Here is a 144,179-nt window from a genome sequence, read left to right on the forward strand (position 1 = left end):
TTTACTGTGCTGCCTTCTATATCTGTTTTAAGACACACATCTAGGTTTTCTTTCATGTGTACAATTTCAGCTCTAAAGACACATTAAGACAGGTTTTTTCTCCGTTACATTTTCCTACTTTATACCGATTTTTTTTAGGATTCACATTCATTGTATTTCCATGTACTACTGAAAAATTCCACATCCTGTTGCTTTTCTGAACCTGTATCCTAATTCCACATTGCCAATTCAGTTATTGTCTCACAGCTTATGATGTGCTTTTTATGTTTCTTCATTAGCTAGACAGATCTTGTTACTTTTTTAATTTTTAAGAGTTAGCTGCTGTGGCAAGTGAGTTTCCAAACCTCTTTCCTGTGGGTGCCCTGGGAACACTTGATCTCGTATCAAAGGGACTCTTATGATTCCCTGACTTCAGAACTGATCTTTTAATATCACTGCTGTGGCATGTTTCAAAGGCTCCTTTGAGCTGCTGCATTGAGAAATAGGACCCATAGCATTCTGATATTTCTATTTTAATACAGGTTACCAAATACAGCAGGCATCAAAATTGTCTGAATTGAGTCCTTTACCAAATTCAGTAATGATATATTTCAACTCTTTGAATGCTTGTCATAGCTTGGCAATTTTAATTCCCAAAATGTTTTTTGCTACAGTGGCTTTAAAATGCAATAATACCAGCTTGAATGCTTGCCAGCTACCAACCTGGAGAGTCTGTTATTTCTGGGGACTTGTCTTGCATTACTTTTCTCCTCACATTTTTCTGTCAGCTGGATTTTCACAACTGTTCCTTACAGACTCTTGACAAAGTACGAGTAGTCATCAGCTGTAAGAAGCGACTCTTGCACATCACTTCTACAGAATATAGATTCTTTTCACCTGTTTGAAGATGATTTGGCATGAAGTTACATAAGCATTGTCCAAATGTAAAAAAAACCAACCCAGAATACCAAGAAGATAAAGGGTCTGTCAAACATCTACACATTTTAATGCTCATCTATCTTTCTGACACTTTTCTGACACTGCGCTAGACAGCTTCTCAGACTCTTTTGTGTCAGTGTTTGCTAAGCAGTGAATGGCTAAGCAGTGAATGGTACTTCAGTGTTCATTTCTACATCAGATTCACTGACTCAGCATCGCACAAGTCTATGGCCACATTACAGTGCTGCCAAGCTTCCTGCTAGAAGACTCTTCTTCTCCCTTCTATACTATCAACTATAAGTTCAGGCTGTGTTTTCCCCTTAATTATTAATATTTTACCTTTTACAAGGTGGACTATTTTGACAAAAAGACATTGTGTCCTCAGTTAAGGATTTTTTATTTCTTTTTTCAGATAAAGGGGAACTATATAAAGGCTGGATCATCTTTTTTATAGAGCTGTTCTTACAACTGAGCTTTGTAGTAGAATGAAGAGAAGAACACAGATTCCTCTCATCAGCTGTTGTGAGCTTTACAGATTACTACTCAAGAAAGCTAGAAGGAATGCTGAACACTGTTGCAAGTGCAGGCTTCAGAGGTTATGCCAAAGAAACCATGTTGCTCACTTAACTGATAAACAGTGGCGGGGCTCTATAACAGGGAGAATAAAGGGAATCCTTGGCATAATAGCAACACATCATACTGCACTGCAGCAACACCCTACACGCTACCTGGGTAGGTCAACACAAAAGATGGCACTGGAGTTTGAGATGCACTTCCATATACCTTAAAAACAAAAGGGCAAGAACAGGCCCTTAGAATAGGGCTAATTACAGGTACACTAGGTACAACACAATTAAAAAATCTATAGTCATTATGCAGAAGTGGCAGATGCAATGTGGCCATGGCAGTCCTTGTACAGGACTGCTGTACCTTTGAAGACACTGGAAAGAATGGTTAAGATTTGCCTCCAGGAAACACCTAAATGGAGCTGCCTGTGTGGACAAGGTGACTAAGCTTCTATTGTGCTCAATGGAGTTTAATGTAGGCATGGAGTAGGCTGAATAGCTACTCAGACTCCACAGTAGGATCTGAATACAGCTCCATCACCTGTGACAGGAGTTTCAATACCCAGTACATACAGAGGTATCCAAGTTTAGGTGTCTTAAGATAAAGCTGGTAAGGGATCTGCCCACAACAGTGACTACGAGTACACATAGGAAAACAGGGAGTTTTGCAGGGACATTTGAGCTGGTTCCAGAGTAGCAGGGTGGTAGCTGCACTAATGTAGCATCCTGTACAAATGAATACATTTGGCTTTTTAGTAGGAGTAATAAATCCCTACGAAGCACTGCTGTGCTATAGCTTCTGTACAGGATTTCGGTACAGCAGACAGCTTTTGTTAAGAGATAATAAAGATTTACCTTTTCCCCCTCTAGAAGAGGCTGCTATTAGGGAAGCAACATTCACTCCTCTCCCAGCTGCTTAAAACTGGGAACACTAACCAATTACCATTAGTCATTTTAATCAACTTGCGTATAATCCACAAAACTTTGGAAAACACTATTTTCATATTAGCTCAGCTGTTAAGCCACCACAGTGGGCAAGGGAAGAACAACAGGGAAGACTACATAATTAATTATTATAACCTTGCTGCAAGTCTGAGATTCATTTCATTAATATAGAGAGTTTTTGAAAAAAAACTATGCTTAATACATGGCTGTGTGTCAACTCATGGGGTGCTTTCCTGCTAATGTCAATGATTTCCCTATTTATTAGGCATTTTTCCTGTCTTTCAGCATCATGTGACATGGCAGTTAGACAGCCCTAACTGGATTATTTTTGCAATTAAGATGTGAGGCAATGCATTAAAAGCTGCACTAAGTACAGATATAGGATATTAAAACTGACCAGTTTGTTCGTGATGCTACAAAAAAATAGTTTGGTATTGACAAGTTTTGTTCAATAGGATTTCCTAGCTAGGAAATGTAATAAAAAGTCTATAAATCATGGATAATTTTTCTGTTCAAAAAAGATTCACCATGATGATAGTGAACAGTCTGCTGCATGATACATCCCCTGCAATCTGTAAAACTGATTACTTGGATAGTTGGATACTTATCCAATCTAGGATAGACTGTTCTGCTGTTCTTTTTACCCTTTTTTTCCCCTTTCAACACAGAAACAGATGAAAGAATATAGGGAGGACAATCCCAAAATAATCTCGTACTGTGCCATCCTGATTTTTTGAGGGGTGAGAATTTTTAGTCTACTCCTCTTACTTAAGTCCTAGGAAAAAAAAATCTTGTTTCCTGTTAATTGCCACATGCAAAATAAAGTACCTGGTTATCATGGCATACTGAATGGTGCCTGTGTTTTCTTATGCTGTTTTATGTAATCCTGGAAAGCTTCACGACTGAGTAAGTGGGTCACTTGCAATAAATGCAGTTTCAGAAGACTTACAACGTTGATCAATACATGAGATAAGTTATTTGGGTTTGTTTTTTTTACTCTCAGACCCTGCAGAACAGACGAGAACGTACCATTTACCCATCTCAGATGGCTTTTGTTTTTGCCACACAGTGCTCCTACCAACTTCCACTGCATTTGTGAGTCACTTGTGAAAGTTGGGTTATCCTTTGCCACTATCCAGAAATTTATTATTAAAACATGTATGAGCAGCAAACAAAACAGAAAGTGCAACCAGCAAAACAAGCTTATCTATTGCATTGCAAATACAACCCTAAATCTGCCATCACATCAATGGGGTGGGCAAGTTATTACTACTGAAACATGTCAAAGAGGCTTTTGGGTACAGTTCTACATAAGCTTCAATAAGAAACACCACATTCTGTACAATTGACATGGGTTGTGTTTCAGCATTCAGGTGGATGGGATACCAAACAGAAGGACAAAAATTCAAATTGGTTTGACAATTTAAAGCATTAATTACATGATTTGGTCTGGTTTTGTTCTCCTCTCTCCTAGGAACCTATTTCCCATGGTAAAAACAATTATTTTCAAGTTTTGGCTTTTACAGGACAGCAATGTAACAAAAAAAACCCCTTCAGTCATTAATAATATTTAATACCTAAGTGGTGGACCTATGTGTTTCCTCATCTTCCAACTCCACAGATTTATTATTATTCTATTTATATATTACTGAACAACAATCAGAAGCTGCCTGTGTTTCTTCCACAGGATCAAGTGTATCAACTAAAAGATGCCAATTACCTTGACATCTCAAAATGCCATGTGCTAGCACTGTTCTTGGACTGCCATGCAGCAGCACTTATGAGTAATCAGCAGTCTTTGCTATGACAGTCATTGGTGCAAATCAGACAGCACATATTTGTTTGTCATGAAACCACATGAACTGCCTGTATCAGGGAGCTTAGGTCACCACAGATGCTTAGAATCAGAAACCTGAATTATCCACCTACATCAGGTAATCTCATTACAAATATGCTTCCGCTGTGAGGAAGAACAGAGCAGCCTAAGCCTTCTGCAGAGTATTTATCAGAATGTTACCAGAAACATCTCACTCTAGAATTGTTCCAAGCAGAGAGACGCGAGTTTAAGAGACTAACTTCAAAAAGCATCTCATGTTGAGACTACACTCTTGTGTTTTACAAGTCTGCTATATGCAAAACTCTGCCCTACAACGAGGAAGTTACTGGAAAGGGAAAATACTTTATTAAGTATTTTATTAAGTTCTGTGCTCACCAAGTCATGCACATAGATTGCACACGGACATTGGATCACAAGTCTTAGGAGAAGCAGCTGATTTAGTGGTGGACCTGGCAACAGTAGGTTAACAGTCTGACTCAATGACCTTAGAGGTCTTCTCCAGCTTTCGTGATTCTACAGCAAACTGAGAATACAGAAGTTATCACAACAGTAGTTGTAAAATACTGTCCAAAGAAAATACAATGTACATACCACTTCGAAAACGAGGGAAGATTTACGAAGTCTTATGTTGAAAGCACAGACTAACAGGAGATCTCTCATTCCTCTCTTACCTAGTATCACTGTTAAACAGTTCTGTTGATATTCATCAAGAACAGTTTTAAAGATTAAGGTGAATTTGAGGTCTCATGACTATATTCAGCCACCCTCTTCAGTTGAGCCATGTATTTGCAGCTGTGAAATCCTTATCTGGAAAAGTAATCACAGCATCCCCCTTACATACACAATAACTGTGCTTTCTGCAATGCAACAACTCTGGTAGACAATGCAAACAACATGTCCGCAGTCTGTGACAGAAGAGCTGTTTCTATTTAGTTCATGATCAGTTCATTCTTATGCCAATTTAATCCACACACATGTTTTAGATTGTTTATGAAATGCTGTATTGCTCTATACACAGTACAGTACACAGCTCTATGATCTCAAATTATGCTGCTTCATCAGCAGCACTGTCCCCAAAGGTATTCCTGAGGTGCTGGGCACTGAGACATTCAGCGATACTTATGGAAGGATTTGAGTTCTGCTGCCTGGGGGAGGCAGCACCAGCATGCCTGATGTAGGTGCTCAAGCTTCACAGTGGCATTTAAGAGCTCAGACGTTCAACTCTCAGTCAGTTTCCATTTATACTTCACTTTGTTTGGCCATCTGCTCTATTCATAACAGGGACAACACAAAGGAACAAAGTCTTGAAATATAAGCAGTTTGTAAGCTCGGTCCTAGCAGAATAGAAATCACATTCTACATCAATTCAACACACGTGGATTTTTGCATAATTGATCATTTTATTGGAATCTGTTAAAAGATGTTTGTTCAGACCACCTGTTCAGCAGGCAGTTATGCTGCTTCTGTTCACTGCATACATACTGAGCAAGTCTCCAAGCAATACATAAATATTCTTTCGTCTGACCCTATATATATATATATATATATATGCATCTTTACTACAAAAAGCAGCATTTCTTCAATAAAAGTTGTATCCATGGGACCAATGTGCATTTGTTTCAGCTATGACTTGTACCAAACCCATACTAACAATCATAGGGTAAGTACATCAATACATGTAATAGAGCTTTAACAGTAAAAAAAGTAAGAAAGTTAAATACTGCAACAGCTGAGATTACATACTGCATTTGAATGCTAGAACAAAATCTATTGACCTAGTTAATGACACAGTCACCAAAACACAAGATACAGAAGCAATGTCAACAGCCAGTAATTGTCTAAGCATTTTAGAGTTCCCCTTTTCCCTTCAAATAAAGAAGGGTTGTGCATATCTTGAATGTGAACTTAGATATCGTTAACCTTACAGCAATACTGATGTTGATATTTAAGGTCAGGTAAAGAAACAGCCATACTAAAGCTGCAGGCCACTGAGTACACATAGCATTTGTGAGTTTGAGGAGCCAATGCTCACTATAGGACAAGTTCGTTGTTCAAAACAAGTGTATCCTATGGAACAGCAGCATTAATTGGTAAGATTTATATGTAGTGAAAATGCCACTTTAGAAACCTAGCATATTTTGGTTAATTGAGAAAAGTGTTGATTTAACTAGCTATGATGAAGGCTAGGGAGGTATTTTAACTGAAACACCTTGGTAAAGTGAAATAAGCTGACCTATCATTGTTCTCTGCAACACAGGAATCAAATTGCATGTGTTCTCCCAGTCATCAAGTATTTCAGTCAGCATTTGAGTTTTTAACCTAACGCCAGGTTAAAATAAATCTGCATACAATGCAACATGCCTAAATTAGATACAATTAGCTGTCAGTCCCTACTTTCTATAATTACAAGCCCAACAACTTCAGCATACAAGTATAGCCAATCTTTTTAAGTTCAAATTAAACCATTACAAGACAGAGACCCATTTCAGAGATTGCTGTGTGATAGCATTCTGGACTGTGAGAACATGCATAAAGCAGTTGTCCAGAAACACAACTAAAAGAAGTTGCTAGAAATAGCCACTGAACATACACATGCATGCCAGTTAGTTTCCCAATTAAAATGCTATTTACAAGCCGTAGTTCAATTTTTTGTAATTTGTAGTTTTTAACCCAAAGCACAAATACGAGTTCAAGTGAGGGACTTTCGATATGTGACCATTTGAAATAGCCAAAATGAAAATGAGTGCAAATTACAAAGCCACAAAGAGGTTAGCAATGATTTCCTGATCTTTTCAGGTAAAAACTTATTTACTAGACAAGCAACACCAGACAGTGGTGGAGTCCATGAAGGACATAACCTCTAGGAAAGCAAACATAGCCTTAAACAACACTGACTTTCTGAAAAGTCTGAAAGAGTGCAAATTGAAGTCCTCCACAAAGTTATCTGGTATCTTGCTGCATGTTGTAACATATTATTGCCTTACAGGTTGATCAAAAACCCACAGCCAAGTATTAATGCACAAGAAATTTAGAAGTTACCGTGCATAAGATTATGATTAAGATGTAACAATCTCAGGTACTGATTATGGCTTAGACCTGCACTGAAAGTTAACACTTAGACAAACATCCTTATGTGAATGACATTGTCCATATGAAAGTGAGACAACTTTGTTACACTGAAGACTTACTTGGTTAAAGTGGTCTTTGAAGAAACAATAGACAATACATTCACACATAACCATAGCAAGAATTAGCCCCGTAAAAAAATTCAGCAACATTTTTACTCATCTCTTCTTATAGATATTTGCAGATATTTTATAAACAGGCTTTGTTTCTAGTCAGATCTTTGATAGTTAATTCTTCATCTTACTTCCCTCCCTCACCCAAATCTGCCAAATTCAAGACATTGTTCTAGCAGCATTCATGAAATCAACAGTGCAAAGCTGTTATAAAAGCCTCTTTTCCCAAACTGTGACATCCTCTTCAAGTTTTTTATTAGGTCAATAGCACTTCCCATGTATTTAGGGCTCTGGGGAAAGGCAGGAACAATGGATATGCTGAATCTAGCAAACAAACAATTTGTTTGCCAAAGGCTTTTTTTGGGTTTTATTGTTGGGTGGATGTTTTTAATTTGCTGCTCATACTGGCCATTGTTACAACTTTCGTAATTAGTTCATTACATTAAATTCACAGTTCCTCGTTTTGACATGCACCTATAACATGTGAATTGAACTGCACCACAATAATTGTAATGTCATCCCTATACATTCGAGCCAGCTCTTCTGGAAGACTAAGCATCTTGGACAGTCGCTCATGATCCACGGTTCCAAACTCATTGTTACCCACTGCATGTCGGATCAGGTGAGTCGCTGCATTCTGATCTTCAAATACTGAAGAGATTCTTGCTCTCCTTTCTGTTAAGAGACCATGCATCTGTCCCAAAGTCACCTTATACCCACCGACAGCTATTGGCTGTTGGTGGTGAACACCAGTGAGGTACTCCCCTACAATTCTAGCCACATCTTGCCTGTGCATCGTCTCCCACAGTCCATCTGTAGCCAAAACCAGGAACTTATCCTGTGGCCGTAATTTGTGATATATGACTTCTGGTTCAGCTGTGAGGTATGGGGGAGTGTGATAGTTTGGAGGAATGAACTTTGTATATTCATTGTCATTCAGCTGATCTGGGCCTGATTCTATTACTCTCTTCTGCAGTTCGATACTCCATTTAAACTTCACATCACCAAAAGCTCTGAAAGGCATCAGGAGACCCAAGAGACGATCTTGTTTCACAAGAGTTTTCTCTTCAGATTTTGGATGCTCCATTTTCACACGTTCTACTTCATGTTCATTTTGTGCATTGTGGTCATAGGACAAATTAACTGCAGACCAAGATCCATCTTCTTCCTGAACCCCAAGCATTGCTCTACTGTCACCTGTGTTTGCAATGTGCAAGTCAACACCATCTACGTGAGCTACACAGGCAGTTGCACCAGAAAATGCCACTCGCAGTACTAGATAGTTGAGAAAAGAATTTGGATCTCCTACTTGAGCTTCCAAAGAAATATCATTATCAAGCCTCTTAAAAGCATTAATTAAAGCTTCTCTCACATCAGTAGTCTCTCCACTGTTGAGATCAATCAGCTCCTGCCAGTAAGTTCTTAGACTGTTGAAATAAAGCTTGGAAGCTTCTTTGCTAAAATAATCATTGGGATGCTTGTGCCACTGTAAAATGGGCAACAGAGCTCTGCCACTTTCCACAGCATTTTCTATTTCAAGTAAAGTCTCATGAGGTAACAAAGAGACAGCAATGTAGTAAAACAGTCTTTCACTTACAGCTTGAGCACAAGCACAGCCTGCATGGCCATCAAACACACCCAGAAGCATCCCTCTTGTCTGTAAACATGTGGCAGCACTCCTCCGGTCCTCTATCGGAGCATTAGCAGGCAATTGGTTGCTATCAAATCCAAGAACAGAACTTACATTTTTACCATCAAATTCTGGGACTTTGAAACTGTACTCATTTGCCTTCAGGATGCTGTTGACCTGTGGAGGAGTGAGGTAAAACCTCTGTGACGCAGAAGCATGATCCCTTGTGTGAATGAAGTGATTAAAGTTCTCCTTTGGCCTATAAAGTGCTGCAAATTTCTTCTGCGGTGCATATCTGAAGTGACTGTGAGCAAAATGAGATGACAAACAACACAGATGTCTATGGTGGCAGTAACACGCAGTGCTGCCTATTCTGCTAATCTCACAGTTACGAATCAATGGGAACAGATGAGCTGGTGCTGGCATGGCATCAGACAACAATGGCAGCCTGGAGCTTCGGACTGGAATTGCTGAAAGACAAGAGAACAACTGTGCTTATGGGGACAGCCAACAGATTCTTACCCCGCCCCCCAAAGTCTGTGTTAAGATGTTTACAGCCCCTAACCAAGTTCCTTATTATATCGACTTCGTAGCTTCAGAGGACTTGACAAAGAAAGGCATTAAGAGGTGTTTGTTTATAGACGCTACATTGGGCTGTAACAAAAAAGCTATACCACACTTCAGTTCAGAATAGATATTTTAGCTCTTATACCCACTCAGATAGCAGGCAGGAAGTGAAAACATCAGCCAGCCAGACAAGAAAGCTTCAAAGAACTTAGGACAACAGTTATCATGGAGCACTCTACAGTATTGTCACCTTCTACAGGGCTTTCATAGGTATTTGCTTTGCTGGTGATTTCACAGATGTCAGAGCCAGATGTCAGGGCACACAGGGAGGAAAACTCTGTCTTTCTATAAGGCTAAAGAAGAGAAAGCATCTAACAGTAAGACTCAAGAACAACTTAAAGACGACATACAACTGGGTTTAAAATGAAGATGGTTTAGATGACAGAAGTAAGCAGTAGGTCACAAAGAGCAGATATTCTTTTTGTAACCACATCTTACTAACAGCTCATCTACTCCAGTGAGTTTTAGAATTATAAACCACTTTAAGAAGCTATTCAATTGAAGAACTACATCCAAACTGTGTTTTCTTCCATGACTAGAATAAACCCCTGCTCAACAGACTAATGCTAGTTCAGTATTAAGATAAACTATTAAGTTCAGTATCAAAATAAATTATACTACTTGCCACATCTGTTTCCTTATTTTTCATTCCCCTGAAAAAAGATGATTCTAACATATGCTTCCTTTTTCCCATTTACATACCAAATCACAACATTAGTGTGAGTATCTCTCAAAAGTCTTATTCACTGTGCTTCATTATCAGGAAGTCTTCTACAGTGTCATACTTGAGGAAACAATTCCAGAATGGAAACGGAATTGAACTGTGCCTTGTGCGAAGTACATGCAGTTAAGGAGAATTCAATTTTCTCTAACTTTTATGATCAAGTTCCATCATAAAAGCTTCTTCTCAGAAAAGACCATTAGAAGGCTTACGGCAGTCATAAGTACTAATCTATCAGCACCATTCTATCTCAGTTTTGTTTTACTGAAAAAAATGAATATTGCTGTGTTATGCAAGGTGCTTCAGTCACTAAATTGATTTTTTTTAGCAAAGCACTAGAGTATCTCAGATGAGACACTGCTATAAAATATGCAGCAAGCCCCAATACTCAATCTAAAGGATCGTGCAATACAGGCAGAATTGCATTCTGTAAACACTCTATTCCTTGAGCTTTCCATAGCTTTGGTCATAGGATTCTGATCACTCAGACCAGCTGAGAAGTGTCTAGAAATACATGAAACTTCACCCCATTCACTCTGTTTCAAGAGAGGCAAGCAAGTCACATTCTTCCCTCCAAGCTTGCTTCTTCTCCTTATGTAACCTGGAGTGGAGTCCAATTCTCTGTTGCAAGATACATAACTGCCAAAAGCAAAGTAGAATTCATGTTGCTATTACTCCACTGGCTTCCCAGTCTTAATGAGTGACTGTCACTCTTGACTTAGATTGACAAAAAAATCTTGTCCATTGGTCTCTCCATGTCTCCCACTGACAGCTGTGAAGACTGAACTGGTCAGTTTTCTGTTATGCAGCTACCAAGAAGAGCTCTGGTTGTAGTCCACATGCTCAGCAGCAGCATACTGGCTCAAACTTCCAGATGAATACTAAATTTCTGTTACCCATTTGCTTTTCAATGTCTTTTTCTCCAGTCCAAGTTTCACATGCACACAGCATGACAGCAGTAGACTGCAACTCCAAATATTCACTGCCTTCTAATTATAAAGGATCTATTTTGGTAACAGTTATGTATATTTCTTCAGGTGACATTTAAAAGCAACAAGTTTGCTTACAGAACGGTAACCTCAAGGTTCTATGGATGTGCCTGGCCTACAGCAGCACCTTGGATTCAGCACTGGTCTCCCATTAGAGTCCAACTGAGTCAGGTTCTCCTGATTGCTCAGCATTTGTGTTCAGTGCTGACCCTCAGTGGTGCCACAACTGTTCTGACAGTTTTGTTGTTGGTCCATCGCCACTGGAGGATATTTTGCTGATTTTTAATCATTAGTTTATTAAATATTACATGAAATCCAAGAGGAAGTAGTAGAAATTTGGCCTCAAATAATCCATGGTCTGTATCATTTACACTAGATCTACATTAGCTTAAGAGATCAGTCTGTTTCACATACTAGATTTAATAAATCCTATGAAGTTGATGAAGCAAATGCAAAATTTCAAGTTTCCCAACCTGAACTGAAATTCTAAGTCTCTCCCATTTATCCCCACAACACAGATGTCCCAAATATAACCAGACACACCATCTAGCCTTTAAATAATTACTTTAAGATCCCAAGTTCATTATGATTGATCAAAAGATGGTAGAGAATTAAAAGAGGTGAAGTAGAAATTTTACAGTTCAATGAAGATTTGTCAAGAGATTAGAACTGATGCAGTGTAAACATCTCTCCAAGCTCTGAACAGGGTACAAATGTTACTTTTCAAGCTGCAAACATAACACAGCCAATAATGAGTCAGGTGGTCAATGTATGGCTTTTATACTACCACACTAAAAAACCAGAAAAATATCCCTTCGTTTAATAAAGGGATGTTCTAGTTGTACTAGTAAGGTCAATTGACACAGCACAGACAGGTTCCTCCATAACACTGTGCCAAAGATACCTATGGCTTCAGCTAATAACGCTTCCCGTGGGTGCCTTTCCTACACCTTACAGACCTGAACGAGCCTGTTGTAGAGGATGGAGGTGGGGAGGAGGAACAAGAAGCACTGAACCCAAGCAGCACCGCTAATCCTCCCCCCACGCCTCAGCCCTCGGACACAGCCCAGCCCGGCAGCCCCTTCCCCGGATCCCATCTGACCCCCGAGCCCATCGCTCCACGCAGGGACATACATACCGATCCGCCTGGGCCCAGGACACACACACATTCTCCTGTCACAACATGAAGCCGCCAACATCCACAAAGCAGAAGCCCGGGGGGCGGGGGGAGAAGCAAGGCAGAGAGTTTGTTAGAGAAGGTGGAGAGCTCCGGCACGGAGGCAGGACGGCAGACAGGAGGAGACACGCACACAGCCCTTCTGCGGGCGCCCGGCGCCGCCGCCCGCTCGGCGATGGGACCGAGCCAGCTCCGCAGCGATCGCCCGCACCGAGCCCCGCCGGCCCCGCTGTCCCTTCCGGCAGGGCGAGGAGCCGGGCCCGCCCGGCGCCGCCGCGGGGACAGCGCTGCCCGCTCAGGCGCTGCGCGGTCCCGACATGGCCGCCCCTCCCCAGCCAGCTGCCCGCCCGCCTCCGGCACGACGACCACCTCCTCCTCCCTCCGCCCGTCCCGGGCACAGACCTGGCCCCTTCCTAGGCAGCACAAGGAGGCGGGTGGAAGGACCAGGCGGCACAGGGAGAGAGGCGGGTGGAAGGCCCGCAACACCCCGCACGCGCCACCCACCTCCCAGACCCCCAGCAGCCACCGCCTCACGCCCGCGCCTGCTGCGCCGCGCCTTATAAAGAGCCCTGCGGCGCGCGGCGCGCCGCCCATTGGCTGCCGAGAAGGGCAAGGCGGTCACGTGACGCGGAGGCGCGGGAGCGCGCGTGGGGGCGGGAGGTGGAGAGGGCGCTGCGTGCGCGCGCAACGCGCAGGGGCGGGAAGGCGCGAACGCGGCGGCGGCGCGCGGCACATCCGCCGCACCCCCAGGCCCCGCCCCGCCGAGTGCGCGGGGAGGGCGAGCCCGGCCGGGCCTTCCTTTCCCCAGGGGGAAATGTGTGAGGGGGGGTTCCTCCTTGAAGTCTTCGTGAAGTTCCTTTTAACAGTCACAAAGCACGTTAACTCCGCAAGAGACCTCTGTGAAGCCTGTCCCCTAAACCGGGAAACTCTCTGCCCCGAGAAAGCCCCCCCCGCTGGTCAGGAGCTAGAGTCACACAGCTTCTGTTAGGGGGACTGAATATGGGAAAATGTCTAAAAATCGTCTGTAAGGCATATTGACATTTACTTTGAATTAAACTTAAAGAGTGGGAAATGTGGGCTGGGTTGTTTTTTCCACTTGAAATATTCACGAGGTGAACAGTCACAAAACATGTTAACTCCTCAAGAGTCGACTGAAGTCTGTAGTGCAACATGTGCTTTTTCTGTTTGTTTGGTTTTTGTTTGTTTGTTTGTTTGTTTTTTCTTTTGCCCTGTGGTGTTTCTTCTTCACCAGAATCCTTCCAGAAAAAGCTGCCATGGAGTGCCAACATCCAGGGACCTCTGCCCTGACATAGCCACCCTGGCTGCTGCCGCTGCCAGCAAGGAATGCTTTGAGGGCAGTGGTTACCAAGCCCTTCCCCAGAAGAGCAGTACCTATCATTCCCACCAGTGCGGCAGGAGCAGCAGCCTCCCCTACTCCCTTTCTCTCCGCGCTGTTAGTTATGGTCCTGTCCTCACTGACATCTCTAGGGCAATGCTAAATTTTGCACGTGCTTCTGAGATACTCTGATCCAGCCTTATTCTTCCTGCAAATTTCTGAATATGGAAAGTGTATAAATTCAACAGCCAATGATGTCTTTCTCTGTTGATAGATACCTGTGCTCTCATGCCATTCTGTTTTCAGGATGGCCAGGATGCCCACTTTGCTGTGTGTTGTTGGCAGCAGATGTTCAGCGAGCCTCAGGGTGTTGCAATTAGCATTCCCTTAGGAGCTCTAACAAAACATGGATTTTGACTATACTTGCATTTTACCCAGTTGGTAGGGTGTGTATAGCTGTATACCAAAACCAGTAGAGGAAACAAAAGAAAATCTGCACTTAGTGAGCTGTACTTGAGATGTAAGAGTGTGGAAAGTACTGCCCTGTGACCTTCTGTGTGAAAACCAGCTAGAAAGATAAAACGATACCATCCTTAAAAATGCAAGTCTTCCCCAGCAGTAGCTGGAAACGCAGAGTATTATAATGTTAATTCATTGATGTTCTGGGTGACTTTTGGGACATTTGTTTATCAAGAGCTGTACTCCATCATCTTCTCTTTGAGGTTTATTTTAGAATTAAAACCAGAAAAAGGCATTTGACAGACACCATTGTACATTAAAGACTTCATTAAACAGCATGGAAGATGAATAATTTGTGTTCCTTTCTAATGGCAGCGCGTGGTTAAAAATAGATTGGCGGAATATGCTGAAACAACAACCATTTACATAATTTTCTACTTGCAGCAAGAGTGACTGTAAAGCCCTCAAGTTTAGAAATGTTCTATAAATTACGTCCAGTGGCACAGTTAAGGCATCATCTTACCCTGTCAGAGGGTAGAAGGCTGTGGGAAGACAGACCTCTGCCTGGGTGAATTTGACTGATAGTTGTATGAGTAGATATACAGAAATGGATTGGGATGAAGTCACCACCCATCACCTCGTATTCCTGACTGTAAGTACAATAAGTACAGAGTTTGTAGAATGGATTCGTGTATGAATTCTGCAGAGACTGTTGGTCTCTAGAGTTGTCTACTCAGAAAAAAAATGTCAAAATAGTTAGCATTTAGTACTTTTGGTCTTCAGAAAACTTGTGCCCATTTGTTTGATTCTCCATAATTTGCTGTGAAATCGGAAGTGTAGTTATAGGTCTCTGCTTATTTGTTTATTATTTATCCTTTTTTCTTCCTGGTTTCCTGATGAGGCCAGAAGAGCTACTCTTAGAGCTTGAGTTGGAAGTTGTGGCTCCTTCTCCTACAGTATCCTATTGATACCACTTATCTCTGAATAGTAGACAAAATCTGAATTTTAAAATACTGAATGAGAAGAGAATTTGCCTTAGCAACCACATATAAATCCTACAAATGAAAGACAAAATACTAAAACTTTGCTGATCTTTTGCTCCTCAAGCTGATGTGAGTTTGCTGGTCTTCCAGAAGCTGGATGTTGCAATCTAACTGGAAAATTAAGTTTTCCTTCTCTTCATCTTGCTGCTGCCAAAACCTTTTTGTACACTTTGAGGAACAGTCCATTTTTGCTGATTCTAAAGAATAAAAATTATTTTAATGAATAAAACCCTGTTGTTCCACATTTTACATCAGAGACTGATGGAGAAGCAATCACTTGTAACTGCTTCGTGGTATGCAAAGTCTCCCTGTTTCCCTGGATGAAAGGGTTATCAGCTGAGTGTGACAAAAGACATCAGTTCTTGTCCACTGTGCCTGTTGCTGGCAGTGGGTAATTCTGCACTGCAGAACTGATAGGCAGCTATGCATTATCACTGCAGCTAAGGTGCTGCAGTAGTTACCCTAACACACATTTCCAGAGAGACTCCATTACAGAGCATCAAAACCCATTTTCATTTGAAATCAAGTGTTTGTAATAACTTTCTAGTTTAAATAAGTTCTTGTGCCTAACATATGAATATTTTATTTATTCAATTTTATTGATTCATTTTACTGAAAGCTAGCTCAGAAGCATAGGGTAACACTTTACTTGTTTTTATGTCCACTGACTCCTTAATATTCTTATGATATCTTTGCACACAATGTTTCAGAAATGCTGGGTTTTTTCAGAAATGCTTGTTGGAAAGAGCAGGTGCTCCTAAAACCTGTCTTGAAGCTGAGTGCACAGATCAAACACTTCCACCTGGCATGCTGCCATACCAACCCAGAGCAGGAAAAAAGACAAGAGGAGTCATACAAGTTTTAAAAGCATAAAAGAGAAAAGCCTAGGAAGGGGGAGAAATAAGAGAGAAAAACATACAATGTACTGGATAATCAGAAAGACTAGGACAAGACTAAACTGTCTTCTTTCCTTTCCTGAGAGCATTACAGAAGCACTGACACCAATCCAAGTCTGCACTTGCACAGAGCAGTAATTTATTTTTAGCGGAGGCATTATGTGGCAAATATAAATATGTCAGTAGAGTTCAGAGCAGCCAGAGTACCTGCAAACAGCGGTGGCCTGTGGTCTTCAGTTTGCTTCAAAGGGAAGGTTTGGTTGTACATTCAAGTGTTCTGCTGCCCTCTCAGGGAGTGTTTGCTGTGGGTGGGACATTTGTCCTCCCTCAACACAGCTGGGTTCCCAAGTACGGTGAATGTTTCTGAAATTTTACATTGAGCCCTGCAAAAGGTGATATTTAGAAAACATCTCTTAAGAGTATCAACTTTAGAGTAAACCAGTGGTACATGACTGATGTTTCCCACTGCCCTTTCTAAAGGCAAGTCCAATGGGGAATCATAGACAATTGCTTTCAGTGGGTATTTCGCTATCACTGTGAGACTCGGGGATAGTGTAATTTATTTTATCGCCCCTGGAGGCCCTTTGTCCCTTCACTCTCAGTTGCTTTCTGAAATGAAGCAATGGTTCTGAGTCATTCAACCATTCAAATCCAGCTTCCCAGAATCAGAGTAATTGAGGTCAAACAGGACCTGCTCAGAGCAAGGCCACCTTCAAAGCTAGGTCAGGTTGTTCAGGGAGTTGGCCAGTCCTGTTTTGGATGTCTCTGAGGACTGAGGTGCTCCAATCTGCCTGGGCCCCAGTTCCAGTGGTTCACCACTTTCATTGTGAAGATTTTTAACTTGTAGTTAATCAGAATTTTCCTTGTTCAGCTTGTATCTGTTGACTCTTGCCCCTCAGGACTTCTTTGCTCCATACTATACGTTGATCCCGATCTCATTAGCAGAGAACTAAATGCATTTTTTGCATTTGGTAGTAGTTGTGCACTAGTTTGCACCCTTCACTTGGGTTCGTCTTTCAGTTTGGGGAATACAGCATTCTGACAGCTTGGTGAAGTAAAGGAAATTCTGTCAAAAAATGTTGTTGGAAAATAATTTTTTGGCCAGCCTCAAGAATTATACTTACGACAATATCAGTGTCTGTGTTATGAGGAAGCAGTTTTGGGATATCAGGAGGTTAAATCTGGGAATTATCTTGTCTCTGAAGGGTCTGATCCCTTTTCCAACTGTAGTTCATGATGTGCATTTTTCAAATGTCTTTGTTACAGTCATTTAAAAAAGTAACTACATTTGCAATTATGATGGATGCCATGCAAAAGATTCAATAGACTTCAGGGGAATTAGAAGAGATTAAAACTGGGAGGGGAATCTGCCAGCATTTTTTTCATACAGAGAATAACCTACACTTTTCAACAGCCAAAATATGACTTACCTAATACTGCTGAAACAATGATATCCTGGGTTCATTTTATCAGGTATGATACTTCTGAAATCAAAGATGATTTAGAGGCTGGTAATTGCATACAGCCTTTTGTCTTTACTTGAGGTCACTGGAGTTGAAAGATGGTCTTTAGACACAGCTGGCTCATTTGAGTTGAGATCTTTCTAGGCAAATGTGGATGTTAAAGACTAATAACTTTTCCAGCAATGAGGAAGAGCAACAAGTGCCAATTACTAGAAGTGCCAGTGTTACCTTCTTAGCATGAGGGTATACTTTGGAGTGGAAAGTAATTATGGAAGATAAAATTAGAAATTTCAATTTAGAACCAAGAGTAGACTCTGAACCAATCTCTTAGATGTCTTGTAGCCCAGGGTTAGATCAGGTCTCATTTCCACTTGAAACAAGGAAGTTTAGAAAGAATATGAGACAAAAGTGACCTCTTTGTCATTCTTATTTATCTTTCTGAAGATTAGCCTTGCCTAAATGCTGGAAAAATAAGACTGAGCTGTATCTTTTGGGGTTCGAAATTTGTATTTGATGAAAAAACATAAGCATTTAGGTTTTTTTTAGTGGAAGAAAGATGAGTTGGGTTACTGTTTTCCTTGGTTGATAAATAGACATTATCTCAAGTGACCCCATCTACATAAATATTTGCTATTTGCTTTTTACGATGTGTTTAATTTATATTTTTAAACAACAAATCAAAAATGTATTTGTTCTGTCCTCTTACCTTCAGTCTGGTTTGTCTGCCCACCCCTAAACAGTGTGCTTCTCGAAAGGAAATAATTTCCTGATGGCTTGGAAAGGAGTTAGCTCAAGTCTAGCCACAAATAACTGAGAATATAGTCCAAGAAATATGTAACCAATATAATAATTGAAAAAGATATGGAGCCTTATGGTTGGATCCAGTAAATTACTCTGTTTTTCCAGGCAAGTGCCTAGGCAGAAGGTTACAGAATCCCAGTTGCTGCCTCTGAGCCAAGGAGTGGTGGACTGCTGGGTGAGTTGGGGACCAGTCTTCACTGCAAGCTAAGGGATTGCCCTTACCTCAGCTGACCTACAGCCAGACAGTAACAGGACTTGTCTGGAAAAACAGGCCGTGTGGAATGAAGGTGACAATTCTATCAGTGTTTTACAGTTACAAGCTTTAGCCACTAGGCTATTACAGAAAGATAGAGAACAGCAGAAAGAGCAACACTGTGTCTTACAAGGAAAGCCAGAGCTTTGTTTATTGTGTCCAGGAACTGGAGGCAGCCAACTCCCTCTGAGAAATCCTCTCCATCTCAGCAGAACAAAGCTGTGCTCCTGTGCCAGGCTTTTAACCAAAAGAGAAGGCCAGACTGTGACTATTTCCAGCAGGCCTGATATTGGGGTGCTCTTCTTGTCCTGGGGAGTTTTTTATAAGGTTATTTAGGGATCCCCACTCTAATTTTGCCTGCATTGGCACCTGGGTGCTTTCCTTGGATCTGGATTCCAGCCCAGGGCTGGATCTGGCTTGCAAGTCTGAATAACCTGCATATTCAGTTGCACAGCTCAATGATATTCCTGTGGCACAGGCTGGGGAGGTGGTACAAGATCACAGGTTTCCTTACAGATGGGCTGTGCCTGGGAGGAACCTCCATAAAGATCTAGGAGCATTGGGAAGACATTTAGTAAGAATAAGATGACTGCCACCTTGTTGCTTGTCAGGAGCTCACGTCACATATTTCCTGTGGATCATTTTGGGCTTGTACGTCCAGGCACCTTGCTCCTTCCCCATGATCATTTTACTTCATGTGTTTCAAATGTCCTGGAGCATATCCAGATTGCAAGCTAAGTGTTTTAGAGCAGTATTTTAAGAGGAAGGATTATTTATTTTACTAGTGTTGACACTAAACACTAGGGCTAAATGCCAGGGCTAAATGCCAGCCACATCAGGTTGTTCCTGTAAAATTTCTTTGAACTTCGGATACATCTCTGCAGTCTGCAGCCTTGTGTAACTGCAGAGGTTTGTCCAATTTGGCTGGATGTTACATAAGCTGTCTTTTATTTTCCTTTTGCTTGTGATCATGTTACGTAGGCTGCCTTCTTAAATTTCAGCAACCCTAAGGCAGCCTGAGTCATGTGTATGAAGCTCATTTTTGGACTGTTGTATAAGGTAGTGAATTGCAAAGGTCATGGGAATGAGGTATTTAAAAACTGAAACATGCTGGGCTCTATCCAGCTTAGAACAGATGAGCTCAAAAAGGCATTTATGTTTTAAATTACAGTTTGGGTTATCAAGAACTGATATATTTCAGTCACTATTTCAGTTACCTTAGCAAACTCCTGTAGCACACAATATTCCTGTTTCTTTTAAATGTGTTGTTGATATAATCCTGCAGTCACACATGAGACAAAAAAAAAATATTTACTTCCAATCCTCAGGAAACAAATGCATTCACAAATATTGTCATCATAGGCACAGTCTCCATGCTCATTTGTTTTCAATGCTCACAGCAATTAATGTCCTTTACTGTTTGTTCCCAATGGAAAACGTGGGATTCATGGTCGAAGTGCACAGAGTGCTTTGCCCAACCCAGTGGACAGCCAGGTTGTGATGTGTCACTGTGCTCTTGTGTAATCTGGCTCAGTCATACCGATGCCATGCAGGTTAAAGGTGCAAGAACAAATAACTGTGGAGTTTCATTCTCTGTCTAATTTAAGCCATCCAGCTGTAACCTCATTTATAGAAAGCTCTTTCTTGCTTCATCTTTCATGTCCCCTCTCAGGCACTCCGAGTCACCACTCATACAAGAGCGTGTCCAGCTGTACTTTAAAGTGAAAGTGCTCCCAAAAGCACTTTTAATTTTGGATCGTTTCACAGAGCAGATCAGGACGCGACTCCACCGACGGCTCACTACCCAGGGCAGGGCAAACAGCAGTCTCTGCCAGCAGGGAGGTGCATTGCAGCGGGGCCGGGGAGCAGGAGGGAGTACAAAGCCACACCCTGGGAGTGATTTTTGTTCTCTCCATCAGCCCGTGCAGCTATCCCAACATCACTTTGGCCACTTGCAAAATTCCACGTGTGCAATTGCAATTTACTTCCGTTTTCATGCAGCAAAATGTAATCAACTTGTGGTCGCATCAAGTCTTGTTGAAAATAGAAAGGAAAAGTTATGGGATGAGAAAAAAATAAAATAAATTTGTTCAGCATGAGAAAGCAGTGAAATTACTCTGATTACTAAAAACCAAAACAGTACAATCCACCTCCCAAAATACTGCACCAGTATCAGAAAAGTAGGTAACAGCATGTTCTCAGACAGGCTTGCTATGCAGCGTACTGGTAAATGATACAGTCAAAAAGTGGCTAAGCTAGAAGTTGTGAAGTCACGTGTGAGCATGTAAGAAACGAAAAGAATTTAAAAAAAGGACAGAAATGCAAAGGCACAGTAAACTGAGGTCAGGGACGTGACACTGAAAGGAAGGAGAACACTGGGGCAAAGAACTTCCTGGAAAGGGCTTGAATGTGAACACAGGTGGGCTCTTACTGTTTGCCTGCCTGCTTTTTGCTGTGTTCAGAAAAACAAGAACTTTTTAAATAAAGGAACTGTACACATGAGTCTATTACACTATACTCAGTACCAACATCATGACTCAGAGTGATTGCTAGGATCAAATAGGAAAGGCTAAAAGAAGAGCTGGACTAAGGAAGAATAGGGTCTATGAAGCTGTAAGGGTTTAAAACCACTAGCAAAAAAAAAAAAATCCCAGTGATTTCCCTGTATTCAAGTTGTTCTGATTTGTATTTGCATGTGTCAATGGGTAAAATATATATATGAGTCACGGGTGGGGTTTTTTTCTTGTATGTTAATAATGAAGGGATGCCTTACCCTGAGTCGAAAAGCAGTGCCTTAAATTAATCTAGAAACCACTTCTTGAATCTGCCATCACCTGGAGACTGGCAACAAGCTCTCTATCTCCCAGAGGACAGCAGTAAAACCAAGCAAGAGAAATCTGCAAAGAGAAAGTCTGTTCAGTTCTCTAGCACTGCTCTTATCCTCTTGAACTATCTTGGGTCGAGCAACTGGAAGACAGCATGTCCTGTAGGCAGACAGCTCCTGGCAGGCAGTCAGTACAGCTGCGAATATGACACTCTGTGCCAAACATGAGTCTGTAATTTCTACTGCTCTCCAATGGTCAGCTTTTTGAGGATACCATTTAGTCATTTCCTGGGAAGACAAAGGGTACCCATCAGAGCTAATGATACTTTACTTGCTCACATGTTGCCATGTGGGAGGTGACTATAAAACACACTTGAAAAATAAGCACAACTGATTCAAAATTACAGCAACGGTGTTGATACAGGAATGTGCTGCCAGGCAGTTCTCAGAGTCCCTGAACCCTTTGTCAAACAAGTAGGAATTTTCTTCTGACTTCCCCTTCTCAGTTGTTTGAATAGAAGAGCAAATGCGCCTCAGGAGAAATTAAAAGTGTGTTAGTTTTCATTAACTTTTAATTTGAAGTCTGCATAACTGAATGAAAGCACTGTAGTAATCTGGAAAGAATATTTGAAAGCCCCGTTGAATCAGAGATAATTCCTCTCCTCTCTCTGAAAAGTACATATTAAAAAGGTGCTTTGTTCAGAAGCATAGTATCCCCACCAGTACTGCCAAAGAATCTTTTCCAACTTAGGCAGTGGGAGCGGCTCTACAAAGTCATTTCAGGCTGCTGCAACATTCCCAGGACTGTAGTAAAGGTCAGTATATGTGTCCTTCAGCCATGGAGTTTTGATTAGCAAATCTGCGTTGTCGACAACTCTGAACTGTTTCCAGATGGTGACATATCAGGGCTCCCATGCGCACGAGAAGTGCACTCCCCGTGCCCAGCTTGTCCTCAAAGGCACTGGGCTTGCTGCACAGCATTCAGGCTGTAACACATACTGCAGCAAGGCTCACACCCAAACATTCCAACCATGTCAGAAAAGTTTAAAAATGTTGTTTTGCTGCCAGATCTTTCTGGAAAAAAAAAGAAAAAAAAAAGGCTGGTTAATATCCAAATACTTAAGGATGACCTATGACAATAGACAAACCGGGTCTTGAGCGCCTCCCTGCATGCTTATAACCAGTAATGCTTGTGAACAGAGATTTTTTGTACATGAAACAAGGAAAACTTGTTTCATGTACAAACTAACATAACTCGTGTACTTCATGTACAAACCAACATAACTCGTAGCAAGCAAATGATGTTTTAATCAAATTATACTGACTGCAAATTTTAAAAAATTAAAGCAACTTAAGGAAATGGGACTATGGTGTGATTGAATCTCTTCTCACGCTGTACCATTTTCCAGGGTCATTCCTTAAGGCCATCTTTACAGTACTCACAGTGCCAGACCTTCGTGTTTTCATGATTTTAGCACATCTGCAGCAATCATAATTCTGCCAGGTGCCTTGCCACCTTTACCTTGTGTTCTATGACTGTGCCCAAGCCTGTTTGATCTTGGTACCAAGGCCAAGTCATCAGGTGTAGTGAAATGTTGGGAAGCCACGTGTCTCGGACCCCATTAAAGATGCGGTGATGAGTCCTGCCAGAAATCTGCCCATCCCTGTGAACTAGAAATTTTTTGTTTGTTGCATACAAGCACCACTAACCAAGATTGTGTGGCTATGGATTAGTGTGTTTGTCAAATATACTTCTGCTGCAGTTGCTCCACATGATGCATTGATATAATGAATGTTGAAGTAAATACAGCATCTGGAACATTCTTTGACTTCTTTTGGACATCAATAAACAGTGTTCAATAAAAACTTGTTCACTAGCTGTCTCAAACCAAGCACCTCTACAAAGAAGAAAGATTTGGTTTTGATGTTTGAAAATTATTATTTTTAATGCTTTTGCTTTATCTTCTGTCAGCTACAGCCAGTTTCTGTACCAGAGGAATAGAGAAAAATGCTGTATGATGCAGAGATGAACAACAGGCTTGTTTGTGCCACATACCAGGGAACAGCTGTGAAGCGCCTCCGTGGCAGCCAGGAACATCAGAGGAGCTGGATGCAGAGAGGAAATGTCACTATATCGATCTATTGCTTCTGTTTTGTTTTGTTTTCTGTTAATACCACACTACTGCTTTATTTAAGCTTAAGTATGGGAAGCAACTGGAGACTGTGACAGTGTAGCAAGCTGAATCTGCCAATACCAACGAAAGTGGGAGGGAAAAACATACATTTCAGTGAGAGAAGAACTTGGCCATGTCACCTTTTGATTTTAGACAATCAAGGCAAACTAAAATGCTGTTGCTGACAGTGCCAGCTTTTAACAGTAACTGCACAGTTACAGGATATTGTATTAGAATTTACGTTAATACTTAATTTTGGATTTCACTTCTCTTTTTTTTTTTTTTGTTTTTTGCCTGTCCTCCTGAAATGTATCTCCCTTAATGCTTGGCCACTACACAAAGACAGATCCCTGTAGTCAATATAAACAGGCAATGGAGAGGTAATGTCAAATGCTTTCTGCAAATACAGACTTCTTACAAAGTTTAATTTTTGTGAAAGCTCATGTGTTTGAAATCTTTGTAAGCCAATGATGTAGTAACTTATTTATTCAGCCTTGCTAAGTGCACTGTTTTTCTATAGTCTCAGTTAAATACTGTGAATGAAGGTTGCCATAGTTACAGCTGAATTCCAAAATTAGCTCTATTGTATTGTAATTCTAGTTTCTTTTCTCACTTCTCTTGCTCTGCTACAATGAAAGACACATTTCCATCTCTGTAATTAACCATGATGTGAAAGATCTTGCTCATTCCTTTAAAAATGCTTGCGGAAACGTGAGATGAGGGACATTTTCCATTGTCTTGTTTTCCCAAAAAACAGTGAGTGACATGGTACTTCCTGCACCCAGTCTGCATATCTTCTGTGCATAACTTCAGCCTAATCCTTGAAATTTAGATTGGCATTTTAATTCATTGCAAAATTATACACCATCAAGTAAACAGGTATGCCCATGACTTCCTTTTATAAAGGATATATGGCATGTAAAGACCTGCATTACATTCGTGTTTATTTTGACAAAAACCCAAAGGTCCCAATGTGACTGGAGTTGGCATGTCTTAACACTGACTTCTCTGTGGTTTGGATGAGGTCTCAGGGTGGTGGCTGGTAAACAGGAATCATCAAGGACTTCATGTAATATCTACTGAGAAGCAAATGCCTTCTCCTCTAGCTGAACAAAAACAAGGTATCTGTCTTATTATCAGAACAACTTGTCTCCAGGAGCTGCTTGTTAACACTTCAAAAATGACACAGGAATAATTGGCAGTGATTCAGAAGCTGTGTCAGGCTCCTGAATCCTTACAAAGCAGACTGGGAGCTGAGTCTTACTTCCCTGCAGGTGAGGTCTCAGCACACCTGGGTCTGCCCTGTGCTTACCACTGAGAGCAAGACCTGCTCCAGGCTGCCATTGTTGCTGGATCTCAGCAGGGAACGGGGCAGCAGCTCAGTGATACAGCTGAGGTCATACCTCCTTACCACGCTCCCGTTTTCTGCTACCTGCATTTCTCACCTGCAGTCCAGTCCCCTTCCTTGTGCCAGCTGTCATGCTCCGCAGACCCTTTGCCAGGACAATGCAACTCCTAAACTGGAAATAGATGACTACTCATTTTTTTTCTCATTGTGTTGGATACTGCTGGTTCAGTGAGTTGAATCTGCCCAGAGAAGAGGCAGAGGGGCTGTTGGGCTGGGTCGAGGGGATATGTTGACTCCTGGGGAGAAACAAAGGGGAGCAAGGAAGGCAGGTCTCCTCTTGTCTCTGCTCTATCATCAAGCTGTTCCTTTGGATCTTAACGATGTGTGTTGCCATAGGATTTGTTAAATCAGCATCACTTCCTTAATACAGTAGTGTATTATGGAATTATAGGAATTTATCATGTGTGTACCTTACAGAAGGGATCCCCTGGCCATTTGGGAGGAACCACCATAAACTGACATGAACTGGGCTTTGTTTTGAATGAGATATTTGATGCACTACTGGTAGAACTTTAAAGAAAACCAGCATTCACCATGCTTTAATATCAAATTTGAGCTCCCTTAGATTATATACACAGCACATCTGCATAGTGGACGTAATGAAATAGGCATTTCATACCCATAGTTAAATAAATCTTCAGTTTGCTTGCAGCCTGTGACTGTGATGCCATATGCTTGGCTGAGCATTGCTCCTGATGGATCACTCTGCAAGGATGCCTTACGCTGGGGACTGAGCTGCTTGGTGAGTCACTGCAGTAGAATGCATGGTGGAAAAGCTCATTTCCCCAGTTACTCAGAGGTAAAATATTTTTGGATCCACGCCTGGTTTGTGCTAGGAATATTAAGGATGTTTTTGTTTTTGTGATAAAGTTCCATTAAGAGAGACAGAGTGATCATGGCTGCAGTTAGCACTGAATACTCCCAGAATGAGAGCTGACTTTTCCTTTCCAAATCAGTTCACATGGCTTTGTCTAAAACATGCCTTGAAACAATACAGTCTTCTGTATCAAACACACAGGACTGCATTTACTCTTTCATCTTTGCTTTATCCTTAATCCCCAAGAGCAAACTGGCATTGAGCCTTCATCTGAAACATGGACTGTAGCAAATATGTAATTTTTCAAGCCTTGATACAGTAATTAGAAGATGAAAAATAATATAATTTTTTTTAAAGCGCTGTTAAAACCATCCAAGTTCTTCAAAATAACAAGTGGAATTAAACCAACGCTTTTAATCAGAACCAACACAGTGGAAGGAGTGTCCAAATTTTCCTGTGGTGAAAAACTAATGGGGCTAAGAATGCTGGAGCTGGAGGTCAGTCTGTAAAGCGGAGCATGTTCTGTGCTCGGGTGTCTGTGCACAGTGTTGATCAGCTCTCATGACATCTGGATGTGAGTGACTGAGTGTGAGTGACTTACTCTGCCAGCAGTAAACATGGCTAAAGCAGACAACCAAAGAGAAAGTGGTGAAGGACTGAGCAGTCGTGTTTCTCTGAGTTCTGTAGATTATGCCCATTGGGGTGGGAAAAGCACAGGCCTTTCCCCAAATCAAAGTGTATGTCTCACCATTTATTGAATCCTAACCTTTTCTAAACATTCTACTTTTTGCATCTGTTCTGTTTCTGAGGGGGTGGCCACCTGCTTACAGAGGGCAGCAATGTCATCTGAGCTACCTGAGCTTCTAATGTTTTTTTGACCAAAAAAGGCACTGTGATGAGCATGGTGAGGATTTCTGCCTGTTTCTGCTGGAGGCACAATACTATAACCTTGTTGGCAGGTGCTTTTAATGCACTATAGGAACAAGGTGGTCTGGTAATCAAGTAATTGTAGGGAAAAGAGGGTGATACGTCAGGCCATGATTTATTTGACATCAGAAGTCATCTCATAACCCCTGCTGTAGGCACCAAGACTCAGTGGTGATAATGGGAAACCTTTTCTCTCTCCATCATCTTTCCTCATCTTCTCTTCTTCATTGATCTCTATGTCACTCATTCCTTTTTCTTTCTGCAGGCAAAAGAAATGAGATGTATTTAGTGCCTTTGGAGCTATGGGACACCTACTCTGTTCTCAGCTTGGGGTCTGACACCCTTTGCCACTGGAACTCCTTTGCTCGCAGCAGCACCGTGTGATGCTGAACCAGAGCTCTGGAGAAATGTGTGAATAGGATGAATTCAAGCCGGTGCTTATAATTAAGCAGATGGTTACCCACAGGTAATCAACCAGCAACAGGACTTCAGGTTATAAGGGAGGTTGCAAGTGTATGCCTTGACCCTTTGGGGTCTGGAAACTCTATATGACAGAGCTAGGCACCTGCAAGTCTTCAAAATGCCCCTGAAGGTCGCCTTTGGTGTGAGCCCTGGAGACCATGTTTCTCTGAGCTACGAGTGCTCAGTGTTGGAAAGGCATCCAAATGTCTTGGCATGGGCAAGACGATGAGGGCTGTGGGCTTGTTACCTTGCATGGAAAGCCCTTGGACTGTGCAGAGTAGCCTTTGCTCCCTCCAGCAGCATTAAATGACCCACCCAACTGGGCATCCAGTCTTGCCCTGGGTGGTAGAAGGAATGGTCTATGCAGAAGAAGAGACTACCATAGCCAGAGCAGTATGTCTCTTATTTCCCTATCTCTGATTCTCATATAGGCAATTTCACTCTGGCATACATAAAGGAAGCAATGCCTGCTATTAAAACATCTTGGAAATCATTGTCAAATAGCTCTTACAAACATCAAACACGGGAAAGAGAAGCACCTGGATAAAAGGACAAATTATGTGCCTTCAATACCATGAAGGCAGCACTGAAGGAAATGCATTTTCCCATAAGAAATCCACAGGAAAACCTGCGGTTCCTGCAAGAAGTGAGAAGAAAGGATGGAGAATTAGAAAGCCCGAATATTATCCTCTCCCAAGTGTGGGAGGACAGGTGGTGAGCCTGTTCCTCACAGATCACAAAGTAGATGTTCAATTTCAAAATGAAATTTGGACAGTATGAGACCTGAATGGAGATCCTGGGGTTTAAGTTTATAGCTTAAGGTTTGATGTTCCTATAATCCTCCTTTATTCCGGGAATTTAATTTTGTGTTATCCACGTTGTCTTCAATGCATCCAGGCTTCTTGTTCCCTGGGCATGAGAACCCTTATGTCCTTGGTGTGAGATGATATCCTCCGGGGTGCCATGCTCTATCCTGTGCTGCAGGGAGCTGTAAGCTCCATTCCTGCTAGGCCTTTCCAGGCACCTCAGCCCTGGAAAATGAAAAGTCCGAAATACTGGGAGCCCTGCAGAGTTGTAGAAGTTGTGGGCAACTGTGCAGCTCAAGGAAACAGGAAGGAATGAAGCAGGTCCTGAAAAAAATCTCTTTCTTTTTTTCTCAGAAGTTCATTAGAAACTGCTCAGCTAGTTCAAAACCTGCTGATTTTGATGAACTGGCATTTTCTAATGAAAACCTGTTGTTTTGGTGAAAAGTTGTGCCAGCTGAGGGACAGACATTACTGGCTGGTGGAGCTGCATGACCAGTGTCAGCCAGGCCAGCAAGCTCTGAGCCACCATGCTCAGGGAGCATAGCCCTGCTCAGCCCATACCTGGCCAGGGTCCATGAGCTGCCTTCAAACCAGACCAGGACTGGAGAGGAGCAGTGTTAGAGGCAGGCAGGTCCCCCTTAACATCTCCTGCAGCCAGCTGATGGAAGCCCTCCCCTTCTTTGGCTGTTGATGCAATGGGGTTACCAGAGCTCCTGTATCTCCAGAGCAGTTTCTAATTTGTTTATTGACTTTGACAAAAGCCCATTTTTACTTCTGTCAGCAGAGGTGATGTGGCTGTAAACAAGCAGGCTTCTCTGCCTCCTACAATATCAGCAAAATTGCCAGCTAAGCACTAACTCGTGGACCCTCTGTGGCTGATACATAGAGCAGAGCAGCAAAACAAGTGGCCTATTTACATTTTGCTATGCTGGGGGTGAGAAAAATGAGATTTTAACTGTGAATTGCCTGAATTCACAAATAGGAAATGTATGTGTATGCAGGTGGGTGTATGGCCCCATGATTTCATGGAAGTGTGTTTCTGATTATAATTGATCTAAAATAACTGGGGGTTTAGTACTGTCTACCTATTTTGCTGCAATTCATGCTTTCTGAATAAAACTCAGAAGATATAGATAGGAGTGATAAGAAGCTGATGACCCTGAAATTATTGGCATGTTGTTCCATATAATAATATATATAACATATACGTATAAAAGCGTTAACTAAGATTATCGTAGGTATGGCATTGCAAAACCAGCATTAACTTGAGATAATTACAGGGAGATTGGCTTTAATTAAGTCCATACTTTCATGGAATAGGATCTCATAGAGGGAAAGAAATAAATGTGAATGTTGTTATGAAGCCCCTTTAATATACATTTTATGCTTTTGTAGGACACTTAATAACTTGACTGGAGTTTGATGCAGAGATTGTCACAAGCAGAAGTGGAAGGTTCTTCCTTTGGCTTGTGCCCCTCAGCAGCCAGCAGAATCAGAGTGTAATACAAGCCAGTGGATGAGGTGGTCAGAGGAGGTTGTGATTTTGTCTACTTTGAAGAAGCCTCAGCATTGAACCCCAGCTGGCAGCACTGGGATTGCCATCGGGAAGGCAGTGTTTGGGCTAGAGCTTGTCCCTGTGCAGGAGCAGGCTGCACAGAACAGACTTGGGCCAGGGGGCTCCAAGCGCTCAGCAGAGAGTCAGTCAATGGCAAAAGGGTGATCTAACATTTTGCAAAGTATTTGGGAGTATTCTGGAGTGCTTCGCCCACCATTCTCACTGGGTATCCCCAGCTCTCTATGCTGCAGTGGCATCATGGGTTAAATTGTCACACAAATCCTTTCAGCCTTCAGCCCAGGTATTTTTGGAAAACAACAGCAAATTTCATCAGAAGGCATTTCTCCTATGTTCCCAGATGTTTTTACCCTCTTCCCCCTAGTCCTCTCTATCCCAAGAAACAAAATAAAATCCTGTACTGGTCCTGGATGCAGAATTTCCCCAGGCCAAGGGGGTCCTGTAGTTGCTTTCTGTCCAGGAAAAAGTGTGGCTTTGTCTGGCCCGACTTTTGTCAGCAACTGAGTGTGAGTGACTGGACAGGATGGTGGTAGCCAGAGCCACCTGGCAGCACCCGTTCCCTGTGGAGAGACTGCAAGGCTGGCATCCATCTTGCCATGGGACATGCAGGCAGGAACTCACTTGGTGTCTTGCAGTATGGTGGTAGTCAGGGATGTAACTGTTTGGGATAGGCAGATGCGTAAGGTGAGGAAGTGTCCTTATAAAGGATGAAGAAGTGTACTTGTGGGCTTAGGAGGGAAGAGAAGTTTGGGATGACAGCCAAGCAACTCCCAGCAACATGTCCAAGACCAGCGTGACAACTGCTCCTTATCCCTTGGTCAGGGATAAGGCCAGCAGCACAGAGCCTCTACTGCTCCTCGTTCTGCAGCTGTGAGGACATTCCTGCTGATCAGAGGTTGGCCTGACAGCAGAGCTGCTGCTGTACAGTGGACTTGATCCTAACACGACACCTTGATGCAAAAAGGGCCATTTTGGAAGTGGGTGGGCAGCACATGGGTGTGGGAGTGCTGATGAGGTTGCACTGGGAGCAGCAGCTGGGGAGAGGAAGGGATGCCAGAAAACACCCTTCCTCCCTCAGCCTCCACAGCTTACACAAGTGTGTCTTTTGTCCCACTTTTTTTACATCCTTCCAAAGGTGCCAGCCATGGTGAAATTGCCCCTGCCAGCTCTCTGCTGCATTTTGGGAGTGCAGCCCCCTGAGCCAGGAGCTAGCCCACCTCTGCAGGGCTCAAGCACTGCACAGCCTTCCAAAACCCCTTCCCTGAAGCTGTATCTCATTTATCTGCATGCTTAGGTATAGGTAAAAGGGGGATTATCAGCTGCTTTACCTTGTCCTTTTCCAGAGCCCTCTCGCTTTGCCTATGACAGGCCAGTGCAGCCTTACAGCAGAATTAAGGGGTACATCTGGCTCTCTGGAGAGCAGGGCTGTGGTGAGTCTGGCACTGCCAGGAAGGGCTTTCACTGAGAGGCCCCCTTTTCTCTCCAGGTTGCAAAAGAAATTTAAACTTTTCTAACAGGTCACCATCAAGACAATATTCTTAAATCAGTATTGCTGCAGGACTGAGCAAACAGAAGGGAGGTTGTTTGAAACATTTCTGTTCCACATTTGGCTCAAGCACAGAATCATAGAATCATAGAATCATAGAATCAGACGGGTTGGAAAGGACCTCTGAGATCATCAAGTCCAACCCTTGATCCACTACCACCACAGTTGCTAGACCATGGCACTAAGTGCCACATCCAGCCTCATCTTAAAAACCTCCAGGGACGGAGAATCCACCACTTCCCTGGGCAGCCCATTCCAATGGCTGATTGCCCTCTCTGTAAAGAATTTCTTTCTAATATTTAACCTAACCCTCCCCTGGCACAGCTTAAGGCCATGCCCTCTTGTCCTACAGCCTTCATTACATGTGTGTAAACCCAGAGGAAAATTGCATTTGATAAACAGTGTAGTTTGCTGGGAGTATGAGTACCTTCCCTGCTCAGAAATTAACCCTAAAAATAAATACTTCGGGAGCAAACTGTGCAACAGCCTGTGCTATGATGCAGCAAGGGGGATCAGGATACCGGTGCGGTTTCAGCATGTGCTTGGGTTTTTTTGAGAAAAGCATTTACAGCACCAGCATCACCAGCCAAAGCAAACAGGGTGATTTCTCCTTTCCCTCAGCTAAATCAGTCCTTGGCAACAAAGGAGATAGAGAGCTGCACCATCCCCAGACTTTGGACAGGGATGTGAGCTCTGGGGCATTTTATCAATGCTTACAGCCTCCCTTTAAGCTCTTAAGCAATGCCTTGGGGCCAGGAAGGGCACTGGACCCTATTGGCTCTTGGGCTAAGTGTTACAAGCACTGAGGGCTGGGGGAACCATCTTTTACCTGCCAGTGTGGCCACGCTGCTGGGAACCATCAGGTTCGTTTGCAGAGGTGATCTGGGGGAGGAAAGTGCACTCTGGGGTTACCCAGACCTGCTGTAGAGCGCAAGAAGTTGTGCTCTACTGCTCCCCTTGCTGATGGCTCTAGTTCTCAGGGTTTAGTTTGTGTGTCCCAGCAACTCCCAGTGCCTTTACTGGTCCTGGCAGCAGGAACCGACAGGGAAGCAGGGGAGGGGTGGCTCCCAGAGGGTCTCTAGGAGTGAAAAGGAGCCTTTCTCTCACAGCATGCAGCTTTTCTCAAGGGACCAGGCTTTGTCCTTGGCCATCTCCAAAGTTTCTGACATCTCTCCTGGAAAAATATCCCAACAGCCAGGAATGTGGAGTGAGGACTGGGCTTGGCCTGAGACTATGTGGGCACATGCTGAGGGTCTGCCTCTCATCTGAGCTGGCCTGAGCTAAAACCATGAGCCTGGTGTTAAAGAGACAAGTCCTTGGTACCTCTCGGGGGGAGGTTTTAGGCTCATCAGTGGCAAACCCGCACAGCAGGCTGGGCAGAGCTGGATGATTTTGATGCACATACCCTCTAGTGGCTTCGGTTCTCAAATTATAACACCTTCTCTCAATAAATAAGTGTTTCCTTAAACTCCGCTTTAGAGTGCTTGAAATTAAGATGATTTGACCTGTTAAGATGTCCCATGGAGAGGCAGCCAAGTTTTCCTGTTTATCAGGGAGACCGCAGGTACATGGTCTTCTCCACAGCCCAACATGCACACACACTTTCTATTGCTGTTTTCCACATCCTAGAGGAGTTTTCACTTGGTGCATACAGTTTCGTGCAGCCATCATTGGACATGTTCACTGCCAAGTTGTATGGGGCTTTGAGGTGGTGGCCCTGAGCTGATGCTGTGCTTTGTTCCAGTGCCTGGTGGCAAGGCTGAGCCCTGCTGCCCCATCTACCTCTTCCTAGGCCTGGTTTCTCCACTTGTTCCTCTCCTCACCTGATACCACCAGCATCATCCCAGCCCTGCAGGACCTTCAGGGCTCCTTGCTCATCAACAAGCCACTTGCCTGGATAGATCCATTTCACTGCTCCTGCACAGACCATGTCAGAGGCTGAGACTTGTTCTCAACTGTGAGCCGGGTTTTAGAGTTGTTTATTTCCAAGCACATGCATTCACAGAGCTGGCTTATGCTCCTTGCAGACTCATATTATGCCGTCCTTGAGCTGAGAGACTGACAAGGGGTGTGAAGAGCTTCCAGGATTTTGCACTCCAGCATACACACAGGCACAGAATGTGAAAACATCCACCTCCTCTAATTATACACTGTGGTTTCTAGTACAGCTTTTAGAGCTACCAGTCGCATGGCAATGACTGGGGGGAGGTTAACTTTCCCGAATTTTCTAACTGCTGCCTTTACCTATTGCACCCCTTTCAGGCTCTCCCTCAAGCTTGCAGTTAAAGCAGCTGCAACCCAACAGTTCTGGAGAGAAAGGGGAAGCTCAGAAAGCTAAAAGCCTAGGGAAACAAAAACCATTCCCCAGGGGGATCAACTCCTTTCTATTCCTCCATCTAGATACATTTAAATGTGTCTACTGCTTAATTGTGTCTTAAAGGATCCCAGCCCTTCTGTGGTAATGGCTGCTGAGCAGGCAGTGCTTCCCTTGATGACAAAGGGTGGGGAATCAGTGTGACTGGGTCAGAGTAGCCAAAAGCCCTGAGCGGCCACCAAGAGAGGCTCCATTACCTCATAGTCTCTTCTGGCTTGACATTTGGTGAGCATGGGCAATGAATATTATTTCCAAGAAGCATGTCATCGCTCTGAGTGACAACTGACCCTCCCCTACACCAAACTGTGTAATGGGGCTGTCACCGTTGCACATCTGTGGCTGCAAACCAGACAGCATCGCTGTAGGGTCCTGCTCTTCCTGTGGACAGACCCAAGGGTCCTGATCCACAGGTCTCAGATCCAGTGCCTCCCCATCACCATGCTCACAAATCCCTGAGACCCATCACAGCATCTGCAGCCTTCAAAGGAATTCAGTGTTTTGCCTTTCCAACACCATAGTGCTGGGCTTTCTGCAAATGCAAAGGCAGGCTGCCACCTAAGAGAAATAACATTCAGTGAGATTGGCATTGGTCGGCAGTGAGAGCTGCAGCTGCCTATGCAAGCCAGGCAGCCATATCCTTTTATTTTTAAAAAAGAACTTTAATGATGTATACACAGAGAAATTTGTCAGATTTTGCCTCTGTCCCTATGGAGAGGTATGTCTCCCTGTCCCTGCTGGTTTAGAATGCAGGGAGAACCCAGAGTCTCATCGAGTCCATCAAGTTCTGCACTGAACTTTGGGTGACCCAGGACACAACCCCCCTCTGCACTGCAGCTTCCACAGAAAAGAGTCACCATGTCCTGTCATGTGCCTGACCATGCAGTAAAATTTTACAGTGTTTGTAGAGAGAACTACTTGTACTACAAGGTACAGGAGAGCAACTTTGGTCTTTTCAACAGTGAAGCTCAGATCTTAATATCCACATATACAAAAAGAAAGAAAATGCTGGAAATGGGAAATGCAGCCTTTTCCTCTCCAGTAAAAAGTGCACTCTGTCTCAAAACTGTCCAACAAAGTGAAAGTGGTTTCTGACTGTATGCTCTTAGGAGAAATGAACACCTGAGAGGTCCCTCTCACGGCATCATCACTGCTCTGATCTTCCAGGATAACACAATAAATACCGAGCTTTCAGCACAGCTGTTATTAAACATAAAGTCTTCATCAAAACTCCTGCATCCCCTTGCCAAGGTTTCTGGGATTTGGGTCTCTGCAGGCCCAGGTGACCCCGGGAAGGAAGAGGTGAGAGGACGGATTGGTGCAGGTGGGGCCGCAGCCTGGAGATGCACCCCAAAGCCAGTGCCCAGATCCATCATCCGAGAGCCTGCAGAGGGAGGATGCTGCCCCCCATTGCAGCCCAACAGCTCCATGGAGAGTGGGAAGGAGTCAGGGGAAACTGTAGCAAATGAAAAGTGCAAAATCCATTCACCCCAGCTTGGCTGCTTATGACAGGGCATGGATGGGAATGGGGATCAGGCCAGGCTTTGGGAGATAACAAGCTGTTTGCTCTGTAGGTCTGTTAGTGCCACTCTTCTTGTTCCAGGGATCAGGTAAAGCCAGAAGCAAATATCTCCGTTCAGCATTTGCAGGAAGAACTGGAGATTTATTTTTTTGTATGATTTGAAGGAGACTATTTTCCTGGAGTTGTAAACCAAGGTGAGAAGAGACTATGGTCGCATTTTTCATTCCTGTTTCTTTCATGCTGCATGAGCCTTTCTCTTGACACAGAGAGCTGTTAAATGGAAATTTGATAATTCTGTAATAGCATGGACTTACGTAAAAAACCCCAAACCCAACGACAGAAATAAATCATCTAGATCTGTCTCTTAAGTGCTGTGTGTTTTCTAGGAATAACTGCTTTAGTGCTAGGGCAAGTACATTTCCTTCTCTCCACTCAGATACAGCCTCTGTGTTTGATTCCGTGAACAACCACAGCTGTGAGGAGGTTGTCAGGTGTGGGCTCAGCTTTTGCAGACTAACAAAAGAACAATTCTGAATATTCAAAGGGAAATTCTCAGTATCAGCTAATGCAGTGCTGCCTCCTGATCTCTGCAGAGCTATTCCACAGGTAAGCTTTGAACATCACATATTTCCTGATTAACCCCAAAGGCTGCCTCACCTCTCTCCAGCTGCCAGGCTTAGACCTACTCCTGCTGAGAAGGAAGTTACATGGGAAAACCAATGGAGTGACAAGTCTCAAGTGCAACAGTAGGTTGGTAAAGCAGTCTGGATCAGAGAGGGATACAGCTGGTCAGGGCTTGAGACCATCAAAGCTTACTGAAGCTCTACTAGGATAAGATAGAAACACTCAACTTACAGAGAGGCAAATGCATCTCCCATGGAGTTTCCTGGACATTGTTCCTCAGGCTCCACAATCCCTAGCCCAGACTGTGGATCCAGGTCCTCCCTGTGGGCACTGGAGCACAGAACTGGCAGCAGCTTGGCCACCCTGCCTGCAGGGCCTGTTCACTTTGGCAGCCGGTGGCAGGCCAGCAAGGACGGTGGCCTTTCCAAGCCACCCATGGCAGGTGTCATCTGTCTGTCTGCTGTGGTGTAGTAGGAGTCACACGAGAAAGCTGGGTGTGCTGGGGTGGAGATGGAATGTAGGCAATAGAAGAGGCAAAGCTGGAGGAAGCCAGTGCTCAAAAGCAGTGTTTTTTGGAGATGTCTTGCTTTCATTCCTTCTTCCCTTTAGACATACATGAAAGTTGGGACTTCATGTTTTTGACTGATTTTTAATACTATGTTTGGATTTTCATTCTTCTCACCAAAGAACCTTGCTGCTACCTCGAGGCACACCTTGGCATGCAGTGCTGCCCAGCTTGGCAGCGTTCTCCTGACAAGGCCACCTCTCTGCTCATTTGCCCAGGGAAACGGGGAAAGGCAGTAACTGCCCCGGCCGAGAGCCCTGCTGCCAGACCTACAGGAAGGGAGGGGCAGGATCTGCACCTCAGCTGACAGTGGTGGGGTGAAGTAGGAGGCTGTGCCAGGCACTGCCTGGAGGCACTGGCTTGGGGTACAGGAGAGTCAGAAAGGGGATTAGTGCTTTTAACTGGTGAAAAGGCACAGGAGAAAAGGGTGTGGTACTGGGTAGAGAAAAAAAGGTAAGGCAAAGCAGGTGGTGTTGAGGGAGACCAGTTTTGAGATGTTTGGTAGTTACCTCCCTTCCACCATTCCAGTCTACTTGTGATTTTCACAGGATCATGTCACAATGTCACCCTCCCCCTGTCACCCACTGCTCATATGCTCCCACTCAGACTGAAAACCAACACAAACCCCTCGAGCTCGGCTTGGTTGGCATCGCCTGCTGCCCACACTGCAGAAAGCTGACGGGCAAGGTGTAATCTGAGCATCCTGCTGGCTGCACTTCTCACCTCTGGCAGGATTTACCTCAGTCACACCCATCTCTACTATTTAAATGAATGCTATAGTAAAATGGAAACTCTTTCACTAGTAAATGAAACCTGTAAATTTTAAACATATTCTTGAAATTACTGTTCTTTGTCTGTACATACGAGTTATAATTATTTGTGGAAATAATTTGTTTGGTATCTAACCTCTAGGATACTTGGCAAGAAACAACCATTCATTCCATTAGTTGTGGTTATCCAAAACTATACCCTCTGTTGTTGCACTGCCTGCAAACCCTCTTTCTTACACTTGTCTTGACAGAGCTTCTTTGGACTGCAGAGCCAGCAGCAGCATCTGGCCCTATTGTCATGATCATGGAAGGAAAAATATGTTGCAGACTTGGGTCCACTTGTTTGACAAGTGCAAAAAAAGGTCTCCAATCTTTGAAAATTATTTTATTGCTCAGAGAAACAGACAGCATAGTCTGAAATGCCATGTGGCCAAATAAAACATTTGGAAACCTGAAAGACACTAATCATATGAACAACACAGTGTAGATGCATACTAATTTTAAAAAAGAAAAAAAAATTGTTGGAAATACAATCACAAGAGATATTTCCTGAACAAATATCAAGCTTGGTATTTCTTGAACAAATATCAAGCAATAGGGGAACAAAGCTCAGTCAACCTGTTCCAAGAGTTCACTGGGCAGCAAGAATTAAGAAAAGCTTCTACGAATTCATGGAGCTTTTGACTTCTCTAATTATTTCCTAAATCATGTAGAGTGTCTATGTTAGCTATATTAACATTTTAGACAAATGACCTGGAAAAATAAAACAGAGTAATGTGTACACCAAGAAGAAAGTGGGGGCCAAGCGACTGAACTGTTTTGACAGGACATTTTTAGATAATTTTATCATTTATCTTGCTTTTAGCAGTATTTCTTGCAAAATGCAAGGTCATTAAAGCTTCCACATACCCTTTTGAGAAGCAGATAATTAAAGGTGTATCTAAAGCAAACTCAAGCAAGGTTTTTGTACTGCAAGTTAGCACAAGCTCTGAGAACAGGGTGTAGAGTGAGAGCCCACAGGCTGAAAGGTCTCCATTTCTGCTGGCACCAAACTAAAAACCATGTCTGCGTCTACAGATGGCACAACTGCATCTTCACTTTGCTTGCAGTCATTTGCTGGTTTACTCAGGTCTAGTTACTTTGTTTTAGTTATTCCGACTGCAGTGGGTCATAAATGAGACCATTCTGGAAGAAGTCTGTTTGAGGTGTGGTTCTGTTCTCTGGAGTAAATTCATGCCCATGAACACGTCACCAGAATTCAGAGAGGAAAAGCCTGACCCTTTGACCGTTGACACTGACTCACAGTTCTGTTGCTGGGAGGTGCAGCAAGCAAAGACCAGCACTAGGGCAATTCACTGGGATCACCTGTGCTCAGTTATGGACTGCAGCAACCTTCTACACCCCTTTAGTCACATCCACCAGCTTAAATAAATACCATCACATAAGAAAGATTGTATTTCCTCTAGTACACTGACTTTGCAGTAGAACTTGTAAGGACTTAGTTAAGCTATGCAAAGATATCGACCAAAGAAACACAAGGACACCATGTGAGCCTAACTTTGCCTCGTGAATGTCTTACTGCAGACTCTTTTCAGATGGCCCCTCAGCTTAATTTTGGCACTCAGTAGATCACTAACAAGGAAATTCACAACTATTGAGGTCCTACAGCCATGGCAGCCAGTGGAAATATGATTTTTTGGCAGTTTAAACAGATCCAGAACCTAATGGACAATTCAATTACTACATTCACTATAAAAGCAACAACCCTAATTTTATTTATCGTGGACATTTCACTCTGTTAGAAGTCTTGTATTCACACCTTTTCTGAGGCATAGCGTGCACCAACAAACTAAGAGTTGTGTGCATAAGCAGACAAAAGCAAGGAAAGCATGACATGGAAATGCCCATGCTAAACTGCACACTAATAAATGGATGTCCCACTGTAAATCAACTCTTCAGTTATCTGTCTGGTCACAGCCTTACTGGCAGATACATTCTATCAGTCAATGGCAACTGTATTGGACTAGCAGGTTACACAGGCTTTGCAACAACAAAAGCAAATGCTTTAAAGCAATAGTGAGATTCATGTCCATGGTGCTATAGGTTTAATATAATATGACATGGTACCAACATGAGAACACATTCTTCTTTATGAGGCCAAAAACCATCTGAAATGCAATGCTGCTTCAACTCAGATAAGAATGTCTGCATCAGAAACCTGCTAAGTCCAACTAATGCTCAGTCTCTGTTTTAGAATAAGCATGAGATGAGGTTGACTTACATTTTTATGGTATTTTTGCTGGTGCAAGTCCGTTGTTGAATCATCTAAAGGCAAGTAACAGCTATAAAAACAGCAAACACTATTCACGTTTAACCATTTATTGAAAAAATCTGAAGTATAAAAAAGGTAGGGAGACTTTTCAGTGGTAAAAATGGGAAGTAGTCATCTCATTTTAAGGTGATTTGAAAGCCATTCCTAATCTCCCTTAACACTGAATAAGTGGCACTTGAATAATTATTAACTTGTCTAAATGCCAAAAATATGATGACTGTAAAACAATTATGGTCTTTGTGTTATATCCAAAGATAAAGTCAGAAAATTAAGAGAGACAAAGGTACATGAGCACATGTGCAAACACTTCTAAAATGATCGAACAATTGCTTCCACTTCACTTGTGTAGAAAAACTGAACAAAATAATTACTGTTTTTTCCCTGAGCATCTTGCATCAGACGACAGAAGATCAGGAACAAACCCCAAATGCAGATAACTATCTCCTCTGCTCTATCATAACTGGCCTGTTTTTCTCAATCACTGTAACACCACTGTATCTCAAACACATGGGATGTCATGTGTAGGCCACACCCAAGAAAAACAATGGTAAACTCCAAGAGAAGACACAGAAGCATACAATACTATGACACAATAAAAAAAAGTTAAAATTTCGAACTGGAGTCAACACAAATAAGTGATCTTTAAAATGTCCTCCTGAAATATTAACTTAATTCAGAACAAATCCTGTGTTGTATAAAACTGGAAATATGTTTGCTCAATTACACCTCCAAATAAATTTAAAAAAATAATAAAAAAAAAAGATTTAAGGTATTTTCAGACAGCTTCAGAGTTGCCTCAGAGTGACTGGTCCATATATTATCAAAAGCCATTAAATAATTGTTATCTTATTCTAAAAATAACTACAGTAAGTTTACTTCTGTCTTACTTCTGTCTTATTTGCATGTACATTTCCTTTTAAAGGCCTATGTCTTAGTGTTCACAAATTAAAAATAAATTTGTAAATACAGAAAAATAAAGCTTACTACCACACAATATAAAAAACGACACATTTCAAACCCATTACATTATTATTATTGAAAAGTGCTCTACAATTAATCTGCAGATCAGAGATGCTTCGATCATGGACATAATTTCCACAATTAACTCCTCAACGAAGTTTTTTATCTTCTTAATTAAATGAGAAATCTTTCATCCACCAAGGTTTTGGATGCCAAATTCTTCTGCCCAAGTGTATTACGGATAAACCTAAATATCTAAGAACATTTTAGAAAACATGTATGAATGAGGAAGTACTTAAAACAGTATGTTTCAGTATCAAACATAAAATAATAATCTTGTATTATCTTTAAATTGTAAATAATATGAGTGAAATAGGTGCTTAACGTTAGCATTTTTGAAACATTTTCTACTACCTTTCCACCCTAAATTATGATAGAATTATGTGTGATTAATTTTAACAGATATTTGTGTTTTCTATTGAAAATTATTTGTAACCTCTTTATTCATGACAACCATGTGAACAAAATTAGTTTCTCACAAGCCTACTTGACAAAAAAAAATCAAAAACTATTTTATAAGTTCTCGGTATAATCTTCTGTCACTGCATACTGCTAATTTACTGCTTAAATTATCTAGTTAACTGTATAAACTGCCAAGGTGACCCATATTTAAAAAAATATTACTTTGTCCTTAAGTTGAAATTTACCTCTTGTTGCAAATAAGTCAGAATAGCTGCTAAAACAAAACTTTGGGAAGCCAGATCCACAACGGAGAAAAACAGGATATCGAAAATGAGCAGCGTTGTTTCATTTCCATAGTAGAGAACATCAATGAAAGACTGTCCTTCATCTACAAAAAAAAATTATTTTTTGAGAAATTACTATTGCTGTGAGTCACAAGTTTGTGAAGTTCTTCAGTCCATGGTGAGAAAGCTGGTAAGAAAAAGGGAACTCAGAGCCATAGCTAGTTAATGATATTCTGTGGCAACATAGAGCTAATTGTGTCCTTCTATTGAAAAATAACACAAACCTTTTCACTTATTAAATGGTGTAATACTGGTGGAAAACAACAGGAAAAACCTGCCTACCACACACAACTCTATTCCCTCCTGAAATCTCAGATTGTTTAAAAAGGTAGTTTTAAACAACAAACAGATGTAACTGTCTTGTCCCTGAAACTTCTAGCAACTGTTAGCTCTGGCCCCAACTCAACAAAATAATAAAAACATATGCTTAAAGCCTTACTTAGGAGGAGGTTCAGAGCTTAGCATTATCTTTATTTATTGGTTAACAGTGCCCAAAAAAATGGGTCTTTTAAGCTTAAAATACCTTTTTCATAGCCAAAGTGCTCTGGACCATTTATCCACTTCTTTATCTTATCAAAAAGCACCATTTCTAAAAAAGAACACTTAAGCAATTATAGAAAACATATTCTTTCCCCTCTTACTACTTTTTCAGAAAAATGTCCAATACAAGTTTGATTGGAAACAGTGTATTTTCATTAAAAATTGCATATGTCCTACTACCATGAAATCCTGATTTATATCTGAACTTCTGGGAACCATGAGAGTCTAAACAAACAATATATCAAACAATATATTTCTATCAATGCTTATGAGTATGAACTGTATCCTTTCAGTTGCCTAAAAGAAAAAACATCGCAGATAAACAGCAAATTATAAAAAGGATTTCTGTAACCTAAAGAACTTCTCTTAAATACAGAGACCCCTCACAAGGGGTCATTTAATGATCCCTCCTGCTGTAAAGTCCAGTTTAGATTGTAAATCCTGAGAAAGAAATCTACACAGAAACCTAGACACTTAAAATAGCACAAATACCACAAATATTTTTACCGTTATAAAAAATACTTTTCTCTATTGGTTCCATGAACTCCATGCCAAGAATCCGTTCAAGCAGCAACTTATCTTTAACAATATAATCCATTTCTTTATGAACCTATAAGAAAAAGAAAAACAATACTTCTTGTTTCATGATTTCAAAGAAAAAGTGCTTTCTACAAAGTGAGGCACAGCTACTTAGACCTTTATGAATGAACAAAAAGCACTGGTCTATTCCAAATAAATACATAACAAAAAAGGGGTTTTTGTTTTTAAGAGCAGTCTTACTGTCTTTCAGATTTACAATTTTTAGTCTCTACTTAGTATAGTGATATTTTCCTTAATATAGTAATGTCAAATGTCAATATACATACGTGATCAATAAAAGAACCAAGAAATTTGTTCATGGTGTTGTATGCCCTTGTGCTTTGTTCGAAGGTATTTGCAGATGACTCCAAAAGCCTTGCAGGACCACGTTTCTGAAATATAACATGACTATGACTCCAGCAGAAAAATTTCATATTTTAAATAACATTTAAAGAATACCAGTATCTCACTTACTCTTGTTAGGGTTTCATGAATCCAGTCATAGTGCAGTCGCATTTTTCTTGAAATGGAAATCTGAAATGTCTGCCCATCTGTGTTCGGTAACAAACCTCTCTGACTACACAGATTTTCCTATACAATCAAAGCAATTATAAATTAACATTATCAATGTCATTCATAGACCCAAAACAAGTCGAAAGCTTTTCATCTCCTCTCTTTCATATATACATAGCACTTAATAACTCTAAGTATTTGAATCCATTGCACTCTTGTTTCTAGTACAGCAACATCTTCTTAAGACATAAAATCCTGACCCCTGCTGTCAAAAAGTCATATTCTTCTTTTCAACTGTGTTCAGTTCATTACCTTTTAATATATCTTCTAATATTCACTTGGAAGACCTTTGTTTTAGGTTTATTATTTTTTTCTATACTTGTGCTGCCTTTTTTGGTTGTTTGTTTTGGATTCCTGACTTTTTCCATATGTTTTCCGGGTCACATTGAAAAAAAGGTCGGAAACTCCCAAAAACTGAAAAATTTGACAACCCCTGTTTACCCCCAAATTATATTAAAATAAGCGTTTAGGAAAAAAATTATTGGAACACACAAGTCAAAAACATTATTAAAAGGTTACCCTATATTTCAGTGTTTGAGATTTAATTTTCACATGGTTATGTTTTTTTTCTGTCAATTATCACTAAAATAGCAATATCCTTTGTCTAAGGTACTTTCTTCTTAGTTGTCACTAAAAAGATGCAAGATATCCTGGCATTTAGTGCAAAATTTCTGAACACATATTAGACATTTTACATTTGCCTGATCTTGCACCAAAGATACAACATACAACAAACTAGAAAAAATACTTATAGAAATTAATTTCTGTAAAGAAGAAGTTATATCACCATAGTAGAAGAGATGGAATAAAAGAATTTATTGGTGGAGTAGATGTTTCTTTATTAGGAGTTTTTCAGATTTGTGTCTTTATAAAACCTTTTTGGTATGCAACTTTTTGAATGTGGCCATGATCTTATGAAAAGCTTGAATATTAAAAAAGAAGGTTCTTAAATACATGAAATAAGACTTTTTAGAGAAACAGGAATTTCATGTCTTTGAAGTCTGAAGAAGTAATGAGAGGAGATAGTGAAGAAGATGAACAGCTAGTTAAAACAACTATTGAGTCATAAATTTACATACCAACACCTGCTATCTTGTGCCTAACATAAGTTGGTGTAAGGTAATACACAACTGCAGTTCCACAATGCAAAGGTCTGAGGGTTTTTATGTAAGATAAATAACCAGAGTAGGTGTAAACTTTAATAATTTTACTTACTGCTTCTCTCTTTAGGTTCATATTCATTTCTTCCATATTGGTATCTGCGTGTCCATGCACTGAGCGACCATGGATATAATAACCAAAGCAGTTGTGTGACAAGAGAAACACTGAAATCTAAGAGGTAGGGGAAGAGCAGAATACTTTAATTAACAATTATAATTTTATTTTTGAACTTTTGAATTCACAATGAAGATCAGCCAGCCCAGCCAGCCCTTCTACATACACAAAGTAGGTAAGTACCAAAATAAATACTGGAGAAAAATATTTAGTAACTCTTTTACTGATCAGTTTTCTCTATATGTAGCTAAAACACGCACTAGCTTCAAGTTTAGTTTATCAACAGCAAGGATCATTACTTAATTCCACTGAGCCATAAAGATAAACCTGTGGTTCCAGAACCCTTTTCAAATTAAAGTTTAACTGAAATCTTGCAGAGTTCACCAATAAAGTGAGCCGAAAGAAACATTGACTTTGGCTGTTAGCTAATAATATCTGATTAAACTAACAGAATAAATATTATTTAATATACTTAAAACTATCTTATGTATTATTCAATTTAAAATGTCACTTTACAACAGACACAAAGAAATACTTACATTGCTCACGCAACACAAGTCAACAAATTGGCTGATCTTATCTTCAACAAATCTTTCATAAAACACAGAAAAAAATATAACCTGAAATAAATCAACCAAATTTTCTTGTATTAGTTCACCAGATTTGACTTTATTAAGCAATTAATTTCACAGTTTAACACTCACAAATGACAGAATTCTGTAGTCTGTCAGAAGGATTGAACTTTATGAAATGGGATTAACATACTTCTTCTGAGAAGTAAAGTTGTAGCAATAACCTGCTTTTCATTTTGAACTTGTGAGATCCTTGAAAGTTGTTTAAAATAAAGTAGTTGCATAAATTCACATCTTTGAGAAATTTAAAATTCTGACTATGAAGTAAGATGTCTCTAGCTCAGGAGGTTCATTTTGAGTCCAAAAGGTGTACTATGCTAAAGCAACTAAACAAAAAGTTAAGAATGCACCCAGTGCTATGATAAACAGTATGATTGTCCTAGTGATATATTCTAGCTTCCAAGAACCAGTCTGAAAATGGTAATTCAGTATGTCATGTGTTTCACATACCTGTAGGATGGCAATGGCTATCCAGAGTGCAACAGACACACCAAATCTTAAAATGCGGCTCCAAGGAGCTACGTAGCTCTCACTGCTTCTTGTAAGACTGGAAGAAGCATCCATTAAAGCCAGGTTTGAAAATCCTACCACCTGAAGAGGTAAGAAGGTCCAAATAACAATAAGAGGCAATGAATAGTACTAATTAGGATCCTGTTGTTCCCATCATAGCAGGAAGTAAGAAAAAAATTGGGAAAAATGCACCTGGGAATAGTAGCATTTTCATTATGATAGAGCTCAATTGTGCGATCCAGTGTCACTACTGAGAAACATTACAAACATAAACTGTACATATATGTGTTGATACATAAATTAAAAACATATGCAGCTAAATCTCACAAAAAGTCAACATTGGTTTTTACCGAAAAACTCCACAAGATTCTACTGTTGGACTCCATAGGGATATTATTTCTGTCAAATTTCAGCTCTTTGGTCCTATATATTCCAGTGTTAGAACAAATTTTTCATGTGTTTTGCAACTATAAGAAACTCTTTTTTTTTGTTTCTATTGAATAGAAATATATTTCCCCTCCACTATCTGTATGGCTGAATCTATTTTAAACAAAAAATCTGGAAAAAGTCCACAATAAAAAGATGAGACGACCGTTATGTCTTGAAGCACTTAACTGGTTAAAATCATTCAAAACTGAAGCTGCACCAGAAATACAGTTGTGGAGGGTTGACCATTTCCTCATGATCATTTCCTCATGTCCTACTGATTATTACCTGGGAGAAGAGACTGACACCACCTCACTACAACCTCTCTTCAGGTAGTTGAAGAGCGTGATAAGAATACGTGCTCTCTTTTCTACCATTCTTTTCTTGTAACAAGGCACTTAAGCTGGTCCTGGCCTGTAGGTACCAACAGCAAAAATGCTGATGTAGTGAATGAGGAAAGTTTGGGTTTTTTTACTGTATTTAATTTTACTGTGCTTAATATTATTTAATATTATTTAATTTTATTTAATTTAAAAGAAAAATTTAAAAACAGAAGTATAAAATTGAGTAAAAGTATTAAACATATGTAGAAGAACCTCACATAAACAACTATATGCCACATGCTTTGAGAATACTTCCCCAAAATAGAAGTAATTATTAAACTACAGAAGAAGCAAACCAAAATGTTTTTTAAAAGGTAAAGCACAGTTTCTCACATACCCTGAAGCTGTGACTGAAGGCATACTGCCATCAGGAACAGAACTTCCTGCATTATAAAAGGGCACTATAGCAAACGAGCAGGAAGGAAACCAGAAACAAAGCTGTAAGCTGTGATGGGAGGGAGCTAGTAGGCAAATAAAGAATTGAGTGTGTACACAGATTTATCAGTCTCTTAAGCCATTTAGGGTAACTCATTACCTTAAAAAAACCCCAACCAAATAAAACTAATAAGGGTGTTTAGGGTATTTAAAGGTTGGGGGTTTTTTAAGTCTTCCTTAGTCAAATATTGCAATGATCTATCCATACATATAAAATAAAAAAATGCGTTAAAGTAACTATTTCACTAAGTTACATGTTTTCAAGTGAACTTGAAGGTGATCCACTGTTACCTCAGGGAATGCAAGAATTAAAAACCAGACTCTCAAGTTACACTCTGGTTGTGAATCATAAAAAATAAATAACAACAACAACAATATTCATCATAGTAGTTATACTACCTCCAAAAAAAAAAGAACTGCAAGCACTTGAAAGAAGGGATTTATCTTCCTCACTGTCTGAATCTCATTCCATTCATTTGCTATAAAATATGTCCTCCATATGCTCACAGGTGCAGCAGCACTTTTAATAACACCTTCACCTAAAAAGAGTACATACAATAAAGCTCTGAAATTTAACACTTGAGAGTAATAACAGAATTTAACCAAAGCTGTTTATACAAACAAACACAGTTCGAGTTACCTTCAACTGCCTTAAGAACTTTGCCTTTAGGTCTTTCCCAGTCAATAAAGAAAATATCTACAGTAAGTTGTGAAATCAGCAACTGTAAGAATTGCAGAGCCTAAGGAAAAACAAAAAGGAGAAATATAACAAGTAAGGACAGCAATAGCATGAAGGATGAAGAAAAATCATTGCATTCATTAAACATAACAAATAATGTCTTGACTATACTTGAGACAGCAACGTTATTACCAACTTTTGATATTTTTTTTTAATTTAAAAGCTTGGAATAATGATAAATCATGTGATGATGTCCAAAATTGCAAACAAAATACAGCAAAGTAACGAATTCTAAAAAACTATTTCCTCATAACATATTAACCTGTATTATGAATTTCAATAGAATTCCATATAATACCCACAACTAATACAATACTTGCTTGTCCCATGAAGACAGAACAATGATCTCTGAATTCTAAATATTTGAATATGTTATTTGAATCCATCTTCTTTTTAATCAGGAACTGACAGCATTTATATTCTGCTTCAAAAGAAAGCACTTTCTTCTTGATATGATGCTATTTTATTTGGGTTTCTTTAGACCTTTATCCTTGAAAGAATGATTTTTCATAGACAATCTTCTTTAGACATTTGTTTCCCTATTATGACTCCACAAAATAAATTTCTACAGGAAAATTACTTAATTATTATAAGAACATAATTGTTTATGTCTATACGCTAATAAAATGAACCGTACAGGATGTTTAAAACCAAGATTAATTAAATATACAGAAGCATGTTAACATGTATTTAATGGCGAGGAAAAAAATATTTACCTTTAAACTAAATGCACATGCTACGTATGTAACAAAATCTTCTTCTTGAGATGGAAGTGGTAAAAGGACAGAGACAAACTGCTGAGCCTATAATTGAGAAGTTATATTGAAACACTGCAGATGGCATATGTAAAAACACAGTAAGTGCTTAAAAGTGAGTAAGCTTTTGCAGAAAAAGATCAATATTTAATGTGAAATCATTTAAAATGTGTAAAATATTTTAAGTGACTATTAAGCAGACTGCAAGTACAATGAATCCTAAGGAAAAGAAACAGGTGAACACAAAATTTAAGCACACAAAACAGAATATGATATAGAACTTGCCTCAATAGTCTGATCAGAAAGGAAAAAAAAAAAAAGAAAATTAATCTTCATGTAAAAATATATGTAACATTAATAGGTTTTCGTAGCACTCAAATCTGGAAAAACACTTACTTTGAAGAATACAAGCCAGTAAATCCCTGTGCCCACTGTGATGATAAAGAAAACGTTGGCAAGGTCTCCAGCATAAAACAGTAAGAACTTGAAAACTGTCTGCAATTATAAAAACACACTGTAGAGATCTGTAAAGCTAATTAAGTAATGGATATATACATTCATATAAAATGTTATGCAGCTCACACAAGAAACTCTAATACTGAAAAGGAGCCTTGAACAAAGCTTTTCTACTGTGGTCATATATTTATGGTATATTCACTGTCTGAAACTTCTAAATGCTAGTCTTTGTCCAAAGAAGAATTAATTTGAAAACTTAGTCCACTCAACTGATCAGAACAGCTCTGTAAATACCTTTATTTTTACCAACAGCATATTCTGAATGACAACATCAGAATAAAAAAAAATGCAAAAACCTATTTCCTGAAGTGAACCTAACTCCCGGGCACAGCTCTACGCAGCTGGGCTAGAAATTATTTCAGTTAGCTTAAGAAACAGAATACTTATAGTCACAGGGAATCATAGCAAGGTCTCATTAAAGGGGGGAAGAAATGTCCCCTTTGAGGTTGCCAGCTGTTTATACCTGCAAGTCAATTATAGAGCTTCCTGTACGCCTCTTCCAGCCTGCAGTCTTGAGAAGGGACCATAGCACTGCGAGCCCACCCAACACACCCAATGCGACCTGAAAATAATGAAAAATTATTTGAGATATTTTTTAAAAAGCAAAAAATAGAAGTTAATAGTTCATTAAATCATGAAGTTAAAGGGAATTGCAACTTACATCAGTCTGAATCCGAGCCTCTGACTGATCCATCTCATAATTGACTGAGAATGAAACCTGAATATTAAGATGCAAAAAGTAAATATGTACAGAAATTCTGAAATGCTACAACTATTACAGACAGTGGTAGTTTCCACACTTTTATTTTAAATTAAACTATAGGTGACCTGAGATGTTTGTGTCATAACAACCTCCTCTTACTGCATTGCTTTAAACAAAAACTCATTTCCTTGCATAAATTATTGCTTTCAGTGTACTGCATAAAGAATACTTTTCCTGTTATTTTCTGTGCATATAATTTTATTTGAACTGCAGCCTAATTTAGCATTATACAACCAACTTCGAACTCTAATTATTTTAAGTTAAAAAAGACTCAATATAAATTAAAAAGAGAATGCTTTTAACCACTTTGTTTAAAAGGTTTAAGTTTTGCTGAAAACTTAAGAGCAGAATTAGAAACTGCACCAAAATGTTCACTCAACTGGAAAACTGGAATCTCCAACAGACCTAAAAGTATGATTACCAAATCAATTTGATTAAGAGAGCACAAAGATCTCACCATCACACTCTGGATTTCAGGGTTTTGGACTAGCACATCCGTGTAAGCAATAGTAATTAGAGGAGGGTAGACAGTTCCTCTCTGCATATGGGATACCAGACGAATACTGCAGAAATACAGAGTATGATTAAATGAATGAGTGCTTCGAAAGCATTCATTGAAACTTGTGCTAATAAGAAAATACTAAGAGAACAGAACAATCTGATCAATAAAATGTGAGTTTCAAACCCAATGGCATGCACTTCACATTTTAAAAGCAATTAGAGTGTAAAAAGGCATGTACACAAATATATAAAAAGAAGAAGCTGGGAAGGATTGTTCATTTGTAAGAAAATACCTGAAATGACCTTTACCTGCCTGCTGACATTAGGATACCTGCAACTCAAGCCAATTCCATAAAGTAACTTTTCTCAAAACATTACAGATTGACCTTTCTTATGTGTATTTTGAATTTCTGGCATTATCCTTTTCTTGAAGGGGATGGAAGGGTGCTCTTCTAAGATACATAAACTAATCCTTATCTTTTGAAATGATGCAATATGTACTTCGTGGTAAATGGAGTCAGTATATTAAATTAATCTCTTGGGGATGGCCCTGTGCAGGGCCAGGAGTTGGACTTGATGATCTTGTGGGTCCCTTTCAACTTGGCATTTTCTGTGATTCTGAGAAGATTATTACTTGTATGGGTCAGTACTCAGTGCTACTCAGCAATCTTTTAACTGATAAGTTGAAAGAGAGCTGAAAGAAAAGGAAGATACCAATTTCTTGGCAGTCATCTCAGAAGACATTAGATCACATAAAGAAGAAAAAAAAGTTTCTTTCAAAATATATTCCATCTTAGATTAACCATCAGTAATGAGCCTAATATGCAGTCTCCCATTTTCAGTTAAATGACTACAAGCCTATTCTGGATTGTATAACAGAATAGGCAACAGGTTGTAAAAATACTGCAAAAAAAGAATATGGAGTATGAAATAACATCCTTGTATAGTCAGCAAAACACACATTGAAAAAGAAATAACACAGTTTTTAGGTCTTTCCAGATGACACCTGCTTGCTTCTAAGAGGTGACTGAATGCCTGCTAACATGGTCTGATCTGCTGTACCTATACCATTAGTCAATGTTTTCTCACTCACTCATCAGAACAACCAATGGAAATTCATGCCATTTCCACGTAGGCAATGGAGAAAGAAGCACATATTATATATTAGACATATTAGAAACAACATAATAAAACAACTTTCTTTTGAGACAATAAAATGCAGACTGTGCAATATTGGCTTTATTTTCTATGTACTATATATTATATGAATGAATCACCTTATTGCTATTTCGCTAGCAATCCGAATTACCCTTGGTGGTTTTCCCAAGTCAGTCTCTTTTCCACTAAGTGTATCCACCAAAAAAAATCGACGAGTCAAAAGCCAGTTGTTCATATTACTACCTTTGAAAAAACATGACAGTTTCACACAGATAATTCAACACAAAAAGACATCTACTAGAAATGACACATATAACTGTATAACACATAGAACTACTGAGGATATAAAATTGTTTATTTTCAACTTAAACAAATACACAATGAAATGAGATTATTTTATTTGTGCATAGTATCGATGGGAACACTGCATGTGACCAAAGCTTACACTTAAACTATCAGAACTTGCCCACAAAATATTAAATTCTTTAAATGGAAACAAGTTGTGGTGTGTTGTGGTATCTTTAAAACAATTTAGTAATAGTAATGAATGTAAATTATTTCTATTTAAAGTTATTCAGATTACTTAAATTCAAAGAAATGTTACTGTGATAGTCTTACCTTGATTAACAAACTTTTCATTGTATTGAAGATTCAAATTTAAAACTGGCACAGCCCAAAGATGTTGTTGTCCATTGTCGTCATTATATTCAAGGAACAGGTCATAAAAGACTGGATTAGCAAAATCCAATAAAATCTTAGAAACTGAAATTTTGCACTACAAGAAAAAATGTTAAAATAAAAAGATCCCTTTAGCAATTTAATTATTTTATCGAGTTGTGGATTCATTCCCTACAAAACTATTGTACAATCTGTCCCACTTCTTCACAGAAGACAGAGTCACAGAATCATCAAGGTCCCCCCTGAGCCTCCCTTTCTCCAGGCTAAACAACCCAGTTCCCTCAACTGTTCCTCACGAGACTGGTGCTCCAGACCCTTCACCAGCTTCACTGCCCTTCTCTGGACTTGCTCCAATACCCCAATGTCTTTCTTGTAGGGATGAGCCCAGAACTGGACACAACACTCGAGGTGCAGCCTCACTAGTGCCGAGTACAGGGAGACAATCACTGCCTTGGCCCTGCTGGCCACACTGTTTCTGATATAGGCCACTGGCCCTCTTGCCCACCTGGGCACACTGCTGGCTCATGTTCAGCCAGCTGTCAAACATCTTTTCTAAGAGGGAACTTTCCAGCCACTTCCCCAAGAATTTCATGTTGCAGCTTATGGCTAAACTGCAGATGTCCTTCAATATACACTGAATTACTAATGATGTATCAAGCAACTTGACTCAAAATTTAGAATAGCGTTTTATATCTTACTTACACTTTGTTGGTAAGTTGTTCCAAATGTATAAGCTGCATCCAATTTAGTTTCTGTATCAGGACAAAGCTGAACAAATCATAATTAAGTCGATTCAAAATTATCATTTTCTCACATGAAAAATATTTACAGGTACCTCAAGCAGTTTATGTATTCACAGTTCTCACAAAAGATGTTTTGTTCTATTTTTTTAACAGAAGGAATATTTTGAAGAGTAAACATGACTATTTATTGCAATAATATTGGTGTTCTTAAAATGTTGGTTTAGCTTATTCATACTTGCATAGAATTTTTAAGTTCCACTGAATCTGTGGACAGCAGCATCCAAACAGGCAAGAATAATCTTTTTGGGGACTGAATGTTCAATGCACTGTGCTGCCTCAAGCTTTATTAGTGGCTTCTGCTAAATTCAAGAATCCTGTAAGAAAAGGAGTCCACATTCATATTACACTATTTCTCTTAAGCTGGCATTATCAGAGGATTAAAGTTACAGCAAGTAATAGAATTTTTTCCCTTTTTTTAATCTAACACTTATATTTTCTGCAAAGAACAGCAGATTCAGCTGAATCTAGAAAAAATGGGCCAAATTCTAACTAAATTAGCATGGCATTTAGCGAAGGGCATAGCCATTTTCCCAAAATGAAAATCAAGTCTAAATTTATATAAACCACAATTCTGCTAGTGTGAAACTGAAATTCTGGGCATTGCTACAATTATGCACTGAGACCACTTTAGCACTGTAATGTCTTATCATCACACACCATCTATTACATTAAATGAAGCTTTGAATGGAAAAGATATTCCTTTCCTATTGGTTCTTAATAGCTATGAAATTCTTTGCCTTAGAAAATTAATATGCCCTAATGAACCTTAAAATTTACCTCAGAATGTGTAATTTTTTATGCATTGTAATTGTCTTAGTAACCTGTTCTCTCAGACACTAGTTCTCCTTAAAACTGGAGAGGCAGACACAAGACAGTTCACCCTGAGACAGTAACAAAAAAAATAGCAGTCACTATTTAAATCCTGAACGTCAGCTGCTCTTCTGAAGACACTGCAGCATTTGAAGTGACACACTCCAAGAGTGACATGAAGAGCCTAGAAAAAGGGACAGAGAATTCCCAATTGTTCTTGCTAGTATTTCTATTGTTGCCTGCCAAGGGAAATACTGAGAGTGCTTAGATCACCACTAGACTGCTAAACAAATTCTACTCTGTAACATGTGCTGCAGCTGCCCATTTCTCTTGCTGATAAGCTAATTTACTACTGTACTTTCTACTTGCTGCTTACTTGCAATTTTCACACGTTATATCTATACAGCATGGTACTGCTGAAGTAGAATGTCTGTGTGTACCACTGAAACCTGAGGGTAGCATATCCAAGGGTACTGTCAATCTTCTAGCCAGTGTTCCCCATTTCTATGTAAAGTCTCCCAGTAAGTATTTATAACTTTCTGTTATGAAAAAGACAGGTAGATGTTGGCCAAAGTGTACATTTTGTATTTCAAACCAAAAGAAATAAGCAAACAAAAAATCCAAAGAGAAGTGAAAGAAAATGGGGTAGTAGATAAGGTTTCCTACCTCTTTTGACAGCGACAAAATCACTGATTTGCTTGTTACCCCCATAATGTGTGCAAGCAGGGGACAACATCCAACAGGGACATACTCATAGAATCATCTATAAACATATGTGGACTGAGAGCTAAAAAATACATTTTTCTCAACAAGCAAAAGAGGTCTAATCAGAAACTACACACAGGGGTAACTGTGCTGAAAGGAAGAAAGAGATGGCTGGTTCTAAGTGACAAACGTTATTTTTCAGATCTTTCCAATATTCAAAAGTTATATTGGTACAATGGATGAAGGCAACGTTGATGAATTTATACCTTTCATTTTGTAGAGATCATTGATCAAGAATCAAGGGCTATTTTCCCTAATTTAGCTCTACAGTTATGAACTGTCATTAGTGTAGTAACCAAACTCTTGGCTTTTGTATTAATTTGACTAAAGGCAATCAGAAAGTTATGGTATCAAGGAAAGATAACTAAAATCAGACATACCTGTAAGATGCCTCCTTCCAAACTTTGCCATTTAAGAAAGTTTCCTGCTGCATCAAACGAGGCTGCAATAAATTGCAGCTTCACATCCTGATGATGAAAAAAAGATAAAGAAACAATTAAACTGCCCTAAAGTGGACATACATGTTTTAAGAGAATTCTGTCTCATCGTTTTATGCTTCCTGAAACTTTCAGCATAATCCTTCAATTTTTTTTCCCTTTTGATTTTGTTTTAAATCTTGGTTTTGGTAGTTATCTTTTTCAAAAAAACTCCCTACTTTACCATACTTCTACAGCTTCACTGGAAAAAGTTCCAAAGGAACTTCTACACAGGTAGACATGCCCTGAACTAATCAAAAATCTATGCAGATTTCTAATGTAGACTATGCCGGACCTTAAGGGCCTCCAGGACTTTCAGTGTTAGGAAGAATAACGAGTATTTTAGTTGTTAAAACAACTGCAGCATTGTAACGTTGTTTAATTTAAAACACAGCCTTTTAGAATATGGCTGCAAAAGATTGATTTTATTTTTGAGTCAATAAGAAAACTCTTGATAAATTTGGCAGTATAACTGACAAATAGGTTATCACTAGCACTACTTACCTTCTGTGACTAGCTTAACTTGAATAAACTATTCCAGTTATTGTATTTTTACAGTGAATCTGTAAAATAAATCACTTCACTGTTTAATTTACTATTTGATTCCTTCATAAAACTGTGCCAGTTAACAATCTACTTGTAGCAGTCCATCCCTCCTAGGGATGGATATATTGCTTTGTTAACACTGAAATGATTTGGTTTTCTCACCTCTTTTGCTGTTTTGTTTTTTTCCCTAACTCACTGTAGGAAGAGGAAAAACCTGGAGTAATACACTGAATCCGTCTCTGATACAACTCAGCTTGTAGAGATTTGTAACAAATATTACAGTTGGTATAAATGAAGTAGGGAGAGCAATGCGTGTGTACACAACAGAAGCAACAGAAAGAAAGGGTTAAACACCACATAATGATGAAGAACACTATTCCCAGCAACAAAGCTGAGAAATGGGTTGTGATAAAACCGTGGCACAGATAAATTGTCATCAAAAGACCCTGCACTTTGGTATCCCAGGTGGGTGGCAGCAAAGTTACAGCACACCACATATATCCCTCTTCTTCCAATTATCTCACCAGGAAAACTGAAAAAAGGATTAATGTGTTTCAAACAAGGAAAAAAGACAAAAAACAACTTTGCTTCAGATTTATGAAGACTGAAGTAAACAAGACTGAAGCAAAGGACAGGGGCAAAACAACTAGTAACTCCGAAGGGGTTAGGATTTGTCTAATTACTAGTCCATTGCTGCCAACCCAGGACCTCGGGGACACAACAAATGCTTAATAGCTGACATCCTCTGTTCTGTGTCACACAATTGATCCTGGTCAGACCACTGAGGCAAGCACATTTTGGCCTTATGAGAATGTGGGTATGAGAGCATAAGCAAAGCAAATGTGTGAGTGTCAGTAAAATCATCTTACTAGACATTATTTTACACAAAGATCGCCTTCTTCTTCCGTAAGATCTCACAATGAGTTCTGTTACTCTGACTGCCTAAAATATATCTTTAGTAGAGTCATAGCTATAATAAATCTAAGCCTCTCTATGTGATTATGTCTTGTTCCTAATGCCTGCTTCCCCATGTCTACTACCCAAAACTTACCTTATCTCTTCCTTTAAAACTGAAGGTTGTAGGGAAATGATTTTTCTCAAGCACTTGAGATGCTAGTCCTGGTTGATCACCATAATATAGCCATGGAAGATTATGCCTCCTGAAAAGAATTACAATGTTTTCTCTAAAGAAACATAATATTTTTCATCAAAGAACATTTAGAATAATTTTCATAAAATGCTATTAAAGACCAAAAGTTAGGGAAAAGACAACTTACCAGTAGGCTATTGAATGAATGATGCCTAGTCTTGCTGTACCGATAAAAATATATTGAAATAAACCACAGGCATCAGTACTTGAAGAACTCAATGAGTTCATATTCATCACACACATATTTCCAAGAGCTTGGCATGCTGTTACATTTGAGTACAACTGCAGTGTAGAAACACAAGAACACACAAAAGTATTTAATTACCCTTCCTTTTGATGAGGCAATCATAAAATTAATGTTATTTTTAAGAAGCACTCCTAAACCCTTGTTTTCACTTAAAAGGAATTTTGTTTTGTAAACACCTAGTATTTTCTCCCATGTATTCAGGTATCATATTTTTATAGGTCTGCAGATGGCAGCGAAAAATCAATACTCTCTCTTTTAGTTTATTTTAGTTGCATCAGCTATGATGTGATGATGTGACAGAAATGTCAAAATCTGCATTTATAAAACAAAGTAAGAATCAAAATGTTTAATACTGCTTAGGCTATATGACAAAGATGACTCCATCAAAGAGCTCAGACTGACAACTATAGTTGTATGTATTGTAAATATCTTCTTTTCAGTTTTAGTACTTTTCCTATCCTGCTGTTCCTAAACTATGTTGTATCTATACCTTGTTCAGTTTTGGCAAACAAACCAGTGCTAAGTGCTAGGCAGAGGTGATGCCTGGCATCTCTGTGCAGTGATCACTGCACTAGTGCTAACTTGCCACCTCCTTACTCCCTTTGTTTGGGTCAGATCCGTGGCTGCACATTACATTCAGGCAGCACCTCTGAGCTGCTGAGCAGCCTGAGGACACACAGGACAAACTTATGTTAGCAATGAGGACAGTCTCAGCTGGTGAAAAAGAATAGGACAAGTAGGAGAATACATCTCAGAGTTGTGTTTATGAGATGATGATGGGAGCAGCCACAAAGGTGATCTGGAAAATACTGAACAAGAGTCTGATGAGACACTGAGTGAGAGAACACCTGCCATCCTAGGAACTAGGCCTGGGAATCTGAAACATCCTTGAGAAGTGCAGGTGGGTACCTAATGTCTCTGGTACATCACAGACCTCCTGAGATACCATCAATAAACACAAAACCAAGGAACTGTAACAGCAACTTATCATCTGGAAGCATGAAAAAGAATCTAGAGGAGGGAAAACATTCCAAAAGAGTAGGAATTAGCAACTGCTATTGACTGTTGTAGATGAAACAGCACAAAAACAGTCTGGAAAAAACAAAAACTAGCCTGAGCGAATATAACCCACCCTCTATTGGCTGCTCCAGGTGGTGCTGTCCTGTACTGCATTATGTCTCTGTGATACAAAAATTACTTACTTTTTACCCCAAATGGAGAGTGACCTCTGTCCTTGCCTGTGGTCTCTCTTTTTCAATCTAACACACAGAGAATGTCCTCTACACAAACTTTTCTATGAGCTCTCCTAGGCAAGTTATCAGACCATGCTGGGGATGCCTGGCTGATTCCAGACTCTGCAACATGGATCATCTTTGAAGTGAAACTTCACTGTCATCAATTTTGAGGCCCCACTTCTGGGTGTGGTTTAGTGAGTATGGTACTGGTACTATTTTGAATAACATATATACATAGGCATTCATATAGGTAAGTGATCCTAAGCATATTTGCTGCTTTACTAGTGACCATTTTGTAGTAGATTGTAATATTGAAATATATGCTTGCTGCTACTACTGATTGCTGCTGCCACTGGAATACACATATACTTGGTTTATTAATTGTAAGTATACTCACTTTACTGGTAGCTATTTGTAGTAATCTCTAACAAGGAAATGTAGGAAATAAAGGCTCTGTGTGCTTGCGTATTACGGAATTCTGCAAATCCACTATTGTGATCTTCAGAGACCAGTAGGCCAGGTAGCCCTTTGGGATGTGGCAGATTGGAAGAAAAAGTAGGGCTTGAGAAGTTAAAATCTGATTTGGAGGAGTGAAATGCAGAAGGAAAAAGCATGTATGATAACGGAGTTGATAAAAAAAAGAGGCAGAGGTATATCCTCTTCACAAGTGTCTGTGATTCTCTTGCTGCACCCACTCTTCCACCCATGTTTACTGTCACCCAGAGCAACATAATGGCAAATAACACTTGCATACACAAAGTAAAGCAAAACAAAACTGAAAAGGATGGTTCTATGGTGATCCTTCTACATCATAAACCAAAATTAATAACCAAAAGTCAAATACGAGGTAAAGACCAGGTGCCAATCAATACTGAATATGTAAGAAGTTAATTTTATGAGTGATCCCTTCCTGGATATGCTCAGTGACAGTTGGTATACTGCTGACTAAAGTGGGATTTCTTCTTTAACCCCATTCATCTTGTGAAAATTCCACCCCTGCTGACTTGCATTAACATTGACTGCCCTCAATATTATTTAAAAATAAGCAAGGTAACTTCCAAAAGTTAAAGTGCCATGCTTTTATAGAGGGTTCTACTTCTGTAGAAAAAAATCAAACTGCAAATGTTCATGAAACTCACCCAACAGGCAAAGGCTGAGGACTGCAGGTTTTTCAGAAACCACGCAGATGTCAGTGTTATACCCTGTAAATAAGGATTTTTTTTTCACTGTCTTTGTTCACAACAATTTATCCATAATGTAACAGTCCAGAAAACTAAGTCAGCTAAAAGATGCTACTTATTTTTTTCTAAGTGCTTTCTGTCCTTTGTAAATATCTCAATCAAACAACCATAATGCAATAATTTCTTTCACTTCACTAAATTAGACAAAATATACAGAACAAGATGGAATATTTAAGCTTTCAATATGGATTTCGAGGACAAAGAAGTTTTCTTGCACAATGCAAGTACTAGCAATTTCAAGGGTAAGATGTTGAGTTGGTAAATTTAACTCAGGACCAAATTTACCAAATTAATTATTTCACAACCTGTTTTTTATAATAACTCACATTTGAACCAAACAATGTTTGTAAATACTGTAAGCCACCAAAAAGACATATTCTCAATAAAATATTGTTTACAAAATGGCATTTTCAGGAAGCAAGACCATTATTTGATACCAGGAAAACTGAAGACTGCTTTTTACTTTCTTTCAAGCAGTAGCCTTTAACATCCATTCATTTAGGAAGTAAAACACATTTCTTAACCACATAGCATTTCCTGAATTCAGAAAATGGTCCTAACTGTGAGCAGATTTCACAACAAAAGTTCATTAGCTAAAATACCTTCATTCTTCTCCATAGAACATATTTTCATTCATTAGCCAATTCAAGAGTTCAGCAACTTCATACAGAATTTCAAACTTTAGAGATGTCCATTTTCTTCTATAAGCTCTAAGCTGAAGATGTAAGCTCAATCCTTATATGTTCTTTCAAATGTTTTACATAAATACCAATTTTATATAGTAATAAAAACTCTTCAGCATTTTTTTTGTGATACAAGAGTGTGCTTTAAATGCACACAATTAATACAAAAGACCACATGCTACTTGTTTTGATACTGAAGTCATGTAAATTACTTCTCTTTTTCAGTTTCCAAGAGGGCATGAATTTTTAAAACCTTACTCTGTTAGAACAGTGCTTGCCTGGTCTCCATATCTATACTCTATCTTGATGCAAATCAGACAACAAAGTACCACCTTTTTTTTCAGGATTGGAATTTAAAATATTTACTAAAAGTAAACAATGAAGAGAGTTTAAAAATGTTTTAGAATAAATATACTCACTAGCTGTGCAAAACGAACAGTTGCGACTCCCTTTGGGGGTAAATTTTCCTGAGCAAAGAAACACAATCCCCCAGTCTGAAAGAAATAAAAGAATAAAAAAATAGAAATTTATACACTTGTCAAAATAAATTTTCTCTGCTGAACTTCAATATAATAACCATTCTACTTACCAGAATGTTTGGGCTGCTGCAGTCACAAGACTTGCTTACGTGGATGAATGTTTTTTCACATCTTACACACCTATGGATCACAAACATGAAGAATGCACTTAAAATGCACTTAAGTATGAGATTTGCTACTTAGTGAAAGTTGATTACATAGCATGCCCAATAACAGTGTCAGCGGCTTCCTAGTTCTGAAATTCCAAAGTTATTACCTATTTGTTTCTACTATCAGTGAAGTAGAAAACAAACCAAATAGTTAATTATCAAAATAAGAATTCTATTTCTGCTTCCAATTCAAAGCCTGCTTTCTAGTCACACTAAAGCCAGACAAACAAACCAAGCCGCTGGTCATAAAAGGACTTCAGTGAGCACGAAACAGGGTTTGATATGGAGTTGACTATTTCCAATTCACTGCTTTCAAAACTGTCATCCCGAAGATACAGACTATTCCTCAAGAATGTTCCATTTAAACAGAGCATGACCCGTTCAAATTTATCATCACAAAAGGCAAAGAACACCCACCTACTTCCTGATGCATCTGAAGCTGAGAACGACTGCTCACTTCCATTACAATGTATGCACAATGCTTCGTTAAGCAAGATGCCATCGATGCTTCTTTCCACTTCAGTAGAAAGGAAAAGCAACTGTGATAAAATTGCACGATTCACAGTATGTCACACAGATTAAGAAAAGTGTGAAAAAATAAAGCGTCTGTGCAGATCTACAATAAATTCAGAGAGTTTATTCTGAAAAAATCAGGAGCACAACTTGCAAATAATATCCACTATGTGTGTATGTGTACACTACGTATAGCTATGCATATGCAGTTTAAATTTAGTGAGAATGGCAACATTTCATGTGTAGTTTTTTTGTTCTTTTGCTATTAATTCTGAACCAAATTTCAAACCAAGACTTCACTGCAAAGCAAAAATTCAAAATGTCAAGCTTACAAATTACTGGGAAAAAAATAACTAAACTTCATCTGAAATGATTCATGCAAATGTCACAAATCTCAAGTTTCAAAACTGCATCTTCCAGCAACTAAATCATTTAGCAAGAGATTTCAAGTCTAATTACAAAAAACCCCCAAACCAAATAAAATAATAAAAAAAATGACAATACTAATGTTCTTCCTGCATGTCAAATTACAGAATCAGCTTTGCTCTCAACATTTTACTTTAAAAGCTCAGAATGTATTTTATAACTCTCATGAAGTTTAAGGAAGAAGACTGGTATTCACTGTTTTTCAGATTCCTGGGAAATTCAAAATTATTGATCTGGAAAACATTGATTCTCCAACATACTCTGTTAGAAATGTAACTAAAGTGGACATTTAAAATACTTATTCAAAGAATTACATCCATGTCATGTCTTTGAAAATAAGGAAAACCAGGGGTCCCAAGAGCTCTTACGTTTTACACTCCTGATGAAAACTGTACTTTGCTTTTGGGTTTTAACTATGCAAAATAAACAAAAATATAATTAACACAAACACTAATTAATGTTTTAATTTTAACATTAAAATTATTCTTCTGTCTACTGAGATTCATCTGCAACTAAGTAAGAAGCAAAGTTATGGGGAAGCACAGCATAGAAAACCACAGATACCGGTGTGTGTCTCAGGGGAGCAGGAAATGCAGTGATACTAACACACAGCAGTTTGCTTGGCTTGCTCAGGCTGTTCTCTTCCATGTACTCTTATATATAATTCCTTTCTGCTTTATATACTTCATAACATTGTTTTTATTCCAATTTTAATGCTTCCATCCAGTGCCAATAAGCTTAAAGGAAGCGATACATCAGTATTCATTTTTGGAATGTTTACATAATAATTTTTATTGCAATGTGCAATGGTACAGATTTATCTGTTGTCTTTCAGGAATGGCAATTAAGATCAAGAGGAATGTTGAATTTTTGCAACAGATATATAAACATACATCAAATTTCCTTTCTTATTTAACAGAAGAGCATGTCTTGGTAAACTTAAATATATAAAATAAGCACTATCATCTCATAACTTGCATAAAATTTTTACCTAATATTTCATTATTGGGGCATTTACATTTTCCTTCCAAAGTCAGGCCTTTAGGGCAAGTAATACAATTCCACCCATCCTGAGTAACTCCGCTCTGAAATAAAATGTAAAACTATTAGAATTTTCAAAAATATAGAGATCACTCAATGTCTGTGAAGAATTGGCCTTATCCAGACATTAGTTACAGAAAATGTGTTCAGATAAAATATTGATAACATTCATGAAGCTTTTAAAGACAAAAGGCTAAACAATCTGGCAAAAGCAGTTCCTATGCAGACACAGACTAAAAAGAAGTTCAGCTCTTCTGAACCTGTTAGCTCACACTCTTCAGTGAAGATAAGAGTTAATTAAAAGTAGAAGGTTTAAAAAGAGATATAGACATCCTACACTGGAAAAAGAAAAATAACTAAACATAATAATAGACATATTTGCATGTAAATACATGGAAGTAATGGATATGGAGGAGTTCTAAGTTAAGCAGTTCATTTAATTGCATGAAATTTTGTACATATTCAAACAGTTCACATCCACACTTACTTTATACTATGAAGTAACTGCACTACAGATAAAAACCAAAATGCTACTCCCTTCTCCACTATCATCATTTTATCTTTGCAAAAGCCTTGCCAAATACAAATACCTTGCCAAAGACAAATACCACCAGTGCAGGAAAGAGAAAAAATAGCAAATGATCAAATCACCAAAGGATATTTGTCAATGTTTTTGTCTAACTTAGCAAGTAAATGCAAAGAAGAGGGAAATTACCTACAATGCCCATTACCCATTAAACACCCAACTCAGGTAACTAAGCTGGACTCCTAAGAGTTCTACAGTCATTGAAGAAAGAGAAGTATTTGGGAAGGCTTCACCTTGAAAAGCTGATTTGCTACAAAAAAATATTTCTCTATTTACTATGACAGGAAAAAGCTGGTTAAGTCTGGTGTCTCTGGCTCAATGTTCAAAATTATAGCTTAATTTGTCAAGAATGGTAGAAAGAACTGACCAAACTACGAAGATATTTGTAATTAAAGTAACAAAATAGTAGCAGCTCATTTTGGAGTAAAAAGAAGTATTGGGGCTACAAAGATAGAGCCTAAATATTACAATAATAGGATTTGTATAAATAATCAAATATGATACCAATGAACTGAAAACTATCTTTGACATTCTACAGAGCTGTGTGGGCAAGGATGACATAAAGCAGAAAGAAAAAGCAGTGGAAGGAAATTAACATTTAAAATATTCTTATTTTGTCTGCAGGGTCAAATTTGTAATGAAAAAATGCCTGCAAAATCATAATAATAAACACTTCTAAATTGAGAAATAATACTACATATTAAATATATGAATTACTATAAATACTTCTAAATTGAAAAAAATACCTGTAAGTATGGTCTTAAAAATTCCAAAGCAAAGACCATAATGCAAAAGTATTTAAAATTAATGAAAAATAACTTGCAGTCAGGATGAAATTTAAAATTAAAAAATTATTATTATTATGGTAAAGCATGAAAAGTTCAATACCTACCATATTTTCTGGGCATTTTTCACAAGTAACAGAGAACCCACCATTACTGGAAACCATCCTGTATCCTGGCTCACATACACAGGAACTACCTGAAAAAAACAAAGCAAATGCACTTTTAATCTATATAAAACTGACTGTTTTTTACAGAATACTAAGAACTGCTGTTGTTCCCAAGAGATCAATATGGATTATTAGACAGACACATAAAACACCCGAGATGTGGATGAAAATCATCTTGCTTTTTGAAAATGTCCATGTTACGATTCATACACAGATATTTTAGGAAAGTGTTACAAGGCTGACTGATCCACCAGCGTGCAACAGGAATCCCGAGCTTGTGTTTTTTGTGTTCTTTTTTTAAACCAAACAGATATAATCTCTCCATCTAAATCTTGCCACAGTGACTTTCTCAGCCCATTCTCTCTACAACACCAGCATTATATGTTTGTATACAGTTTTGACTATTTTCACAGGAAGTCAGTCCTAAACCCAAAATATGTTTAATGTTTATATTCAAAGGTTTTTTAAAATTTAACTGTCATATGTGAAGCTGTTTTAAATTTGCAAAGCTTTTAAAATTGTGCATGGGGATCAAACTTTACATTGAATGGTTTTCAGTAACTAAGAGAATATACCTAACATTTAGTATGAAATGAAACACTACTTTCACAGCACATCATCGTGCACATCTGCTAGTCCTCAGCAACTTTTTTTTTAGAAACCTTTTCAGTCTATCAGACTTCTCACCATAATTTGAAACACATACTACAAACCAAAACTGATTATATGTACTAATAAACTGTATTTATTATTACTTAAGTTTATTGAACTGTGCATGTAAAAATAATGTAAAATTCTGTGAAAAGTTTAATAGCCTTAAAGTACATCCTCATGGGATCAGTTGCACAGAAACATTTGTCAAAGCGATGAACTACTCATAATTATAAAAAAGACCAACAGGATTATGTCAGTGAAGAGCTATGAGTTGTGATTTCACTGTGACAATACCTAAATTTGTAGGCATATTGCTTGATAGCAGAATCCACAGTGATGAGCTATCGAGGGAGTGTATGGGCAGACTTGTGCAATGACAAGTGGAATTCAGCCATGATACAAAGAGCAGGCTAAATGTCACCTACCTACATTGCTCCAGTCAGATGCTCCAGGAAAAAAATAAACCCTTGACCTCCACCTGGAATTTATCTCTCCCTGAAGCCCCTGATTTGGAGGAAGATTCAGACTAAGGGGAATTATGGATCTAGACACCCACATTATAAGATCTGAAAATGATTACAGGGTATTTTTGTTCTGTAAGTAAACTATAGGATTACTCTTTTAGGGTGCCATATTGGCGGTGAAGAGGTGACTAGCTTTTACATAGCAGTTGTGAAAACAGCCATCCACATCACTGCTTCTGACTCAAGTACCAGCTCTGAAGAGAGATGCTGTTGGATCTTAGTCTCAAATTTGTGTCTGTACATGACAGTGAACTCCCACTCTTATCCCCTAAAGAAAGCGACTGACTATCTGGATTTTTCATCTAGTACTGTCAAGGTGGGTTGTATCCGCTCCAAGCTCACGTGTGGGACTCGGACCAGCAGGGGCACAGCCTGAGGATCTCTACATCTCACACATTCAACCTTTGACAAGCAGTTTAAAGTTACCGAAGTGTTCAAGAACATAATTTCAGGGCTCTGTGAGATTTTACCAATGAAAACGCAAATACTCATAATCATACAAATGCCTGAGGAAAGAAAGAGTATTAAGAAAGGTTTTATTAAAAAAGGCTTTATTTAAAAAGCCGTTTCTCAGGGCTGTATCTCAGACACATCGCAGCTGTGCTGCGCCCACTTGGGTCTTTGCGGCATCGGGGCGCTTTTCGCTGCCTTCAGACCCGCCCCTGAGAGCTACTGTTTCACCGCCACGGCGTGAGCCCCGATTTTGCGCCTCCCGCTGCTGGGAGTCGGATTCAGCGCGGAGCCGCCCGAGCCCCGATCGGCCCCGGGCCCGGGCAGCGCCGCCTCCCCCCTCGCTCACCGCCGGCGCTCTGCCGCTGGTGGGCTCCGCAGGGCGCGCAGGCCAGGCGGGAGCTGTCGAAGTAGCGGTCGGTGGCGCAGGCGGCGGGGCGTTGGAGCGGGACGGAAAAGGCGCGGGCGGGAGGCAGCGCCACCGACACCGCCACGAGCAGCGCGGCGGCGGCGGCACCGCGGCCCCCCGCTGCCATGGCCACCGCGCGCACCACCGCTACGGCGAGCGCCGCGGGCCAGCCGCCGCAGTACGCGAAGCGTCCACGGGGTGGGCGGGAGGGGAGTGGTACAAACCCGGGATTAGGGTGTGGGCTGCACAGGGGTTTGCTTGGCCTTTGGGAGATTAGGAGGAGGACACAAGAGCACGGCGAGTCCCGGATTACGCTTTCCAGTACCTCGTCTCTAGAACGGTGTATCATACTAATGTAACACTTGTTTGTAACTTCCCCCCGTGAGAGGAAACTGGTAACAAGGTGAAAACACAAAATGCCTACAGGAATGGATACACAACCGAAGTAACTCCCCTTTACTTCTTTCACCTTTGTCAGGACGTTCTTGTTCCCATTCCACAGAATGACAGAATGGGTCAGGTTGGAAGGGACCACAGTGGGTCATTTGGTCCAACCTCTCTGCTCAGACAGGATCATCCCATGGCACAGGATTGTGCCCAAACAGTTCTTGAATATCTCCAGCGAGGGAGACTCCACAACCTCTCTGGACAATCTGTTCCAGTGCGTGGTCACCCACACAGTAAACAAGTTTTTCCTCATATTCAGGTGGAACTTCCTGTGCAACAATTTCTGCCCATTGCCGCTTGTCCTATTCCTTCAAATGTTACCAAAACTTTGCAGGGTACTTTATGCCTTGGATATTAATTATTCCTCGTTGCCCCTGTCCTGCGAGCTAATTGCCTAACTATTACAATTCTCGATATTAGCATTGCTTGGAAGCCTATATGCTTATTGCACCAAATGCTTTATTCCTCATTGGGTTTCTTGTGCTGGCTCAACAAGGCTTTAAAAGCTTGAGTTACTGATGTCTTCAAGTTGAATTATCTGTCCTCAGGCTGAAGTATTTTACTATCTAAAAGACGTTAGTTTTTACCCCTTGGTGTGCTTGATTTGTGGAAACCTCCACCTTTCATCCTGCGCAGGATAAGCAATGTCTCCTTTCTAAACTATATTGTCTGTTTAGAGAGCTACTAAAATCGGCAGCATTACTAGGTGAATCTACAAAAAATAACATTTTTTTTAAATTATTTGTCTACGTAAAATGGAGCAGACAAGTGCTGAATAAGCATAGAAATACAGGGGAGAATACATAAAGGCAGGTGGGATAAACACTAGGATAAAATAACTACCTCACCTGCCCAACAATCCTGCCTCTGCCCTTCCCTTTACAAAGTCTTTCCTCTTCTTCTGCCATTCCCCCATCCCTGCCTGCCTTTCCTCCCAAACCCCAGACTTAAGCCAGCCCGAGCTGGGTTAGAAATCATGTCTGCCGGTACTGGCAGAGCAGCGGTGAGCGCAAACCCGCTCCCGAGTTCTGAGGCTGGGAGGATGCGGCACTAGCGGGTATGAGCCTGAGCACAGCGTGGTAGCCGAGTCCCGCAGCCCGCCGTGTGACCGATCTCTACATACCGATCTGGTACTGTACAGATCTGTCATTACACAGTTTGGTCATTATACAGCTCTATTTACACGGGACCACAGGGCCGCCCCCGGGCCACAAGGCGCATGCGCACTACCTGCGGCGCGCGCGGGCACACGGTGAATGGGGGCGCGCGAGGCGGCGCACGCGCAGCAGAGGAGGGAGGGGGCGGGGTCACGGGGCAGCGGCGTTTCCCGCCCCGCCCGCAGGGTGCGCGCGCAGCTCCGTGCTCGCGGCGCGCGGCAGGGCTCGCGGGCCGGAAGCGCTCGCGCGGCGCAGCCGCTCCTCGGCGTGGGGGGGCAGCGGCGGCGGCGCCATCTTGGCGGAGCCGTGCGGGAGCTGCGGAGTCCGTCCGAGCGCCAGTCCGGTGGGTGCGTGGATGGATGGCGTGAGGGACAGCGCCCGCCTCCTCGGGGTGCGGCGTGTGGCTGAGGGCGGCGCGGGGTTTGCACCGGGAGCCGGTTCTCGGGAGTTCGACCCTCGCGGAACCACTGCGCGGCCGCTCCCCGGGCCGCGGCCTCCTCTTGCCGCCGGCTTTCCCACCCCCTTTCCCCGCTCCTGGTGACTCCCTCAGCCCTGTCCCCGTGCCGAGAGGCGACCGGGCTTCTCCGTGACGGCGGAACACGACTAGCTCTGTTGGGCCGGAGCGCGTGTGGCGCGGGGCGGCCTCCCCTCGGCCCGTCCCCCCCGCCCGTTTTTCGACCTGCCGCCCGCGGCCCCGTGCTCCGGCCCGGCCGGGTCCTGCAGCGGCGGTGGCGCTCGGAGTGAGCGGTGCTCCCAGCCGGCCCAGCTACAGAGCTCAGTTGCGTCTTCCTCCAGCGATGTGCAAAGTGCCATTAGCAGCAGCCTACTTCCACTGTTTAGGCTTATTTTGAAGAACAGAATAAGAAATCTTCCTGTGATCTACCGGTTATTTTTACATTGGTCCAGTTTGTAGTCGGAGTGTTTCTGCGTGTGTTGTTTCTAGCTTGCATACAGATAATGTAATCTCTGAACGTTGTGGTTAAAATACTGGTCTAGTGCAGGTTTAGTTTCCCACAGTGTTTACAAGTTGTGGGTTTATTTTAATGGCTTTAATGGTATTTGAAATTTCTCGAGGCTGTGGAAGAATAGGTATAGTACTGTTTTCTGGTCAGCTTTGTTTAAATATAAAATTTCATAAAACTGTGTTTGCTTCTGTGCTTTTAAATTGGTGGCATGAAGTTGTCAATCTGTTCTCCAAATCCTTGCTCTCTGAGTCCCTGCTGAGTTAATGAATTGGTCTTACTTTTCATGACAAGTCACTGCTTTTGGTCATTCACTTTAAATTGTTGGATGGCTTGTCTGTACTTTCTACCCACGCTTGATTGTTTAATATCCAGTCAGTAAGAACTTATTATTTGAACTTGCATTTTTGTTTGTGGACTTCTTAGAGATCACATGATCTGGAATCACTGTGTCTAGTTTTCACCACTGAAGGTTGTGTGTTGTGTCCCTGGTGCATCGTGGAGAACTTGCTCTTTATCACCAAAGAAATACGGAGGAGAGCTGTTGTGAATGATGTTTAAAAATTGGGATAAGAATGTGGAGTTGTGAAATCCAGGAGTACTACAGATTAAATACATCATGAAGTAGCAGGGCAATGGATTTGGTTTTTCAAGACACGACGGTGCTGTATGAAAATTCTGCCCTTGAATTCTCCATACTTTTTGGCACTGCCGTTGCATCTGTTGAGAAGAGACGTAAAGTTCTGGGTCTGGCTGGGACGGAGTTAATGTTCTTCACAGCAGCCCATACAGTTCAGTGTTTTGGATTTGTGGCTGAAAGAATGTTGACAACGCATCAGTGTTTTGGGCTGTGGCTGAACAGTGCTTGCACAGTGTCAAGGCTTTATCTCTTTTCCCTACTCTGCCACTACAGCGAGTGTGCTGAGTATAGGCAAGAAGCTGAGAGGGGACATGGCTGGGACAGCTGACCCAAACTCACCAAAGAGATATTCCATGCCATGTAACGTCATGCTCAGCAACAAAAACTGAGGTAGAAGAAGAAATATTTTAATGGTTTTGGTTGCCTGAGGGGATTTTTTCTTGGCTCCCAAGGCAGTTGTTATTTGAAGGTAGGCTGGACATCAGTCAGCCTGTAGGAGGTAATGAGTGATTTTCTTTGTTTTGCATTTTTCTCCTCACTGATGAAACTATCTTTATCTTGACCCACGAGTTCTCTTGACTTTATTCTTCCTATTTTCTTTCCCGTCCTGCTGATGGGGACGAGGAGTGCACAATGCACAATTGGCTGTGTGGGTGCTTGGCTGCTGGCTGGAGTCGACTTGCCACAAAAGTACAGAGAACAGATGGTCTTTAGAGAAGTTGCTAAATAGGCAGTTGTTTTCTGTTGTCTTTGTAAAGTGCTGATGTAGAAGTGACATAAAACCCATTAGTTAGAGAATTTGGGCTTTGCTCTTGTTTTGCTAAGTTCAGTTGGAGTGGCAGTTATGGTTATTGATAGACGACTTGTCACCAGGATCTGGTGCTTTGAGCAAGGGTTTTGGTTTGTAGGAGGGATTTGTCAAATGCTTGGAGTGTTGGGCTGTTGTGTTTGTTCTGAAGGGATGCAGTAATTTGCTACAGAAGCTTGTGTTTGTTCTCAGAGGACTGTGCTATTTATTTGTGATGTTAGATAATGTTGAAAATCAGGGTATGTTTAAGTCAGTGTAGTAGAGCATTTCTCGTTCTTATGTGTGAACAGCAGTGCAGTACAGTAAAGATACAGGGAAAATACTGAAGTTGGCTTTGTAAATTCAGGTACTTTCCAAAGTTTGTCCTCGTTGGATATTTTTCTCTTTCATTTGATGGTCTTCACTGTGTACATTAAGTGTAGTGCTGGACTGGTGAGTAGCATTCTCTTGTGAACCTTGAAACCAGGTGGATCTCAGAAGAATGGACACGTCCTTTAATCCTGAGATGGACTTAAGGATCCTTCAAGGACTCAGTTGAGAGTTGTTCCCTCGATACACTGGCAGTCTGTTTCACTGCAACAGTTCAGTGTGGCACAACCAATGACCAAGTAATCTCATCGTATTTTCATCGTTTCCAGAAGTCAACTTAAATTTTGAATTTCTTTTGCTTCTGAAATGGAAACACAAAGATGCAGTGCATAGCATCTTGGAACATGCAAGGAGTTCTTCACATGGGTTCATAACATGTTTGGCTTTAGTGTAGCCACTGCTATGGATGAGCTGCAGCAGTGTACCGCAGTATGTAAGCAAAGTACAGGTATCAGCCATTAATTATGTTTCATTTTCTTTCCACAGTTAAGTTGATTTTACAGAATTTATCAGGTCTCCAAAGCAGAAACAGGTAAGCTGCCAAAAGCTTAACACTTCTCACTGAGTATTGTGACAAGATCATACACAGCCTTTTTTCCTCACGTACTTGTGGCTGGGAACTAGGATATGCTCTCCTGAGTGCTCGTGGCTGCTGCAGTTAATACTCTGACTACGTCAAAGAGACAACTTCTTTGAATGCTGAGAAAACATACATTACTGAACAGAACTGATCACTGGGTAGAGCAACTTGTCAAAGCAGTAAAGGCATCACTGTTTGTGAATTATGTCATTTTCAATGACATAGTTATTCTTTTCCTTTCTCCTTTTATCAACTAGTGTCCTGTTCAAAAGGAAACAGGATTTTTTTGTTCCTCAGGACTGGGCAGAGATCTCTGGCATACAGTCACTATGCCATGAAAGACTTGATGTGTTCTTTAGGTATTGTGGATGGTGAGGAATGACTTAGGTGGATTTTGTTGCCCTTAGGATAGGGAATATTGATAGATTTGTGCACGTGTGCTGGTGGAGTAGCTGATTGTTCTGACTAATCAACATTCAGTGAACTGTGTTTTAATCTTGTTCTTGTGAACTTGTGGGTGTTTTGATACCTTCTCTCTCGATTGAGACAAGGGCATTCATTAAAACGGCTCTAGCTTCTTAAATGATAAGATACTGTAATAGCTGAGTACTAAAGACGTGCTATCATGTGTACCTTTTTGTCTGCAGGTGATTTGTGCTGTGGGTTGAGCTCAGCATGGCTGTAGTCATCCGTTTACAGGGGCTTCCTGTTGTTGCGGGTCCTCCAGATATTCGTCGTTTCTTCTTGGGATTGAATATTCCTGATGGAGGTGTGCATATTATTGGAGGAGAGCTTGGGGAGGCTTTTATTATATTTGCAACAGATGAAGATGCACGGCGTGCCATGAGCTGTTCAGGAGGGTTTATCAAGGACTCACGTGTAGAGCTCTTTCTCAGCAGCAAGGCAGAAATGCAGAATACCATAGAAATGAGCCGGAAACGATTTGACCGTGGGGGCCGAGAAACTATGTCTAGCTCTAGAAGAACAGGTACTAATGGTTCTGGTGCATCAAGTGTTGGAGACATGCCACATTTAGTCACAGCTTCTCCAAAAGGAATAAGAAAACCTAGTTACGGGCCACCAAATCGCCTAGAGGCTGGTTTCCATACCAACGGCACAAGACACGGTGATATGGGTATACCTAAGTCAAACTATCAGTTGAGAAAGGATTCTCACCCATTTAACCCAGATGACTGTTACTTATTTCTACGTGGTATACCTTACGCTGCAACAGAAGTGGAAGTACGTGCTTTCCTTTCTGGGATACGTGTCGATGGAGTGATTCTGATAAAGCACCGCAATGGTTTAAACAATGGTGATTGCTTGGTAAAATGTGCTACGCCTGGTGATGCCTTGGAAGGACTTAAACGTCATAGACAGTACATGGGTCAGAGGTTTATAGAAATTAGTCCAACTACGGAGGAACGGTGGATTGAATGCGGTGGGACGGTGGATGTGCCCGATGAAATGGATCACTTTTTCTGCGAAGACCTTTCTCCAAAAAGTTCAGGCTACATGCATTCAAGGAGGCATTCTCGTTCAAGATCACCAAGGAGACAAAGAACGCGTTCCCGTTCATCTCCCAGCCAGGAATATTACATACACTTAAGAAATCTATCTTTTAATGTGGAGAAGAGAGATTTGCGAGATTTTTTCCCTGATCTGGATATATCCAGCAAACAGATCAAGATTCTAACAGATAAGCATCAGAAAAGGACTAGAGATGCCTTTGTGATGTTAAGGAGTGAGAGAGAATACCAGGCTGCTTTGGAATGTCATAGAAAGGTTCTTCTCAATCGTCCTGTTTACATTTTTCCAATTTCAAGAAAGTCAATGTTAAAAATAATCGATTCTTGTGAGAGAAAAAGATCACTAGACAGAGATCATCCTGGACAGGCTATATCAGAAAAAAGTTACCGGGAAGGTCATTCCAGCCCTAAGATATGTGTTTATGTCAGGAATTTTCCATTTGATGTGTCAAAAATTGAAGTGCAAAAGTTCTTTGCAAGATTTAATATTGATGAGGATGATATTTATTTACTCTATGATGAAAAAGGACTTGGACTGGGAGAAGCACTAGTGAAGTTTAAATCTGAAGAACAAGCCATGAAAGCAGAAAACTTAAATCGTCAAACGTTTTTGGGAACAGAGGTATTAATAAGACTTATATCTGAAGAGCAGATGCAGAAGTTCGGTGTATCTGTACCATTATCTGCACCGAATGAAGTGCATGGTTATTCACATCCGTATGACAGAGGTGAGCTTTCCCGTCCAGTCAGTTCACCATCTGGGCCACCACAAGGGCCACCCATGCATTCATTTGGTCCCCCCGGGAACTTTAGGCATCATTCTGAATTTAGACACCCCCCTGAGGACTTCATGGGCCCTCCTAAGGATTTTAGAGGTCCACCACCCCTCATGGATTTCGGTGGTGACAGTGAACCTTTTGGCAGAATGGAGTTTGGGAATAATAAAATGGGAAATTTTCCTGAAGGAAGATTTATGCCGGATCCAAATTTCAGTGGTGGTTCTGAACATGTTGTTCCTATTCTATTGAAAAATTTACCTTTTAAAGCTACTCCTAATGAGATTCTGGATTTTTTCTATGGCTACAGAGTGATTCCGGAGTCAGTTTCTGTGCAGTACAATGAACAAGGATTACCTTCTGGTGATGCCATTGTTGCTATGACAAACTATGAGGAAGCTATGGCTGCTATTAATGAACTGAATGATAGGCCAATTGGTCCACGGAAAGTTAAGCTGAGCTTGCTGTAAAGGAGGAAAAGATGCTCTATAGTAAAACATTCTCGGTTTGACAGTATTGACAGTTATTTTAACTTTTTTTAATTCCTGGAAGAAACAGTTTCCATCAACGGTTGTAAATAATACCCAGTTCAGTTGTTTAGCTCTTGGTTGAAATGTTTGTAGGACACTGGAAGTCACACATCAAGGTCTAAAGGGATGGAGTTGTAATGCTTTGGGGTTTTTTTTTAGTTTGTTTTAATTCCATGTCCTCTGTCTTTGCATCAAATAAAAATATAAATGCTGGTTGACTGACCACGCAAATGGTTCAAATAGAAGATTTTCAGTGCTACCTGCATTAGTAAATAACACTTCTTACTGAGGTTAGCTTAAAATTTAAAAAATGAATGATTTTTATTTTTTGGGTTTTGTTTTTGTGTAAACTTCAGGTTTTATTCGGTTTCATGTGTTTGCAGGTGTTTCTGTTAAAAAAAGGAAAAAAGAGCTTCCTGTTCACATTAGCTCGCTTTGCAATTTTTTTTTAATAAAAAGGAAATTGCCATTTAAATGTGTGTCTTCTGTTTAAAACTTGGATAGTTAATGGTTTCAACTATTATGCTCAGCAGATGTGGGTCTTGGTGAGAATGATGCTGGCTACTTCCTCTGGGAAGAGTGAACTGTTACAGTTTGTCAACACAGTGAAGAAAAGGTAGTTAGTTTACAGAGATTTCAGTCTGTATTAATGAGTTGGACAGGTTTTCTTCTCGCTCACTGTAGTACCTTGAGGCAGAAAATGAATGTTGAAATCAGATCAAGAATTCTGATTCAGTGGTCTTCATTTTATCTCCACATGCTGCATAATGTGAATACTGGCTTGCTGATGATGTTTGGATACATTCCAGGTCAATCTCTGATTAGTTTTAACTAACATCTGTCATGGTAACCAAGCTGACAACCAACTATGTTATTTTCTTTTGTAATAAAATAAATGCTTATGTCAGCATTTAGAATATGTTGGTTAGATTGGTTTGGTACCACTATATTTAAATTTTAGGAAGAAATAAAAGCTAGCCTGGAAAAGCTGCATGTTCAAAATTCAGGCTTAGTAGGAAACTTTGGTTGTGTGGGTAAGGACTTTTGTTCACATTGCAACTGTGCAAGATAGTATTTGGAGTACTAAAGAATTTCATGAATTTTAGTCCCCTCAGACTAGGACAGCAAAGTTGCAACTTGGCAGTGAAAACTTTTAACCTTTGCTTGGGCAATACAAAAAATCATAAATTCATGGAGTAGGGAGGTCTCCAGTCCAACCCCTTCCTCAAAGCAGTGTCCGCTAGAACAGGTTACTCAAGGCCTTCAGTATTTAATAGCTCTAAGAACAGAGCTCTCTGGGCAGCCTGTGGTTGATCCCCCTCACTGGTGGGTCAAATTTTAATTGCTTTATTTATGTAAAGTCATCATTGTAATTGCTAAACTTGCACATAAACTGTTAAGTACAAGCAAACAAGATCAATAGAATTTTTTGTTCTGTAATTTTTAAAAGGTTAGCGTAGCTTTATTTCCTCTGCATATTATTTGTTCTCTATTTTAAGTGCCCAGAAAAGCATTTTGAATGAAAATGCAAGGTCTGTGTATGTAGCAAAAAAAATATATGTGGCTAAGTTTAAATTCTGAACACTTAATATTCAGTTTTTTGCTGTCTGGTAGGAATTAGCTTCAGAATCATATGGTTTTGAATCCTGTAAATTTAAAGGGTGTTAAAATAAAACCCACAAAGTTGTGCTTTTATTTCATAGCTACTATGAAAGAGATCAAGGAGCCAGAAGACTTTGCAGGTAAAAGACATGAGAATCCTCAAAATGAACTTCCCTGACATTATCATTATGTTGAAAACTTCATTGTGATTATTTTTGTAAGCCAGTGTCTTTACTACTAAGCTGTGTCGTAAATATGAATGCAAGTAACTTCTCCAGTTAGTCAGCTTTAGATCATTTGCTGGTTTTAAAGTCCTTCCAGCTACTATACAACAGGATATTTCAAACTTGGAGGCTGGAAAGACAGGAGAGTTTAGTAGGTTTTTTTGCCAGTAAAGCATGAGAATGTCTTTTAGAAATAACACCTGTTCTCAAAGAATTTAAGAGTAATTACTGATAAAATACCATTAATTTTTGGGATGGTAAACTCCCCCCCCCCCCTTAGTGAACTTATGAAAAAGAATCATAAAGCTTGTAATGCCAGAGGTCATAATTGAGGCATTTCAAAAGGGTTTTCTTTTTGCTATATAGCTAATTTGTATTTAATTTAAAGCCAGATTAGAGTTTATGACTAGTGTATCCGAAATGTTTGATTGACAGGCCAAAGAAATAATTATTTTTTCAAGGTCTATAAATACAAAAACTGTACTTCAAAGTATGCACAGATGAACTTGAAGCATAGGGAAATTGGGAAGGGATGCCAGTGTATCAGTGAAATAATAAGGTTACCAGGATAGTTGATTCTTAGTTTATAGGTGTTATCTGATCGGTGTTTTGGCTCTGTGTGTGTCTGTCCTTCTCTGTGCCCCTTCTCCTCCCCCAGGATGTGTATACATAGGCATTATATTCTGATTCTGCCTGAATAGGTGGTACAGCTGCATGGTGTGGTGGCAGCATTTCCTGATAATAGGGTTATATAACTTTAGATGTTTAGTGGCTTGAAGGCACTGTACTTTTGGTACAATGGACAAATCAGAAGCCGTCTTATAATTACATGGCTTGAAATACTGTTCTTTCTTTTTAAGTACCATCCACATAGTAAAAGAATAAAAAATGAAATGCTACAGTTTGTGACGTTGATATAAAACACAGCAAGTTTCCTTAGTTATGCCTTCTCTGAAGTTGCTTTTGCTACCACTGTCCAAAAATTCTGGTGTATAGGAGAACAGTCTCTATTGTCAAGAACTAGAAATAGTGATCACCTACCAAAGCAGCTTGAGGCGTTCAGGGAAGCTGTAACAGCACAGTCTGGTTAGTACAAGAAGATAACCCTTAATCCCAAAAGGAATGTGCCAGCATTTTCAACAGAGTGGCAAAATATTCTTAGCAAGATTGATACAAGCCTGCATCATCTAGGTGTTAGTAGTCAAAAATACGTGAGTGAGAAATGTCAGTCTTGCAGCAAGCACTTATGCCACGAGAAAAATCTTTGCAGAAGTATCTTTTAATTCTGTAATTACATTCTAAATTATTCTTCTGGTTCTAAAGTATTTTAATCAGGGACTTTTCATCTGTAGTTTCAAGGTCACACAAGTGCTGTGTAATGTGCAAACCTAAGACATCATACATGCAGGACAGAGTTGCCCAACACTCTATTTCTCCTGTTCTGGAAGTTTTCCTGTAATTCCTGAAGTTGACTTTTTTGTGAGGTAGTGAGAAGGAATTTGAAGCTGCTCAGGAAAACAAACCCCTCATTCTTACCCTAGCTACTAATGTTTTAGGGGGGAATTAATTAAACATGGCTGCCTTTTTTCAGCATTCCTTTCTCAAGGCATAGTACACAATCACTTTGCATGTATGTATATGATATGAAAGCCTGGTATTGTTATGAAGTTGGCCATCTGTTTTGGAGATGGACTACTTCATTGAGTATGAAATGGTAAAGTGGTGACCACCATAATTCTGATGTTGTGATACAAATATTTATTGAAGTGCCTTAGTTGCTGAAATAGATGGGAATTGGTTACCTAGATAGTTTTAAAGTTGTGCTCATTTGTATTTACTCTTTGTCAACAGTTGTACAATGTCAATAGTATGTAATTCTGGTGTAAAATTATTTTCTGGGTTTAAAACCCTTTATTGTGACATTTTCACTTATATTTCCATCACATTAATTTTGGCAAAAGTAGTTTTTTTCACATCAGAATAGGTATGCATCAATACTATAAATGCACTTTTTGGTTTATTTCCATAACTTGAAATTTTTTTCCTAGTGACAAGTTGAAATTCTATATTTATGCATGCATTTGCTCTTTAACTAAAGCTGGGGATGAACAGTGTGGTAGTGGCTTTCTGGCAGACAACTGTACACTGTTAAAAAATGAACATGCGTATCACCATCTCCAAACAGAATAAGAAATTACACTCAAAATGTGTAATTTCTTGTATGTTTGATGGAATCAGTAACTGAATCATGTAGTTAAGCACATGAAATTTGAACTCTATAGCATATCAACTAATATAATAAACATCAACTACATAAAATATCCACTAGTTTTATCATGAAGGCACTTTTATTTAAAAGCAAAGCAGCAATAAACGTAGATACTGGGCTCGGTCCTTATTTGTGAGCACTGATTCTCTATGTGTAAAGGAATCAAGTCATCTTAGCCTGAGGAAAGCCTGAGGAAAATGAAAACGAGAAAACAATACACCTCACCCTGCCTTCTGCCATCCAAGGTGCGTAACAAAGTGAAATCTGAACATGTTGTTGCTGCAAACAGTTTCTTGATTACTACAGTTCATTTAGGATATATAAACCCAGTCATGACAGGTACAGCTAGAGGACTTACTAAATGGAAGAGGTGTTTAGCTAGAGAATAAGGTAATATATTGGCAAAGTTACAAGCAAACCCTTATGTTCATAACTGCTTGTCAGCTTAGTGCAGTTTTTGGATACTGTTCATGTACGTTTAAGCAAATATGACTGCAATACAATATTTATGCAAATATAATACAGGATTCTATTTAAATATTTCATTTTCTAGCTACTGAAATTGTCCATTTTCAGCAGATTTTGTTCCATTCTTTGAAACTGGTCGTTTGTTGTCCGGCACTCTAGAATTAGTGCTTGTTCCTGTTACAATTTTAAATATACAGCCTCAGTGAAATTTTTGAGCAACACACAAAAGCCTTTAGGTAAAGGGACTTTTTCCCCCTTAATAAAACCCCCCTCTTAGAATAGCTTTGTTATCTCACTTCCTTAGTAGCATCAAATTCTTCCTCCTCATCCTCGTCTTCCTCATCCTCATCTTCCTCCTCTTCTTCTTCATCTCTTCTTAGCATACTGCGTGAAATCTGCCAAAACAAAAATCCAGCAGAAGTAAATCAAGTGTTTTTTCTCCTCAAAGAAAAACAATTATCTGTTGGCATTTCCAGTCTAAATATTAATAGTTTTTTGTTTGGGGGAGTGCATAAGTTGTTTGTCCCTTAACCCTTCATAACGTGCAAGCCAATGAAAAGATACATGGCACAGAATAAAAATACTGTAATGATTTTTAAAAGCTAAAAAAATCCCCATAGTCATGACAACTGTTATAGGATTGGGAAAACTATACTTTGATCCAATTAATGCTAAAAATCCACAAGATGTTTGTTCCTGGGTTGGCTGTTGAGGCAGCAGGCTGAAGATGAATATTAAGGCCTAATCTTATCTTGAAGACATCAGACCTCCAGTTAAAAGTTCAAAACTATGCTGCTCTAGGTTGTTGTTTTTTTGAGAATGAATTAGACAAACTATTAAAAGTCTTCATTCACAGATGAACAACTTTCTGTGCCCATCAGTGCTTGCCCTTCAGAATGACATTAGTCTCCTTTCTTTGGTTCATGAAAGATTAAAAACAAGTGGCAGCTGCCAAGCTTTCATCTCATCTGACAGATTCTGCAATCTGTACTTTTTTCTAATGAGGGTTCAATCTAATTCCTATTGAAGATAGATCCTTCACAGACAATGCAACATTTACAATTTAATGTAGGATATATGGCGTTCTTTTTCTTTCCCCATGAGAAAGAGAACATTAGTTATCCAAGTCATCTGGAATGCTTTTGAAAAATGATTTCAGGTTCAGCCGTTCTTTAAGAGCATCTGCAGCTCTAATTTTGGTTATATTTTCTGTGTTTTCTCACATACAGTGATATAATAAAACTTCTGTATTGAAGACAGAACTTGCCTTTTTTTTTTAAAAGCCCCCTATTTTAAAAGTCCTTAAATGCTCATTATTAAATTGACTTCTGAGATGTTAGAATTCATACAGCCATGTATGTAACACAAGATTTTTGTGTCTGCATAAAGCAAACTGCAGTCATTGAACTAATGAAAGCAGAAAAATCTTTAGTCTTGTTGATGCTCAAAAAGTACATAATTTAGCTTCAAGCAAATGCTTACAAATTCCTGAACGTAATAGAAAATGCAGTTAATCATTGGATGAAGCTGGGTTAACTTGAGCTGAAATGCCTAAAACAGCAATCTCTCATTCTGTGAAAGAAAAAAAAGACAATGGCACTGATTTGTAATTACTGATAAAGGAATGCTGCAGATTGACCTTGTTAAGGTAGTGTCATTTCAATGGGATAGACTAATTTTCCTGGTTTTTTTCTAGTTAAGAGTATCTCAAATTCTTAAACAGAACTTGCATCATATTTCTGAAGAAAAGCTCCCCCTTCCCCTTCCTGAAATAAGAGGTGTTGGTTTTGGCTTTATGGTGTTTTTGTGCTCACTACTCAAATACCTCTGACTGTGCTGTAAGTAACTAAATAGTATGTTAAATATTATCACTGACAGTGGTAAGGAAATTAGGCAGTTTAAATCCACATTATTGTGCCATAGAGCTAGAACTTGAAAATTTAATTTTTGATTACTTCATGCTGAAAAAATTTAAAATAATAATAATAAAAAAATCTGATAGTTTGTTGTTCATAAATAATTTTATGTGAAGATTAATTCTATGAGTTTGCATGTAGGTGTGATGACTGTTCTTGCTTAAGCTGTTCAGTTCCATGTTTCACTGCAGGTGTTACTAGAGAAAGCATGGTAATCCTCTCCTCATGTCTTGGGCACTGGGCAGTTTTGGAGCGTTCAGATGCAGACATTTTCAATAACTGTTAGAATGATACTTTGCTGTCCTAGAGAGTCAGTGCAAAACAGTTTGTTATATTAAGTGCATGTAGATAAAACTTATGTAGTTAAGTTTGATTTAAAATATCTAGAAAATGTCATTTTCTTCTGCTATATTCTAAAAGTACAGCATATACCAACTTGATTCAGTAAAACAAAATGATAGGCTTAATTGCCAAGTAAAGTGCAAAATGAAGGAGGTAGCTCTTTGTGAAACAATGTATCAAGCTCGAGGACTACTTTAGATTTTTAACACACAAATAATACAGAAAGTTAGTCCACAGAACCAGAAATAAATTCAAGGATGGTATGCCTTAAATCTTCTGAAAGACCTGAAACTGTGTTTTTGGCACAGTTTATCCCATCTGGTATGCAGTGACTTCCCCCACGTCCCCCACCTACTGGTTAGTGTTGGCATGTATGTGTCTGTCCGTCCTCCCCCACCTCACAGCCCTAGGCACAGTGATTCTGTGAACTGCTTACCATATTGTTTATACTGCTTTGCACTGGAAATTGTAAAGTGCTGCCTTACAGTTAGTAAGGGATTACTATGTAGCAGGAAACTAGACTTGTGAAAAATTTGGGAGTGAAAGATCTCCAGGAAAGAGAAAACAAGTCACCTGAAGGTTTTTCTGAATACAGCTTTTTTTTTCTCTCGTGAGATGTTTGGTGGGTTCCAGAGACTAGAGCCCTTAGTGTAATTCAACAGCATGCTGTTTGCAGAATCAGAAAGGGCACATGGGGAGTGAATGGAACAGGCTGCCTGCCCCTTCTTCACTGCCCTGTAGTGACTGCATTAGTAGGATGTTCCACCGCTATTCTTCTGCCATATGATCCTCTGCAGATACACTGCACAGCCAAGTGAGACAACATTATTTTGAAATGTATTGCAGTTTCCCTCTAGGTCTAGATGACTTCCTCTTCTTTTCAGATATTCCAATGAGATGTTACGAGAACATCAACATCTGAAGTCATAACTAAGAGAGAGGTCTAGGTAAACTTGCAAGTTAGTCATAATGGAGTTCCACTCCATCTCTGGGAGAAATCAGTGTACATACACTCAGTTTCCTGTTGCTTTGGTTTTTTTTTTTCACATTTTCTAAAGTAGCTTGAACACGAAATTTGCTTGTTTGATAGAGAAGACTGGTGGGTTACTCAGAGTCCAGGTTGTATTTCATGCACTGAATCACTGGGTTCTTTTATCTTTTCAGATGACTTAACTCACTTTCAACAGAATAGCTCAACTGTAATAATTGATCCTTTCTGCGTTGCGAAGGTGTAAAGTGTGTATGAAGTCAAGATAACTTTTCCTTATTACAGTATCAATGCATGATTTGAAAGAAGAAAAGACATGTACATTTTAAATGTAGCTATCTTTGTCTTAGCTGAAACACTGGTAAGAATCATCGTAGTTACAGGATTATGGCTGCAATAAAGAAAAAATAATTTAGCCATTTTGCAATGTCTGCAAGTTTACTGATGCAAACAAGTGCCAAAGACTATTGCACGGTAGCTGATCCAAAACCAGTGGCACTGTTTCCATTTGTTTCACTCATTTTTATCATCCTCCTTTTCCTCACCTCCTCTGAATTTTCAGAGTATAAAGGGAAAAGTTTGTTGGTCATGGGTTTGCTCTGTTGCTACAAGATATCACTAATCTGAGTTAGGATCTGGTAGAGAAGTCACACTCTAGAATCTGATACTGAGACTAATAATATGCAAGTGTTATTTAAAGAATGTCACTTCTCTTTCAAATAAGCTCCTAGATGTTTTCTCTGCGAGATGCCATAGTTTGTTGATGGAAGAAATAGTATTGCTGGAAATGGCATTTTTCAAAAGTAAGCAACACAGCTTTAAAAGCTGATTTTTTTTCTCTCAAATGATAAAGCTGCATTATTAAGAGCTTAATATGATATTTATGCCCTTGGAATTTTCTTTACCTTTCTCACTGTCATGAACTGAGTGAAGACAGTGGATCCATGTACATTAGCTAAAATACTATCTTAAGTAGAGCTTTAATACAGTGATTTTGTCATGTAATTATGTAATTTTTCTTTCTTACCTGTACTGTCCTCAATGAAGATTTGGAGGAGGCAGTTCTTTGCAGGGGGGACTTGGAATTTGCACGAACTATGTCTAGGCGAGACTGATAGTCTGATGGATAAAGTGAGCTCCGAAAAACCTGTTGAAATGGAGAAAGCTGTGACTCAGGTACCATGATACAGCTTGCAAGCTAAGAATCACCTAGACTGAAGCTAGCAGTAATGCAGCATTGGGCAATGAAACCTGATCTAAAGATACGCATCAACTGTAGTCTGGATTGATCACTTTTGGCTGAAACAACATTGTTTCTCAACCTGAGATACATCAACATACTTATGTGGTCAAAGGAAATGTTCTTCAGAGACTTGAGGGCATTTACACATGGAAAACTTGCAGTAGTTTCTCACCAAGATATGTAGCTGAGTTTCAGGCTAACCTACAGGTGTGAACTTCAGCAACTGCCTTCAGGTTCTCCATTTCTCAGAAAGATGAACTCTTAGCCCCTTCACAAGGAATTCCTTGCTGACAGTCACAGAAAAATTTACTTGAAATGTTCAGGAGACGAACAGCTCGAGAAAAATTTGGGCAACCTCTTAGAATACAGAGGAGACTGTAACATCCATTATATTTGCAAGTTATTTCCAATAAAGCTATTCATGCACGACTTCAATAAAGTCAAGGAGATGGCAGATTATGGTCAGTATTTTTAGGGAAAGTAAATAATTGTCCAATTAACAGGAAATTTAAAATTAGATTAAAAATTTGGTTGTGAAAGACAAAGTATTGACTTAAAAGATTTTTCTGAATTGGTGCCACATGACATTTTAATTGTGAAACTACAATAGTACAAGATTGCCATGGCATAGTTTAAATGAAGCAAAATTACCAAGTAGTCTCAAATGTGATTGTCACTGAAGAATCATGATTTTTTGTGTCTTGCACTAACTGATTACTTGATCCTGAGCTATGTCATGGACAAAATAAAATCAGGACTTGTAGGATTTACAGAAAAAGACTAAAAATGATCCAACTTTCTTGACAAGCTGAACATATATATACAACACAGATTTCAGTGATACTCAGTTTAAAGGCCCAACATCCAGAAGAACTGCAAGAATGAAAAAAGGACTGAAAAGCAAGTCTTGGGACAGAGAGACTATAACTCAATAGAGAAGAAAGGGTGACTTGAAGCTGTAACTGCCACAAGACAAAAAAAAACCAGTAGATTTTTTAATGCAGTAATTAGTCTTTAGATCATCTGATTAGAGCAGTGTAGGATTTTCTCTATGCACATCTTTACAGCAAGATTCACTGCAGAGGTGTTCTTTAAGAACTGTGATTACCTGAGCTTGGAGTTGCAGGTAATTTTGGAAAAATCTCTTATCTGTGTTTTGTGGGAAAGATTAGATTGCCACTGCAGTTGTTCTCTGTTTGTTTGTGTTCTCTGAGATTATAAACCTGTATGCTCTTGCTGGAGAAGTGCAAAAAAAGGCTTGATATACATAAGAAGTTTGTTCTGGGAACCTGAAACATATGTTGCATTTTTCTGCCTGGGACATGTATAGCCCAAGTGTGAAAACTGTTTTTAGGTAGGAAGTATACTGAAAAGCAAATTTTCATCACTCTTACCTCCAAATCTTCACTTTCATCAATATTTTGGATATTTTGGTAGGCAGCAGTATATATCTCTAAAGCTTTCCCATGGAACAACATTTCAATAGTTATAAATTCAGAAAAGATGTTCTAAAAGCAAATGAAAACAAAGGTTTTCTTAATCCAATAAAGTACATTTCCACTTCAAAAAATTACTGAGTTCTGTACTTGGTATTTCTGTGATACAAATAACTGCACAATACTAAGTACTTTTAAGTAGTCAGACCTGAATTTTAGAAATTAAACATAAATGCTGCCTGGGCTATCACTGATGCAGTTGTTATTATTTCATTATAAATTCTAAGTAAATGCTTGAAAAGCGAAGAGGAGACTCATTAGGAATAACGTTGTGGTGAAAAGTCACTTGGTAATCCCCAGTATGTGTTTACAAGATGTAGTTGGTGGATTTTTGCTTTATTGAAGACAATCTTTTATAACAGGTTGGGGGTAAGTTATCTGTAAATTCTATACATATCTATAATTTACAAATAATTATATATTTTAGATAATAAAGTATTCTTTATATATTGACACCCCCCCAATTATGACAACTTCAGAAATCACAATCTTTTTCATATTACTCCAATATCAAGTACTGGTTGGTTTGGTTGGGTTTTTCAACCATCTGTCATTCTTTCCTGTTTAGACTGTCTGTCTCTCTCCTCTTCCCCCCCAAAAAAATGACTAAAGCAATTTTATAATTAAATGAGATCACATAATGCAAGTGTTTTTCAGTCACTGTAGTCTTTGGAACTTGCGCCACTTAATGTTTGACATTAAGAGAAAAATGAAAGCTTTCATTGCTTGCAGTCACTGAACATTTTGTGCTTTTTGCATAAGTAAAACTTTTAACTGCAGTAACATACACATACTTCAGCATGGATAAATATATTATTTACTTATCACTATTTCTGTTAATTCTGCTGATATTAATCCACAGATATCATTCCACTAACAAATGCAGCTACTAGTGAAGTAGAATACTGCAACTCGTGAAGGTGCAGACACTAAACAACTGGAGACAGGAAAATTTTCAATTCCAAAAACTGGAAGAATAATGAACTGATTTTTTTAATTTCAGATTTCCTCATATTTGGATTATGTATGTTCCTGTGTAACCTGCTCTAGGTGACCCTGTCTTGGCAGGGGAGTTGGACTTGATGATCTCCAGAGATCCCTTCCAACCCCAACGATTCTGTGATTCTGAAATATTCATGAATGCCACAAGATTTGCATTTAAGTGAATATTAAATGTTGCTAATCTTGCCCAAGACTTAACTATAGTAATTTTATTATGCAAGATAAAATTGATATCACATACTGAAATGTGAGCACACGTACTTTGATATCCTTTATCTTCTGTTTCTCAAAATTATCAATAGTTTCCTCTAATTGCCGCGTTGTTCGAGTAGCATCCAGTGTCGCTCTCTGCAGTTCACTTTCAGCCTGGTAAAGTAACACAGAGGTGAAATTAGTCTTGTATTTGATACAAAGCTATTTGCTCCAAGTGCCATGAAAACATCGAAGTCTGGGTTTTCAAAACACTACATATCTGTGTTACAGTATTTGTAAATCTGTCGCTTAATAAACATATAAAGATGCCTCCTACCCTGTTGTGACTTTGATGTGAAACATGAAAAATGAACAGCTGCAGCCAGTCAGGAAGGTCCCTCTGCCCTGATCCGTTTTCTGTAATAATCATCTGATAATTTCACTGAGCCAGCCCTGACACCCCATTGACAACACAGGGACTGGGTCCAGGTACTTAACCCAGCACAAGGGTTTACCCTTCAGAAAAGTTCTTGTTTGTTTTGGTTTTTTTTTAAGCTTGCACAAAGGAGAAGGCAGGACTGCACGTGGCAATGCGGTGGATGAGCAGAAAAGATCGTGCTTGTTTTCAAGTGCAGATCAACCTGCTGGGTCCTTAAGGAATCTCTTCCAGTGTCCTGTGCTGAACCTCATCTTACTAAGTTTTTATATATTATTTAAATAGACAATTAGAGCAGCAGCTGAAAGTAATGCATTTATCCTTGTAAATATCTCAGTCTGCAGGCTAGAGTTGTTATAATTTCTAGATCCAAAAGCATTTCAGGTATTTCATATTTTTAGTATTTTTGTATTATTAAAATATTTTATAGTAAACATCTTCAACAGGGCACTGAGATGGGGACACATCAGCCACTCCCTAACACATAAGTACACAGTTTTCCTTATTTTGTTACTACAAAAAGCATTTAGATAGTTTTTTTGATTACATATAATTATGAACTTTATAAAAATGCACACTACCATTTAAAGAAAGATCTTGAAACTGTTCTGGTTATGTCAAGTCTGAGAACTGTGTATTTCTATGAAATAGTGATGTACAGATGTAAGAGCTTGCACTCGAAGACTACAAAATTTGGGTCTAAACTTATGTAATTTTCCATAGATTACTGGTCAAATATCATATACTAGTGATACTTATAGGCTCACTCAGTGAGTATCATCACAAATCTATTTTGTGCTGAGATTTGAAAATAGGACATGGATCAAGTATTGTCTACGATCAAGTTGTAGGATTCTTCCCATATCTAAAAAACTGCAACTTAAGAGAGGAAATTTTTTTTAAATAGGCACCACAGGTCCAGTTCCTGTGATCTAGTTTTTAGTGTCACACATATGGAAACCTAAGGCATAAGGTATGGATTACAATCTGGTAACCTTGTATTACAGGATTATCAAATTGAAACAATCTTTCAAAACCAGTTTACAGTCACAGACACAATTCTGCCACCATTACTGGGCAAAAAAAATTGGTAACCTGTTCACCTCTCTTTCCTGATTTTCCCCAAAACACAGGAGGGAAACAGAGTAAGAAAAGACATTTTGTGTATTCTCAATTAGTTCAATCAGTTACTCCCTGTAAGTGAAGGCAGCATAAGCTGCATAAGCAGCCATTACACATACAAATACAGTATGTTATTTCTATGATAATCAAATACATCTCAATACATCTTAAATAGACTGGCCACATTTTTGTGCGCAGATGCTTTGGGAAAGGAATTCTCTCTGTTGTAGAGTGAAATGTCTAAAGCCACAGAGCGTCCATAGTTTGCACAACAGCAGTTTGATATTTTCTAAACACTCACCTGTGACTGGAAATACTAGTGAAGGAAAAAATGGCAGTATAACAACCAATATTCATTAAAGTATGCATTTTCACTTCTACTTTTAATATGTTGTGAACTATTTACCTTAGTTATTTCAAAACTTGTGTATACTTAGTGCTACTATTATGTTGTTTGAAGCTTCTGGCTCTAAGACATTACAGTTTGTTACAGCTTTGCTAGAATTCAAGTATCCAGACCAAAACATTTCAGGACAGCTGTTTGTATTGGACTGAGGATTTGGTTATTTATTAAAAAAAAAAAGAAAATTAAACAACCTAGGTAGACTATTTCAGGGGAAAAAAATTGATTAAAAAATGTATTTTTATATTTTTAAAAATTTGGTAATGTTTTCTTTTCAAAGCTGTACTACCCTCCCACCCCCACCCCCATTTTGTAAGATGGGAGTGAGTACAGATCCTTTGCTATCTGGGGCCAAAGTTGTTTGCTGCTGCAACATCACAGTTGCTCGACCATAAGAGAAGCATCGCAGGAGCCCAACTACTGTGCTCCAAGTCGTGAAGCCTCTCTCAGACCTGAAAACTGACCTGCACACATCCCCAAAAGCAAATGAACATATTCCTGCTCCTAATACCTTTTCATGCATTTTGTGTCAATCACTTTAAAATGCAAATATAGTGTTTGGTGCCTTTGGCCTTATGCAAAAGCAGACTGTACTGAGATTTTATAACTCTTCAGGCAAAGCCTTAACTATAGAAAACACAGGTGTTACAAGAAGCTAAGCCACAGAAGTGTGTTTGTGAGAAGCTTAGCAAACAGATAAGAAGAAATTAAATAGGTGCCCGTGACATTCCCATGAAAAAACTACTGCTCAAGAGGGAGAAAAATGGGACCAGTGTCCCTTTGGGGAGAAAGCTTACTGTTACAGTTTACTCTCCTAATTCCAACAGAAGAGAACTTTGCACCACAGCTCAAGTTCTAACTATACAGCTGACATGCATCTGTCTTTATTACAGAAGGCATTCAAATTATCACTTGATCTAACTGATCTGATTAATATTAGATGTGAATTCTTTGGCAGAGACAAAAATAAAATGTAGTTCTCCTGTGTGGCACTTGACCATCACAATCATTTTTGCTTTCTACACTCCCATGCCCCAGTCACTAAAGATCCTAGTTTCTGAAATAAAGTTGATAAAATCCAACTAAGAATAGGACTGCTTAACTCCTGAGTCCAGCACTAGAGTGTAATAAAAAGTAAACAGCACATCATCATGAACTTAAATGCTTTATCGTAATATGTAGGCATAAAGGGACTGAAGTAGGATTGCCTTGATCCTCTTTGTTTTGGCATTTCCTATATTCTGATTGCTTTAGAATTTGAGACTTCAGTGAGATTTTAATGGAAATTCTGTGTGGGCTTAATTTTTCTCTCTGATACAGAATAGTGTACTGGGGAAGGTGACTGGTCTTTGGAAAGGAAAAGTAGTCTAGTTGAGTATGCTACTAACAGAATAATAACTTTTCCTTTCACACCTCATGCAGTTGGAGGAAACTCATACCCCATCTACATCCAAGGAAGCACAACAACTACCAAAATGACAGGAAGAAAAACAATAAAACAAGAAATCCACAGAAGAAAACTTCCAAATTCCTAGATGTAAACTATACCTACCTCTCTTGCATAAACATATAAAAAAATAGTTTCTGTTCAATTAAAAAAGAAGTAACAAAGCAGCTATTATAAGCTGTAACTCATCATAAAGTTTAAGAAACGATTTGACATTGGAGAAAAATCCCTCTAAGGAGACTTATTGCTACTACTACTTTCTTACTGCTTTCTAAACACTATAGTTTAAATCCCAAGAAATTTAAAAAATATTTCTCATAGTGACTAGAAAAATAGGATACAATAATGTGTAGATCTGATGGATTCCGCTGACGTGTCTTTTCCAGTTGAGATAATTGCTTGGCTTCTCGGTTCTTTGCTGTTAAAGTTGCTTTAAGATCATCCTGGAAATAAAAATGTTTTAGACATGTTTAAAATGAAACTAGGGTAATACAAAATACACTTCCCTTCATACATGCATTGCCTAGAAAACGGACAAAACTTCTGCTTTAAACAAAACCAGATTTTATAGATCTTATCCTGTTAATTGATCCTCTGAAAGAGAAATCAGTGGGAACCAAGGGAGTATTGCACAATCCCAACCTTGCACAGCTCCCTATAGCATGCACTGTAATTTAAAATGTGGGGAAGAAAAACATATTCACAGCTTTTCATGACAAGTATAGCAGATGGTCAAAAGCTGAGATCCCCAAAGCAGTAAGAAGGCAGGCCCATTCCTGACTTAGAAACAGAATAAAGGTGGTATTTAGAAATAAAAGGTGGTATCAAATATGTCAGTAAGAAAAATAACAAAGCAGGAAGCAGCCAGTACCAGTCCAAAGTTATGAAGAAAACATAACTGCTGTCACCTGTCCAGAGGACAGCAGAGCTGGTGAAGGGTCTGGAGCACAAGTTTGATGAGAAGCGGCTGAGGGATCTGGGTGTGTTCAGGTTGGAAAAAAGGAGGCTGGGGGGAACCTTATCACTCTCTACAACTCCCTGAAAGGAGGTTGTAGCCAGGTTGGGGGTTGGTATCTTCTCCCAGGCAACAAGTGACAGGATGAGAGGACACAGTCTTAAGCTGCACCAGGAGAGGTTTAGATTAAATAATAGAAACATTTTTTTCACTGAAGGGGTGGTCAGTCATTGGAATAGGCTATCCAGGGAAATGGTACAATCACCATTCCTGGAAGTGTTCACAAAAGATGTGGATACAGCACCTGGGGACATGGTTCAGTGGTGAACATGGTGGTGCTGGGCTAACAGTTGGATGATCTTAGAGGTCTTTTTCAACCTTAACAACTCCATAATTCTGTGCTACACAGATTTCAAGGTGTGAAATATAAAATCTATGGCTGAAAGGGTTGAACTGCGTATTTTTATATATGCAGTTAGTAAGGTGTTTAAAACCATTTGAAACAAAACACATCCTACTAATGATGTAGCTGGAGAAGATGAAACTTACTGATTTAGAAAAGGCAGAAACTGCTGATAAATATTTTTGCTCCTCATTTCCAAAGGAGAAGTAGGACGTACTTCTAGGAAGATCTGTGACAATTTAATCATGTTTACCTACCAGTCTCGAATTTTTGTTCATGCTATAAAACTGTGTTTTGCAGAGTGTTTGGCATTCATGGGATCTAAGATTATCAGTCAGATATTTATCACTTCCCTGACCCTGGTATCAGAAATAACATACACTTTGATGCCTTCAATTTAAAGGAGCAGTAGTTTAGAACAAGCAGAAATACAACCAGAAGTCTTAACAAAATCTGAGCCAAAAGTTGGGTATACATTTCAAACCATTCTTTTCTCTAAAAACACCAGTTCCCATTTATCTACTACTTCAGAATGGAGAGAATTAGGGCTATTACAAACTATTGTATTGGGAAGTTGTCTGTGCTCCTTCCTTGGATTTCAGAATTTTAATATGCTTGTATGTCTCCTTTACCCAGAAGGATATACAACTAAGGATGTGTCTTTCAGCAGGTTTTGTAACTCTGTGACCAGATCACTTGTCAGTGATCTTAGAGGTGTCAGTGCTGTGTTCCTTCAATAATGAGTCTGTACATGAGGTCAGGGTCAAAAAATGCAGTTTCCTCCTTGTTTCTGTCTTTACTGTCTGTCTGTATGTCCTTGTGTATGACTCATTTTGCTTCCCCTTTAGGGGGATAAAGCTGGTTTCTGATAATAAAAACCATTGCATCTTTAGCCCATCAAAACTAATTTTACTGCTGTTCTTTCAGAAGGGAATTTACACCACCTTTAAGGTCATCCAAAACACTGCTGGAAAGGGCTTTTCCCTTTATCAAAACCATGAAGCTACAAGAAAAGCAATAACAGAATTTTTTTTATTGTTTTATTGGTTTGAGTTTTAAATTTTAAAGGTAGAGAAAGAGAAGAATTATTTATTTTTGGAACAGAACAAAACAGATTTGTATCTATTGTTCACAGCTGCATGTTTAGTGTTATTTAATGACTAAGTCCTGTTAACAGCACTGACTTCTAGGCCCATCTAACAGTCAATCAGATTTCAAGCTGTGGCTAAAAGGGTTCTGGCTTTCATGCAGAATGTACTTGAGGATGCAAAGTTCTAGAGTTGTTATAAAATTCAGTATGTTCTTTCTAGCATGTCGTGACTTTGGAAATACTTACAGTTCCCTCCTCCACCTGTTTTCTGTAGCATCAGCCACCACGAAACATACTTCTCTACTAACCAATGCCTGATAAAGAATTAGTGCTACTGTGGCTATAGTGGTGAAGCTATACACAGGTTTTGGATGTACAAAGGCAGGGCACAGTTACATGCATATTTTGTCTAATATGTTGAAAAACTGAAAAGGGTGCAGAAAAAAACCCTGTAAAAATATTAAAAAGCTGGGGAAAATGTGATTATGGTGAAAGAATCAAAGTGTACATTATTACCTAACAGAAAAAAAAATGAAAGACTGGTTTTACTAGCATCTAAATACCCTCTTCCAGAAAAAAACAGAGCATTACAGAGCTTTCATCTCAGTGGAACATATAACAAGAACCAGAGATTAGGAGAAGTCTTTCATTTAAAACAATACACCACAAACTCACCACCTACTACCACAAACAGTCCTACATTCCCCTTCAGTGTCTTCAGACCAAGCTTTGACATATTTTTGGAAAATATGCTTTAATTACACTCGAGGAGAAATGGAATGGAATAGGCAACAAGTCAAAGGACAGGTAGAGAGAACAGAAAATTATTCAGAGTCCCTCTGGCTTTTAACTATGAATTCAAGTCACATGTAAGAACACTGGTCACCCATCTAATTTCAAGCCATAGTGAAGTACAGCTACAGTCTGTCCACCAGACAGTGAGCTGACAGAGCCTCATCACTGTACTGTTACCTGCTTCAGTCACTGAAGTTATTAAAGCAAACCAATCCTTTCTTCCGCACGTGGATCACCTTGGTTTTATGATGTCCTGTTTTATATGAAGAAAAGGAGCCAGGAACAGAGTTGCCAAAAAGCAGAAAAGTGAAGATTGATATACAGAACAATGAAACAGAAAGAAATCCTAAAATCCTACATTTAAGGTACATTACAGAACATTATTTTAATGTCCACTGAAGCTATTTGGCATCATAAACCAGAACAAGTGAATGAAACAATTTTATTGCATTAGCAGTTAAAGGACAACACTACTCTCGTTATCTGGGCCTCTTTAAAGCATTTAGTAGCACAGGACATTGATGTCTTATGCCACAGAAATAGCAACAGTCCTTTTTAGATAAAGCACAGAAGTACTCTTGTGTAAATCCTGGAACAGTTCCAATAAGTAAGTAAGAGTGAGAACATTCCCTTTATAGAAAGTGCCATAATGACATGTTCTAACAGGTTTTACTTAGCTAAGGTAGTTACAGGTAAAGCAGTCCTACACCTTGTGCTAAATTTAAGAGTCACAATTTATTTTTTTTTTCACTAAAGATGTCCCAGTGTTTAGAGACGATAAGTGAAGACCAGACAGTTGAAATTTTAACCACAGTTTATCGTTAATCTGAAATGGGGAAAAAAATAACCATTTAATGGCCTATGTGTTTAGCAAAATCTTAGTTCAAAGGTGTGTTGACAAAAATAGTTAATCCCACCTACAGTTTAAGAATACTCTTGTACTCCTCACTGTAGCTGAAATAAACATTATGTAATGCTTTCTGGCATTCTGAAAGGCAAAGACAACAGGAAATGCCATTCAGTGTTGCAAGGGATGACCTGGCTTCAGTTGGTTCTGTCCTCAGCATTACTGGCTATCAGTGGCAATGCACCTCAAGAGACAGTCCCTTCAATGCTTTGCAAACCCCAGGCACTGCTGTAGTGCTCTGTGTCTCCTCAGCAACCGTACTGCCACAAACACATGAAGCTTGTCTTCCACCCTCAACATTTATATCCCATGGAATACTCAGTTCTAGATCTCACAAACTCGGTTTTATAATGACTATTAGGATACCAGATTCTAGCTTCTACAGTCTACAACTCTGCTAAGGACCACCACGTGTAATCCCACTCAAGTGCAGGATGCATTTCCTTCACAATTGTTTCTCCAATCTCCAAGTGAGGCAGCTGTGCGGTAAGTTCCACACACTGTACTCGGTTCTTCACCATATGGAAAAGATACAGAACAAAAACATATGAAACATGCTAGTTTGAGATGCAAAGCCACAACATACTCAAATTAACCATGATGAACACACTGTAAGATTTTAGTATGTAAAATATCATCAAAGAATAATAATTTAATATTTTGATTTATATAGACTATGATACAGATATACATTAATTACAGATTTGAGTTTACAGGACTAAGGTATTTTCTGTGTAATATACAAGTATTACAAAGATCTGCTTTTGTCCTATAAACTAGTATCTGCTTACTGAAAGTTACTTGCTCAAGCTTATCCCTCCTGGAGGAAAGAAACTTTCAGATATTTTAAGGGAACATTTCAAACCCCTATAAATACTGTTTCTAAAATACAGTGAATGAAGAGACCTCAGCTTTTTGTGTATCTTCAAGTCATCATGATGACTTAACAGGACAGAGAGGGATTTAGGCCACTACCTATATATCAGTTTCAAATGTGTCTTCTAAATTATGAACTCTAATGTAGAATGGAATTCTGAGTTAGAAAAGCTGCTAAAGGCAGCATATTGATGACTAAGAGGCAAAAGCATTACATATAATTCACCTTTTGGAAATCTGAATAATAGTGGTAATAATCATAATAATAAAACAAACCCCTAACAATAATAAATGACACTATCCAATAAGTTTCACATTATCCACAATGCCTTTTTTTTCAGCATTTGCTTGTGCTCAAAAAGCCTGAATATCCTTGTCTTCACACTAAAGCTTCTTTCTCCAATATATATATAGCTTCAATTTAGATGTATCACTACATAATTAAGTTAGACTGATTATTGCAATATGAAATATCAGAACCATTCGCCCCCTAAAGCAGAAGTTTTCAACTGAGCGGCCAGAACACTGAAATGTACCTTGTGAGAGAACAGATGCTTAACCTACCCTTTTAAGTTTCACTATGGTCCCGTAACATTTCAGAGGTTCAACAACCTTGGCTTCAAGCCTGTCGACCTACAAAAGAAATCACAAGGCCACTAGAATCATCCATATCTATGGTGTGCAGAAACAGGAAACAATTAATAGTGACTCATCTTATTAGGAATTAGTCCATATATGCTGAAAAAATAATGAGATAGTTTTAAAAATATTGTAAAAACTATAGTCAAGTACATTAGCCAATAAGCAATTTGTATTTTGAGGAGATCAAGCTGATTTCTAATAGAATTACTTTTTTCTTAATTAGAAATACATCAGGATAAATGAAACACTGAGATTCTAACAACTGAGTACTAAATACATCAAACACTGCATCTTGGAGATGTGTAACTTTCTATCTAAAGATCAATGTTTTGCTCTACACTGATAGATTGTGGATTAAGCCATCTTTGCTAACAAATATATTGTACAAAATGTAACACTTCTTGCATCGTTGGTACTGAATGCACTAAAAATACCAATAACAGGGTGCGTAAAAGGCACGAATGCTCTCACAGGTGAGTGCATCTGAATTTTTGTTTCAGTTCTCCTACTTAGAAAAACAGCTACATATGGTCAGACAGGCAATAGGATAAGACCTACTCATCAAACCTGACAACACTGTCCAAGCAGCACCAGCATAAGCTGCCAATGACTTATGGACCAGTGAGTCATCTGGCCCACTGCTCGGCCAGATGGGCCAGATTAGGACAAGGTGCGTACCTCTATTAGGAACGTACAGTTCCCTCTAAACTGGGCTAAAATTTATGCCAACTGAGCAAACGTTTTTCCTTCATACACTCTACCAGTGCACTGTCAAACAATTTCACTTGAACTGCCAATAAAATACAAAGGATTGGGGCAGTAAGGCTCTGAATGAAGTGCATGTTGCTTCGGTCTCTTTTTTGAATTATAGTGGGTCTTAGCTGTTCAAAACTATAAATGGTAATTTTCTACACTCTACTGAAAGTATAGATACATACTCCAAAAACTAGTTTGAGTCTATGTGAATGAATTAATTTTGTCCTAAATTGCAGTATTTGGAATTCTGCATCACACATTACAGTTTGACTGGCCCTGCAGATAGATGTGTAAGTGGCATAAACGCCTTCCTTTACACTCTCACTCATCTAGCAGACATGTGACTATATAGTCACACATTGTCCAAATCAAGTTTGTACTCTGAGTGTTAAACTACAAACTTAAGAAATTTGCAGTGGTCCCTGACAGCATCTCAGTGGGGCTACCAGTGCCCATTCCCTTCCATACTATTTCTGATAAGACTCAACAAAAGGAAAATGACTGGTTTTACCTCAGCTGCTGCCAGACAACTCAAGTCACACAAATAAAAAGAACACTTTATTAACCATAAATCACAATCCAAAGTCTAAGACCATTAAAAAACTTGCTCTGTCTCAAATACTTTGAGTGCTCGTAGGGATAGTTTTGCTGACTTCAACAAGACTAATTGCAGGCAGTTTTCATTAGTTGTTAGGGGGTTAAATGATAAATACTTTGGCAGCCTACCCTGCTCAGACACTAATATATTTAGAAACGTTTTCTCCTATGTTTTCTTGTGATTGCAGAGTATATATTTCCCCTTTTAGTCAAAGAGAAGTAACTGAAAAGTTCAGATGGCAAACACAACATGTACAGCTTTAATTTTGTACCTCTGCCTGGCGATAATCCTGAAGTCTGGAAAATTCATCTGCAAAGTTTTTCAGTCCAACTTTTAAGTTTGGTGTCTCTGTGGCTGCATATGCATATATTTCATTTACTAGAAGATCTGCTTTGTCTCGTAGTCTGGCAGTTTTACGTACATATCCAGCAAATATTTGGCACAATTCACCAAAATGTTTTTCCACATTTGAAACAGCATCTTGTATTTGTCGAGTCTGATTGTCCCTGGATACCAAAGAAAAATAAGTGAAAAATAAGAAGGGCACAAATCAGTGCAAAACAGAAATTTATTTTTAAAAAGAGAATGTTGTAACAGTCTGACGTACTATGTGCTTATTTCTGAACAATTAACAAATGAAGTACAAAAAAGCGCAGGATTTACACTTAAAGATCCAAGAGAGGAAACCCCAAATCACAAAAATCTGCTTGGAAGTTTTCTTACTGTATTTAAGCAAAAGCTCACTATTACTATTGGTATTATTACTAACACAGTGGTAACACTTGAAGTATCAATCAAGATCTTCCCAAGACCACTGCTTCCTGCACGAGTCTGCAAGCTAAACTGGCAAGTCAGTGGCTGGAGAAATTAGGCAGCAGAGGACAAATCTGGAGAAATTAGGCAGCAGAGGTATTAAATGGTTTTTAAATCATGAACAGGCACCAATCTGCTCCTGGTCAGCAGCACAAAGGATAAATATTGCTGAGAATTAAAGAAGAAAAGTGAATGGACACAAGTACAGAGGCGAACACTCTGTACCACTGAAAGAACATTCATTACACTAATAAATTATTTTCTTTTAAAGTACATAAATCTAATTAATTTATCTGATCCAAATGCTTGTGTGTTTCATTATTAATGATTATTAATGATCTAGATAAGTCATTCCACTAATTCATGTATTTCACTTTGTATTTTGCTTTCATATTCCTATATCATTTGATGGTTGTGTGAATTCATGCCAGTTTTTGTTGACAGACTGAATCAGCTACAAGACAATTTAGCTAACAGTATCTTCCACACAGACTGGGTCCTAAGAAGTCTCCGCAGTCTAAGACAAGACTATTCATGTGAAGTGCTTGAATTCTCAGCAAGAGAATTCACTCATACCACTATCTTGGCAAGGGGCAGAAACAAAAACTTCCTTCATATCCTTAAGCTACTCCAATATTGCTGACCAATATTTAAATACTTACTTCCTATCGGGACACATGAAGATCAGAAAAATTGGAAGAAATGTAGTATTTTGAGAACGAACAATAATGCAGTCAAGTCAAGCAAGGAACACTTGTACTTCAGGAAAAGTATTTCAGGCCAAAGTTACACTATGAGCAAAATCCCAGTTGCATTGCTTCATGGCAAGCAGTCTAGAGGACTGTTAAAAAGAGATTTCATTAAAGGAAAAAGTAAGTTATTCAGTCCTCCAGAACATGCTGGAGCACAGAACCATTTGAATAGTGAAGGTTTCACACAGTGAGTGGGAAAGTAAGAATTTCATGAAGAACTAACAAAGTTAGTTTTCAAAATTAATACTACCTGATAAGATCTTCAGTTAAAGGTACATCCTATTTTCTTGGAAGGTCTTCATGTCAGAAAGTTCTCCTCCCAAGGGGAAGCCTTAAGCACGTTTCCTTACCCTCTTTACAATTCAGATCTCACAAGACTCCCATGCAACTAGTATTTAATTTGGAGACATGAAACACTGCATTTATATATATGGGGGTGTACAAATTTTTATTCCCCCGTCATTATTCATGATCGCTTAGAGTTGGCCACAAAATTATCTGCGAGAGGCCCAAATAAATATCGGCACATCTTTACTTCATCTCTGCAAAGCACATTAAGCCTAGAAAAGTTTTGCGGCCTTTACCAGAGGAAGGCAGAGGCGGCCCCACCGCACGGGGTGGGCAGATGCGCTAAGGGGGACTGGGCCCGCATCGGCCTCCGACCGCCGCGCCATCCCCCGGTGCCCTGCCCGCGGCCAGGCCTCCTGCCCCGCAACACCCTGGGCTCCCTCGGGCCTCCCGCCCCGTACCTGGCGTCCAGCCCGCGGCCCAGCAGCATCATAATGGCGGTGGCGGTGGAAGCGGCGGCGGCGGCCCGGCGGGAAGCAGAGAAGGAGGGAAGGAGGGAAGGAGGCGGCGCTCGGCGTGCGCTCTGTTTCCATGGACACCGCCCGCCGCCTGCGGGACGGGCTGCGGCAGCTCCGCCCCCGGGAGGCGACGTGAGGGAAGTCACGGGATCGGAGAATCCGTTAGGTTGGAAAAGATGCCTGAGGTTGTCGAGTCCGACCTGTGGCCGAGCGCTACCATGTCAGCTAGACCATGGCCCTAAGTGCCACGTCCAGTCTTTCCGTAAACACCTCCAGAGACGGCGACTCCACCACTTCCCTGGGCAGCCCATTCCAATGCCTAATCACCTTTTCTGTAAGAAGTTCGTCCTAATGTCTAACCTAAACATCCCCTGGCACAGCTTAAGACCGTTTCCTCTCGTCCTGTCACTCGTTGCCTGGGAGAAGAGACCGACCTCCACCCCGCTACACCCTCCCTTCAGGTAATCGTACAGAGCACCAAGGCTGACAGAGTGCAAGAAGCTTTTGGATGATACTCTCAGGCACATGGTGTGACTCTTGGGAATGATTCTGTGCAGAGCTAAGGTTTGGACTCGATAATCCATGTGCGTCCCAACTGAGGATATTCTGTGATTCTGTGATCCCTGGGGGAAACAGCTAGTGACTGGAGTTGTCCAGGTGCTCCAGGTGACTCTCAGGGTGTGCAGAGCCCCACACCTGAGCCTGGCCCAAGGGCAGAGACTGAGTCTGTGCCAGGGCAAGTGCAGCACCAAGGCCTGGACTGGTGCAGGAGCAGAAAGCCAGAAGGCTCAAGCCTGTATCACAAAAAAAAAAAAGAAGTCTAGCCTTGGCAAGTGACAAGCAGTACCAGGGGATGTGGCCCACAGGTCTTCCACCTGAGGAAGAGCCACTGAGGTTGGGCAGCCATGGGAAAGATCTTTAAAAAAAAAAAAGAAAAGAAAAGAAAAAACAAAATTCAAAACCTTAAAAATAAAAAACCAACCCCCCTCTCTGTAGAGGTAATGTATTGGGAATGTGACTTTGTGACTGTGTGGCATGAGCCTGTGTCAGAGTCCCTGCAGGTGCTGTGTGAGACTAACGCAGAAAAGGCTTTTGAAGGGGGAAGGAGGGAATTGTGCTGTGTTCAACACAAACCCACCTGAAATTACAGCAGTCCATGAGAGCTAAGGACTTGGACAACTGTTAGCACACTGTCATGGAGGTACAAGACAACAACTTCACTCAGGTAACAAAGTCAAACTTTAATTTGCAACTAAGTACAATGGCCAAAACTGGTGAACAAGATGGGTAATGATGGTGCTCCAATGGCATCTGTCAGGTTACAGGTTTGGTATGAATAGAAACTGATTTAGTTAAGATTTGGTTTTAAACTTTTTATCATATTTTTCTACTGAAAGTAGATTATTTAGATCACTTAAACCAAAGCTTTAACTCACATAAAGCAAAATACTCTTCAAATAATAATGACCTATTTAATGGTTTGCACCAACTTAAGCTAAAACAAAATGTTGCCATTTTGCCTTAGGCGAGTTTGTGAAATCAATGGTAAAACTCACCCCAAAGGTATGCAGCCCTTATGGACTTGGCAGACTAATACGTCTAACTCCAAATTATCTTTCAGAGGATGCAAGGGTGAGACATCAAGCCAGCTGAAGGTCTTAATTTCTCTCAATTGCAGGCTTGAAATGAGAGGCTACAATGTTTATTGTTAACCAATTTTTAATAATTTAATAAATCAGTTAAATGACGTAGCAAATAATGTCACTATTATTAATGTGCAATCCTGTAATTCCCCCACTGTAGCAAGATCTGAGTTTATTACTCTTAGGTCTTACTCATTACACACAACTACCACTGAATTACAACTCTATCACTCATCTCTCTACCACATCTCATTGCTTGTTATCAGGGTGCAGTACAATATGTGTCTGGATGGGTTTTTTAGGTGAGATTTTTTTTCCTTCAGAGATATCTCCCAAATTCCTCTTCAGTTATGTAGTTCCTACTGTCTGCACATTGTTTACCCTTCACACTTTCTGAGACCTACCATTCAATTTTAGTCTTTTCTTTACTTTGTTCCAATTAACTCTAAGCACTTTATCCTATAGGCGAACAGTTGACATACCAGAGCAAGGCTTATCCTGTTAAATATAGTTGTTGGTTTTTTTTCCCCCACTGTTTTTGTACTCACATAGCATCCTGCTCTTAAGTGTTCAATTACAAATCATAGCCCCTGACATGTTCTTTGGACAATCTCTTGGTCTCCTGAGGTGGTCTTGTCTCTTCACAGGGACCTGTACTCCAGCAGGACCTCTCACTCACAAGTTTTAAGAGTTCTGAAAGTTGAAAATATCTATTCTGCTACTTAGAGCATGTTTAGACTTGGTCACCCAGCAAAGCAAGTTCCAGAATAGCTAGAAATTCTTAATAAACAGTAGAATGGTGTTGTATGAGGTGCTATACAAACTTGTAAGAAGTACAGGGTTATTGGCTTCAAATTATGGGCCAGTGAGAAACAGACTGACACTTAATGAGAAGCTGAAAGACTGAAAATAAGGAAGAGTTACTTGTGATTAAAATCAAATAAGTAGTTGTTATTGGTACAAGACACAAAAGAGGAATCACAGCTCATATTCAGTTACTGAAAACTAAATCTGCTTCAGTCCTGTAGTACATGGCATAGACATTAAAAATCTTATTTTGTATATGCTGATACCAACATGGTTTGACTTAATAACTCTTCATATGATGCTATAGATAGTCCTGGAATATGTGGCCTCCCAGCTCCAGCTGCACATAGAAAGTTGAAAATAATGTCATGAGGGCCTGTTGAAATATTGAGTCATCAGAAAGTGTACAAGAGCACAAGCTGCATAAATCATGGAGTGGAAAAATATTTTTGTACTGTGATTTAGAAATAATTATGGAGAATTTTGTTGAAAGTAATGCCAAATTTCCTGCTCATTACCTCTAAGTAAGTTTCCAGAATAACATACTAAAGATGATGACATCTTATAACAAATTCTGAAAATAAGAAAGCTCTGAAATATCCAATTGACAGTGTTTTCCAATATTCATCCAGAGGATAAGCAACAGAGTCCTGCTGATTTAGATGAACACATGGAAATTCTCTGTACTGGTATATTGAACAACAGTATGTAACTCCAGCAGTTTTCAACAGTGTTGAAGAATTACCTGTCAATGCTAAATAGAAAAAACACAGTATGCATGAGTCTGTGGAAACTTCAAGAACACTAGTTGGAATAGAATTTCTTCTGTAATATTTAGGGAATGCTTTAGCCATTGGTAAGGTAAAGCCATTTTTCTGGGTTGGAATTTCACATTTCATCAGTGACTGTGTCCTAGATATATGTAAAATATCAACAGAATATTCAGTCAACTTTATTTAAGTTAACTGATGTTAATTTATATGGTACAGTAGTTACAAAGTGATCCATACAGGTCCAGAGATTCATCTGTGCACTGCAGTTTACGTGATTAAGATTAGGTCTCTGTATGTAGTTGATGAGCTGCCTATATATTCATGTGACTACTTCTCATAGTGTGTTTTGTGACTTTAGAATACTTTTTGCAATCTTTAAACTTTTTTTATAACTTTCCATTTTTGTGTCCACCCATGCTATCAAATCTTATTCTATGTATCAAAAGGCAATCACTGTAGACTTTGAATATCAAACCTCATTAATTTTAGCATACAAGGGATTGTTCTTTGAGATTTAATAATTTCAAGTGTTTTCTCCTTCTATAACAGTTTCCCTCTTCCTGCTATTTCACTTTGCGTCTGCAGTTCCCTTAACGCAGGAACTAGACCACCTCTTATTCCTAGCTTTGTGTTTTCTCAAGAACAAGAGGCAGCTTATGGGAGCCATCCTTCCCTGATGCACAAGTCTTCAACAAGTTTCAGATATCTTAATTAAAAATCGGTTAGTTTGTTAGAGGAAAAAAAGACAACATAATTAGAAAACCCGTAAAACACTGTTTCCTCAGGCTAATACCCAGGGGCTGGTATAACCTTCTGTCATCCATTTTGTCAGTATTGGTGAGAGCATAGAAACCTCTCAATGATTTATGCATTCGCCTGTTGTGTTCTTAGTTCTGTAAAAGAGCTTTAGCCACTGTCAGAGGCAGGATGATGGGCTAGCAGGATCTTTGATCTTGTTCAGTACATGCACTCATGCTTTTACGGTGTTATATTTTTTATAAACTAAGAGAAGTTCTTTTGTTTGGTTCCTTGCTTACCTCTTTGTAAGTATTTCTGCTCCTGTACTTCTCTTTATGCAAGCTGAGTTTAAAGGGGAAATGCAAAATATGTCTGGAACATGCTGCTATACAAGTTCAGTCTTGCTCTCGCTTTTTTCTACCATGTAAACTTTCAGACTTGTTCCTCCTGGATTCTCACTTATGTAGAAGAACCCTGAATTCTTGTCTTGTTTCCCCGGCCTTACTAATCCGCATTGTATCCAGTTTATCATTGAGATTTACTGCTCGAGTATGGACAGATGAAGTTGTTCTGTCTTGACACTGTTTTATAATGTTTGATACTCTGTTTAAGGTATTCATATTTGTTGTGATGCAGACCATGACCTCGGTCACGTGTAGTGAGTACTGATTCATATGCCAGGGAAGGTGTCGGAAAACATCTGTTTCTTGGATCTGCAGTCTAGATGATTCTGAATGTTCTGATTCATTAGTGACAACAAATGGTGCTCCAGTTTTTGTTGGTAGCAACGTAGAAATCCTAGATTAGGCTGTCAGAGTGCTTTACTGAAGCCTGCTCGAGGTTCCTGAGCCGTGTAGGCACATTGTGAACATTGCTGAAGACAAATTGGCCTGTGCCAATCTGCTTGTGCTGCTGGAAAGATAGGGCAGAGGGGACTCTTGGAAGGAGACTATTGCTACATGTCTCCATGGAAATCTTTAGTAAAAAACAAAGGATTTATTTGAACTAAATGTATAGATGGTGAGGAAAATAAGTTTTGGAGAGCAGGTCTGCTACTCTTTCTGCAACATTGTCCCTTGTTCCTTCAGTGACAGCACTGTCACAGCCTGCTCAGCTTTCCAGGGCTCTGATTGATGAAGGTAGGCAGTGGAGCCAGGCTGTTTTGCCATTCCCCTCAGGCTAGTGCCAGAAGCAATCTAATCTGCCTTTTGTTTTCAGATAACTGTGATAATAAACACATTAATTAAATAGACACTTGTATTATTAACATAGTACATAATTTTAATTAGTTAATAGTTACTTACTAGACATAGTTTATTATTGAAACAAGTATGAGTCAATGAGAATTAGCAGGTCAGAATTATTATTTTTCAATTTCATATGTGTTAAAATACAAAACTGGTGGCAAGTCACTTTGCTGCCTGAAAAGTAGAGCAGAGAGTATAGAGTTCTTTATTTGCCCCATTCAGCAGGTAGGGAGTTTCTCCTAGATCCTTCGCAGCTGAAGTGGGTTGGGCTGGAAGAGTGATAAGATGGATGGAACTCATGTATTTGGACCAGGTATCTGCAACATGTACCAGGTGCAATACCTTTGATGGAAGTTTCTTCATGTCTTCTATGCCAGATTTATACTGGTGGTCATTGCAGAATTCCTGAAGGATGTCTATACTGCTCTCTAAGAATGAGATTGTACACAGGGCGTGTTCCTAAATTGCTTCTCACATAAACAAGTTTTTCCCAGAGATCCCAACAAGTGGCAGGAGTTGTTTTATGCCCTTACTGTAATTGCTACCTCAGTATTGGTAGTAGAGCAGGCTGCCTGCCTCTGTACTGTGTGCCTGGATGTCTCCTGTGGGTCTCTTGAGGCGCCACTGTGACTGAAATAATGCAAAGCCATGAAATAGCCCTCATGAGTGCTCTTATAGCATGGAACTGAGGCTATATATATCCTAGGATATGGTTTATGAGATATTTGAGAGGCAAAACTTACTGCAGTAATGTTGAAGGATGGCAGTGAATAGAGGGAGTCAATTGCAGAGTGAATGGGCACAGCAAACCTGGTGCAATTGTAGCCAGCTGACTTTTGTGATCATTCCCTGGAGTAAAGTGTTCCCAGCACTGTGCCTGTACTTTGTCTGAGAGAGAACAATTTGGAACTGGCAACGGTAGGGTAGTGATAAACGAATTAAGCAATACTTGGGTTTGTCTCACGGCCCTATAACATTTAGCAGTGTAGATATACCCAGAGAAGCAGGTATACCCGGAGGGTCTCTTCCACGTGCACCTGGGAGCTCTCTTGCAGGTTTGCTATAATCCTGAAATGCAGATCTGGTCTTTTGAGCAACCTCAGATTTGCTCTCAGAAGATTAGTAGTGTTATATGAGGCTTTGAAAGTAAGTTGCTATTGGTTTCATTGAAGTCTGTGACAATTTCTGTTGTTAGCAGTAGGAATCAAATTTTATCCTTAGTGAATTCTTTTCTTCTTTTTACAGTAATAATATTCCATTCCCAACAAATGGCTGTACCAGGATTATTTTCTGCAGCTGAAGTGGCAGCCTGGAGTGAGGTCATGCTGAAGATACTGGTATGTGATAATAGCTACCACTTGGTGGCATCCATGCCATGCTTTATTTAGCTGAAAACTCCATAGCCAGCAAGCTGGGAAAACTTTGGGAGTATCTGTCTTGACATTCATTCTTTAAGGGTATTTAAAATAGTTAATCTGGATTGGTGTGTGAAGTGGTCGACATATGCATGACTCATCTTATGCTTGTAGTTTAGTGTGGGAGTATATATATTTACTGGCCTTGCAGTTGGCTCAACTAATCAAAGTAAAGTGATTAAACTCTATCTTGCTGCTTTCTTTGGAAGACTGTTCAACTAATTTTTATTCACAGAAAATCTGTTTAAGCTCTTGGATCCTTGGTCTTGACCTTGCCACTTACCTGAGTTTAAAACAAGGTTTGATTTTAGGTAAGTCAATTAGAAATAAAAATAGCACAGATCTGGTTAGGGGGAGAGTGTATTTGAAAGGAGTTCTTGAATCTTTGATTTGCACTTTTCAAAGACTCATTCTGGAAAGTGTGAAACATTGGCATTACTAAGGTTTATTAGGAGGTGGAAACAGCTACAGATTCACTTTACCTAACTTTTGACATTTAAATGAGATGTCAGAAATATATTTCACCAATCAAATTCTTAATTTGGAGGTTTCTGTCTGTCTCTGAAATGATATCTAGCACAATTCATTTTGATTCTTATGAGTACCTAACTTCGGATTTAAAGCTGTAAGCCTGTCCTTCTTGTATTTATTATCAAAGTACTGAGAAAAGAAGCAAGTGTTGTGCTCAGCGGTTGTCAATTAATGGTTGTGCTCAATGATCTTTTCCAAACTAAACAATTCTATGATTCTAAGACAAAATTTTTTTAAATGGCTGGTAAATATGAATACATCAGATTTTTGGTAGCTTAATGCATATAGTGGGCATTTTTTTGATAGAATTAATCTGATGTAAGGAAAACCAAGAACTTTTCAGCTCTTTAAGACTTGGTCTGCAAGTCCTTCGTCACTTCAGGGAACATAATATAGCAATGAGAATGACATAAGTATGGATGAAATCTAAATAAATGGCACTTGGCTATTCGTGGACTGGTACTAGAACAATATTTCTGCTTTTGAATATTTGACCCATAAAATCCACTTGTGATGATAATGAAATAAAAAAAAACAACCTTACAAACAATGTATACTTGTAATCTAATTGCATTATACAATGATGATTGAATAGTAGCTGACATTTGAGTGTTATTCATTGCTTTGTTAGATTCTTTAACTTTTTGGAGTAGAGGTTAGAAGGTTTGTGGGTTGTCTTATTTATTTTTTACTTAAATTTAAAAGAAATATCACTCCTAGGTCATTGGAGAGTTGGTGGAAACCAGATACTTCCCAGCACTTTTGAGACTTTTTTTTCCTACTAGGAAAATCAAAATAAAATGGAACAAAAATTTCTAAACACTTGATAAGCAAATAATCATTATTAATGAATGCCTCCTAGTTTTGGAGGCAATAAAAGATTAACTAACAAAACATTACACATAATTGAAACTCGATGACTTATTTTGTGATTTTTTTCATTATAACCTGGTGAATCTCCCATTCCTCTCCGTGGCCTGCATCAGTGTGGTGAAGGATGGGTTTTAAAAAACGCATAATTCTATTCTGCTAGTTTTCAGTTTTATTAAGCAGGATTAAGCAATAATCTGAGTTAATTTCTTCTTGACAGTTAACTGTTTGATAATCCCAAGAGCAATAAATAACACTATTCCACGTTTCAAACAGAACAATCATGTTAGCAAATGACTGTGAAATTGGGGAACACTTCAGAATTCTCAGTACATCATAGTTCTTCACATCTCTCTAGTCCTTCAACATTGCTCTGCATTTTTGTTCTGTACATATTTAAAATTACAGCAAAAAGGCCTGTACTGAAGAAAACTGAATATGAGTGAGCAGTGCCCTGGCAGCCAGGAGGGCCGGCTGTGTCCTGGGGGGCATCAGGCAAAGCATCACCAGCCAGTCGAGGGAGGGGATTGTCCCGCTCTGCTCTGCACTGGGGTGGCCTAACCCTGGATACTGTGTGTGGCTTTGGACACTACAATATAAGAAAGATATTAAGCTATTAGAGAACCTCCAAAGGAGGGCAATGAAGGTGGTGAAGGGCCTTGAGGGGAAGCTGTATGAGGAGTGGCTGAGGTCACTTGGTCTGTTCAGCCTGGAGAAGAGAGACTGAGGGGACACCTCATTGCAGTTACAACTTCCTCTTGAGGGAAAGAGGAGGAGCAGGCACTGATCTCTTCTCTGCTGTGACCAGTGACAGGATCCAAGGGAAGGGCCTGAAGTTGTGTCAGGGGAGGTTTAGATTGGATATTAAAGGGGAGGTTTAGATTGGATACTAAAGGTTCTTCACCCAGAGGGTGTTTGGGTGCTGGAACAGGCTCCTTAGGGAAGTGGTCACAGCACCAAGGCTGACAGAGTACAAGAAGCTTTTGGACAATACTCCCAGGCACATGGTGTGACTCTTGGGGATGGTCAGTTACGGAGTTGGACTCGATGATCCTTGTGAGTCTCTTCCAACTCGGCATATTCTGTAATTCTTTGTGATTCTGTGATTCTGTAAAGTATATGCATTAGTCTGCTTCTAGAGGGCAGCAAATGACTGTGTTTTCGTCACAAGAGAAACGACAAAATTACCATACGGTTCTGCCACCAAACCAAAGGCACAATCCAGCATCTTGTAGTTAATGGCAAGCTTCCCATTTTCTTTCGTGGGAACAGGATCAGACCCCTATTGCTTTCCTTGCTTTCTTCCCTCCTCCACTTTTTAAGTGGATAAATAGTCTGCATAAAATGCACTATACTCCTGTTATCAGTCGTCACTTTTTAAAGCAGGGTGAACTATGGATGGTTTTTATTAACATTCTAAGGCTAAAATTCAGTGGATATAAAATGTACATGACATAAATGTAATATTATCTAAATATGAGCTTATTGGGGTTTCTTATCTGTTTTGTTTTGTGGTGTTTAAAGGAATGTGGATGTTTCTTTTTCTCTGTCCACACTTCGTAGAGAATAGTGGGGGATGCCTCTTCTTTTGGAAATAACCCCTAGTGATAAATTCACAGGTGCAACCTAAAGAAAGAAAGACTGTAAGTAATTTTTATTTTAAATGTAATTAACTTTTATTTACATGTGGGTTTTTCTATTGTCTTTATCATAGCCCTGGTATATTCACATGTAAGCTTATACCAGTAGTGTAATCTAAATGATGATAAATTGCCCATTTCATTACTATTCTATTTTTCTTGGTCAGTGATCTATCTCTATAGATGCTGTTCTAACTTTGTAGCCCCTATGATCCCTTCCTCTTCTTTTTTTTCTTTCCCAGAAAAAAATACACATCTATTTTCAAAATTTTATTAATTGAATTGGTGCAGAGCTAGAGAAAAGGGAACTGCTCAGGTAGCAACTTCTTCAGAGAGTGTGTTTTGACTCTTTGGCCCTTTGCTTTGGAAGAGCTTAAGTTTTGTGTTCCACATATCTAGAGAACAATCTGGCTGCAGATACAAGCTGATGAAATTATAGAGCTTCTCAAAGGTATGATTTATTCCTCATGATTACCTATGAATGTAGAAGACTGAAAACAGCCACAGTTCAGTACATTCTGTGTATTCAATACATATATCCTCTGGCCTAGAGGGCATTTTTACCAAGTATCAGAGTATCAGAAATAGCAGTGTAACAGAGGCAGGCTCCTGTTGTCATAATTTCAATGCTGTACAGGTCAAGAAATGGGATTGTTCAAATACAGACTGAAAACCTCTCCTTTAGATGAGAAACATCCCAGAGCCTCTGGGCTGTGGGACAGATAGGATGCCTCTGGTTGAGAGAAAGCCACTGTGGATCATATTTGCAGCACCCTTGCCAGTGGTGACCTTTCCTGGGGGAGTTTGTTCCTTTGAAGGTGCTCAGAGTTCAGAATTGCTGGGAGGAGGATGCTGTGAACCACGTCTCTTCTGGAGTCTGATGAAGTCTGCAACTATTTTCTTTGTCTCAGAGAGCCCTTACTTCTTTCACCAATGAACAATTCTAGTGGCAAATCAGATGTCATTTCAGTTGCATTTTAAAAAATTGTACTGGAACTGCCTTTTCCAGGTCGACATTAGTTTTCGCTCTGTTTTCAGTGCTGGTGCTGGGTGTCTGTTTCTGAAACCATTTACAGTTCTGATTCATTTTTTTAATAGAAAAGTCTAAAGAGTGACTCACACCAGAGTTTCAATTTTTCTTTTCAACAGTTATGAATAAAACATAATGTAAAGGGAAAAAACCCTTTTGTTGTCTACTTCTGAGGAGTACAAAGGAAACATAGAATATTCTGTGTGACTTAGTGCCTGAAAGAATCACAGCAAGGCTTCTAGAAAAGTCAAGAGGTGAAATACTTTAGCTAGATATGATATCTTTGAGATGCCTCAAACAAGACACTGTAGAATTTTGCACCCATAAAAAGAGAAGGTTTGTTCTCCGAGGTTTAGATTCAGTTTTTGGAAGTCTAGAAATGATGATGTTTGCAGTGACATAGTTGTTTCTTGGAATAATTCTTCACTACTCATTTTTTTCTGAGAGATTAGCACAGATACTGGCCCACAGCATGCTGTAGTTTAGGCTACTGAGTGTATTACTTCTTGGCTGCAGACTTCTCCAGCATATGGTACTTTATTGTGTTGGCCACAGAAATGTTCTATAGTCTTGCAGTAGCTTTGAATGTGGTTCTGTGGCTTTCAACTTTAATTATGCTTAATAACATAATACATACACAGCAAATAACATTTCCTATATTTAAAGTGTGGTTCTACTTTGAAATGTGATGATTTTAAGATAATTCAAAAAATAAGTTCCTTGTGCTAGTCAAATCATAACTGACTAGTAACAACAATAAATTTTTCTATCTGCCTTTTCTTCAGCAGGGCAGAACCAGCAGAGTCAGTGCCCATGCAGAACTGGTGTATTCAAGGGTGAATATACTGCCTTGTGGCAGCTCTACAAACTCTTCCCTTTTTGAAAAGATACCTTTTAGGATATCTGCCTCCACCGAGCTGAATTTTTAATACAGTTGTTATTGGTTAAGCTATCAGTAAAGTTTTGACTAGATCTCAGTAAACAACTCAGTCTTTTATTCACATTTCAGCAATGACATCAGAATGAATCAATAAAGATAATTTAAAAATCTGGGCATTGCTGTCACTTTTTTCTTTCTCGTGCTGTAGAGAGACAATTACGCTGAGGTAGAGTTTTTGTTTTGCTTTCTTTCATTTAGTTTACAGGATTTTATTGTCAGCCCTTTTAAACTAGCCATGCTTTCATTTTGATACAGAAAAAGACAAGTAAGCCAGCTTGACAGGCACAAGCTCAAACACAAAGCAATTGGGAATAACCAAGGAAAGTTTGAGACTTAATTTAGAGCTGTCAATACCTTCCTAATATATAGCTTACCTTGTATCGGGGCACAGGTATTCTGTGGGCACAAGAGACAGCTGTGCTGTGTGCTGCCTTTGGAGCTGGAGGAGCAGCAAGGGTGCAGAGGACAGTGCTGGCTCTGAGAGCCATCCAGGCGGACTCCGTGCTGGCTGCAGTGGCTGATGGATGTGAGGTGGTGTCTCTGCACAGCAGTGTGCTGTGCACAGGGCAGCTCACCTGGAGGTCTCTGCAACAGGCTCCTTTCTTTGGACAGGAGATAGCTTCAATTTCCTACAGAGAAATGGTTATGATCTGTTCCTAGTTTATTGCACAAAATTGAAAACAAGCAGGAAGTCAGTCCTTCTACTTTAATAAAACTGGCCATCTTTACAAGCCAGTAAAAAAACCAGAACCGCCTGAGATTGACGGGAGTGAAGTAAGTGAAATTAGCCTTTGTTGATGCTTTGAATTTCCTAAAAAATCCATCCAATATCTCACTCAGAGCACATGTGGAGGCAGTCTTGCTGTACTGTAACACGAACTGTAATAAACTCATCCCAGTTTATAATGTATAAACTATTCATGTGTACATGGTGGAGTTTCATTCACACACACATATATATGTATAAAAAAAAAACCTTCCAACTTGAGCAGAAACTAATTAAAAATAGAGTTTTTTCTTAATTACATTGCAAATAATTTTTTTTTTTAAATAGTCTGCAACTTTTCATTTCAAATTCTCCTAGAGACAAGGATATTGGATGAAGAATTCATGCTACACTGTCTTTTTCTATAGCTTCCTCACTCTAACAGTCTCTGATTTGTTATATGAATAAGGTAAAAGCTGACTCAGCCAAACAAACTTTGAAAAGCAGCACTAAGCAGTGGAACTGTTGCTTAAACCTTGTTTTCAGTGATCAAGACAGCCCAAAGAAACTAAATCTTTTGACAAAAACTAAACTCAAAGCTAAGAGGAAAATGTCATACCCTGAAAATAATTTTGTAAAAGATTCTCCTTGTGTCTCTAGCTAAGGTTGCGATAAAGTTCACACAAAAGAAGATAAATGGTTGTTCACTTTTGCCCTTTAAAAGATTGCATTAACCCTGTTCTCTCTGCTTTTTTAAACTTTGACTGGATGCTGTCACTCAAGAAAACTACCTCTAGAAAGGTATGCTAATGGCTTTGTGAGTAGGGACATTCACTGCAGAGGTTCAACCAGTGCTTGCCACAAGGCTTGGAAATGTAGTACCAAAGGTTGTTTTGGCTGGGCCTGGCCAGCTCAAGGTCATGCTCTTCCCATAGGGTTTGTCATTCTGGCTGCACAGCTGCCAGCTAGGGAACACCTGGACATGTCAGGTGTACCTCACCTTCTTGTTGTGATACAGAATACTCAGCCCTTAATGCTTTCTAGGTGGAAAGGAGAAATGAGCTGCTTGGTTCAGTGAAGACAGTGAAGGAACGTGTCACTTCAGTTTTGCTGTAGCTTATGCAGAAATTTTGCAGTTAATCATAGTGGGTTGCCAGATACAAGGCAAAAGCAGGTCTTAAAAGTTTGAACATGACTTCAAATAAAACACACTGAACTTTTTCTTAAGGGCAATAAAAATGAAAATGCTTAAGAGTCAACAAAAAATGGACAATAGTACTTACAGTCACCTACAAAGCTTGCGTGATGATGATGACAAAGTAGTGTAGTTTTCTAAGATTCTCTTTGCCAGAAGGATAGATCCCAGTGCAGCAAATACTCCATAGATTAACAATATATCAGATCTTTTTTTCAACTGAGAAAATGAAAACTTTTGAAATGAGCACGTTTTTTATTTTGGACTCAATAATGGAAATATTAAAATGTTCTCTGTAATTGCTTTTAGCTACACAGTTTAAAGCAGAATTGTCCACCATACGAATGATTATTTTCAAGACATTAGTAATACCTCATTACTACTGTCTCCAGATCTAAGAGATATACTCCAGCTTTGAACTTTGATAATAAATCATCATGATAGTGTATCATTTGTAACAGATAATGCTGAAGTAAAGTGTATACAAATTAATGGAAAACTGAAAAGTTATTTGTTTTCAACTAATTGTTTACTTCATGTACTACATAATACATGAACTAACAGTCTAATATATGTAATAGCTACATTATTATTTGTTCTCAAGGTTGTGTAATTTAAGGTTTTGTATCCTGCACTGCATCTGTCAAAGAGCTTAAAAATTACAAGGGAGATTTAATGTCGTCAGCCTTGAAGATGATAAAATAATGAAGCATGGCCCCACAAGGTGGTTAATTCTATATTGTGCAGTTGAAAGGAACTTAAACTGTTCTTTATCTCATACAAATTGCTGTTAGGTATGAACTACACAACTGCAATTTTATATTCTTTCAGGAAAATGAAAATAAGGAAAGCACAGAGATATTTCCCGTGACAGCGTACTACTTACATGTATTTCAAAATGTCCTAAAATTTCTATAGATATGCTTATAAAATTAAAATAGCTTGATTTTATGTGTGCTGAAGCTTAAGACATAATTTGTTAATTGAATAGTGAATTACCACAAAAAGCTTGTGACAATTTTTGGCCATAGGCATTCATACATAAAGCATGCTTCATGGAAAAACAGGAGAAAAATGGAAAATGATGGTGAAAAAAATACTGGTATTTTAGTAAATTACAAGCATGGTTGGAAAACTAGTGGGTTCTGAGATATTCAGTTGAATGTTTGGTCTTGTTTTGGGAGTCAGAAAGTCCCTTCTTATCTCTAGTATGGCAGCAGGAGGATACACTCCTAGTGCAAACATGCTTGGACAGTTTGCAGAAATCTGCTAAAGACTCATTCTTAAACTGAGCTTCAATTAAATTAATTTTGGTTGTATATGTAAGGAGTTCTAAGAATTGATTAGAAAACTAAAAGAGAGTGAACTATATCACTCTCTTGTTAAGTGTTAAGTATAATTTAAATAATAAATTGCCATTTGTGTTAATTTAACCTTATATTTCATAATAACAGAAATGCATTCTTAAAAGGAAAGTGAATGATAGGCTAAAAATAACCATAGTTTTATAATATGTTTGTTAAAATAAAGAATTTTTCCTTGTCTATTAAAAGAGCTAATACTGGTGTATTTTTTTTTTACCATGTCAGTTCACAAGTTCTTGATTTTCCTTTTTTTAAAAATTCAATAACTTTTATTGGAGTAACACCAAATGAAAGTAGAGAGGACACTTGCCTGAATAATTAAATTGTAGTAAATTACATTTGTTTCACTGGTTCTAATCTGCTAGAGAAAATGCAGAGAGAGAACTAAACAGGATTTTCTCTTTGGTCAACCTTGTGCTCTCTGATTAGGAGCTTGATACGTTAACTCAGGTTTTGAATTAAACTAAATGCCTGTTTCATCATCACTCTTAGTTTGTTGGGGGCGGTGTATTTTACTTTTAAATTGCAGCTATATGACCACTTACTGATGTTTGTCTTTGTGGATGGAAGGCAACTTCAATGAGAAGGTGCAATGAAGTTCTGTAAAGGAGCAAGAGGTTTTGATGGGGAAGAGAGGTTTGAAAAATCTTGGTTGCGTGTAGAGGTCTCGAGGCATTGGAGAGCCCCAGGAGGCAGCTTACTCCTTGGCAAGCCATGTCCTGTGCAAGGCTAGTAAACTTCTAAAGGAATCCCACCAGTTGCCTTTCTACCAAGGAGTCACCTGATACTCCTTTTTGCTTCTGATCCATACCATCAAATTTCTGAGAAGGTTCATTAGGAAGCATCCCTTGGGCTTTGCCTTTCTAGGCTGATAGGCACAAGGCTGCAGTCCCAGATGGCCAGGGAATGCAGCGGGAGAGCTGTCTCCAGTGGGGGCTCCTCTTGGTTCCTTCAAGGTCCCTGTCTAGGCCTGAGGGTGTTATACCTGCTGAGCATTGGCTTTGTGCATGCATCTCTTTTCAGAGGAGAGGAATGTGTGTCAATATTATCCTCACTAGTTATAAGTTGTCTGGGCTGGCACAAATTGAAGGCAAGACCTCATGGGCAGCCACTAAGCTTTGCATCAGCTGAGTGAAGTACAGGACAGGCATACTGGGTAGCACAAGGAGGCTGATGGTTGAAATTACAGCTGAAAACAGTCAGGGAATTCTCCCAGGAATTCTTTTTGAAGGTGAAGGATAACTTTGAAACTGAACGTTGAGATTTTGCTTTTCATTGACTTTGTGGTGCACGACTAGTGTTGGTCACAGTTTTGCAGCAGTAGGAAGGTATGACCTGAACTTGGCTCCCCGAGAGACTGGGCATCCTACTGGAGGCACGCAGGTCCTGTGAGATGCAGTCTCTGTAGCAGATTTTTCAGTTTGCAGGAAGCCTCCTGGCTTTAATGAGGTGCAGGTAGAGCAGCAAGGCTGGTTGCTACTAGTGACAGAATCAGGCCTCTATGTGGTTAACATGCTCTGCGCAGCTTTACTAATCAGTTGGCAGAAATTTTGTCTTCTTCTGAAAAATCAAAGTGATCATTAGCTTACACTGAGCTGACACCAGAAATGAGTCAGAAAGGATCTTGATCTGAAAGCTTCCCTGTAGGGCATGTACGCGTGTCTTCAAGCTTTTCTCTTCTTTCCCTCGGAGGGCTTGCCCTCATCCACTTCATAACTCTTTGCCTTCCTACCTGATATTTGTTAACTTTTGAAAGTTGCTGTTGCCAAGAGGCAGAATTATCTGATTCATGGGAACCTCTGCATGTTCTCCAAAAAATGCATTTTATTTCTCAATAAGAAAGATTTTTGTGAAATCTCAGTAAAGCGATCATCATTTCCTGCTCAGACCATGGGGAAAGAGGCAATTTAAGCACTTAACTGATGTATAATCATGATTTGTCATACCTTCTGGAGTCTTTTGTTGAAGTGGATAAATGGAGCAATACTGAATAAACAAAAATTTGAAGATAGGGCTTTCCAAACTGTATTCATCCATTTATGTTCCCACTTCATAGACTTTAACTGATATGCTAGGGTAATATTTGCAATATTCATTACCTGTAATCCAGTAGGAGACAGTTAACGATCTGCTGAGCCACTTGGATCCCCACAAGCCTATGGGAACAGATGGAATCCACCCAAGGGTGATGAGGGAGCTGGCAGAAGAGCTCACCAAGCCGCTCTCTGTCATCTACCAACAGTCCTGGCTCACTGGGGAGGTCCCAGATGATTGGAAGTTGGCGAATGTCGTGCCCAAAAAGGGCTGGAAGGAGGACCTGGGAAACTACAGCCCCGTCAGCCTGACCCCAGTGTCTGGGAAGGTTATGGAGCAGATCATCCTCAGTGCAATCACACAGCACCTACAGGACGGATAAGGGATTAGACCCAGCCAACATGGGTTTAGGAAGGGCAGGTCCTGTCTGACCAACCTGATCTCCTTTTATGATCAGGTGACCCGCCTGGTGGATGAGGAGAAGGCTGTGGATGTGGTCTACCTGGACTTCAGCAAAGCCTTTGACACCATCTCCCACAGCATACTCCTGAAAAAGCTGGCAGCCCACGGCTTGGACAGGGGCACTCTGTGCTGGGTTAGGAACTGGCTGGAGGGCCGGGCCCAGAGAGTGCTGGTGAACGGGGCTGCATCCAGTTGGCGGCCAGTCACTGGTGGTGTCCCCCAGGGATCAGTGTTGGGCCCAGTTCTGTTTAATATCTTTATTGATGATTTAGATGAGGGGATTGAGTCCACCATCAGCAAATTTGCAGATGACACTAAGTTGGGGGCGAGTGTCGATCAGCTGGAAGGCAAGAGGGCTCTGCAGAGGGACCTGGACAGGCTGGAGAGTTGGGCTGGTTCCAACGGGATGAGGTTCAACAAGGCCAAGTGCCGGGTCCTGCACTTTGGCCACAACAACCCCACGCAGTGCTACAGACTGGGACAGAGTGGCTGGAGAGCAGCCAGGCAGAGAGGGACCTGGGAGTTTGGTTTGACAGGAAGCTGAACATGAGCCAGCAGTGTGCCCAGGTGGCCAAGAAGGTCAATGGCATCCTGGCCTGGATCAGGAACAGTGTGGCCAACAGGTCCAGGGAAGTGATTCTTCCCCTGTAATGAGAGCTGGTGAGGCCACACCTCGAGTACTGTGTCCAGTTCCGGGCCACTCAGTTCAGGAAGGATATTGAGGTGCTGGAGCAGGTCCAGAGAAGATCAACAAGGCTGGTGAAGGGAATGGAGCACAAGTCCTATGAGAAGAGGCTGAGGGAGCTGGGGCTGTTCAGCCTGGAGAAGAGGAGGCTCAGGGGAGACCTCATCACTCTCTACAACTACCTGAAAGGAGGTTGTAGCGAGGTGGGAGTTGGTCTCTTCTCCCAGGCAACTATCAGCAAGATAAGAGGGCATGGTCTTAAGCTGTGCCAGGAGAGGTTTAGGTTAGATATTAGGAAGAAATTCTTTACAGAGAGGGTAATCAGGCATTGGAATGGGCTGCCCAGGGAAGTGGTGGGTTCTCCGTCCCTGGAGGTTTTTAAGATGAAACTGGATGTGGCATTTAATGCCATGGTCTAGTAACCATGGGGGTAGTGGATCAAGGATTGGACTTGATGATCTCAGAGGTCCCTTCCAACCCGTCTGATTCTGTGATTCTATGATTCTATGGTTAGGACTGCTGTACTTAGTAAAGACCCAGGCAGAGGGCTGAAAAAATTCTGAAGCAATTTTGCTGCATTGATTACTAACGAGAGAGAGCAAAATGAATCAAAACCCCTGCTGTTTTCTCCCGGAAATTCGAGAATGTTACTTCTTCTAACATCATCAGGAACAAAATTTACATTTGAAGGCCCTCCTCCATTTACAGAGTAGATGCTGTGGCATGAGGAGAGGGATAGTGCAATGTCACATTCTGCAGTTCACCATCTCATTTCACTAGAAGGAAGAAATTAAGTCTTATCACTGTGTGAAAGCCTCTCTCTTCATGACATCCTGGTTGTCAGTATGTGTGAGCAGATGTCAGATGCTCTCCCCAGAGTGGGCAGGGTTACTGCTCCTGTCCTTTCGCAAGAGGATACTTTCCAAGACTCTTTTTCTGCATGTCTGTGCACCGGCCTTCTCTCTGAACTCTCTCAACAGCTATTAAAAAGCAGTTAAACAAAGTTCTCCAGCTGAGACCAAGCAGGTCTGTTGCTGAACAGAATTGCTCTACCACAACATTGCTTTTAGAGAGAGAAACAAAGAAGCAAGTTCAGGGCAGATAGAGACAACAGCAACCTGGCAGACTAAAAAAAAAAAAGTATCCACCTTGTTTTGAATCTTTTGCTCTTCTGCACCTTCATGCAATCTTTCATGGGAGGATTTTTTTCCTCACTATCTAGTTTCTGGAATTTTAGAGGTTCATTATTTGCTGAGGCCTCTTTATGAGACCAGTACCCCAGCAGAAATTTCTGTTTGGTTGTTAAACTTGTTATGACAGAGTAAAGGGTCAAGGAGCTAGGCTGTCCCCACCTGGGAAAGGTGGTTGCTCTCAGGAACCATTTAAATAAATCTGTGCAATCTGGGAGAGAGAGGACATTTTTTAATAACTGGCTGCACATTAAATTCTCCTGTAGCAATCCACTACCCCCTTTCTACTGGTCTAGGTCTTCAATTTCTGATGTAAATATATTCATGGCAATTTGGGTTGTTGTTTTGCTTCAATTTTTATAGCTCTTTCCAGCCCTGATGTTGCCCTTTTTATATTCCTAGAGAGGAATCATATCTCATCTAAGACTTTGTTTTGCTGGGTTAATAACCTGAGCTCTTTGACTTTTTTTTTCTTTCCCAATTGTTCTTTTAGACCATCCCAGCATTTTCCCCTACTTTTTTGTGAAAATGAGTATCAAGCTAATGTATAACATTCCAAATTAGAATTTACCATTGACATCAGTGCAAATGGCAGTAATGCCTACCCTCTTTTTCCATTATGCAATTAATCCGAAATTGCATGATTTGTCATAACAAAATCGTCTCCAGTGTTGACACCTTTGATTAGGGTCAACCATATAAGCAGTTAATCTTCGTCTCCCTCCAGTATTAGTAAAAGAAAGAATTCCTGTTATGAGCCCCAAAGGGCAGTAGTTCACATTTAACATTATACCTGCTATTCTCATTTCTCCTTATCAGGCCTGAAGGATGCTTATATTATCATGGGCATCTCACAGTAAAAGAGAAGACATGCTTATTCCCATGAGAAACTTGTAAACTTATTCAAAACATGACATTATTTGATGGTACCAAAACTGAAAGAGGGTAGTCTTAGATTAGATATTAGGGAGAAATTCTTTATCGTGAGGGTGATGAGGCACTGGAACAGGTTGCCCAAAGAAGCTGTGAATACTCCATCCTGGAAGTGTTCAAGACTGGGGTGGATGGAGCTTTGAGCAACCTGGTCTAGTGGAAGGTGTTCCTGCCCATGACAGAGGGGCTGGAACCAGATGATCTTTAAGATCCCTTCCAACCCAAACCATTCTATGTTTTTATGACTGAGGCTGAGGTAAATAAATAAGCTTTCAGTATAGCTCAGAAAGACTAATACGTAGCATGATGGGATTACTAATTTTTTAATTTCATTACTAAACCAAATATTTTTTATTGGTATTTGGCAGCAAAAATAGCTGACAGAATACTGGAAATCATCAGAAAAGATATTCAGAATAAGGCAGGGGATATTGTTTCACCACCATATAATAGCTTCTAGCATTCACATCTTGGGTCCTGAACGCCATTCTGGTCTCTGCATATCAAGGACAGTGTGGAGAAGGTATTAGGAAAACAGTTGAGACGATTAAGAGGATGTAGTAGTTGCTTTATGAGAAGAAACTATGAAAGCTGAAACTCTTCAAACAGGAGACAAAAAAGCTGGGGTGGGGTACATGGTTAAGCTTTCAGAAACTGTGAAGATATTGGATAAGCTGAATGCAGAACAGCTTTTTAACAAATTCCTTGGTATCAGAAATATAGGGAGCTCGGTGAAACCAGTGGGAGTCTGGTTTAAAACAGATGAAACAGTACTTTTTTTTCTTCAAAGACAGGGAATTGCTGTATTTACTTACTACAGTAGTCTGTGTACAGACTATCAGTAGGTTCAAAACAGATTAGATAAGTTTGTGGACATCAGGTCCAAATAGATAAAATTACTCAGAGCCATAGAGAGTCAAATTTTTAACAGCTCCAGATACAGAGGATCCATAACTTCTCAGGGTTACCTGGTCCAGTGTTTGACCACCTTTGCATTGGAAGAGGTTTTTCTAATCTTTAATGGAAATTTTTCATGTTTCAGCTTCTGTCTGTTGCCTCTGGTTTCATCCCCATTCACCTTTGAGAAGAAGGTGACTCCATCTTCTCAGTACTTTTCTGTGAGGTAACTGAACATAGCAGTAAGATGCCCCACTGAGCCTTCTTTCTACAGGTAGAACAAATCCAGGTTTCTCATCCACTCCTTATATGTCTTGAGGTCCAGCTCCCAACGATGGCCCTTCATTGGTCTTGCTGCAATATGTCCATATTTTTCCGTTGTTTATTTTAAAGAAACGTGTTAATTTGAAGTCGTAGTATTTTGAACTGGTGTTTTCCTTTTTATGTCTTTTTATAAAACTCACAAAGTTTTTAAATCTGGAGAGACAATAATATCCTACTCATCCCCAATACTGAAGTATATGGCATCTGATCACTGATATTCTACAGTTTGGGTTTTCAACTTGAGAGTGCTATAACTCTCCAAATATTCAAAGTGACATTGGAAAAATATTCTTCTTCCACCTTTAGAAATAATATCATAAACATTGTCAAAATTCATTAAGTTTAAAGGGCAGGAACGTCTAATCTCTGCATAAGGGAGAGGATGAAAGCCACGTGCTCCAGAATTTTAATGAGAATTCCACAGTTGACTTAAGCTGGTGGTTCCAGCAATGGAAAAGTTCCAGGTATTAGCTACATCTCCCGTACAGACTTTCCTCTTTTTACTTTGCAGGCAGAAATCCACTGTGTAGCTTAGACAATGACCTGCTGATACTTCTGGGATGAAGGCTGCAGTAGTGATGGTACAGTCAGTCCACTGAAGTCAGCAGGGAAGACGCATTTAATTGTCCCATGAAATCTAGGAGCCAAATGTAGTTCCTAAGGTGCAAATCTGTATTGTACATACCTTAAAGAATGTAGCAGCTTGCAGGTTTTCCTCCCCCCAAGCCAGCAAAAAAGTCTGATATCTGCTATGTATTGATTTACTCCACTGCTCCTAGACTGAATTGGGTAATAGCTTGCCATTAGCTTGCAGTTCATCATCTGGTGGCATCTAATCAATAGATCAAGTGGTAGCTGCAGTTAATCTTATTTCTACATATCAATGTACAGATCAGTACAGACTTTTGTTTCTTTCTCTTCACCCTCTTCAAGAATGATCCAAGAATTCCCGTTCTTGATGGCAGGATGGATCCAAAAACCTGCTGCATTCCCTCCTTCCCCTTCTGTGGTTTCCCCATAACCAGAATTGAGCAATTCACATTGATATCGGAATTCAGATTTAATCTTAATCCAGGCTCAATCTTCTTTTTCTCCCCTTCCTTCCTTCCTTCTTTTCTCATTTCAGACATACCATCAGCTCTTCTGTACCTGACTGGCACATTAGGGAATTTCTGCCCCTGCTTCTCATCAGATGCCACTTGGTTTCCTCTGCCCAGCTCTTTTGTGGAGCCTCTCCACTCCTCTCCCTGATGCTTTCACACAAACCTCTACTGCTCTACTTGAGCAGTTTTTTGCCCTTCCTTTCATGAAAACACGTAGGCTTTCTCTTATAAGCATTTTTGTTCTGGACTGCTCTTTGATGTTCCTGACTTTCTCATTTAGCTACCTGTACAAGACTTAATCCATAGAATCATAGAATCATAGAATGGTTTGGGTTGTAAGGGACCTGAAAGATCACTTAGTTGCAACCCCCCTGACATGGGAAGGGATACGCTTGCAGCCCAGAAAGCCAAATGTGTCCTGGGCTGCATCAGTAGAGGTGTGGGCAGCAGATCGAGGGACGTGATTCTGCTCCTCTGCTCTGCTCTGGTGATATGCCACCTTGAATACTGTGTCCAGCTTGGGGGTCCCCAGCACAGGACTTGTTGGAGCAATTCCAGAGGAGGCCACCATGATGATTAGAGGGATGGAGCACCTCTCCTATGAGGAAAGGCTGAGAGAATTGGGATTGTTCAGCTTGAAGAAGAGAAGGCTTCAGGGTGAACTAATTATGGCCTTCTAGTACCTGAAGAGAGCCTACAAGCAAGATGGAGAGAAACTTTTTACAAGAACACGTAGTGATAGGACAAGGGGGAATATCTCATATGGTTCAATAATTTTGTTTATTTTTCTAATGCTGTGTGTAAATGAACTGGTGCATGTGGTACAGCAGCACCCCTGCAGTCACAGTACCCTGAAGGTTCAGGTCATGGATAGATCTGACTCATGTATTCTGGCTTTCACTCCAGGGAAAACAGGGGATGTCAAGGTGAAGGAGCTGCCGTGTGTGCCTGGCCTTTGCCCAAATCCAAATTTCTGGAGCTTGTATTACTGCCCAAGGAGACTGGAAGTGCTCCAAGGTGCCCCAGCTTGGACACAGCCTAAAAGACAAGAAAAACCAGAGATATTGTTATTTTGTTTTTGTTACTTATCTGTACTTGGACCCAATTCAGACAAAATAGAAAGAAAACACAGGGCTGTGTTTTGTTACCTGCTTTGCAAGTCACTACTTTTAGTAGTGATACATTCAGATGTATTACACAAAGCAAAGAAATAATGTTCCTATAAATAACTGTGAGACCTCTCATTCAGAATATAAATAAAAAAAGAAACAAATCAAAATGAAGAAAAAGACATATCTAAATTTGACATTTACGAATCATCAGCTTCAGATTTACATTTGACAGGTCTGTATAGATACAATAGAAAAAAAGAATCTTTCACTGAGAAGGAACTGAGGCTAAAAAGTATTATAGAAAATCCATATGAGTCACATAAAATGACATTTGGACCTACAAATGTGTGGTGTGGGCAAATTAACTGAGGACACTTGGCACAAGTTTTGAAATGACAGAAAAAATGAGATGAGAGGAATGCAGTGAAAAGAAGGAACTGAACAGTAATTGTTGTGCTTGCTTTGGAATGGGCTGCTAGCTAGTGAGAAAAATAATGGATATGGCTCAATAAGTTACTGAGTTTCAGATGTTTTTTGCAGCTGGGGTGGTGACATAAAACACTTGTCACCAGGGCTCTTGTCCTTGATTTGTAACCTGGTCACCCATCCATCTCCAAACATCACTTTCTTTATAGTGTACGCTTCCAAAATTTTGCCCCTCAAAACTGGGGAAGTAATTGGAACAACAAAGAAAACTATAGAGTTCTTTCAAGAACTAATAGTTTTGTTATCTTGTGTGAGTCAGCTTGTGTGGGAGTTGAAGATCTTTGTAGCACATTTGTTAACTCTGTGCAGCTAGTGTAGTGTAAATGAATGCCTGTGAAAGTTGTCTCATCCAACTAAATCAATTTATTTCAAGTTTTTGCAACAAATCTGTTCTTACAATCTCTTTAGTATTGGGTTAAATTCCTCAGTGTAAAATGAATTGCTTATCAGATTTTGCATATTATGAAAGCTGTACCCACAATGTTTCCAGTCTTGAGAATATTAATTGGTGGAATTTAAAGATGAATACAGATGGTAAGACTATTAATAAATGATGGGTAGGGAAGTACACATAAATTCTTAGAAAAATATTATATGTGGAGTGTACGGTGTAGTTTAAGATGAGCACGATTTTCATCCCCTAGGAATTTTTATATATACTTGCAAATTATACCCAATATATGTATGTAATAGAAAAGAACAACTCTGCAGCAGGATGGAATTGCTCACTTTTAGTGAAAAATAAAAATAGTGTCTTTAAGATAGAGTATTAAACAACAGGTGGAGTGAACATCTCTTGGCTGAGGATAAGGGGAAAAAAAATTAAATCAAACACAGTGTCTCTCTATCCAGTGTAACACTGTGAAGAGGCAGTCCTGTAACACCCATATGTGTACTCTCAGAGCTTGGTGCAGATGTGTATGTGCTTTGCAAGGATTTATGGGCTATGACAGAGGCAGTGAAACATTTTATGAGAATACTGTGAGTACCAGGACCACTGACCGACCTCATGGCGATGCCACAGCCCTGCCTGGTTGTGACGTTGGCCCCAGCTGGGGTGCATGTGGGTGAGTGGGGCTGTCAGAAGCTGGCAAAATGGCACTTAAAGAAGTCTACTTTGCAGCAGGATTTGTGTGTGTAATCCAGGGAAAATAAAAAGCTGCTGTGTTACTGTGATGGTGTAAACATGTGTAGAGCCTCCTGGCTCCTGGCATCTCACCACAGCTTTAAGAGAAGAGTACCTTGTGGGCAACCTGGGGTAGGATCCAACCCATATTGCTCTCCTCACAGTACTGGGGACTCTTAAAAGTTACACAGTGACTTGTACTTCTGTGATGCAGATAACAGTAAGGTCTTGAGTTTAGCTGCTAAAAAAGAAGCCTTTCCTTACTGAAATGTCCTGCAGAAGTTAATCTGGGAGATGAAATTAATAAATTAAAACTAGTCAAATAGAAGATTTATAAAAATTATTCTAAACCCCACAAAATGTGTTAGGCAGTGATATTACGAGTGAAAAAATCTGCAGGATCAGCTAAACTGTCTATAAACCACACTCTAACTGCATCACTGTTGTTCCAGTCAGAGAAACTGCAGATGGAAATAAATACTAACATGTTATGAATAATAAATGGTTCGTAGCCTTTCCCAAGTATCTTTCTTGTATTTCATTTAGCTGGGGAAATGGTATCTGCTGCTTTAACTGCAGTCACTCTTCTGAAGCTGCTGTTGTTTGAGCTAACTTCTGCACTCTTTGTCTTAGCCTGATGGTCAAAAATGTTTTCAGCTGAGCCCAGACTCAAGTTACAGCTTTGTGAACACCTTAACTAAAGACTGTACTTAAGTTCATTAGCTAACCAATCTCCCTGCCAACTTCCCAGACTTGCAGTCTTGCCCATAGGTGATAAGGATTTAAGACAGTGTTCAGGCATGGCTGTACAATTTTATTATTCACATTTTTAAAAGCATTTAGGATATAGTAGGCACCTTACAAAACAAGAATGTGTCTTTGTCCTAAGAGCTACATTCATGCTGACACAGATGGCCATCATATGCTAGAAAGTTAGATAACAGGGAATGCATGAAAAGAAAGAGAAGAATAATAATGCAGCAACATGGTTATGCACTGAGACACAAATATAGCAGTGCAGCTTCTTTTCATTGCCTCTCTTGTCTGAGATTTCTCAAAGGAAAAATAATGGAATTGTACAAGTATCTGGATGGACGAGGGGAGGGCAGTGGATATTGTCTACCTCAACTTCAGCAAGGCTTTTGACACTGTCTCTCACAACATCCTCATAGGCAAACTCAGGAAGTGGGGACTGGACAAGTGGACAGTGAAGTGGATTGAGAACTGACTGAACAGCAGATCCCAGAGGGTTGTGATCAGTGGCACAGGATCTAATTGGAGGCCTGTAACTAGTGGTGTCCCCCAAGATTCAGTACAAGGCCCAGTACTGTTTAACTTATTCATCAGTTACTTGGATGAAGGGCAAATGCCTCCTCAGCAGGTTTGCTGATGACTCAAAACTGGAATGAGTGGCCAATACTCCAGAGGGAATAAACCCATGCACCAGTACAGGCTGGGGACTGACCTGCTGGGAAGCAGCTCTTTAGAGAAGCACCTGTGGGTCTTGGTGGACAGCAAGCTATCCATGAGCCAGAAGTGTGCTTTTGTGGCCAAGAAGGCCAATGGTATTCTGGGGTGCACTAGGAAGAGCATTGCCAGCAGGTTGAGTGAGATCCTGCCCCTCTGCCCAGCCCTGGTGAGGCTGCACCTGGAGAGCTGCGTTCAGTTCTGGGCTCCCCAGTACAAGATAAACATGTTGCTCCTGGAGTGGCTCTAGTAGAGGGCAACAAAGATGATAAAGGGGTTGGAGCATCTCTCTTATGAGAAAAGGCTGAGAGTTGGGCCTGTTCAGCCTCGAAAAGAGGCGACTGAGAGAGGACCTTATAAATGCCTGCAAGTATCTAAAAGGGGGCAGGGGGTGACAAGAAGATGGAGCCAGGCTCTTCTGGGCAGTGCCAAGTAATAGGACGAGAGGCAATAAGCAGAAACTGATGCACAGGAAGTTCCACCTGAGGAAGAACTTTGCTGTGTGAGTGACCATGCACCAGAACAGATTGCCCAGAGAGGTTGTGGAATCTCACTCAATGGAGATATTAAAGAACTGTCTGGATGCAATCCTGGTTCGTGTGCTCTAGCATGACCATGATAAAGCAGGGAGATGGACCAGATGAACCACCGTGGTCCCTTCCAACCTTACCCATTCTGTGATTTTGTGAACTTTTGGTATTGACTTGAGGGTCAGTGAGCTGAGGGATAGAGGGAAGGTTGGAGGGAAAACACCTTTCATGCTATGAAAATACAGAAAAACAGATAAATATAAGTTAAATTTGATATATATTTGTTTTCTCCTGAGTGTCAGTGTGTAAATTTCCATGTATATTAAAAATGTAGAACAAAGTTCTTATGACACTTCAGTTACCAAGCTCCCATTAGCATAACTGCAGCCTAAATTTTACTAATTTTCTTTACCAGTTAAAAATCTCTTGATCAAATTAAAATCACCTTTTTAAGACTCTAGGATAATCCTTCAGGAATATTTTCAGTAGTTCAGGGCTTTGGTTTGTACTGTTTTATGAACAGTCTTTTGTATTTCCTGTACCTAATTATGCATTTTAATGAGGCTTGCCTCTGTAACTTTCATCTCCCAAAGAGATGATAATTTTCACTTAGAATAATTTTAGAATTCTTTCAGATGATTATTATTCTTTAGAATACATGATTTTTTTACTCGGGCAGTTGGAAAGACCATACTAGCAATTTATATCTGTTGTAGCCTCAAACTTACCTGAGTTTAACCAAGTGAATTTTAAGTCACACTGTTAAACAATATGTGGATATCTACCTGCGAATATCCTTTCACATTGACTAAGTTTGGGGTTGGGTTGATAGATGCTGGTAAAAACAAAAAGATGCAAGCTACGTTTAAGTGGATCTGTCAGGATCTGCAATACACATTTGCAGTGATTCCCCTGTATCAGTTTTTACATCAGTTTAAGTTTTACTACTGAAATGTGCTTCAAGACCTTCAGCTTTTTCCAGTTTACACACAGAAGCTAACCTTCCAGCCCTATGCCTGCAGTAGGTCTGGTTCACATGGATGTCACCATTCACAGTCTCCATTGACGAAGGCGGATGGTCCCAAGATACCAGCGGCAAAAGGTCAGGGCAGCAAGCAGGTGGTAGGGAAGATGTGGTGGTGGCTGGGCATGATAGGCTGCTTATTTGATTGAATATTACTGAGTGAAACCACAGCCAAGAAAGCTTAAAGAGCCTCCCATGAGGTTTTTACTTAGAGCTGTCAATGTTTCCAACTGTTTTTAATGCTTGCCTCGTGGGTGCAGCTAGAAGTATGAATTTGATAGCATACAGAGGTGGTGACATGGCCTATCCCATATTGTCCTAGGTCGTGGGGGCAGAGGAAGATATTACTGCCTGGAGTCCTCTCCATCTAGGTGGGGAGCTGGAATTGGAGGTGATTGTAAGGAATACTGAGTAGTTGAGAGCAGTGACTGTGTGTGTGTTTGTTGGGGAGGGCTGGAACGGCTGGAACAGCTGGAAGCGCTGACACAGACCCTTTGTAATCCTGGTGGGATCATCATCCCTTAAATGGATTTTCATAATTGGAAGAGTATGAATAACATAAATAAAAGGTGGTGATTTACCTTGCTTTTCTCCTTGTTTGTTACTGGAGTTTTATGCTATAGTTGTGCGCCATCTCTGTTAGGAGCTGGTTGGTAGTCTGCTCGTATGAATAATTGCTCCTAAATTATTGTTTTGTTGAAAAAAACTTTTATAACGAAAGCACTGAGAATGAGTGTTGTTCACTGGACTTTTTTTGGTGTGTTTCTGTGAACATTTTTGTTTGCTTTAAGCAAATGAGACTTAATATGGTAACAAGCATATACGTGTATGATGTTTGCGAAGGCATATGAATATAGGTACCACAGTGCCTTAATGTTTGTCTGACCAATTTCTGCCAAATTTAATGAAGGGATAGAAGTCTTACAGTCACCATGTGCTCACACATTCTGTAAAAAAATAGAAAACCTTGTAGAGAAAAGAAACCCTTTTAAGGACCTTGCTGAAGGAAAATCTGCTGTATTTAAAACACATCAGAGAATCCCAGTGGAAGGTTTCCCCCTTGAGATGTAAATCACTGGAGGGTTGTTAGCTCCACTACAAAGAAAGCTACTTGTTTACTCTATTCGGATAACTTCTGTCCCTTCTTCAGTCCAGGAGACAATTTATTTGATAATTGTAATGCCAGCTTTAAAGGGATCTTTGAGGAAGTGGAGAGCTAATTTTTTGTTTTGTTTTGGACAGTGTATAAGTCTGAGTATAAATGGCAAAGCTACTTCTTTCCCTTCAAAAAGGGAAGGGAGCTGAATTAACAGGAGTTGTGTTAATATAATTTATACTGGAGAAAAAAGAAACCCAGCCCACCTTGTGTAAATAACAAGAGCTACATGGTATTGCCGTCTCCTCTCAAAAGTGACCATAAGAGCAGAGAGAGAATTGATGGAACATAGGAGTTGATGTTCTCAATTACCAGAGTGGAAATTCAGAGTAACTCAGCAGTCATGCTGGAGTGCCTGAGAGGAAAATTTCAAAAGCAAGAAGAGATCTGAATGAGATCTGATCTGTGGGAAGGAGAAGTCCTAAAACTATATCACTGTCCCACTATCCTTCTGCTACTGATCACTGGTGATGGGAGAGGATGCAGGGTAAGCATACTTATCAGCTAGGAAATACGCTTGCTTTAGAGAAGACATGCCTGAACCATCTTCAGTTTAGATACCATATGCACAGGTGCTATATATAACAAACAGCTGCTGAGAAACACCCATTCTCTGACTCAGAGAAATCATTCTGATTCACAGACGATATTGAATTTTATTAGTGGGATGCACCATCTAAGCCCATCCGGTTCATTTTTTAGCACAGCTCTCATTGCAGAAAATTTCATGTTGCAGGAATGGGAGTCATTTGGGAGCTTTTGATTGCAAAGAAAAATCTTAGAGAAAGTGGAAGCAGCCTGAGACTTGCCAGGGTGGACATTTAAAACTTACAGGTAGAGGTTGGAGTGAAGGCTTGAAGGAGGCCCAATTGGACCAAATTACTCAACAATGTCCAGTTAAGTTTTGAACAGCTCCAAAGCTGAAGGATCCATAAACCCTTAGGGCAACCTGGTCCAATGTTTGACTGCCCTTGTAGTGGAAGAGGTTATCCTAATATTTAATGGGAATTTTGCATGTTCCATCTTGTGCATGCTGCCTTTCATCACATCTCCATTCACCTCTTAGAAGAGAGTTACTAGATCTTCTCTACCCTCCCATCAGGTAGCTGAAGGTAGCAGTAATATGTCCCACTGAGACTTCTTTATCCAGGCAGATTGAAGTGAGGTTTCTCATCCTGTTCTTATGTGTCTTGTGCTTCAGCCCCAACCATATTGATGGGCCTTTCCTGGCTTTGCTGCACTATATCCATGTTTTTCTTGGACTGGTAACCCCTACTGAGCACAGTCATCCAGATATGATCTCATTAGTGCCAAATAGAAGAAGAACCACTTGATTCAACTTGCTGTCTATACTCTTGCTAGAACGGGAGTGTTGGTGGTGTTTGTTGTACTGCTTACCAAGACGCTGAGGTCCTTTTTGGCAAAGCTTGTACTGTTGCATAGTATTATTATATATGCATTGTAAGATTTGGCGTTTGGCTTCTTTGAACTTCATAAGATTCCTGCCAGCCCTTTTCTCAAACCTGCTGAAGTCTCTGCATAGCAGAGATCAACCTGCAGCAGATCAACTGCTCCACTCAGTTTGATCTCATCTTTGCATTTACTGAAAGTGCTTTCTAGGTCTTTTATAAACAGTATTGGCCCCAGTATCAATCCTCAAGGGATGCCATGAGTAATGAGTTGCTGGCTGGGCTTCGTGGCACTGATCACAACCCTTTTAGCCTGGCAGTCCAGACTATTTTCTCTTTGTCAACCACTTATCCAGCCACTGTCTCAGCAACTTGGCCACAGATGGTCATAAGAAAGGACTTGCTGAAGTCAATATATAAATTATCCTACTGCTTTCGTCTTGCCCACTGTGCCAATAGTGGCGGTCTGAAAAATAAAAGCTAAACACGATCCCAGTATGGGGAAACTGGAATAGTTTATTGAACACAAGAACACTATTTTAAAGGCATCTGGGGCTGGACATGTTAATGAAGGGGACAAGTTATGTTAATTATGGAATTACACAAGTTTTTACTACCGTTGCCCAATGGGTTAAACATTTCCTTCAACCAAGATTACATAGGGGGAAAGGATTAAGGGGTTTAGACATGGTTTGATACAATCATCTCAAAAGTCTTTTCTGATATCTGCTGGAGCCAGGCTTGATCCATAAGGTAGAACTTTAACAGGTCTTGTGAGAAGGGTCTAGCTCCTTCAGATCACGAGGTTTTTGTCAGCCCTTGTTTTCCTTTGCTGAAAGCTGGGTTTGGGCTCCCACATCTGCCCCTTCTTTTTTTATTTTTCTAAAAAACAAAAAACTCAGAAAAAACTTTGATCAAACATTTGCCAATGCAAGACAAAATACAAGGGAATATAAATATTACCTTAAATGTTTTCTTTTAACTTATCATGCTAACTAAACATGAAATCTAAGCTTTGATTACTATTTTTTTTCTTCAACTTATCAATGTTTTGATGTATCGGTTCAGAGTGAAGTAATAACAAATTCTATAGCTGCATTTTAGAAGCAAAGGTATACTTAAATGGATCTAACAAGAGACATTGCAGTCTTACTTTTAATACCACAAGTGAAATTAATTTTAGCAAGGAGGCTTCTTTTTTCAAGGCAATGTACAGCCTTTTACATACCTGAGATGGAAAGTATGATTATGCAAAGGCCACAGAATAGTTTGGGCCACAAGGTTTGGCACTATAAAGGCATGTGAAGGAATCATAGCTGTTTTAAGGCATTCTGCGTGTTGCTACATAAATTATTTTTTTAAACTTAGCACTAACATTAAAAACATTTAACCAATCAAAAAGACTATCAGACATTTTTGGATATAGAAAAGTAAACAAGGAACAAAATGCAAGAAGGAAAAATTCCCAACAATGCTAAACTAAATAACCTTGGATTAATATAGAACTTGTTTAAACAACTTAACTTATTCCCATTATTTCTTATTAGAAATTACTCTTATAAAATCTTATTTAAGCTATCCTCTAAAGATCCTATTGACTTATAGGCAATTGATTTTGAACCAAACTTAATAACTTGATGACTTCAGGGTTTGTGTGCTCCTGATTTTTACTGAAAGTGTTTTTTAGTGTTTGTTTTTGAAAACTTTTATTTAACCTAAGATGTCTCTGCAAATGAAATTTTATTCAACTCAGGGTGATATGTTTTCTGTTTTTTATCTAAGAGTGTTTGTGCATATGTGAGGTAATGCACATTTGTGTATAAATCAGAACATATTAATTATTATGTATTCACATGCATGTATACATTCACACATTCATACTCGATGGCCATCGAACACACATCATACAAACATACCTTTGGCTTTCATTTTACAGTGTCTTTTGGTTAGGCATTGGCATTTTTTGTTTCTCACCCTTAGATTACTAATATAACTATGTTCTCTGTTTTGATGATAGTATAACCTGTAAAAACATAAGCATATTTTGCTTCATGTTCAATTTAAATTTCAAATACATATAAACATTCTTATAGTTCAAAGATAAAATACATACTTCTTCTATTTTTAAGGCAAATATATGTCTTTCTGTGTTAATTTGGCTTTTGGACTTAGGGAAAACTGTTATTGCAAAGATCTAAAAATTTTCAAAAATACAGCTATGCATACATTTAAAAACTGTTTTGGCTATTACTTATGGAAGGGTATCTTCATTCAGCAAGGGTTCTTTGCTTTCCCCGCCTTCCCCCCCCCTTTTTTTTTGTTTGTTTGTTTGTTTGCGGGGTGTGGGGGGACAATCCATTGGTAGCGTTTTGTTCGCCTTATACTGTGAAACTGAAACAGGTTAATAAACAAAATGGGTTTGCAAAAAAGATCAGTTCATAGTTCAGGCTGCAAAGAAAAAGGAAAAAATATCAAGGAAGGGGGTTTTTGCTGCTCTGATTACTGCTGAAGTCGGCAGCTTTGTGTCTGCCCCACTCTCTTTGTCTCCGGGGTCGCTGTTCCTGGGTGTCTCTCGTGCTGTTGCTCCCGGGCTTCCGCTCGCTCCCTCCTTCGCTGACGGTCCCGCTCGGGCTGTTTCCTCCCTCGGACCTTTCCCGGAGCCCCCCAGGGATTCTGTGGGATCCTCTCCGCCGCCCACGCTCCATAGCCCCGGTTTTTGCGTACCTCGTGCGCTGTTTGTGTTTGTTTTTCCCGGTGCCTCTTTCGTTTCCGGGTTCCGGGTTCCTCCGGCCTTCTGAGTGGTTCCCGCTCGGGTCCCGCTGCTGCTTCCTCCGGCGCGGGTCTCTCGGTCTCGTTGTTTGCTGGGGCGCCGGAGGTGGTGGCCCTTCTTCAGGGACCTGCTCTGGGGTGTTGACCTCGCGCCTATGGCCGCCGCTTGGCTGCTGCTGCCGCTGAGAGCGGTAGCGGGCGGTGACACAGGAACTTGCCAAGGCAGTGCGGCAGTTTGCTGGCGCTGGCTCGCACCCTGACCCTGCATGGGGTGGCTGCAGCGGCGGTGGCCATGGTTCTGTCTCACACGGCTCTCTCTGGGCAGCGTGTGTCGGGCTGCAATGTGCCTGTGCGCTCAGCTCGGCGGCTGGGGCTCGTCCCGGGCAGCAGCTGCTGAGGTTTTTTCGGGCGGTTGCCGAGTCCCTCAAGCGCGTACCAAGAAGGTTGGTAACGTTCAGTTCTGACATGTGACGCTGGGCCCACAGCAACAGGTTCTGCAAGGGCTGTTCGTCAATTTTCGCGCTGTGCTGCTTAAGCTCGCGTTTTAAGATTAAATAAATGTGGTTTTGTTCAGAAGATATTTGAGTCCCCATTGTACCCTACTTATCGTTACAAAGTCTTTAAAATAATTACCCAATCCGGAGTTTGTAGTCAGCTCGCTCAGCAGTTCCCGCCTGCTGAGGACAAGTTTCCGTGCACGTCTTCCGCTTTCTCTCAGTTCTGACTACGCACACACCACCGAAACACAAGGAGTGCTGCTTCCCTTGGTCCAGCCAGCCGATGGCCGAGGAATCTTCTAAATGTTAGAAGGTTCTCAGCCCCACGGTTGTGGTGACATTAGTGGCGGTCTGAAAAATAAAAGCTAAACACGATCCCAGTATGGGGAAACTGGAATAGTTTATTGAACACAAGAACACTATTTTAAAGGCATCTGGGGCTGGACATGTTAATGAAGGGGACGAGTTATGTTAATTATGGAATTACACAAGTTTTTACTACCGTTGCCCAATGGGTTAAACATTTCCTTCAACCAAGATTACATAGGGGGAAAGGATTAAGGGGTTTAGACATGGTTTGATACAATCATCTCAAAAGTCTTTTCTGATATCTGCTGGAGCCAGGCTTGATCCATAAGGTAGAACTTTAACAGGTCTTGTGAGAAGGGTCTAGCTCCTTCAGATCACGAGGTTTTTGTCAGCCCTTGTTTTCCTTTGCTGAAAGCTGGGTTTGGGCTCCCACAGCCAATCATTTCATCATACAAAGCTATGATGTTAGTCGAACAGAATTTGCCTGTGGTAAATCCATGCCGACTGTTCCTAGTCATGTTCTTTTTTTCCATGTTTTTAAACATATGTTTACATATTTGAATTGTTTCCTTGTGTTGTCTGGAGTACATACTAATTAAAGACTCATTTTTCCCCTCATTAAATGGGATATAGTGAATCACTCTGCAGTAGTATTAGCACAAACAGTAAGAAACTTTTAAGTATATTAGGAACAGCAAACCTGTAAAGGGAGTAATGTTTTTTCCAGCTTTCAAAGAATTAAACAAATGGTTATGACAGATGCACAAGCTATCAAAAACCTGAATAATTTCTTTATATAGGTCCCCACTTCAGAAGGTGTCAGGATGTTCACTATGTTGATCTTACTTGTGTCAGATAAAGATGGAATTATGCCAAGGAACAATTTTTCAAAGAAAGATGTAAAATATCTCCAGGACTCTGTGAAAGAACATCCAGGAAATGCAAAGATACCCAGTAAGGAGGATATTGGTTAAAACTTCCGGCATTGACACAACTTGGATTGAAACTACCACTAATTAAAACCACCACACAAAGAAACAGAAAAGTAGCAAATTTGGGGATGATCCTAGAAAAATCAATAAAACTTATAACAGTTGAACTGGATGAAATGCTAACTAGAAATAGTATATAGCATCCAGATGACATGATATGACAGAGCATGAATGATGGTTATATAAAGGAAAATCTTGCATCTGTAGAGCAAGAATATTTTAAATACTTCAACAGAAAAACAGATAAACAGAATTCATAGCCACAATTTGCTTAGATTTTAGAAAGTATTGATATCTATTGAAGTATTGAAGCAGTAAAGAGTAGCCAGCAAAAACAATAGCTAACATAATTAATTTATGATTGAACCTTCCTCCCCCTTTCCTAAGGAAGAAGAATAGCTGTTGCCATTGCATTATCTTAGGCTCCATAAGAAAACAGAAGATAAGGAAAGCCAAAAAAAGCCTCCTTAGAAAGATAAAGAAAGGAATGCAGCCATTGAGGGAGGAAAAGTGACTCTGCTGAGGTAAGCAGAGGCATTACCAGCTTTAAACAATGCACTAGAAAAAAATTGTAAAAGGTGACCAGAACAGAGAACTTTTGAATGCTTTGAACTTGTGAATGCTTTGAACTTAAAGGAGTGAATCTGCATGATCTCTGCTGTAGACCGTCTCCAGATTCTCAAGACTTCCAGGACATCTGGCCAACAGACCGGTGAGAGTTTATTAACAGAGGTTACATATTATTGCTTAGGTCTGCATAGTTGTATATGTTCCAGTAAAGCTTGTCTGTTAGAAGATGGACTTTTTAATCTCAGCTGTTGTCTGCCCACTACACACATTTATCACTTTGGCATCAGATTTGGCATTTCTGGGTGGGCTTGAAGGTTAAGTGAAGTGAGAAAGATAAGCTTCCACAGAGGGACAGAGGTCTGAAGGATCATAGTTTCCTTCTCTGAAAGTAAGGAAGGTGCAAGTGCCAAGATAACTTTGTTTTGAAATAGGAATAGTTATCTCCTCATACATTACCACAAAATAGATTGAAAATAACTGGAAGTTAGGAATTCATGTTTCAAATGTATATTCCTCCCACTCAGTCACTATGGCATGTCAGGAGGCATACTTATGACGCACCTGGTGATGCATCTGCTGTCAGGAAAGGCTGATGAGAGTCATGCGTCAAACCCTGGGCTAAACAAGTGGCCACATCCTCAGCTGAACAAAGGGGTCGCAAGAAGAGGTCAGAATCTGTCTCCATCTCTGTCTCTGTCTTTGATTTGGTAATAGATGAAGCAAAAGCAGTTAAAGGTCATGAGGGCTTTCTGCCTAAACCAAACCCACAGAAACCACTCTTTTTGGATGATGCTGTTAAAGTAACAGAGCTAAAAAACTAGAGGGTATGTTGGTTGGTTTGTCAGTGGGCCAGATTACAATGGAGGGGGAATAGCTCATGTGGGGCATGCAATGGGGAAAGTAAGCACTAGCAAAATGATCGAGGGAAAGTTGCGGTCACTTTATGCTCAAGCTGACAGGTGGCAGCATTAAAAGACACCTTGGTGGATCAGCCACTGATAGGATCCTCTTTCAGATTGTGTGGTGAGGAACTGGCTCTTGATCTGGAGGAAAAGAACATGCAATAAGCAGAGAGTACACCTCCTTTAGCTTCAGCATGCAAGGCTTTAAGTCTTTAAAAGATGGCTTCCTCCATCATCTCAGGTAAGAAGGACAGAGAGTTTAGACAAGATAGTATTGCAAGCACCAGATCTAATCCTTTCTGATTTAGTGGAAGAAGAGGAAAATTTAAGATGGAAAGTTGGCATGGTGTTGCAAGTCTATGGACTTAGATAAAAACTCGACAGTGCCTGAACACACACAAATCAGGTTGATAGCATTGGAGAAATTCAGGAATAAAAAAAGCCTTGACAAGATTAAAGAGTGGTGCACGATGGTCTAAGATTAGAGAAGATGTAGAGGTGTGTGTTAGGAACATAACTTATATGACCACCAGTCACATACAAAAGTAATAAACTCACTAGAGATTGTCTAGACTATGAAGCAGGTTGTGAAATGGACCCGTCTTATCCCAAACTTATAGTAGTTTCACCAATTGACTGAAGTATTTCCAACTCACAGGAAGAGAGCCAGCACAGCTGCTCAGACACTGATAGGACAGATGTTTCTCTGACAGAATCTGGCTATGACTTGGGCCTGTATGTCACAGAAAAAATTATAAATGACTGTGTCTGGCATTAGGATTTACATAAAGGCTTTGCATTGCTGGACATCCCCAGGGAGAACTGCTGAATGCTGAAGATGGCTCTGAAAGAAGTTGTAAAGCATCAACGGAAAGCCTGAGAAATGAACCTCCCAATAATCCTAATGCTGGAATGAGGAACTACTGCGTCTCCTGGAATAGGAGAGACTTGAGGATGCTCCATTTGTGATTAGAAGTGTGGCTGCCAAATAAATTACAAACATATGGTCCAACAGACAGATGGATTCAAGGCATGTTAAAGACAGTGTCAGCTACACACCACCAGGTAGCTAGGCATACATTAGAAGCAAATGTTCAGAAGATGGATACAGTAGCATGCGTGTTGCACCTGGTAAAATGAAATATTGGAGACTGAGTAACAGAGAACCAAAGGGAAAAAACACATGCTGAGACTTCAAGAGATGAGACTTAGAAATGTCAACTTGGCCAGCCCCACCAGCTAAATCTAAAATAGAGAAGAAAGACCAGAAAACAATGTTCTATTTTTCAAATTCAAATGCATGAAATGATCATGGAGCTGACTCTCATTTTGCAGAGAAATGAAAATCTAGCCTGATGGGGACAAACCTCACTGCTGTGATAAACCTCACAGCATCTCTGGCCTTGTTTGAGCAAAAGTGCTTTAATATTTGTGATTTCAGGGTTTCCTTTGGTTGCTGGTAGATGTATAGCACTGAGTATACAAGGCACATGACTAAACTTACACATCTCTGAGAAGTTTAGTGGGAGAGGTAACAGTTCCCAACTGGAAAGACACTCTGACAAAGCAGTCAGAATCCAGCACATATTTAAATAAAAGACAGATAAAGAGTGGCACTCATTGATCAAGGTACTGGAAATATGAAAATAAAATCAAAAAAGTTGCTTGAACTTATTCATTATTTAACATTCAGGCTACATGACACATCTTTTCTTTCTACCCTAGACACAGGATAGTTGACTTGGCTTCACAGCTGTTTCATATATGGATCCAGTTGATCCTACTTTCTGGCCATGGCACTGAGTGGAGCAGGAAACAGGGAACTCAGGCAAGTCAGTAGCATGAATGCCAGAGACCCTACAGTGTTGTACAAGATCTCTAAGTCCTCCTAACTGAACAAAAGCCAAGCCATAGTACTGGAACAGTGATTCATAGGAGATATGTTGCCTGTTTGGAAAAAAAACCAAAACAAACCCACATATGAAAAGATCTAATGTTGTTGAAAGTACTGCAGCAAAAAAACCCCAACAAAATAAACTCCCTTGTACTTGGTTGCATACAGCACTTGCAGCAGATGTACTGAGATGGAGACAGTCTTCCCCACTGAGATCACAAGGACTGTGTTGGATGCAGCTGTGGATAAAGAGTAGCAAATACAGACTTGATGGAAACTATTCACTTTTATCAGGATCAAGTTTTCAGTTAAGTGATTGCCTGGTGTATCATTTTAAGAACACTCTGTAGAAGTATAAGAAAACAGCATTAGCTTATGTATGAAAAGGATATGTGTGAAAAGGACGTGTGTGTTTCAGAACAATATGTGAATCTGATTTAATTAATAACAATTCCAATCAAACTGTGCTTACTGACTCCAATGTAGCAGTTATTGGATGCTGTCCTTTTTTTGTATAAGCCACCTGTGTTTTCCAGTTGATAAGTCATTAAATACTGTACCCAGTATCAGAATATAGTCCCAAATGCAACTGTTATGAAAGTGCCTCATGTAAAAGAAATATTCAACATGCAAATTTTCAATAACTATTAGAAATACTATGGAAGCAGCCAGACTGACCTTGATAGTTGTTTATCACAGTGGCAGATACTGGAATGAATTAGAAGAAAGAAGAATATCAGTGGTGTGGGTTTCGTGTGGCTGGTCACCTCCAGCTACTGGAATCTTAAATGCCTCTGTCTTGGCCACCAAGAAGTGTTGGCTACATTACTGGTCACCACTCAGTAAGCCTTAAATGGCACAGATACATGCCATGCCAGTCCTTGGTACTGATAATGGTCTGATTTATTACAGGAGGGCCTTCAAAGAAGATGGGACAAACAGGTGGTAGTTGACATGGGTTGCAGTTAGCATTATAACTTTATTCTTGAGGACTTCTCTCTTGCAAAGTCAGGCATAGCTTCTGGCATGTGCTGATAGGTGACACAGGGAACAGAATAGGAAATCTGGGGAAAATGTCCTCAGAAAGATAGAGAAAGTAATGTAACAGCTGAGAGAGGAAAAGCAATGCTAAAACAAGCCTCAAAAAAAGAAATGGGAAGAAAGTTAAAAGATCCAGAAGAAAGAAATAGTGAACGATTTGAACTTAAAGGAGCTGAATCCACTTGAGTCCGTATGGGTGACTACTGCCAGGCCCACAAGACTCCCAGTATGTTTGAGTAAGAGATTGGTGAGATCTGCTACAAAACAGTGCTTGGCTTTGTATAGTTGTGGATGTGTCTTGTGAAATTAATCCGTCTCTGTCTCAGATGTGTAGTGCCCACTATGCAGATTTACCATTTTAACAACAAGAGCTGCTTCTGCTCTCAAAGCCTCTTGAGTCTGTGGAATAATACAAAGACAAAAGAGAGTAGTTCGTATCAGAACCTGTGCTGCATCAGCTCTTCTAACTTCTGTGAAATAAAGAAGGTATTGAAAGTGTCATGAGTTTTCCACACAGAATGTGTTCATTTCAATTGATATACTGTGAACAGAGAATTTATGCCAATAAAGTACTTGTTAACTTACTGGATGCACAAATTAATTATTGCATTCTCTTGTATTTAGTTCTTTTTTGTCTGCTGTAAGTTTTACAGTCTGAATGACTCTTGGGGTTATGTCCCTTCTTGAATATATTTGATATTATATCCATATATATTTTTCTCTTTGTTTTATTCATTAAATTTCTGTTTTGCCTTTTAAATCAATTCCTTCCTGAGATTATTTGAGAGAGGATTTTCTGCAAGTTTTGTCTTTGAAAGGTAATTTAGGGCTTTCATAGTGAAAATTCAGTCTCATTGCTTAAAATAAAGCTTTGTTATATAAGAACAAAAAATGGCTGATATGCTAAACCTTTCCCCCCCACACTTTGGTTATTAAACAAGTCTTCTGGGGCCTATATAAGTTCAGAGATTCTTGAACTTCTGCCAGAACCCTGGTACACTTCCAATGGGTATATATAACTCTTTAATGCCTAGAATGCAGCTGGAAATGTCGGGTTTACACATACCCAGAGCCTAATGCACATTGTCTGCTCCAAAACCGATTTGTTCTTTTGCCATAACTCTTCCTAGATTGTTATACGATAAAGAGCCAGGTGCCAACAATCTTAGCAATGATGCCCCAGCTAAATCTGTTTTAGATGAAAGTGCACCTGCTAGAAATATTTCCCAGGACATGCAATCATTTAGTCTACAAATTCAAATAACGCTTATTCTCTTGGTTAAATTACACCTAGAAGTTTAGTCAAATACATAAAGTTAGTAGATGTGCCAAAAAATGAATAAATTTGAGTCTCTGATCACTGATACAGATTTTACAGCCCTGGAGCACTGTGAATTCCAGTGGAATTACTTCATATTTATACCACTTAGGCATGAAAAGGTTTGGAATCCCTTGTAAGGATTTTCTATTATTATTTGGAAAAATATTTACAAATATATGTTCTCCTCCTGTTTTATTGAATCATGTGCAGTAGTAATGGGTATGTGGCTTCTGTGCCTGTCCTGAACCCTAGTTTTCAGATTTTGAGGCTGGAAAACTTTCTAGCCATGAACTGTTTCACAGCTAACCGAATAAAAGGCTGTCTGTGCTGCAGGGAAATTTTATTGCCTTTAACAGATGCAGTATTTCCCCACTGACTTTGCTAAGCAACAACACAGGGTACCAAGTCACCTTTTGTAAGAGCTTTAGTTGAATAGTTACAACATAGGCTTGGAGTATAGCATTTAAAGTCTAAATGCTTCTTCCTGTGACCTGGTGTAAATCAGATGTTACTCCTCAGAAATCACCCTCTTGAGTAGCCTGTTTCCTTCCACTGAATGTGCTAGGTGCTAAACTGAGTTTAGGTGGTGAAAGTACACACCCTATTAAAAAAGGCTGGGGGTGTAGGTGCTTTAGAGAATTTAAAGAGTACAGAGGACTTCATTTGCAGATCTGTTCAAGTCCATATTCTGGATGACTGAAAGTTATTATTGTCACATAGCCATGAAAGATTAGATCATCTTTTGTGATTTCCTGCACAGTCTTACGCTAACAAGAGTTGTCTAACTAGGACTCCTTGAGGGATGTCTGGGAGGAAAGAAGGGCTGGGTGGCAGGCAGACTACTTTAACATCTCAAATCTTATTGCCACCATGATGTCTGTGATTAAAAACATATTTATAGACTGCTACGGGGAACCTTTCTCTACCTTGGCTCACACTGTAGAGGAAGGCTGTACCCCTGTCACAGGGCAGTCCTTTTCTATCTGAATTTGATGGTTTTGCTTTTCAGCTGAAATCCAGTTTTATGCTCTATGCACACTAGGTAACAATAGGTCTTCTTGAATGGTCTTAAGTTATCTTAAGACCATTCTTAAGTATAATTAGCAATTTTAATTCCAAAGATTATCTCAATTCAACTTCAGATAATTTTGAAGTTTCTTTTTTTAAACCATAACAGAGTCTTCAAAAGTCTCTGATCGTTTTATGACATTATGAATAAAACTTCTGTGTGAGAATGAAATAACAGCATGTTTTCAGAAGCTGTGAACACAGTTTTTTAATAGAATATAATAGTACTTTTTTATGGTAAATAATTAAATGAAATTACTAAGTGGTTTTACTCACATGATTTTAAGTAAGTTTAGAGTGGCTTGCTGTGGTAGTCAGCAGAGGCTGTGCTCTAGAGACGTGCGGCCCCTTCTGCTGCATAGTTGGACCAGTCTGGCTTCTAATTAGTCTTACTCCATGTTCTTCTTTGCTTCCAATGTCTCCTTGAGTAAAACACAACTGTTGATTTTCCTCTTCAAGCAACTGTATTGAAAAGTAATTAGTGCAATTGTTTGAGTGCATGGCTCAGGTGCTCCAGAGTTCATTATCTCTGATACATGGAACTGAGTTGGGTGATGAAGACTGTGGATGTCTCATAGTGTATGAAAATCTTTGAGGGCTGGCAGTGCTCTGTAGATCCCAACATTGGTGAGTCATTTCTCCTTTCTGCTATTCTTCATGACTCATCTGATGAATTACCTGTACCTGGATCTGTCATCAGGGTCTAGGCACCTTGCCTTGCCCCAGCAGCACAGAAAGTGGTCCTCACCTGAGATGGTGTTAATGTTAGAAGTGCAGGATCAGGAGACTCAATTTCAGGCCAGCCTCACTCCTCTCCCTGAGACAGGATTATGGGGGTCTATAAACTAGGAGGCTCTGCCATGCTGGGGTTACTCTTAGTTAGCAGATGTTCCCTTAGATCTTATGCAAGCAAATATAGCGGCCCAAGGTGTCTTTTAGCAGTACTGGCTCTAAAAGTGGAAAAGAAGTAGATCCAGACTCAGAGAGGACTGATTTTTGTGCAACAAAATTATTAGCTATACCCAGCATGTTCTGGGCAGAGCTAATAATAACAATAGGAAAGAAATAAACATGTTAATACTGCTAATATTGCCTGTTCTTTTGGCACTTAGCTTTCCTCTTGGAGGAAAGCCAGCTCATCTTCTAGGGTTTTTTTGTGTGTTATAGATTCTCCTGAGATGCTGCATATTCAGTCAGGCTTTGTGATTTGAGTTAAAGTGGTGTAGCTGAGAGTAAATCTATTAATTTATTTCAATGTAGGAAGTAAGACTCTGAACACTTACTACTATTGCTGAATCAGTAAACAGAGTTTAATAAATGGTGCCATTCTGCAGATTTTTTTTTTCTGCAGACAGCACCTGGGAAGATCTTACAGGTACTTGCTTGACATTAAGTACAAGTGAATTCAATGTAATTCTAAACTTGCAGACTTTCAGGTAGCAGTGTGGAAGAAAACAAACATTACAGGGTTTTTTATTCTATTTCCGAAGCTGGGGACTTGAAACTATTTTTGAGTGACTTAGTTTTGCAGTGAAAATGACCAGGTTTCAATTGCAGATTAGGGTGATTTTGGGAAATGAGCTTAGCCACTGTGCAAGGGTTATATCTGCAAGAGTTATAAAAAATCCATCATGTATAGGAGACCAGAAGTGAACCATTACAGAGGTGAGAAAGAAGGAGGGTAAGCCAGGAATGAAAAAGGGTATAGTCTGGCTGGAAAGTAAGTGTTGAGTGGTCTAGGTGCAGATGGGACTGATGTATTGTAAGCTTTTGTACACATCAAGAACTATTTAAGATTACAAAGTTTACTGCTGTATAATTTTTTTCCATGGGTACTGTTAACAAAATTCACAGGTAGATTAGAGAGAAGTAAATTTTCTCAGAGAGATAGATGCACTATGGTGATGGGCTGAAAATTTTAAGGGAAAAACTGGGAGGACAGATGGCTCAATAAGTGACACAGTGCTACCCAAGAGACTAATAACTGGAAGGTTGTCAGTGACTAAGAGTTAAAAGAATGAAGCTAAACACAGTATAATATTTTTTGGCAAATTTGTGGTCACACCATTTCAGACCTAAGCCTGGGAGACTTCAACACTGTAGATCAGAACAAGTGCTAGTTAACAGATCCTGCCTTTCACTAACCAGAGCAATGTAGAATTCACCTATTTCTTGTCTCCTGAGCCTGAACACCAAACAGATGACTGCAGTGATGTCTTTTATTAGCTGTTACAGCAGGTACAGGCTTTAGACAGTAGCTGTGGTTCACATGACTAGTCCTGATAAGGGTCATGTGTAGAAGAGAGGTGATGAGGGAAAGCAGCTGGGTACTATTACACAATTTCTCTCATAAAATAAAGCTGATATGAGAGCAATCTATTTGACTGCTCATTTAAAAGGTGGCTATTCTACATCAATAGAGTTGAGTGAAATTGCAGTAGGGTGTTATTTAAATAAAATAAAAAACAATCCACAGATTATATTCTGATCTTGGCTTATTTCAGAATTCTATTACCAAAGCCAGAATTTAATATCTTTAACCTATTGTTTTTCATTCCAGTCCATAGGCAAGCAAACAAAAGAATTTACATTAGCGGCTCACTTGTTGAAAGTAGAATGCAACTCCAACAACTGACTTAAATGCAGCCAAAATGGGAGCTTAATTATGCAGGAACATTATTTATATTTATTCCTTTGCTAAAAGTACCTTAAGTATACGACAAATTGTCAATATCAGAAGCCACTAAGGAAATTAGGAGGTTGTGGATCTGTTTCTGTACACAAATCTATCTCCTTGGTTGTCACCATGCTTTAGGGTAGTCTAGACACCATAGAAGTCTCTCAAGCACTACTTGACCCAGCAGGAAACATGGACACAGACAAGGCAAATTCTTACTGTTTGAACAGTGTTTACTCCTTGAACTTGCATCTCTGTCTTTAGGAAAAATAGGCTGAATGGAAAACACCTATGGACAGAGGCACAGCCTGAGCCACAGGTTGATAGATGGACTTTGGGGGCTGGATTACTGAGAATGGCAAGTGGTGTAAAGTAAGGGATATAGATAATTTCAGGAGAGTGCTTGGTGGGACAGAGGAAAGTTAAATCTCATGTTGAAGGTGTAATGATGTTGAACAAATACGGAGCATGAGGTATGGTGAAGATACCTGGCATTCTTGTGCTTAGAAAGGCAACATCTCCTGAAGCATTCTCACTTAGATCAGCTATTTACTAAGTGTGTTGTGTACAGCTTGAAAAATACACTGTGAGAATGTGGTGGTTTAGAGCTGTCTCCCTGCCAAGTCTCCAAACCCCACCGCAAGCGCTCCTCCCCAAAACCAAGGGAAAAGAAAAAAACCCAAGAGAACCAAAATAAGAGAAAGCTAAAGCAATATATAAATATATTTACACTTATATTACATTTATATACAATTACAAAAACTGTACACACATAAGAAAGAAACCCCCAACACCCGAAAACAGAAAAGGAGAAGGGAAAAAGGGACAAAAAAAAAAAAAAACAAAACCAGGTATACACACTCAATAAAGAACTAGCCAAAGAAAATCTTAATACTTTCCTTGAGATAGCAC

The 144,179-nt window shown here is 39.7% G+C and overlaps 4 protein-coding genes and 2 long non-coding RNA genes across 10 annotated transcripts in view; 3 read left to right on the forward strand and 3 right to left on the reverse strand.

Moving 5' to 3' along the window:
• Positions 1 to 5,644: 5,644 nt before the first annotated feature.
• On the reverse strand, positions 5,645 to 13,177 carry PDP1 (pyruvate dehyrogenase phosphatase catalytic subunit 1). 3 transcript variants are annotated; one of them, XM_032688464.1, is made up of 3 exons: positions 13,052 to 13,160; positions 12,611 to 12,645; positions 5,645 to 9,605 (listed from the first exon to the last, which is right to left on the reverse strand). In XM_032688464.1, the coding sequence occupies exons 2-3, from the start codon at positions 12,639 to 12,641 to the stop codon at positions 7,954 to 7,956; spliced, it is 1,683 nt and encodes a 560-aa protein (XP_032544355.1). In that variant the 5' UTR covers positions 12,642 to 12,645; positions 13,052 to 13,160; the 3' UTR covers positions 5,645 to 7,953. The 3 variants fall into 3 exon arrangements, with proteins under 3 accessions (XP_032544355.1, XP_032544365.1, XP_032544345.1); XM_032688474.1 differs by lacking the exon at positions 12,611 to 12,645 and having other exon boundaries at positions 13,052 to 13,177; XM_032688454.1 differs by lacking the exon at positions 13,052 to 13,160 and having other exon boundaries at positions 12,611 to 12,831.
• A 27,454-nt stretch (positions 13,178 to 40,631) lies between these two features.
• On the reverse strand, positions 40,632 to 66,143 carry TMEM67 (transmembrane protein 67). The gene is made up of 28 exons (XM_032708052.1): positions 65,990 to 66,143; positions 63,953 to 64,041; positions 62,425 to 62,518; positions 60,912 to 61,011; positions 60,396 to 60,465; positions 60,226 to 60,300; positions 59,022 to 59,084; positions 56,528 to 56,682; positions 56,302 to 56,410; positions 54,609 to 54,695; positions 52,553 to 52,618; positions 51,791 to 51,947; positions 51,292 to 51,415; positions 49,971 to 50,076; positions 49,412 to 49,468; positions 49,214 to 49,312; positions 48,631 to 48,729; positions 48,196 to 48,282; positions 47,381 to 47,480; positions 47,140 to 47,279; positions 45,437 to 45,577; positions 44,894 to 44,974; positions 44,295 to 44,411; positions 42,981 to 43,097; positions 42,794 to 42,898; positions 42,435 to 42,537; positions 41,289 to 41,431; positions 40,632 to 40,836 (listed from the first exon to the last, which is right to left on the reverse strand). The coding sequence occupies exons 2-28, from the start codon at positions 64,007 to 64,009 to the stop codon at positions 40,756 to 40,758; spliced, it is 2,733 nt and encodes a 910-aa protein (XP_032563943.1). The 5' UTR covers positions 64,010 to 64,041; positions 65,990 to 66,143; the 3' UTR covers positions 40,632 to 40,755.
• Positions 66,144 to 67,873: 1,730 nt separating this feature from the next.
• Positions 67,874 to 74,322, forward strand: RBM12B (RNA binding motif protein 12B). 3 transcript variants are annotated; one of them, XM_032712343.1, is made up of 3 exons: positions 67,874 to 67,996; positions 70,919 to 70,964; positions 71,660 to 74,322. In XM_032712343.1, the coding sequence occupies exon 3, from the start codon at positions 71,688 to 71,690 to the stop codon at positions 73,785 to 73,787; it is 2,100 nt and encodes a 699-aa protein (XP_032568234.1). In that variant the 5' UTR covers positions 67,874 to 67,996; positions 70,919 to 70,964; positions 71,660 to 71,687; the 3' UTR covers positions 73,788 to 74,322. The 3 variants fall into 3 exon arrangements, with proteins under 3 accessions (XP_032568234.1, XP_032568314.1, XP_032568402.1); XM_032712423.1 differs by having other exon boundaries at positions 67,921 to 68,000; XM_032712511.1 differs by lacking the exon at positions 67,874 to 67,996 and adding an exon at positions 68,012 to 68,044.
• A 1,239-nt stretch (positions 74,323 to 75,561) lies between these two features.
• Positions 75,562 to 85,925, forward strand: LOC116799512. Its single transcript, XR_004361076.1, has 2 exons — positions 75,562 to 81,908; positions 85,399 to 85,925. It is a non-coding gene; the product is annotated as an uncharacterized LOC116799512 (long non-coding RNA).
• CIBAR1 (CBY1 interacting BAR domain containing 1) lies at positions 78,000 to 98,500 on the reverse strand. Its single transcript, XM_032712634.1, has 10 exons — positions 98,334 to 98,500; positions 96,291 to 96,525; positions 94,588 to 94,656; positions 89,339 to 89,440; positions 87,449 to 87,454; positions 85,659 to 85,763; positions 84,294 to 84,407; positions 82,684 to 82,803; positions 78,707 to 78,805; positions 78,000 to 78,130 (listed from the first exon to the last, which is right to left on the reverse strand). Exons 1-10 carry the CDS (start codon positions 98,363 to 98,365, stop codon positions 78,110 to 78,112), a joined length of 903 nt encoding a protein of 300 aa, XP_032568525.1. The 5' UTR covers positions 98,366 to 98,500; the 3' UTR covers positions 78,000 to 78,109.
• Positions 98,501 to 138,962: 40,462 nt separating this feature from the next.
• The window catches only part of LOC116790106, a 9,620-nt gene continuing 4,403 nt past the window's right edge, over positions 138,963 to 144,179 (forward strand). Inside the window, exon 1 of the long non-coding RNA XR_004358260.1 lies at positions 138,963 to 139,019. This is a non-coding gene — a long non-coding RNA (uncharacterized LOC116790106). The remainder of the gene's footprint in view (positions 139,020 to 144,179) is intronic.

This window comes from Chiroxiphia lanceolata, chromosome 1 (genome assembly GCF_009829145.1).
Source record: "Chiroxiphia lanceolata isolate bChiLan1 chromosome 1, bChiLan1.pri, whole genome shotgun sequence".
NCBI lineage: Eukaryota > Metazoa > Chordata > Aves > Passeriformes > Pipridae > Chiroxiphia > Chiroxiphia lanceolata.

Bases quoted from the DNA above. Each gene is read 5' to 3' on its own strand.
- CIBAR1 (XM_032712634.1), bottom strand. From the start codon at position 98,365: ATGATGCTGCTGGGCCGCGGGCTGGACGCCAG. The intron at 89,441-94,587 runs GTAGGTTAAGCA...TTTTATTTCCAG, and splicing joins CCATAGTGAAACTTAAAAGG to GATGATCTTAAAGCAACTTT. The intron at 78,131-78,706 runs GTGAGATAACAA...CATTTTCCTCAG, and splicing joins AATTTGATGCTACTAAGGAA to GCTTTCCTCAGGCTAAGATG.
- PDP1 (XM_032688454.1), bottom strand. From the start codon at position 12,671: ATGTTGGCGGCTTCATGTTGTGACAGGAGAATGTGTGTGTGTCCTGGG. The intron at 9,606-12,610 runs GTATGTATGTCC...CTTGTCTTTCAG, and splicing joins TCCTGGGCCCAGGCGGATCG to CAATTCCAGTCCGAAGCTCC.
- TMEM67 (XM_032708052.1), bottom strand. From the start codon at position 64,009: ATGGTTTCCAGTAATGGTGGGTTCTCTGTTACTTGTGAAAAATGCCCA. The intron at 49,469-49,970 runs GTGAGATCTTTG...CTTAATATTCAG, and splicing joins CTGAAATCCAGAGTGTGATG to GTTTCATTCTCAGTCAATTA. The intron at 49,313-49,411 runs GTAAGTTGCAAT...CATTATTTTCAG, and splicing joins AGGCTCGGATTCAGACTGAT to GTCGCATTGGGTGTGTTGGG.
- RBM12B (XM_032712343.1), top strand. From the start codon at position 71,688: ATGGCTGTAGTCATCCGTTTACAGGGGCTTCCTGTTGTTGCGGGTCCT.